The sequence below is a fragment of the Arvicola amphibius genome, chromosome 9, assembly GCF_903992535.2.
Source record: "Arvicola amphibius chromosome 9, mArvAmp1.2, whole genome shotgun sequence".
Classification (NCBI taxonomy): Eukaryota; Metazoa; Chordata; class Mammalia; order Rodentia; family Cricetidae; genus Arvicola; species Arvicola amphibius.
The window spans coordinates 49,163,087-49,300,696 of NC_052055.2; the positions used below are offsets into that span (position 1 = coordinate 49,163,087).

At 40.4% G+C, this 137,610-nt stretch overlaps 1 protein-coding gene across 9 annotated transcripts; it reads right to left on the reverse strand.

Annotated features, from left to right (window-relative positions):
• Window positions 1-7,415: 7,415 nt before the first annotated feature.
• On the reverse strand, window positions 7,416-121,303 carry Kif21a (kinesin family member 21A). Of its 9 annotated transcripts, XM_038344258.1 has the most exons (36): window positions 121,109-121,303; window positions 65,647-65,869; window positions 65,360-65,542; window positions 62,646-62,795; window positions 61,546-61,680; window positions 60,955-61,122; window positions 59,662-59,777; window positions 57,703-57,898; window positions 57,173-57,362; window positions 56,724-56,787; window positions 53,042-53,245; window positions 45,563-45,653; window positions 44,743-44,869; window positions 44,146-44,334; window positions 43,722-43,921; window positions 42,893-43,000; window positions 41,325-41,393; window positions 40,909-41,123; window positions 40,616-40,769; window positions 40,221-40,415; window positions 39,545-39,646; window positions 38,690-38,855; window positions 38,190-38,210; window positions 33,515-33,575; window positions 32,848-32,902; window positions 30,340-30,554; window positions 26,716-26,823; window positions 25,292-25,420; window positions 23,151-23,189; window positions 18,407-18,543; window positions 17,183-17,363; window positions 16,416-16,580; window positions 15,203-15,320; window positions 13,433-13,603; window positions 11,551-11,750; window positions 7,416-8,565 (listed from the first exon to the last, which is right to left on the reverse strand). In XM_038344258.1, the coding sequence occupies exons 1-36, from the start codon at window positions 121,150-121,152 to the stop codon at window positions 8,472-8,474; spliced, it is 4,983 nt and encodes a 1,660-aa protein (XP_038200186.1). In that variant the 5' UTR covers window positions 121,153-121,303; the 3' UTR covers window positions 7,416-8,471. The 9 variants fall into 9 exon arrangements, with proteins under 9 accessions (XP_038200186.1, XP_038200187.1, XP_038200191.1 ...); XM_038344259.1 differs by lacking the exon at window positions 38,190-38,210; XM_038344263.1 differs by lacking the exon at window positions 25,292-25,420.
• Window positions 121,304-137,610: the final 16,307 nt, after the last annotated feature.

Below are 137,610 nucleotides of genomic sequence, written 5' to 3' on the forward strand. Positions count from 1 at the left end.
CTAAGCACAGGATGGAAGTTTATGAAGGCCTGGTACCATATCCCTATAGGCAGACTCTTTTTTCCCACCCACCAGTTCCCAAATAACTGACATGAATACTCAATATTAGTTATAAATGCTCAACCAATAGCTCAGGCTTATTACTAACTAACTCTTGTACCTTAAATTAAACCATATTTCTTATCTATGCTTTGTCATGTGGCTTGGTACCTTTTTTCAATATGCCATGTCGATCTTGCTTCTTTCTGTATCTGCTCATGACTCCTGACTCTGTCCTTCTTCTTCCCAGCATTCTCAGTTTGGCTCTTCTGCCTATCCTCATCCTGAACAGCTGTTGGCCAATCAGCTTCTTTATGAAGCCAATCACAGCAGCATATACTCACATAGTATAAAGGAGTATTCCACAGAGCCCTTTGTCATTGCCTGGAGAAGGATGGAATCCTTTGAATCCTTCTAAGCATAGAGAACCTGGGTATAGATTTACATGGAAAATGCCCCCCCCCAGAGAAGTTTGAAGGTGTAACTGGAACGGATAACTGCTGAGGTTTGAATAGGTAATGCTGACCATAGATTCATGCATTTGAGTGCTTGGCGCCCCATTGGTGGTGCTAGTTAAGAAGGTATTGGAGCATTTTGGAGGTGTAGTCTTGCTGGAGGAAGTACATAGGCCTTGAGGTTTTATAACCTTGGCCTACATACTATTCTCTTCTTTTTCCAGTGCATAGATGAAATGTGAGCACTCTGCTTCCTGGCTCCCAGGTCAGCCTCATGTTCCTGCTGTTCTGACTCCATTGGGTGTTTGCTTAAACGGTTTTCAGCCCTCCACTTTTTTCTTCCTTTGGCAACACATTTGAGGTTTCCATACTCTTAACTATGTATTTATCCAAATAATTAGCACGTTACGTCTACAATAACTACTACATTCTGCTAGAAATGAATGTTTTGAGGTTACTCTGATCCTCATGTAACTTCAATGAATATTGTGGTTTTTGTGATGTTTTGCCTTTAAAAGCTCTGTATCCCTGCACTTGGACCCCAGGTGACTTTTCAGGGGTGCGAGACTGCTCTTGGTCTGGTCATCAATGAAAAGGACCTAAATCGTAATTGCCTCAGTCAGCATGACTGTCACCAACTGTCTCGTGTGGATCATTACACTGCTGCCATGCCTTTCTCGCCATGATACCATGCCTCTCAGACTGTAAGCCCAAATAACTCCTTTTCTTTTTTAAGCTGCTTTCTGTAATTAAATTTTGTCACAGCAATAGAAAAACAACTAATCCAACCACATAAAGCCAGGAACCAAGGGATGTTGGCATGGAGTAGCATGAAGCTAGAGAAAGGATAAGACAATAGAAGATCACACACAACCCTAGATCAGTGGTTCTCAACCTGTTGGTAACGACTCCCAATGACCCCTTTCCTAGGGGTCACCTAAAACTATCAGAAAACACAGATATTCACATTATCATTCACAACAGCAGCAACGTTAGTTGTGAAGTAGCAATGAAAATAATTTAGTGATTGAGGGTCATCACGATATGAGGAACTGTATAAAAGTGTGATAGTGTAAGGAAGATTGAGAACCACTGCATTAGATGCTGATGTCAAGGACGGCTTCCAGACTTCTTTCTCTTCCTCCTTCCTCTCAGGACACTTTAGGCATCAAATTAATCCATGGCAGAGCCATGGGAGCCTCTGTTACCCTTGTACTCCCAAATCCAAAAGACCGTTTAGAATCCTTTCTCTCTCCAATCATGAACAGCCTCTGCATTTGCAAGCTTGGCACTTACTTTGTGCCCAGAAAACTCTGATTGGATGATTCCAACTGCCTCTAATGAGTCCAACTACATAAGAGATCTGTTCCCTTCTGTCCATTAGCAATGGGATAGTTTGCTACACAGCAGAAGCTTTCTCGGCTTCCTCAGGGGAAGCCAAGTTTGAGCCGCCACCCACTCCACAACCATCACACTCTGGGATTCCCAATTTCCTCTTCCCTTTGTGTTTTTATTTTTCATTACTACTTCTCCATGCTAGAATTCAAGCATTACCCCATCAGAAAGGGAGACAACAATCTTTACTCTTCCACTTATTTGAAATAAAGGTAAGGGAAACCTAGGCCAAGAGTTTTAGGCATAGTACTTTCCAGAAAGCAGATCCTGGAACTATTCCGCAAAATCCCTGCAAACTGCCTCTCAATAAATTATTCCTTGAAGCCTATGCCAACAGATAACATTGAGGTAATTACAGTGCCTTAACGGACTAGAAAGGAAACTCCAGGCCCAGTATACTTACGTAAGTGCGCTGACTGTCTCATACAATGGGGAAGCACGTGTAGGTATGGTGTGATGCTCTTCTCAAGCTGCTGTCCCTGTCACTATTTGAAAGCCACATTCCTCTCACACATGGCCTCCAGGAACAGTGGGAGCTGCAGGCATGTGCAGCTGACATCTCCCAGTCATGGCGTGGTATAGCTTATGCTCAGAGGAGAGGAGAGGCCTGACCATCAACCACTGTCGGGAAAAGCCTGCATTTCAGTGGCTATTAACTGCTCTTGCCAAACTGGATCTCAGCACTGAGCAGAACAGAATTCTCTCACAACTGGGGTTCTCAAGGTGAAGGGTCTCCCACTGGTGTTATCTGGGAAGTACAGTAGCTAAATATGCAGATTCTTGTGAATCAAAGTCAGGGAGGTGTAGTGTTGGGGCGACAGGCTGTGTTCCTGCCACCCAGATCCCGGCCACATGTCTAGCTTATCCCCTGAAATAACAACACACAAACTGTATTCTTTTAAACACTGCCTGGCCCATTAATTTCAGCCTCTTACTCACATCTTGACTAACCCATAGCGAATAATATGTATAACACCATGAGTGGTGTCTTACCGGGAAAGATTTAGGATGTCTGACCTGGCGGCTGGCTTCATCGCATCTGTCTCCCTGAGGAGAGGCACGGCAGTCTGGCTCAGAGAGCAGAGGCATGGCCATTTATTAACTTCCCTTCCCAGCATTCTGTTCTGTCTACTCCGCCCACCTAAGGGCTGGCCAATCAAATGGGCCAGGCAGTTTCTTTATTAGCTAATGAGAGTCCTCCATCAGGGAGGAAGCCAGGCAATGTGCACTTTAACAAATTCCCCAAGTGAACCCTGAGCTTTCCCAGCGCCACCTGGGCTGTGGAGAGCAAAGTGGATTCCTGAAAGGGAGATTGTGATTCATGTAGTACATGCTTGTGTCTCAGGAACTGTCTCTTCTTTCTCTGAATTAGGCTGCACTTTTATGTTGTATTGTAATAAGAAACTCTCAAGAACAACAAAAGACAAGGCAGTTTACATATAACAAACACAAAGAAAAATCCCAGATGTTTATCTAGATGGGATTTTTTTCAGCTGATGGAGGGAATCTAGTTTTTGCTTACACAGAGGTAGGCACAGTGGGCCATTTCTCATCTCCACTCTATAGGAATGCTTAGACCACATTCAGTAGTTAGAGTTCCTGCCCCACAAAATATTTTCCTTATGTCAGAGATGTTTGTCTTTTGAGGGGTCCACCATCCAGCTCCCAAAAACTCACACATGGAGGCTTATTCTTAGTTATGCCTGATCTTAGCTTGACTTGTGTCTTGCCAACTTCTCTTAACTTAAATTAGCGTGTTTATCTTTGGCCTCAGGGCTTTTATCTTGCTCTATTCTGGTACACCTTTTCTTTCCTCCTTACTCTCTTTCTGGCTGTGTAGCTGGGTAGCTGGGTGACTGGCCCCTGAAGTCCTCCTCCTTCCTCTCTTGTGGTCAGATCCCTTTCTCCCAGATTTCTCCTTATGTTTATCTTCTCTACCCACCAGTCCTACCCACTCCTCTTTCCTGCCTCGCCATTGGCCGTTCAGCTCTTTATTAAGTCATCAGGTGTTTTAGACAGACACAGTAACACAGCTTCACAGAGTTAAACAAATGCAGCATAAACAAAAGTAACACATCTTAAAATAATATTCCCCAACAGGTACAGGTTTCATGGGCAAATCTATGTATCCCTTTGCTGTATTTAATATAAAAACAAATCAGTTCAAATGGTGCAGTGGCACAGCCATATAATCCCTGTACTTGGAAGGCAGAGGCAGGCAGATCATATTTTATGAGGCAACCTGCTCCCCCATGGTATGGTTCTGTCTCAAAACAAATAGCAAATCTCCACCAACTAAAATCAAAACAAAATCCTCAACCTTTCCCTTATTTATTTAGGGAAATATCAAAATCAAATACAACAAATAAGCAATGATTCTTCACAGAAAGATTTTTAGGTAAGAGATTATAGGTGCAATTGTCCTCAGACCACAGGTCATCGGGTTAGGGTGTAGTCATCTGGATTCAACGCATCTTCATCCTGGAAGACTTGGCAATGCAGGCACATGGAGACCTTTCTCTGCAGGGTGGTTCTTTTATAGGAAGATGAACTAGATGAGGCCACTTTACCACAAAGAAATGCCTAGAGTAAAAGCTAGACAAGAAAGTCATCTCAAGTTGTTGATTCTTTGTTGCTGGTATCTATGCCACTTCCAGGGACTGGGAACCCAGTTTCCGGAACTCTTTATTACTTGTCTAAGCTGCAAGAACATCAACCTACTTGGCCAGGTAAATCAGGGAAAGAACTTACTGATGGGTATTAGGCAAAGTGAAAGATTCCTAAGTCTCCAGATAATCTAGATAGATAGCCAGCCACATATGGCACATAGCAACACCTCCATTTTACTAACCACTTCCATAGGAAACAGTCTTAGCACTCGCTACCCCCATCAAATAGGTTCATTTAGTGCCAATGTTTTTAATCACTAAATTACAATTCAAAGTCTGTTTTCTATAGCTATACGGTGTCATTTCTAAGACACATGCCAACCTAGGCACAAGAGAAGGGGCAATGTAGAACGGGCATCAATAATTAGAAACGTAGTTCATAAGCAGAAATATCATCAGTAGAAAGTTGTTCAGTGGTCTCAAGTAGTCCGCACAGATGGCGAGCATCTCAGGATCCTGTACACGCAACTTTCTTGCCTTCTTTTGTTTCCTCAATGAGGTATAGCAGTGGGGAACAAGCACAACAGTTACTATCCCTCCATTGCTGTGGTCCCACTACCTGAGTGTCTATGGCAACAGGCCAATGCCCTAACAGAGATAACCACTGTAATGATCTGGACCCTGGAGACAGCATAAGTAGAGCATAACTCCCTCAATTAAGTAGCGTTCAAATCAGAATCCTTTCTTATAGTCACAGAATATTGGGTGATCAGCTCTAGAAAGACCATTGAAAGTGCTGTTAGAAAGCCTGTCGCCTAAAATATCAATTTTTAATTAAAAACACAGGAAGTTGGAGTTTTTTAAGAAAACTAATAATTTTAAAGAAAGAGATTCAGCATTTTGGACTGTCCATGCTAGCTAGAGCCTATTTTAACAACTCCCAGTTCCAAAGACCAACAACTAGCCAGGGACCATTGCGCAAGATGCAGAAGGTAGCCCCTTTGAGTGCCTTTTGCTTTCATGGCTGATGCTTGCACTTCTATCACCAGACCTAAGAACAAGCTGTGCACACATCGGCAATGTCTAGAGGAAGTGGTGTCTTTCTGAGGTGTATAGTGGTGGACAGTCCTGAGGTGACTCTTCTGCGTATCCGGTCCCTATTCCTACCCCTATCCTGTTGGGCTGTGTGTGCAAAATCCAGTTGTACTCTGCACAGAACACTTTCTGCAGTGCTTTCCTTACATCGCTAACCACCTAGGCTCAAGCCCTATACTTAGACTACTAAGGGAAAGAACCTTAAAATTCAGACTCAAAGGGGACAAACGTTCTTCTCCCAACTCTTAGCAGAAAATAGGAGATTACAGCGGTGGGCCAAAGGTATCTCCCTCAGCGCTTTTAAATTTAAAATCACGGTCACCGAACTCATAATAACTTTGCAGATTAGAGATTGTCTTTATTACTCTTCCATAGTCCCACACAGCTCTGCTCAAATCCTCGCTCCCTAATTGCCTCCTCTTCCCCTTCTCTCCCTTCTTTTTCTCCATTCTCTCTGTTTCTCTCTTCTGCTTTCAAATACTCCTTTAGAAACTTTGCTGCTGCATATGAGGGAAAACATCTGATTTTGTCTGCATCTGGCTTCTAGCCCTAATATGATGTAACCTCCATTCACATCCATTGCCCAGGAGATGACGTGATTTCATTCTTTTCGTGTGTATAGACATTGTTTTATTCTCCACCTGTTGAAAGGCAATAATCGTATCTTAGCCATTGTGATGATTGTTGCACTCCCCTTCAGGTATATATCCAGGAGTGGTATATCTGGATTATATGTCTGTTTTAGATTTCTGTTTTGCGTTTTGTTTTAGTGGGTTGGTGGGTTTTGTGGGGGAGAGGTTGTTTGATTTTTTTGGTGTTTTTGATGCTGATTCTTGCACATGCTAATTTGTCCTACCATTGAGCTATCTGTCCAGCCCTTCGCTTTCGAAATGTCTGGCTGGTAGCTGAAGGTACCTTTGCAACCTATTTCACTCCGGCTGGGCTGGAATTCTGAAGCCAAACCTCTGCGTCCCAGTGTTGGGATCACAGGCCTGTACTGCCACATCCAGCTAATTTTAGTTTCTTGAGGAGTTTTCATATTGTTTCCATAATGGGCAGATTAATGTTACTACACCGGCAGACCTTTGGTAAGTTTCGCAACTGCCATTCTCACATGGGTGAGATGGTCTCTCACTGCAGTTTTGATTTATTTTGTTGGTTATTAATGTGTTTTTAGGTAGTCCTCAGGTAACAAACATCTTCACATTTTAAAAAAAGCTGTAAAAGAACAAAAACAGCGGAAGCTGGAACTATGGCTCGGTGATTAAGAGCACTGGCTGCTCTTCCAGAGGACCAGAAAAATATGTCCCTTCATTTAAAAAAAAAAGTTTTTCCAAAAACACCATACACATGCATAAAGGAAATAGAGAAACAGCTCAACATAAAACAAACAGGTAATATTTGGGACCTAAGAAAAATTATAACAGAGAGGTTGGAGAGTTTGGAGCCCGGAAGCCTCTTCTGGAGCTTACACCTGCCCTGGCATTTGTCTCTGTCCACGCCCTTCTCTGCTGGGAGACAAGGTCACTGCCTTCACATTTATCACAATAATTTTTTGTATTATTATCTATGTTCAAATCCTTCCAGTTACATCAACTGATTTAATTTTTTTTAGCTAGCATTTCCATGGTTTATCAAATTGAAGTTACAGCTGGGGCTTTTTAAACTCTTTTATGTCTCACGAACAAAGAAAGAAACAGTTGGACAGTTGAGTTTTTTTTTACAATTAGAAAAAGATGAATAGAATAAAAACAATTCATAGCATCATGTTTATTTAAGCACTAGCTAAACTTTCATTTACAAACAAATATTTTCAGGGCAAAAAAAAAAACACATACAAGACAATCATTATACCATTACATAAAATTAAACTTGCAGAATTTACAAATTAATATTCTGAGCAGACAGATAAATTATACATCCTTTAACAAAACCCAATCAAACAGCAGGTAGAAATTCATACAGCCATAATGCCAAATAATCTCTCTTTACAATCTACCTATTTACATTGTTTCCCACCACAAATGATAAAGGTCTACCAAGGTGTGCAAACACAGTATATTTAAAATATATTTAGCAGCTTATAAAAAATCAGAGGAAAGAGAAAGGATCTATTACTATGAAATAAAAAGAAATTAAAAGATAATAATAGAAACAATTCCATAGGAAAATAGATGAAAATATCTTTCTGTTAGGAAATCAACAACTCACCATCACAGAATACAGGCCCAGCACTAAAAGCACAGCAGCTGTGCGGTGCGTCCATGCTGGGCACAGAATGCAGAATAACTGAAAGCTTTGGTCAATACAGGTAAACATGAACATTTTAGCACAAACTGTTACCTTTCTTAGCAGACTCAGATCAAGTATGAGGAACCATCAACAATAGTTTCTGATTTTAATATTCCATTACACTGAAAGAGCCTTGAAATTTGGACCCCCTTGTAGACTGACAAAATTCCTGATGAGCAAGATGAACAGTTCCAAGATGTGTTCAAAAGGTGTCAGTTATGTGAACACATCAGAATGAGTTAACAGGGAGGAGTGTTTTACTCTGGGTATGCTTCTGGCTGCCACAAAAGCAGACATCTTAGAACTCAAATTACTTGAAAGTATCTTTTTATAGCTAGGCACAAAACTCCAGCCACAGTGAAAGTGTGATTCAAGCAATACATCAATTGTAAGAAGCCTATGTGTTGGTAGATATTAATATTACACATACAAGACAGTGCAGTTTGATTAGAATACATTTTTATCTAGCAGATAGGTTCCGATATATTTCCAGTTGATTCCATTAATAATAAGTGCAGGGCATCATCTTCATTAAGGAACACAGAGCATCCTCACAGTGTCAGTGTATGCTAATCTCCCGTCATGTTTAATTACTGGCCGTATCTTCAGCCAGATCTCCTGTGTCAGAGATTTGGCCATCTTGCAAATTGTGGGCTTTCCAGATTCTCACAGTCCGATCACTACAAGACAATAAATTTAAAATGGACATATGAGCAGAGGCAGAAATGTCCAAATAGCTCTCAGAATGACTTACAAAATCAATTTGACTCAAAGGTCTTTCATTAATGCACGTAAAAGTTGTGCAATGTTGCATAAGAAGAGCAAACGCAAACTCGTAGAATGCTTCCTGCCTGGAATGATTCTGCATCACACAGCACAGAGAGGAGAAAAATGCATAGAGAGCACCAAGCTGAAGACACGGGAAGCGGGATCTGGAGTCTACAGAACTGGGAATTTACCCAGCCAAGACCCAAGGTTGCAGGATCTATTCAGGGAAGGACTTTGTAAACCTCTATAGGAGTCAAGTCTTGTGTTCCATTGGAATAATAGAGCGCTTCTTAGACTGGAGCTCAAGAATCAGTTTTGATTAATAAAAGACCAGTGCCACTGAGTAAAATTATTTTTTGTACTTCATTAAGACGGTCAATGCTGACTTGGCAGAGGTTGAACTATCACCCATGATTAGTAATCTCCTATTTTATATTATTTACTTATTAATTTATTTATGTCATATATATTTTTAAATGTAGCCTTTCAAATTTAAATATATTTTATTTAAATATAAAATTAATATATTTTGTTTACCTATATTACATATTATTATAAATTACAAGATTAGTTATAAGAGCTCTGTTGAGGTAAAATCTTCTGAGACTCATTGAAGCAATGGAAAAGTATTTCCACAGGGTCAACATCAAAAAGAAGGGGTTCAAAGGGGGCAAGGCTGCACTTCAAGCGAACAGCAAACAGTGAGAGGCCGCTGATGAAGAAGCATCCTCCGGTACAGTGGAGAACCAGGGTGTGAAGAAGACAGAGCCATGAAGATTCTGCCAAGGATAGTGGCAGATCTGCAATGGGACTTGCCTGTGCCCCTAAGACAAGCTGTGTGTGCCAGGGATGGCAGAGCTGGAGAACTGGGCCTGTCCAAAAATGTTAGAGGCAGAGTACTACTCAGTAAGTCCCAGATACCTGACATTGAGCTATGGAGCTAGTTTGTTGGTTTGTTTTAATCTCATTTATTTATATGCCCAGGTTTTTCCCTTTTGAAATATGAAAGTATGAAATTAGTTTATTTTACAGGAGTCAGCTGTTAAGAGACTAGATTTTTAAAGGCTTTGGAACTTATAAAAGTTGCATCAAATCTTGGAGGCAAAGAATTGAAAAGTTATGGGATTGTGGTTTAAAATGGTGTGTCTGTGTGTCAAGTGGTCAAGGGGAGAGTGTTCGAGTTAGCTTTAACTGTCATCCTGACACAGCCTAGAGTAACGTGGGAGGAAAGTCAACTGAAGAATTGCCCGGATCATATTGACTCGTGTGCATGTCTATGGGAAGTTGTCTAAATTATTAATTGATGTAGGAGGGTCCAGCCTGCTGTCCACAGCACCATTCCCAGGGCTGTATAAGAAAGCTAGCTAGGCATGAGCCTGTGAACGATCTGGGAAGCAGCATTCCTCCACAGTTTCTGCTTCGAGTTCCTGCTTGACTTCCCTTGATGATGGACTGTAAACTGTTACAATCCGCTCTAACTTGCTGCTGGTCAGTGTTTTGTCACAGCAACAGAAGGGAACCCAAAACTCCTTTAAAAAAATGCTTTATGGATAGTAGGTCCTATGAAATGTTTGATAGGTAAAATATAAATAGCACTCGCTTTAAAATAGACCTTTGAAGCTAAGGATGTAGCTCAGTAGTAGAGTAATCGCCAAGCAAGCATAAGACCCAAGGTTCCATCGGAGTACCATCCCCTATACACAAAAGTATTTAGCTTCTTAGATTCTATTGGCATCTAATTGTCCTTGAGTAACAGTGAAAAGTTTAATTCTCAAAAAAATGAGATCATCACATGAAAGGTAAGTATAGTTAGAGACCTACACATCAATCCCTGGGACTCAGTGATATACAATACTTAGTCTTATCTTAAATACATTATTTTCATGGCCTATGTCGCCCTAGGTCACCTGAGCTGTAGCCATCCCTCATCAGAGAAGAACCTATTTGGTATTCGTGACACCCTAGACTCAATCCTCAGCAGAGAAACAATAAAGAAGAAGAATAGGGCATTTAGCAATAAAATGCAAACACAGGCAAGCAATCCGGACTTGGAGCTGATGCTGATTGCAGTACACACTGCACGGCTGCAATGGCAGTCTTTCTACCTTGCTCAGGGATCTGAAATGCCACCCACAGGAGGCCTCCCTCCCTCCATTACTGCTGTTTCCTAACCCCACCCTTGCTCGCTGTCATCATTGCAGTTTTCCCTTCCTTGTTTCCTGCTCCTTCTCGTTGGAATAGAAGGTAGAGTTTGTGTCTGCTCTGCTTTCTGCTCCCTTCCTAAGAAGGTTCATTATGAATACTCAAATAAACAAGAAAGGAATTAGTCAATCGAACTCTTTACAGGAGGGAGGAAACATGTTATTACCACCTTCTTATATATTAAGTGGAGAATGAAACACAAAGATTGTTAAAAGATAATTTGTTCTAAATATAAATCATAGCAAATTAGCTGCTCTTCTAAAGACAGAAAAATTCAAAGTTTGTCATTAATGAATTTTTTTAAGTCACCAAGAAAAGACCTGGTGTCAGATTCACGATATGCAGGGTACTAACATGGAAGTAACGTACCATTCTCAAGCTAGCCTAAACTTGTAATGTATATCAGAAATTATAATTTAGGAGCCAGGTATGATGGCACACCGCTACACTCTCATCTCCTGGGTACTAAGACAGAAGGATGATGAGTTCTAAGCCAGTCTGGACTAAAGAGCAAGGTCATATTACAAAAATCAATAAAAGTAAATCACTCATCATGAACCAGTTGCTAGGATGGCTGTAAAGAGAGAGGGATCTCCCCACCCCCCGGCCACGTTTGCAAATACTACAGCCTACAGGATTTGTTCAGTCTAAACACAAGCAACCCACCCAGAGCACAACCACGGGAGGAAACTTACTCGGCTGCAGTGAAGACGTGGGTGGAATTAACACAGATGGCATTGATGGGACTGTCATGACCTCTCATCTCTCCAACAGGCACAAAAGTGTCCACGTTCCAGAGTTTCAAAATACCGCCTCTGCAGCCACTGAGTAAAACCGGGTGGCCTGGCACCAGGCCCAGGGCACAGACCCAGTCCTTGTGTGCGTTCGGGACTTGCTGGGAGAGAAGAGAGAAGGCAGCATGGGAGAGGTATCTTTCAAAACCAGTGGCCACACCAAAAGTGGTCATAGGACTTTTAGCGGTGAAACTCAGTCAGGGGTGCAGAACGTTCTCAAAGTTACCAAGGCCCATTTCCACACATTTCAGCAATTTTAACAATAAATCTACAACCTGCTTCCCAGTTTCCAACACTGTTTTCAGCATTAAAAACATAGCATTAGTAATCTATAGCATCTAAACGACTCAGAAAACACACAAAAGTTTTCTCCTTTTTCATTACCTAAAATATCCATAACAAAACAAGCTTGAAAACTACAAACTGGCATGCATATAGATTAGAAGAACTGCCTCGTGAAAGCAGTCTTACACTTTGCTAGAGAATATGCAGGCCTGAGGAAAATGGGAGTTTATCTATTTCATGATGAAGACACACAAAAAAGTACGACTAGATAATATCATATGACCAGATTTTATGTATAAACATTTATGTTCACAATATTAAAAATTACCACTATGCGTATATATCTATAAAAGAGTCTGAAGTGTTCTTCTAATGTTCATGCTACTTGTGCATTTTGTCTTTAGCGACAGCCTGGAAGCAGGGAAGGGGTAGCAGCTGTAATGCATACATGCAGAGAATTGCAAACAGATTTCTCTGTTTACTAATTTCTTCCCTGATACACTGCAGCCCCGCACTCATTCTATAGGAAATGGAAGCACTGCCTACTGGACTCGAGAAAATATTCCCAGGACTGAGGAGTCTCTCAACTCTAGGCGATCTTCATGTAGCTTGGGGCAAATGTAAATGTTCTACCTGAAGGTAGTATTTAATAAAGAGATCTACACAATATTCTCCATCTTTCAACTTTTAGTAGTGGCACATCTTTTCTTTTCTTTTCTTTTTTTCTTTTTTTTTTTTTTTTTGGTTTTTCGAGACAGGGTTTCTCTGTGGCTTTAGAGCCTGTCCTGGAACTAGCTCTTGTAGACCAGGCTGGTCTCGAACTCACAGAGATCCGCCTGCCTCTGCCTCCCGAGTGCTGGGATTAAAGGCATGCGCCACCACCGCCCGGCTTGGCACATCTTTTCTTACCAAGCATGTATTTGTTGAATGTTTACCAACTTACCACTATGATGGAAGTAACTTTATTGGGAATTAAAGTACAGAAAATATATTTGATATTGAAAGTGGAAATTTTAATGCAAATCTACACAACCTCCATTCTCACCCTGTGAGTCACAGCCTAAGGGGGGGTGCATTTCAAATGACCTTTCACAGAGGCTACCTATGTCCATCAGAAAACATAAATATTTACATTACAAACCATAACAGTAATATAATTAAGTTATGAAGTGCAATGAAAATTTTATGGTTGGGGGTCACCACAATGTGAGTACTATATTAAAGGGTTACAGCATTAGGAAGGCTGGGAACCACTGATAGAGAAGACCAATGAGATTTTTAAAGTTTGGATCTAGTTAAATTTGGTTTGTGATGTTTAAATTTATTTGCAAATTGTTTTATAATAAAGACTGTAACATTATATTGAAAAAATTTTAGAAATCTTTAAGAGAAACCCCTGTTAAAGCAATGAGAATCTATATAGAACCCCCAAGTTGTTGGATGACTCCTGTGTGGTCTTGAAATAGTCACTTCATACCATGAAGAGTTTCTGAATTACCTGAAGAAGACCTTTCTGAGCCAAGTCCCACTTCTTGATTCCATTGTCTCTGGACCCACTGAATAGATTATCCCCTTGAATGGTCAGTGCTTCTATGCCGTCATAATGAGGAGGCTCAAAGTTGTGGGTGGGGCTTACAGTTCCAAGAGCCCCTCCGGTCACATCAAACATCTACAAGAGAGAATCAGAAAGACAGTAGTCATCCGTGGGACTTTTAAACACACGTTTCCATGCGCCCATTCACAGGAAGACAAAGGTGCATCTAAGCGACTTGTTAGCTGGACAAACTTTGCAGGAATGACACTGAGGGACACTCCGAGCCCCATTCACACTGACTGTTTGCACGTCACAGCCGCAAACTTCACGAAAAGGAATTGGATTTTTTTCATGTATGAACAAGGAAATGTGACATTCAATACTAAAGATGATATATATCAATACATTTAAAATTGAAATAATATCATGTTGTTCAGTTAAAGTTAGGTAGATTTTCAGTTCCAGATTCTTTCCCAACCTATCCTTCAAACCTTTTCATTTTTCTCAGTCACTTGGCTTAAAAAGACAACCTTTGACTGAATAATATCAAAATCACTCAGTGGGAATATATATAGCTCAGTTGATAAAGTTCTTGCATAGTATGCATGAAACCCAGTGTCAGTCTCTAGGACTAAATAAAATTGGGTATAATGACTAATCTTGGTTGTCAGCTGGACACATCTGAGGAGAAGGAACATCAGCTGAGGAATTATCTCCATCAGATTAACATGTAGGCATGTCTGTGGAGCATTTCCTAGATTTACAAGTAAAGTGGAAGAGCCCACTATAAGTGGTAGCATCCCTAGGCAGGCAAGGCTGGGCTGCATAAGAAAGGCAGCTAAACTTGAGCACTGGAGAAAACTCATAAACAGCATCCTTCTGTGTTTTCTCCTGCAGCCTCTACATCCAGGATCCTGCCTTGAGTTCCTGCCTTATATTCCCTTCATGTTGGGAATCTAAATAAACTCTTCTTCCCCAGGTAGGCTTTTCTTAGTGTCTTACCACTGCAACAGAGAAGCAAACTAGGAAGCTGGCATGTGATGGTACAAGTCTATAGTCCCTGCGCTTGGGAGCTAGAGGCAGGAAGATTATATGTTCAAGGTTATTTTGACCACAGAGAGTTCAAAGGCCAGCCTGGACTACATAATACCCTCTCTCAAAAGAAACAAAAACAACCAAATCGGTAACTATAAATAAAGTCTACAAAAACCAAAAAGCAAAGGGCCGAAAGTGGGGGAAGAGATCTGGTTAAGAGAAAGTGACCTTGCAAAGGGCTGGGAGTAAGTGACTGCGGAATGCTCTCAGCCCTAAGCAGGATATCTAGGTCACACCTCCAATGCTCAAGTGACATCGTAGAAGAGGAGGGCAGAAAGAAAGAATCAGAGGATGGGGAGTGCTACGAAACACTGTCTTCCATACGTGACGTGACCGGTGTACTCAAGAGTTCACAGCAGCTACGGTTGACTGCTTGACTGCTGAAGAGTGGGGCCTGTCAACACTCCATCACAGACAGAGGAGGCACGCATGAGAATGCTCCCCTCCCCAAGGAGAAAGTGACAACCAATATTTGCAAAAGGAGGGGGAGTTCCTGTTCTCATGCAAAAGAAAACTAAGAAGCTTAATCAACCTCAATGGTCACAGGAGAAAGAAAAGAGATGTGGGTCAGGGCTTCCATTAGTGAATACTTTGAACCTATTACTCAAGAATATGCAATTCCACCTCTATAATACACACTTTGATGTAGTGGTCTTTGGAGCCAGTGATGATTAGGTCTTGTCCATTGGAGATCTGGTCTACTGTAAGGCACATAACAGGGCCCAGGTGGCCAGTTAGCTTTCCTGTGGACTGGAACCTTAAAAGAGAAATAAAAGGACTGTTGAAAGCATTTCATAGCGTAAAGGAAGACTCATATAACCTATATTAGTTCATAATATTTTTTATTAATTTTCTTTTCGACTTCAGCCCTGCCTCTTGAAACCCTGGACAGAGTAACTCGAAATGACCAAATTAACATCCTAAGGTGGAAGCTGAGAAATACTTAGATCTTATTCCAAAGCTTAACACAATTTATGAAATAAGCAAAATTCTGAGAAATTATAAAAAGATAATATTAATTCCTCCAAGTAAACTTCAAACTAGTAAGTTCATGAACTCATGAAAGACATGACTAACCCTTTTAGACTCAATTTGTCTTTGAATAAAACATTGATATCACTGCTTATAACACCAATGAAGCTATCGCGGAAGTGGGGTTATTTTATTCTATACATACATGTAATATAGAACACAAGCACATACAGCATGTGCATATGTACATAAATACATTTATGTGCAGCTACGTATATGGGAAAATAGGTGAGCCCTTCATTAGTCCTTATAAAAACTGAACATGGCTAGAACTGGTATCTGACAGTGTAAGAATGAACAACGCTACATAGGCATGGTGGAACACAGCTGTGACCCCAACCTTCAGTTGAACTATGAAGTTCGAGGCCAGCCTGAACGAAACAGCAAGACTTTTTTTTAATGCGTGCAGTCAGTTGTCAGAGGGTAACAATGACCTCATGTGGCAGTCCTATCTTAAAGCAAGCTGCTGGAATACAGCAGTGCCTTTCACTTCTAGGCTATTAATATTACAGTTCCTCAAACCATGTTTTTCAGTCACTTTGTTAAGATAAACCTATATTTAACCCTGCTATTTAAAAAAAGAATAGATTTGCATTAACAAAGTAATTAAAAGAGCAGTTGTTTAAATCTGATCAAATCACTTTTTTTCGCCCCATTGAATATGTAAATTGCATTGCTATTTGCAAAATAAAATACAATTGTAACAGTTTTCTAAATGGGAGCTAGAGGGAATGTGGAAGTTAGATCTCAAACATTATTGTTATTAGTATTTAGAGCTGTATTTGATATATGCAAGAGATGCATTTTCTAAAAGTTCTACCTTTTCAAGTCCCACATCCTGACAGCATTTCCAGAGGCCGCGTAGAGGAAAGTGCCAGTTGGGTTTAGTGCAATCTGATTGATCTGGCTCTCTCCAGAGGGAATAGCTACTGTCCGGCTGGCACTTGCAGAACAAGCTTCTCCAAGAGTAACTTGACCCGAAGATCTAGTGAGTAAGTAATAACAAAGTAAAATAAATAATAACAAAGCAACACAAGTCATGCTTTCTGCCATAAGCTTCCTAAATTCTCAAGAGCCTGGCTGTGGACAACAGCAGGAGCCTGCGTGCTCATGGCCACATTCACAGTACCTAGCACCAAGCAGGTGGTCACACCATGAACAAATAATGGCCAACGGGGAGAATACGTGAATGAAGGTACCAGGGAGATCCCGTCTAAACTCTTAATGTGTGTGTAAATCCTTCCTCAATACCAACAATGGTCAGTTTAGTCATTTTCCAGGGACTGATGCTTTCAGAAATCACTTTATTTCATAAGGTAGTAAATTGTGTGCTCAAGCATTGCCTTAGCATTTGGGAAAGGGAAACTATGAAATCCACACTTAGTGGCAGATTAATCCAATCTGTCTTTTCCTTTTCTCACTCCAGTCTTTGTTGTGCTCAACTTTTCACAGTGAACAATTAAACATACTCTGAGACGTAGGTGTCTTTTAAAAACTAAAGCTGTCATCAGTTATTTAAAACTATAATCAGTTTTATAAAAAAAAAAAAACAAAGCATCTCTTGGTGTGTGTTTTCAAGGTACTTACGTTAATGTTCGAATGCACTTTGCTGAGTCTCTGATATCCCACACCTTAATATAAGATGTTGACACTGTGAAGACCAAACTGGTATAATTGCAGTATTTTACAGATACAACGTTGTTAGGGTGAACCCCTAGTGACATAATTTCCTGTCCAGTCACAAGATTCCAAACTTTACAGGTACGATCTAAAACAAAAGAAATTAAAATCAAAGCAGAAGAAATGCTGTTGACATGAAATATTTTAGGTTCTTTTAACAACAGAAATTATTTTTAAACAATAGTCCACCCTGGGAACCAAAGAGCAAAGGATGGTGATCTTCTCCAACTCTCCGGCACTAGACATCATTGTACATCCTTCAATGTCTGTGGAAACTTCATAGGCAAGAGAGGTAAAGTGGATCTAACCTAAGTGAGGTGTGTCTGGTGTCTGCCTTACTGTTTTAGGTTCCTATAATAGGTTCTTATAATGTAGCAAAGGGGCTAATAGTGCAAGACTGGAGGTTTCTCAATCTGGTTTGAAATACTAGCTAAATTAACACAAGAAAAAACACTTTAGTATCTTGAGTTTCTTTATCTGTAACATGAAGCTGCAACATGTAGCTCACGGGAGCTGTTGTACTGAGACGAGACACATTTGTATCATGTCTCACCATCTCTGACATGTTTATAAGAAGTAGGGCTTGCTACTATCTTTTTGCAAAATTATATATTTTAGTGGTCTTTGATAAATTTGTATGTATACTATCCATTTCAAAAGCTAGAACACAGTATGCAGTAAGGGTCAATCACTGAAGCAAGGCGTGCTCTTACAACACTGAGTTCACAAATATAAACAGTGGATTTACTCCCTTACCCACTAAGCAACAACTTTATATTTTATGCAATTGAGAAACTAAACCAGCACATCAAATTCACTTGATTTAAGTAGTCTTTTCAATGATTCTGTTTTAAAGCTATTTTTAAATATATACACGAGCATTAGGTGATTACTAGCATCTTTCATTTTTAACTTTATTTTTCATTATGTGCATGGGTGTATATTTGTGTGGAGGTTTGTGCACATGAGTGCAGGTGCACGTGAAGGCCACAAGGGGTGCCAGATCCCCCGAAACTGGAGTTACAGGCAGTTGTGGGCTGCATAGCACGGGTTCTGGGAACAACTACAATCCTACAGACCAGCACTACACAGTCTGCACCACCAAGCGGTCTCTCCAGCCATGGCTAGCACCTTTTGATCCAGTGAAGAGGAGATCGTCGGTAGAATCCACACAGAGCACAGCTTTCGTGTGCCCTTCAGCTATGTGAACACACTGGAGTGACGATGGTCTGATTCCTTTGGAGGCAGGAAATGGGTTGATTATGCCCCTACAGTGGGGAAAAAGATTGACTTCAGCATCTCTATTATGAAAGGAGGCTTATCTTTTCCTACCATTTTTTAAAAAGCCTTTATAAATTATTATTAATATTCTCCAGATCATCCCCTTCATTCATTTGGTCAACAGGAAGCTGAGAAAGTGAGACACAACCATGGTAGAGCACATATGTTAATTAGGCATCCACTAGTGACTAGTTCTGCAAGCAGCGAAAGTGACAATGTACCTGGATTTTCTTATTAACCATTTCATCAATCTGATAATTCTTCCTTGTTATGACCAAAAGGGGGCAGAAATGATTGGCTGAAAGACCTGGCTTCATAGTGAGCAGCATGGAATTCTATGCCTAAAAGGAACATGCTGGAGAATGTGTCACACATAACTCCTAAGCTACACAGAAAGCAGTATAAAGATGGAAAGAAGTTACAGATATCGGATGGCCAGAAAATTAAGGGAAGATGATGTTCAAGGACCAGCAACTGAAAGGGGTGGAAAAACCTTTGATGATCTCAAAGATTTTAAAGTGGAAGATGCAGGAAGTCAAGCTCCCTGGGAGCTGCTTACAGATGCTGCTTCTGCAGTGTCTGGGCTATACAGCGGGCCATGCACAGGGGACTGAAGGGCTGTCAAATCACTGCCTGCCCCTAACTGGAAAGGGGTCTAAGGTAAGCTAGGAATGCAAGCAAGTGTCAGGAAAAGTGAGGATGAGAATAACCCAAGAACAGAGCGAACCAGTCACTCAAATGCACTGCTAGTTTTTCTTCTTGCTGCGAGCTACAACATTAAATGCTTCTGCTTTTAAATTATTAGTGTTACTATTAATAATTCTCTGAAGAAAATTCCATTAAAGAGGGAAAGGCATTATCAGTCCTTAGAAATCACAGAGGTTAATAAAGGGGAAAAAACACCTCAGACACTAACTTGTTGAGTCTCACATATTAAAAAAAATGGGTAAATCATAAACATTTCTGAAAGTAAATGTTCATCAGTACTACATAACACAGGCCGCCAATCTCAGGGGTATGCCCCCTGTACAGCTATTAGGTAGTTAACAAGGGTATATGGTGTACACATTTTACATTGACTCCAATAAGGTCCGAATGCCAGGCCTGCCAGAGAATGCTCTCGAGAAGTGTGAAGTGAACTGCTGTGTCACAGAGCTGCACAGCACAGAGTTGCTCTGGAAGATCGCTGGCATTCAATCAATCCTTCCCTGACCCTCAAAACAGACATGCCTTGCTAATTAAACTGATAGATTTAATAGCTGGATAATGCCCTGTGTTGCCTGGATAACAAAACTTACCCAAACAAGAAATCGTTTATATGTAGCACTAACATAATAATTGGGTAAAATTTAAACCTAGCACTAAAGCCAAAGACAGAAGAGAATTATATAAGAGAAAAACAGCTAACTTCCAGAGAGAGGGCTGTGCCTGTTCAGTACATGACCAAAGATTAGCAATGTGTGGTCCCTGTACCAATACTGCCAATGGCTTCTAGCAGAAGTAAACGTCTCAGCAGGATGTGCCTGTCCATCCACATTCTGCCCAGGCCATGTCAGGCCTTAGCTCAAGGAGCTGTATTTTAGGAACACTGAAGGTTAGAGTTTTTGCGAATTAAGGAAAAAGACAAGACAAGACAATAAAAGAACACATGCTGGAGAAAGGATGTAATTGTGTGATTGAAAGTCTAAACATTTAGAGGGATGTCATACACACAAAAAATTCTCAAAATCAATTCTCATGTAGCAGAAGACTTGGCTGGCAAAAAAAAAATGGATAGACGTGTAAAGGAAGTAAATAGGTTTATTTTTAAAACCATTATAATTAGGGTTTTTTTATACTGTAGTTATTTTGGGTTTCTTTTTTTTAACTTAGAAGTAAAAGAAATTCCAAGTCACTAAAAGTGACCCTTGAGATTATCTCTGGATATACAAAGACAAAGATTGCATACACATATATGCATATATAGACATATATACATATATATTCCAATTTATCTGCTGTGTGCAAAATTCCAGATTGAAATTAATAACTTGTTTGTAATATAAGAATCTATATATTTGGGCTGGGAGGTGATGACATAACCTTTAATCCCAGCACTTAAGAGGCAGAGGCAGGAGGATCTCTGAGTTTGAGTCCAGCCTGGTCTATAAGAGCTAGTTCCAGGACAGACTCCAAAGCTACAGAGAAACCTTGTCTCAAAAAACTAAAAAAAAAAAAAAAAATTAAAAAAGAATTTATGTTCTTGGTTGTGAGCCTAGCCTTTAATGTCTGAGCCATCTGTCCAGTCTTGTAATATAAGAATTTAAACAAATTAAACCTAGAATGGAAGAGACACCGTTCTCAAAAGTCTGAGTCTGCTGTTTAGAAATCCTGTTGATACAATATGCATAGCTATGAAATAATTCCATTAAATTTATAAGCATCGCTTCAAATATTTAAGAGGTGTTATTCTTCTGGTGAGGGCTACTACTATAACTGTATAAATAGATGAGAAATAATTAATTAAAAACTGTATCAGCAGCATAAGAGCTGCTTGGAACTCAAATGACACAAACCCTCCTCAGAACCCAATCACTTAAAAACCCTGTACCTCCAGATTCCCTACCCATGGGACTCAGCTCTCTCCTGATGTCACTCAACATAAACCCACCTTCCTGGAAAGCAGGAAGCTTCTGTTATTCTCACACTGTCTTTCTTGCTGCACATGGGTGTGTGGCATGCATATGTACATGCATGTTCCCACATAAGTTGGCCTACGTGAGTGGGGGCAGGTGCAAGTGCTTCCCATGCAGACAGGCCTAGGCTGCATCTTCCCAATGTCTGCATTTTCCTAGGCCGCTTTCTACCTTGTCTGTTGAGGAAGGTGGCTCTCCAAAACCTCAGCTACTCTAGCAGGTCGCCTTACTTTCTAGTGCTGCCCAGGAACAGCCCTACACTTGCCGAGCACAGTCCTCCCCACCTGCCTGGTACAGTCCTCCCCACCTGCCCGGTACAGTCCTCCACACCTTCCCGGTACAATCCTCCCCACCTGCCCGGTACAATCCTCCATACCTGCCTAGCACAGCCATCCACACCTGCCCAGGTACAGTCCTCCACACCTGCCCAGCACAGCCCTCCACACCTGCCCAGCACAGCCCTCCACACCTGCCCTGTACAGTCCTCCACACCTGCCCAGCACAGCCCTCCACACCTGCCCTGTACAGTCCTCCACACCTGCCCTGTACAGTCCTCCACAACTGCCCAGGCACAGTGCTCCACACCTACCCAGCACATCCCTCCACACCTGCCCAGCACAGTCCTCCACACCTGCCCTGTACAATCCTCCACACCTGCCCAGCACAGTCCTCCACACCTGCCCAGCACAGTCCTCTACACCTGCCCAGCTCAGCCCTCCACACCTGCCCAGCACAGCCCTCCACACCTGCCCAGGCATCATGTAGAATCCAAATTTTAGTCTTTATGCATCTACACCAACCATCTACCCTCTGAGACATCTCCCCAACCCATTCTATTTTATTTCAATACCACTGGTTATTCAGGGCTCTGAAGAAAAATAATCTCAATATTAAAAATTAAAAATATTTAATATTACTAGATAACTAAATTCTGAAGAAATATAATGTCAGTTTTAACAATTAAAAATATTAAATACTCACTAGGCAATTAAAGTGTTCTAAAATAGTCAGCATATTAGAGTTGGTAATATTTTATATAATTACTTTATACCACTAAAGATGACATAGAAACATGGGATGGAAAGCATACACATAAGGAGTCATTACCATATTCTAATTAATCTCTTTACATTCTGAAATATAAAAATGACCTTTAAAACAGTTCTTTAAGTTAAAGTATATACATTTGTACAACAATGCTGATCTGAGTGGAGAAAAAACACTTATTTTGTCCCATGCAAACCAGTAAAATAATAACACTGTGAGGTTGATCTTTCTCCCTTCCCCTGCCTACCTTCTGGAGGATCTGCTGATGTTCAAAAAAATGGCCACAAAAAAAGGAAAACGAAGGGAAAATGGGGAAGAGATAAATGGGTAAGTTTGGGAAGAGGAAGAGAGAAAGAAGAAAATATTTAGCCCTTCCCCATATCCATAACATGAAAAAAATGTAATGCTATTATTTTTTTAAATTTCACTTATCAGTTTAAAAATTTTAAATAAGTTCCTTTACTTTGTAATTTTGTCAGGGTAGTATCTTTTCTATAATTGATTATGCTGTTATGAAATGAACTTTTTACTTCAAATTGCTAAACCAACAAGGAAAGCTATGTATGTTATTCTTAGACTTTGAAAGAGCAAGCCCCCCGATGTCGACACTGGCGAAATATGATTATCTTTTACAGACAAAAAATAAGATTAAGGACAGCAACAAACAACCAGCTTCTAAGTGTTCATAAAAAGTGTTTGTTACTACTTTACAAGATATACTCACAGACACGTTAAAATTAACGTTTTATAGTATTAGTGCACTTACACGGCTTACAACAAGTTACGCATGCAATAAAAAAAAAACAGGTTTGCTTAGAGTTTCTAGGACATCAGTGGGAGGAAAGAACGTAGGGGAGACAGGAAGAAAGTACCTGTGCACCTCCGACAAAGAGGAGTCACTTTCATCAGACCTACGGTGAAAGAGTCGTGAGGAGAACAGATATCAAAACAGGTGAAGACATCAGACTAAAAATCAACAGCGCGGATAACAGAATCTTGTAAACACTGCCTTTGCGGCATCTGCTTTTCTGTTTGCAAATTTAGACAAAATATTAGACCCAGGTTTTCCACTGAGCTTGGGGGTAAGACTGTGTAACTATTACTGACCGAGACTCCACCTTCACCTTGAAAACTCAGGCCCTGGCAAGGAAAATTATCAAGAAACTGAACTGCATCACGACCAGGCTTCATTTTATGACTACCTGAAAGAAAACTCCCCAGTCCAGTAACTGCATGAATTTATTTTGATAGTTACTGTTTTAGATGGATGCTAATGCAGAAGTTTGACAAGTACATTCTATATCTGCACAGAAAGTAAATCACTCCAATATTTGAAGCCTATCATCGTTTTAACTGATTTCAACAGCAGAGAGAATTCTTCTGATGTCGTGGTCCCTTGGTAACAACTGGCTGGGAAGACACTGTCAGCCCTGTGCTCTGCACCCAAGTCTGCAGCGAGTGTGTCTGTTAGGAACTTTGATTGTGCAGCTTTCCTGGGGAGGTTGGGGAAGGTAATGGTGGCATGGAATGTGAGAAGAAATGAACTGTGAGAGCTGCGTGTCACAGATGAAATACGACAGTCTCGAAACAGGACCCCAAAGAAAGAAAGACAAGGAAAGTGTTCCAAAGTGCAAATACAGTTGACCCAATGGATTCCTTATGGGATTATAACAGCAAGATTAGCGCAGTCCGTAAAACATATGAGTCACAAAATAGTAAACTATGATGAGATTATCAAGATTGTTAAGACTGGCAGAAAAACAATTTGAGACAGGTTCTTGGTCTGTAGCTCAGACTGTTCTGAAACTCACTACGTAGCCCAGTCTGGCCTTAAACATGTAGGTCCTCCCCCTACTTCAGTGTCTGAGGTACTGGGCAACACTTGTGAGCCACCATACCCACCTTGTGACAGAAAATATTAAAACTACTGTGAGTGAAAAATAAACAAAAGCTAAGCAACTGTTCACATACTAGTGAAAATGGACTTTCCTCAGGCCATGGAACACATTAATAACATTAAGGACTGTTTTGTTTAATAGGACATTTACCTCTCTAGATCAATTTAAAGGGCATGCCATCTACTGAATACATAAAAAATTAATGAAGAATATATAAATAGCTGATGTATGGATTAAGCAGATTAAAAATGATTTCCAAATGATGAGTGTCATTACATTTATAGAGCCATTTAATACAATCTACGTGTATTAGACAGATCTTTTAAATGGCATCCTATAAATTTCAGAGCGGTTACATGCGGGAAGATGACAGCATAGGAAGCTGCCAGCGGCTGTGGCTGGGGGTGGGGGAGGGATGTCAAGTGCATGCGCTCACAGAAGTGTTATTCATATTCTAAGCAGACAAGCCAGGGCTCCTGTCTATATTATGGCAGTCATATTAGTAATGAATTTTTAGAAGAAAGATTCTGGCTCAGTACAGGATTCTTTTTCGCTTCTAAGTTAGTAAAAATTATATTTTCCACCTCCTAGCCTCTCCCCTCAAATCCCTTCCAGTCCCACATCCTCTCTCCATCGGGGTGGCAGTTTATTGCAGTGACAGGGTCAGTGAAAATTTGTGGTAGATCTATCTGGAGCCACCGAGGGGCAGGAGCATGTGGTCTTTGTAAGTTGTCTTCTATACCAACAGTGAAACATTTGCACTTTTCAGTGTAGTCTATCATGGTTCGATGCCTTTGTGAGCTTATAGAAGCCGGAAAATCCAAAGAAGTTTTAACACCTAATGCTCAAAGATCCTACTTGACTTCTACCGGGATAGGAGAGATCAGAATGGAGAGCACAGCTGTGCACAGCTACCGCAGGGAGCAATGTTCAGCAGGAAAATAATATCTTACGTTTGCCTACATGGTTCCTTTCAGGTTAAAAATACAAAAATATGGCAAGAGTTTACTATTCAGACTCCGCCTCCCAGACAGAAAGGGCAAAAGGTCCACACAGACTGTTGTGGGAGGTGCGGAGTCCTGGGTGAGAAGCCAGGGCTCACTTCCGTGACTTACTTATCCTGCTGAACTGACGTGTTTCCCTGAGAAACAGTAAGACGATTAAACACGTTCAGTTCGTTACGGGGCCGGCTTGGTGGGGAGGAAGGAGGTGAGAGACTAGCCTCGGAAGCACCAGAATCCGAGCTACAAGAAAAAAAGAACATTAAACAGGTGGCTTTAGTTGGTTATGCTTTGTTAGGAAAGTTCTAGAAACATGCTTTTTTAAAGATTTTCATTAGAGGACTCCTTCTTTTCTTCCTCTCTTATTTTTGAGATCATGCTTTCTGAATAATTTAAAAAATAATTTTACTGGATTTTGTCACATTGGTCACAAGATGGCACTGTAGAAAAAGAGTCTCCCTAGTGAATCCACATCTATAAGGCAAGCTCAACTTAATTATAAATCTTGATAAAATTGAGAGCAATTGCTTGTTTTGCAGGAGAAGCAGCAAGCCCAAAGGACTCAGAAGCAATTTGCCTTATCAGTCGACTTTTAAATAATTTATTTTCTCTAGGCTACCATTTCTGAATGATTCCTGAGACACTAGATTCAGTAATTAAGGCAGATTACTTCTTTGAAACTATAAAAAGCAAGGATGAATAGAAGGATAGTCAGTATGCCAATTAAGTCAGCTCTACTGATGGCCAGTGGAGAAAATGTGTGAGTTATTTCTTTGCACAAGGGAGTAGAGCAATAGTATAAGATTGTCCACCAAGGGACAGAAAATCTATGAACATGTGTTTATGTTAAAGGAAAAAGTACACTAGTATTTACTGGTATTAAAAGGCAAATGGGAACGGTTGTTCTCCGCCATTGACACACCTGCCCCAGACAGTATTCTGTGTAAATGAGGAAGCAGGGTGGTGTCAGAAGTTGGGGTGCTTTTACATAATGACGTACTTATTTAATCCGTTTAGCATCTACATGTTGTGGGGGAGCAGTTGCTAAGCACCCACGTAAGGGGTCAGCAGACTGCACTCTGCACTGCTGCCTAAACCCTCACAGAACGTTAAAGAAACGCTTGAGGATGATATCAGCGGTCCAAATGTGAGACGCAAGAACACAACCTTAGGATGTGAGCACTCAAGGGGGAAAGTCAAATTAGCTTCAGAGGACAGGCTAAATTAATTTTGAGCTTTTATAGATGATCATTTGAAATAGAAGCTTGATAACTTTTAGTTCAAATGCAAAAGAACCCTTTCAGGGCTTTATGAAAATAACTGAAAACCGTTAGCGACATGAACGGGGAGTCACGTGCTCAAGTGTATTAAAAGTGTGGGGGTGATCATGAAGCCGGAAACCACTCAGCCAAGCCAATAGTTCATTTAATTGTCTGAGAAACCAGTCACCAGCAAATAGCAACTTGCAGCTTCCCCTCAGCGTCTGCTGCAGGGGACCTGCAGCCTTCTGAGTACAGAAACAAGCGTTAGGAACTTACTGTTTATGCTCCTTGGACTTGGGTTTCTCGGCTTTCTCGTATGCCTTTCTCCTTGCTACAGGGGAAGGCTCTGGCATTTTTTTTTCTGATTGAGATGGCTGTCTGGAACTAAAATAGGAAAACAGTTTAATTATTTTTATTATTTATTTTTATTATTTTTAACATTTTTTAAATTTAAAAACTTTGGCAGCTAATCTAATCTAAACATTCCAAATTTATTTTGGGGGGGAAAAATAAAAGTAGGATGAGAAAATAATACATGACTTATTTTTAGTGGATAGAAGCCTAATAATCACGAATTTTTTAAGTTACAATTTCATTGATTACATGTGTTTATTATCTTTTCATGTAAACAATGATACTGCCAGACAAACAAAATAAATATTTTAAGTATCCGAATTTTATTGGAAACTGTTTGATCTAAGGGGAAATTATCTTAAAAGTTTTGCAAGAAAAAAACTACCAGGCTCTGAGAAGTAATACAATTTAATAGATAAATATTAGAACTGGTCATAAACCACGTGATTATAGCATAGCAATGTAAGTAGTGACACAGGCCAATATCGACAACTATTTTTACGGAACTAGATTTAGACACCGATTAGTCATTTTCTACGTTTTAGTAATAAAACATTCTTGCCATTAACTTTAAGTAGTAAAAGTTAGGTGTGGTGGCTCAAGTCATTAATCCCAGCACTTAAGAGACTGAGGGACCAGGTTGTTTAAGTAAAATCTGAAGTCCACACCCACAAGGCAAGCCAAATTCAAAATTATATAACTTAGAGTTTAAACCAAACCGCTCACTTTACAGGTAAGGCAGCAGACTTAATAATCTTGAGAACAATTTGAAATTATTTATTTTCGCTAGTCCCCTATTTCTCAATTATTCTTGAGATATTGAGTTCAGTAGAGACAGGGGATTATATTTCTGGGTCCTGGGCTTCACAGTGATTTTTCAAGCCAGCTTTGGGATCCAGTGAATGAGACCATATGTCAGAAACTTTGTAAAATTAAAAACATGGAGTAGCTGATGAATAATTAAAACTTAAAGATATGAGTTTTGTGGATGCAATGGTGAATATTACCATTCTCAGCCAGGAGCACTGTGTAAAAACCACAGAAGGAGTTTGCATGTGATATTCAAAGGTGGAAGCTACGCGTGACTGAAGAAACCATATTTTAGCAATTCTGCTCTGTGCACAAGATAAGGGAATGAAAGCGGTGCAGTAGGAGCTATGCGTACTCCTGAACCAAGTGCAGACCTTCAGTCTGTGAAGACCTGGACCTGACAGGGTGATACAGGCATGAAATCTTAGCTCTTGGGAGGTGGAGGCATTAGCCCTGACTACGTAGTGACTTTGGTGCCAGCCTAGGCTCCACGAGACTGCCTCAAACAAGGAAGGGAAGTGTCAGGAATTACAAATTTGGCCCTCTAGGTTCATGAAGACGTAGAGGCAAATTGAATGAAGAAGCAAAGTCTAAGAGACATTTTCCATAATATGTCATAAAGGATACACTTATAAATCAATATATTACCTGAATGTGGATTCCAGGCCACAGCCTCAGTCTTGAGCTTCCCAAAGTGCCTGTCATAAGGCGGACTAAAGCTGAGCACACACAAGTCCCCGAGAGTCCCTTATCTGTGTCACTATCCTGTCACAGCACTGAAGCCATAGCTACACTAGTTAGCAGCTTCCAGTGTTAATCACATAAGCTCTTTAAGCACATGCAAGAAAATTCTATCATTACAATTAATTTTGCAACTAAAGGTAGATGGGATTGATAAATGGAAGATAATGGAAATGCCTTCATGAAATGAAGAATATTATGGAAAACAGACATAGATAGTTCATTACTTGGGTATTATCTGTAGAGTTGCTTATTGCATGCTGCTTTAGGGGCAATAGTCTCATATACATGTATTCACATCAGAAACCATTTGCTAGATTATAACTTGAGAGTTAGTTTGCAAAAACGTCACTAAAAATCCTTACAAGTGAGGGGCTGAAGAAATGGCTCAGTGGGTAACAGCACTTGCTGCTTTTTAAAAGGACCCAAGTTCAACACCCAGCACCCACTGGTGGGTCACAGCAGTCTGTAATTCCAGTTCCGGGGGTCAGACACAATTTTCTGACCTCCACAGGCATGAAGCACACACGTGCAAAACACTCAGATCCATAAATAAATAATAAATAAAAATCTAAAAAGTAATGTTTAAAAGGGAAACACAATACACACACACACACGCACACACACGCACACACACACAAACACACATGCCTATGCACGCACACACGCATGCATGCTCACTAACAAAAACAGGGAAAGCTGGGTGGTGGTGGCGCACGCCTTTAATCCCAGCACTGGGGAGGCAGAGGCAGGCGGATCTCTGAGTTCGAGGCCAGCCTGGTCTACAAGAGCTAGTTCCAGGACAGGCTCTAGAAACTCGAAACCATCCCCCCCCCCAAAAAAAAAAAAACAGGGAAAGTATGCACATATACCATCCAGTGCAGGGAAGTCTCTCTTTGTTCTCAAAACAGAAGATGAGAGTGTCATGGGGCACTTGTTTTAATAGAAGAAGAGCTTTGTTGTTACAACTGCATCTCCTCACAGGCTGTGAAGTTCTTTGTTTGGGCATTCGCCCCAACATACAGTGAGTTTCAAGGTGAAGGTTTGGGGGGGGGGGGGGGGGGTAGCTTACGTCTTTCATATCAGCACTCAGAAGCCAGAGGGCAGTCTGCTTTACATAGCAAATTTCCATGCCATCCAGGCCTGCTACACAGTGAGACCCTATCTCAAAAACAAAACAAAACAAACAACAACAGCAAAAAAAAAAAAAACTAAACTAAAATAGGAAAACCTGAAATGCACAAAGTTTATAATTAGTTTTAGCTTTTTTTCCTTAAAGGGGTCAGCACGATTTATTATCCTACCAGGTTATTAGAACCAGATCCTAGATAGCCTGAAGTAAACTTGAGTCTTAAAAGCTTATATTGACACATAATTATTTTATTTGTATAACTTTATCCTAATGTGTTTCTAAATAAACCAATCCTCTAATCATTACTCAGAAAATGGGGAACCCTTAGAGCGATCCTAAAACTTAGAGATTAAAGTCAAAAGATAACATTGAATCTTAAGTTATTTTGATTTTCCAGATCACTAGGGTTAGGGTGAAGAGCTTCTTCGTACGGGAAAGTATTTCCCACACAAACATGAAAGAATTTGGATGCCTATCACGTACATCAAAAACAGGTGACTGTGGTAGCCCTCCTCTAATCTCAGCCAAGTACATGCAGAGAAAGGGAGTTCCAGGAGCAAGCTTGCTGGCCTGGAGAGTGAATTCTGAGTTTGGCAAAGGACCATGCCTCAATATGGACATTCAGAGTGATTGAGCATGACACCTAACATCAGCTTTAGAGTCCCGCTCATACAGAACACACACACACAGCACATATACATACACAAACAAAAATTGGGGCCAGCAACACCTAACAGAAATTGCTTTGAAAACCAGAGACTGATTATTTTTCAACAGAGAAATAAGAAATTAGAAACATGCATATTAATAAACAAAACAAAAAGCCAAAAGGAAGGGAGTTAGTATAGCCAAGTCAGACTTACATGCTGCCTATCTTAGAAGGTAAGCCAGATGGGGGAAGAAGCTCTTTGTCCCTAGCAGAAGTACCACTGGTCTCTGTATGCATTCCAGTCTCTTGCCCTTCTGCAACAGGCGTAAGAGAACCCGGCAAGGAGGCCTCTCCTGTACTAGTGTCTGAGGCTAGTTCACTGCTGTCTGCATAGAGCAACTCCATCTGAGTGGTGGTTCTCCTTCGCGCCTAGAGAATGGAAAAGAGAAGCAATCAGGGCCAGACTTTTGCACAGAACTTGATTAGGGAACAGAGATTTTTTTTTAAAAATTAGTCTGCAATAGATAAAAGTATGTATTATGTACATCTTTTCCTTGCAGGTATGGTGCTTAAGAGATGGCTCAGCAGTTAAGAGCACTGCCTGCTCTTCCAAAGGTCCTGAGTTCAATTCCCAGCAACCACATGGTGGCTCACAACCATCTGTAAATAAGATCTGGTGCCGTCTTTAGGAAGAGGCCTGGTCAGTCGTCCTCATCAACTTAGACCACGAAACCCAATAAGGACAAGTTCAATAGAACCGCCCTATATGGGCTGCCCATGTATGCTTCAGCACTGCCAGGCATAGATTTCAAAAAGTTCAAAATGTCAAAGACAGCATGTGTGGTAGTGGCAAGGCAGAGCCATAGCCAGACAAGACCTCCAAGGCCACAGTAACGGCCAGCATTTGGAGTGCACATATGTACCAGGGCATTTTTAAATGCTGTGATGTCCACAGTGAAGAGGTAACTTATTCACAAGAGAAGATGAGAAAGCACAGCGATGCTGGACATCTCTCTGTGGTAATACAAACAGAAGTGACAAAGTCAGCCGAAGGTGAGTCAAAGGCCACTAACACCACTGTGCTGTCCAGCCACAAGTGACCAGCTCCCTCGGCATGTAACTGCTTTTAAAGAGAGAAAGACAAGGGAATGAAGAAAGGAAGTGGGAAGGAATTACGGCAAAGGAAAATCCATTGCAGTGAAGTTCAACTAAACTCTAACATTGTTCATCTTTAAATGCTTTGTTAATATAAATTTTTTTACTTTTATTTTCAGTGGGTTTTTTTCTGATATCCTAAATAATAAGTTTACTCTGCTCACTGGAAAATTCACTATGTTGTATTTTGTTATTTATCCTATGTCATTAACAGAGCACTGCTGTGGCCCTTGTTAAAATCATGAAATGACTTCACTATTCAAAGGAAAAAAAAAGGAGATGAGCCCTTTGTCTCATCTTTCCAGTTCAGAAGCAGCACGTAGAAGAAAAGTTTCAGTATTTTGAAATGAGAAAGCCCTGGGGACACCTTTTACCCTCTCGGTTCTTCCCACCGCACAGATGGTAGGGCAGAGAGCCCTTCTGGCAAAATCATAACCACAGTGGATTATTTTGTGGCCCTCACTTCCCAAGTCTCTTGGGCATCTCACATAGGCTCGCTGAATAGGCTAGGCTTTCACAGAGCCTAACACAGGAAACCCTGCGAGATTCTATCTGCTTTCAAACCACCAAAAACAAAAATTCTGAGTTTTGGTAGCTTGTTTGATCATTCAGAACAAAATACAAACTATATATTGGAAAGCAAGTACTTCAAGACCATACAAAAATCTACAGATGTGGGCTGGAGAGATGGCTCAGAGGTTAAGAGCATTGCCTGCTCTTCCAAAGGTCCTAAGTCCAATTCCCAGCAACCACATGGTGGCTCACAACCATCTGTAATGGGGTCTAGTGCCCTCTTCTGGCCTTCAGGCATACACACAGACAGAATATTGTATACATAATAAATAAATAAATATTTTAAAAAATCTACAGATGTATTTTCACCAGCCTCATGAATATTTTTCTAAAAAAGAAAGAAAGGAAGGAAGGAAAGGAGGGAGGGAGGGAGGGAGGGAGGAAGGAAGGAAGGAAGGAAGGAAGGAAGGAAGGAAGGAGGAAATTTTACACTAAAAATCCATATTTAAGACTTATCATGGGGAAAATAGAGGATCTGATAGCCTTGGGCTGATATTCCTACAAAAAAAAAAAAGAAAGAAAGAAAGAAAACTGATCAACACTTACTGGTGTTTATTGCTGAGCTAAGGCATGGTTCCTAACTCTCTCTCCCTAAATTTGTATTTTAAATAATCTCAGAATACTTAAAAAGGAAGAAACACCTAAAAAAATAAACAGTGCTAGAGTTTCACAAATCGGCACTTTAAGTGACTGATACTGCACACCATTGCAGAGTTTACTATTTCACTAACCAACTGTTAACTAACGCTGCTTCCATTCTACATTGTATCAAGCAGAAATAGTGTAAGAATTTAGCAAACCCTAAGGCTCATGTGAGAAGTTTTTTTAAAAAAATTTTTGAATTATTCCTTATAGAGAAGATAAAATAAATTCCTTACGAACGAGAGAAGTTGAGCTTCCACTCTACTGAGAGCCAAGTTGGAAGCTGAGCGGTTCACTCATGAGATAGAGAACAATGGGCAAACAGTTGCCTGACATTTGCGACTTTCCCTACCTTGTTCTTTGGTTTCACTTCACCGCAGAGCTTCATGAGGTCTGAAGACAGCGTGCTGCATGTAAATAAGGACCAATTAAGAGATTCAATTCAAAACAACTACACAGAACTGCATGTCCTTTCTGTGTACAACTATGAAAAAAAATTACGTCTATGGAAAACACAGAAAGGTAACACTTGATATTCAGACAGATTTATTAAAAATTAATCCATTTTTCTTCCTTAAATATTTTATTTTGAAATTTATGACAGGCATGCCTTTGGTTTTTATATTACTGTTCCTAAGGCTACTATTGACCATAAAATTAAAAATTATTTTTATTTTAAGGTAATTGCTTAATGCACTAAGGGCTGAGTTTTAGCAGTCTTACATGATGGCCTGTAGAGACGGCTCAATGGTTAAGAACATTTACTGCTCTAATAGAGGATCTGAGTTCGTTCCCAGCACCACAATGAGTGGCTCACAGCCGCCTGTAGCTCCAGTTCCAGGGCATCCAATACCCTCTTGTGACCTCTGCAGGCTCCTACACTCATGTACGCAAATCTCCACAGACATACACAAGCATACATAATTAAATACACAAATACACATAGTTAGAATGAAAGAAAATCTTCAAAGAAAGCGCTACGGAAGTAAGCCAAGTGTGGCGGCCTCTGCCGCTCTTACCTCCCCTCCGACCCCGGGCTGTGTAAAGGTGCCTCTTCGTCACTGCTGTCTTCTTCGTTCTCTACAGAGAAGGGAAAAACGCAAGTGTTGCACAAGTTGGATGGGGACTTAATCCCCAGGCTAGACATACACACGTCAGCTCAGCGTCTCAACACCGGCACTTTGGTTTGGACTGCTGAGTCAAAACAGACTGTAGAAAAATACTTCTAAGAAGCACTTTGGTTGCATGTGTTAGGATGAGGAGAAATGTACGGAACGGACAGGAAAATCGTGAGTTTGAAAGGTGAAATAGGGAAAAACGGTATTCAGAGAGTGGGGATTCGGGTATATATTTACCTGATGAGTACACACTTTTACTTTACATGAATACTTTTTATATATCAGTCCTAGTCAAACACACAGACTCACTGATGAAAAACAGAAGCTCGCACAAAGGCTGCATGAGCTCCCGTCAGTACACGTGGCCAATCACTAGCCCTCTGAACACATAAACATTCTAACCCTGTACCAATTACGCAAGCTTAGTAAGGTACCTTCCCCCGTCTCAAAATTTCGAGTACAAGGAGCATATATGAAGATATTCAGATGTCACACAACAGCATGCATGTCACAGGGACACGGAAGACAAAGACAACAGGTGTGCATGCAACAGCTGTGCCAACCACTGTAAGAACTGCCCCATCAGCAAAAGCTGTAGCAGGCAAGGAAAAACAGAAATAACTAGGAAATCAGCAGCTGAGACTGCTACAAAACATAAACTAGTTAACTGGCAGCCGTCCCCTAACACACATGCAGGTTTTAAAACTCGCATTTTATAACAAAGTCATCCACAAAACAAAACAATATCATGATGTAATTTAAGTATATAATGTACGGTGTTCACACATTTACATTGTGTAAGTATACTATGGACACGGATCAACTAATTCCTTCCTCTCTTCTAATGTTCCCTTCCTTCAACCACCAAGTGCACACCTTGGCGAAAGTTTAGGAAAGATTGGAAATAATATCTAAAATGGAACCATGCCTAGGATTCACAGAGAGGGGAAGGAAACGGTGGTCTTGAAGACAATATGCATCTCAAACCCTTTTCTTCAGAGGAGTCCTCTATTGACTTAATCCTCAAACAGAATATTGAGTGGCTAGACAGTTGAATTAGTTAATAATATAAAATTGGGGTTATAAAGAAATGGCGAGGTATGGTACTTTTGAATGAAAAATATCCCTTACAGGCTCAGGTATTTGACACTTTGTCCCCAGGTGGTGGAGCTGGAGGATGAGGCAGTACTGCCTTGTGGGCGGAAGAATGTCCCTGGGGGTGGGCTTTGGGCATTTACAGCCTTGTCCCGTCCCATTTCCAGTTTGCTCTCTCTGCTTGGTGTTTGCAGTTGGATGTGATTTACTACCATTTTCCTTACAGACAGTGGGGGAAATAAATAGAACTTGAGACATTAAGCAGTCAATTCAGTTTTAAGTCATTAAGTCAGTTCAAACTCAGTTTTAAAGAATACTTAACTCCTACTTATGAATATATGCCTTCTAGAGAGATAATTTATGCTTTGTATATACACAACCTGGTCAGAGCCAAAAAAAGAACCCCACCCCAGCCGGTCACCAATTTAGATACTGAAACCCATGTGAAGTACTTGCTCTGGGGAGCTAGCACTCAGTCCTTAGCGTGAGCACAAGCCCATCAGCAAGTCCATCAGTTGTGTTTCTCACGAAGCAGAGTTCAGATTTAGGCAGACACAGAACTCCCAGGTGTTCTGCTCGCCCGTACCAGGATAGAGACTTTACAATCTAACCTCACTGGAAGTGAACCAAATGTTTGTGTTTTTCCACCATTTCTTATTAAGTTTTTTATATAAAAAGAGATGTGTTGGCATTCAGAAGTCGCATATGAAACAGAACTAAAAAGAAGCCCTATGACTTCTTCCTGTAGAAACGCCTACTTGCAAACCTATACACACCTTGGCTAACTTCCAAAACACCAACTCTCCAAGTATCCCTGCTCAATGACAAAATAATAAAGGATGCTCTTGAGGTCTAAACTATGCAAACAAATGGTTGATGCCAACTACATGTTTTTTTTATATGGGGGCCTAGAATCTAGTACAAGTTAGGCACATATACTTAAGACCCTTGGCCCCAACAATGACCTCGGGTGATGAAGACTGTCCAGTACATTTCCCTGGCTCAGCCTGCTGGGTTTTGTTTCCAGGGCCTGCACTCTCTATCGTCTCTCACGACGGAAGCAAACAAAGGAACTTGAATGGGGACTCCTGGGGGACTCATCTGTGTGTTTTCTCTTATGCTACAGCTGTATATTCTTACAACTTTTTTCTCAATAAATCTTAACCATAAATACAACTATATGCTAAGTTCCATGAAGCTCTAGGGAATCTGTAGTAGAATGGGAGGTATAGAAGAATATGTACCCCTATAACATGGGAAAAGCAAAAATCTTCCTCAAAAGTTGTAAGATCGCACAAGCGTAGTAATGGGTGGTGACCCCGCCTTAGCCTCTAACATTAAGTTTCACCATTATAAACCGTGTACTTTTCCTTCAGAGCACTGATCTGCTGGTACACTCCTTAGCTTGTGTGACCCCTTGACCTCCCTTTGTTTAATATACCAGCTCAAATCCCACACCCTCCCATACCTGGCATTCTTTTGGGTAGTTCTACTCTCTACTCTAGAGCCATTTGTATTCTGTCTGTGCCCTCACTGAACTGTTATAAACGTGTGTCATAGTATGCCACCCTCAGCAGAGCATAGGGCTCATGAGAAAATTATTAGTGTAATCTCCTAGCAATCCAGTTCTTAGCCTCGGCATTTAAGGTAAAAATAGAAAGCTGAGCAAATTTTACACAGGTATATTACCTATGGCTGCCTGGCTTTCCAGCTGAGCATCCATTACTTCTGTCCTTCCCTGCTTGCCCTTCAGCTCCTCTGACATGAATTATAGCCCAAATTTCTAGGGAATTTTTCTATCAACCGACATTTGCACTCTCTGCTTCTACGAGAGGAAACCATAAAAACTAACCTGTACATCAAATAAGCAGTCTGCTATTTTTTGGACACAAAATGCCACTAAATAATTTTCCTTTTAATATATGGGAAATATGTGAGGCCGAGACACTAAGAACAGAAAGAAGAAAGAAGAGATGAACAAGGACAACGAGGAAGAAGAAAGTGAGAAAATTACAAAAAGGAAGTGGAAGGGGCAGGGGGGAGGACTAGAAGAAAAGGCAGGGACAGAAAAAAAGGCAAAACAAGAAGGAAAAAGAAGAGGAGGAAGTGGAGAAAGGGGACAGGAAAGGAAGAAACAAGGGTGGGGAGGGAAGGAAGGAAAAAGACAAGCGGGCTTGACCATGTGTGGAAGGTAGAAATGGTGCTGAGTGGTAGAACACGGGGCCTTTAGTCAACCCTAATTGCTCCTAGTCTCCCTCCTATATATCCCTGTCGTAGCTTGAGAAGTAGCTTCAGATACTAGTTTTTCTATTTGCATGTTATATACAACACAGTCAATCTCAAGGAAATACTATTTCACAGTAATACGTGGTATAAAAATCAAACAGGTCCTGTATTTTATTTGTATGAGAGTTTATCGTATTAAACCGTGGAGGGTCACAGATTGTGTTGAGTCTAATGACACAGAGAAGTAACTACATTTAGTCGTTGAGCTATTTTTTTCTCTCCTTTACCAATAAGCACTCAGAAAACTTTGAAAAGTTATATAATTAGAAAAAAGAAAGTTGCGATCACATTTGTGAATAACTTTAGTTAAATAAAAATTATTCCAAATTTAGCATCCCAATGTATTACTAGTACTAAAATCCTCCCAGTCTCCTGATTCTACACATATCATCACTAAGAGTACGGGAACTTAAAGATATGACGAGTAAGTAGTTCACATGGAAGTCAGGAACAAGAAGAAAGTTAATACTTCTATGTGCAGCTTAGAGAGATAGCTCAGAGGTTAAGAGCACTGGTTGTTTTTCCAGAGGTCCTGAGTTCAATTCCCAGCAACAACATGGTGGCTCACAACCATCCATAATGAGATCTGGTGTCCTCTTCTGGCATGCGGGTAGAATACTATACATAATAAATAAATAAATCTTAAAAAAACTTCTATGTGCAATGATCTCTATAGTCTCTTCTACATTGAAAATATGATGCTTATGATAATAACCATGATATTAGTGTACTCAAAGTCCTTGTATTTTATTCCATTTATAAAAATATATATTCCTAATTTTCTTTTTTTGAAGGAATAGATGAGACTATATACTAAGGAAAGTTATTTATGAGGTTAAAACAATGGATGCAAGTTAATATATATATATTTTAAAAATTAAAAAGGAAAATATACTGCATGTTTTCCTGTAAGAGAGAAAGCATTCAGAGAACATATATAATCCCACAATTGGAGCTCCAATGACGGTTAGCTCAAGCCCACCTCTTTGCACAACTAGGGATTTCAAAACCAAGAATGTTTAACACAAACGATTTAGTGGTTTTTTTTTTTTTTAATCATGAATATGTTTCAAAAAAGGTCATGCAAAAACAGTGGCTACCAATGAAACATTGTGAACTATGTGGCACAATTAGTGCACAGGACAATTAGTGACTCATGCAGCTGTTCGACACACAGAAAGCTGAACATACTCACCTAGTGGGGCGCTATCTAGATCTGGATAAACAACAGCAGAAGGAAACAAAAAGCAATACTCCAATCAAAACAAATCCAAAGTTAAAAGTCTCACATAGCACAGGATTACGCTCCGATGTTAAGATACACAGAATAGATGCCATAACAAACACAGATGCATCTTAGCACAGTTAGGTACGCAGCGTAAAGGGAATGAGACATGGTTAATCTTTTAAGTAATTTAAATAACCAATTCAGAAACTTTCCTGGTCTCCTTTATCCATAAAAGCCAGTGGTTTAATAAGGTTAAGTAACCTTAAGTGGGCAATTTTCTTGGAATGACAGTAACTACTTTCCCCGGAATTTACATACACATGCAAATTAAAGTAAGAATATTTATTAACAGTCTAAGTATGTATAGCATCTATTCAAACAAGCCATAGAGGAAGGAGATATAGATACAATGTCCAAAGAGCAAAGCCACCATGCAAGTCATCGACGTAAAATTTAATCCAAATTACCTTGCAAAGCATGGCCTAGTAAGGCATCCAGCTCAGGGTTTAACTCGGCCTTTTCTTTTAACATATGGAATAAGAGCTGGTTTTGTGTAGCACTGGTGATTTCGGTTTGCTTGAGTCGACCTTCAAGGACTTTAATCTGAGCCTCTTTCTGGGCAGCCTGAAGACCCTGAAACAACCAGAGAAGCAAATTCTTACATCCTAGAAATCAAAGCCTGCTACATTAAAATGCTTAGGATGTGGACTTTGACATCAGACAGACCTTAATGCAAAGCAGCTCCTCTGCTTGCTTTGTTAAGAGGTCTCAGAGCAGTTTTCCTGTCCAAAACTCAGTTCCTGTGTGAAGTGCTATGAATCAAGACCTCCTTGGCTGGCACATGGTAAGGATGAAGTGTGAGAAGGCAGTGTAAGAAGGGTCTAATGCAGTCCAGTGTGGGGAGCAGGTGACTCAGCTGTCACCGCCTTCAGCAACTGGGAGTAGGTGTCCGACCGGTGACAAATTAGGCTTACATTCAAAGAAGTAGGGCTGTATTTCTCCAATCTGATTTTCTTTTGAGGTGTACAGAGCTAGCAGCAAGCCAGTTGTGATACAAAATCTGTTTGCCCTGAAAACCTTTTGTTAAAATAAAACAGACTTTATTTCCTCTTTGTTTATTTGTTCTAATATACAAGTGTGACAGAGCCAGTAAAACTAATACAAATGCTCACAACATTTTACGTAGCTCTAAAGAAAAACATTTTGGTTTTCAGTTAAGAATTTTATTGCGCTCTACTTTCGCCAAGAGGAGGGTGACTGGAAAAAAATATTCAAAACCAAAATGGTCAAAATTTAGGCCTTCGAGAAGAGTTAAATCTCACCTTATTGATGCCCATTGACAAGAAGTGATCTAGCAGGTATCTGGCTTCAGTAAGTGTACAGGCATTAATGACAGCAGTGACATCCAATGTCTCGCCTTCTTCCTACATCAAACCAGTGTGGAATGATCATTACTTTAATCTGGATTTATTTAAACAGAAGACAACAGGCTACTGAACTGACTTGACAGTATGGGTAAATCAATGAAGCTATTCAGGAAAATATTACATGATTCTCACACTAATAAACATGTGTTCCAGTCAAAAGTAGATATATCTGAACAGCTAAAAATTCAAGGCAAGACATAATAAATGATGCATGTATAATATAAGAACATCACAGGGTCAGAAGAGAAATCAGGAGAGTAGACCGTCTGTTCTATGTGTAAAACCTAAGATCAGTTAAACCAATAAATAGAAAATGTCATAATATAAAACTCAACGTGCTCTTAAAGACAAATAAGGCAAAAGTTCTTGTCCTTAAGCTATTCAATAGCTTTACAATCCTGAGCATCATATCTACTCATTCTTCTAGCATCTGGTAAAGGCAGGAGGATCAGAAAATGAAGGACATCTTTATTTACACACACACACACAGAGTCTGAGGACAACCAAAGCGAGAGACCTTCTCCCATGAACAAGGGAAAACAAGAAAAAAGCTGCCTTTTACAGTACACACCTTTGCCTCCTCCATCTGCATGATGTTAGCTTGACAGTCGGCAATACTATCATTGATGTAATCTATATTCGCAGTTAGGGACTCCACCTCTTCGCTGATGCTAACCACGTGTTTATCCCCCTCTCCACCCTCTTTCACCATCTTCTCTCGCCTTTTCGAAAGTTTCTCTCGCCTTTTTGTGAGTTCTTCCCGTTGCTACGAGAAAAGGAAAAAAAAAAAAAAAAAAAACGAAAGAAACCCATATTGGAATTAAGAAAGTTTTAAGAAAACTCACACACAGTTGAGTCAAGACAAAAATGACATTACAGAAGGAGACAGTGCTTCCATGAACAAGTTTGGAATAGCAAGACGAACAGCCAGCTCAGGAGGGAAGGTCTAGTTTCTATTTCCCATACCCTGAGGAGTCTGTTCATGTCGGCCTCCATGTTGGAAATGGTCATTTTCTGCATGATGATGTCAGTCACCCGGCGTTCAAGCAGCTGCCATTTCATGCGCGCTGTCTTGGAAGTGAACACCCGGCCAGTCAATCCCTTCCTCTGATATTTATTCCTGTAATCAGTTACAAAGACAAATATAACTACTTATACCTTTATTTGATTGTGCACAACCAATAAGGAGACCTATTTTCATAGCATTCAATATGAACACAGACAAGGACAATATCAGGGCAATTCAAAATCAGCAGGACCTGGTTCCATTTGTTGTAGGTGTTGGTAATGCCTGGACCCTTGCCACAGGAATCCTCATTTTCTGCTGGGTGCCTGCCCTGGATGCATCTGCTTCCCCTGCAGCTGCACTGGAACCTGGGTCCTGGACAGGGCTGTCAGACGAGCTCAGCTTCCGAGTGACCTTCCCAGCTACTTTATCAGACATGGGCCTTACTTGCCGACGGAGAGCTGTAACCTGGAATAGCACCAGAGGTTGGTCTAAGCATTGTCTGTAGAAACGTGTGTTACAGGGACTGGGTAGAGTGGTAGAGGATTTGCCTATCACATGCAAAGCTCTAGATTTAATCCCCAGCACCACAAAGCAAAAAGAAAAGGAATACATTATTTATCCCAAAGTCAAAATGCTCCTTCCAAATGGTAAGCTTGCTTACTGTACCTCTTCAGTTTTGCGTCGCAGAACTACTTCTTGATTTCTTTTCTGGGCTTCCAGAAGTCTAAGTTGATGCTATAAAACAAGATTCAACATGCTGAAATGGCAACTGAAGCACAGTGTAGTGTCTTACTCTTAGGCTAACACACTCCCTCTTACTGGCAGGAAACACGAGTTCTTCGCACAATCTGGGTGGATGACCTCATACCCATCATATGGCTATTGCTACTTCAGTACAGTCAACGATGCTGAAACAGCCGTCTCTGGGCTGGTGAGACGGCTCAGCAAGTAAAAGCAAAAACCTGAGTTCAAGCCCCTGAACGAGGTCGAAAGTTGACCTCTGACCTCTACACTTGCACCATGGCATGTGCATGCCCACACCATCAACCAACCAAACGAGGCGCGGAGGGGGCAACAAAACAAAAACAAATCAAACAGAAAGTCATCTGCATGCTTACTGTTACTAATTACCACGGTGGTGCTTACTAAGTGCAAGTGCTTTTCTAAGTGCTTTACAGATGCTTCTCATCCAGCTGTTCTTAGACATTTTAAGGACTCACTGAGGCACAAACAGTAGAAGACCTGACTATTTTCAAGAGTCATTTTTAATACATACAATTAAGTAAAATTGTTTTAAACACAGGATAACATACACTCATGCAATTAGCCCTGGATGGTAACTTGGGTGTACTGGCTAGTTTCTGTCAACTTGACAGGAACTTGAGCCATCAGAAAGAAAGGAAACCTTAACTGGGAAGTTATCTCTAGCAGGCTGTCCTGGGGGCGTGTCTGTGGAGGTGTTTTCTTAATGAATGATTGATGCAGAAGGCCCCAGTCTACTGTAGCCAATGTCATCCCTGGGCAGGTGGTCCTGAGTTGTAGAAGCAAGCAAGGTGAGCAAGGCATGGGAGCCAAGTCAGTAAACTGCTTTCTCCATGGTCTCTGCTCAGTTCCCGCGTTCTAATGTCAAGCAATAGTTTTTGTTTTCATTCATCAATAAGATCAAAGTGAAGATGTGGGGCCAGCGAGATAGCTCAGAGGGTAAAAGGCGCTAGCTGCCAGGATTGACAACTGAGTTCTATCCCCAGACCTGCATGGTGGCGGAGAACTAACCCCTGAAGGTTGTCCTCTGACCTCCGCTTGAGCACCATGTCACCTGCCCTCGCTCTCGAGTTCTCTCCCTTCCTCCCTCCTCCTTCTCTCTAACTAACCACAATAAAAGTAAAGATTTTTAGCAAAAGCAAGGGTGTTTTCTGAATTGGACTACCTTCGAAATTTTAATTCATGAAAGTAGAACTCTGAAGGTGAAGACAAAAAATGCCTCAAGCTCTTAAAAAACTATCTTTTATTAAGGACCAGTTATCATCCCGGATGATACATCCTGGTCGCCCCCCTTGCAATGAACTGGCCCTAAATAGTTATACTGAATTACTATAATCTAGATGTGATAATTAATGTCATTTTATATAACTAATACTTGTTCCCCTCAACCTATATTAAAATTTTTTCCTCCATTCATAAAACAATCTTGCACAATGCAGCGTATTCTCATATAACAGGAAGAGTCTACTCACATCTCTTTTGCGTTGATCCTTTTTCAGTTGAGCAATTTCCCTGTTTCTCCTAGATTCAGTCAGTCTGGCTTTCTCTTGTTCTTCTTTCATTTGTTTCATTAGACGAACCTAAAGTTCGATATATACATTATTGAACTTACTCCATCACCAGATACATTTGGTAAATTACATGGAAGCATGTGGCATCCACAGTGTATTTTAGTCTACGGGTGTTTTTCAGATGATTATATTTCCAATGAGTTTTTGTCAAGTTAGCTAGTGCTCTATGTATGTAATTTTGATACTCAGTATCAGTAGCTGAGGGAGCCTGACACAAGTTCTATAACCTCTGCAGGCTTTGACTTGCTCATCTACAATGTTCTTGTGTGCTGTGGAAAGTCAATGGATTGATACTGAAAGGTGCTTATAGCAGAGTCTGGTACAGGGAAAGAACATAATAAACGTGACTACGGTTATTACAACAACCGTACAACATAAATTATTTACTTCTTTAGTCATGTCCATGTGGTTGTTTTAAAGAAGCTGCCTTGATTTGGGTGCAATATTTAAGATCATCCCTCCTCAAAAATGGATGTAAGCATGGAAGTTTTTTTTTCGGCTTTGCGCTACTCTACGCACGGAAATAATACATATCAAACTCTAGACGTTGCCTGTCCGTGAAAGAGAACACGATCAGACAGACAGACACAGGAAGCTGAGTACCTGTTTAAGCTGGTAGGAAATATTATGGGCTACTCTTTTACTGACTTACGAGCGAACCACAGTAATAGTTCTGTCTCAAGCTCTCAAGCCTGCCACCCCCCGAGCGGAACAGGGATGGTACCAGTACCTTTGTCTTCTTCATTTCCGCGACATCCTGCTGCAGCTTCTTTAGCTGCTTCTCATACTGAGACTGGTTTTTCAGCAGCCTGGCATGCTCCTTCTGGGCTGTTTGCAGTCGCTGCAATTCTTTGTTCATGGCGTGGAGCTTCTTTTCGTATTCACACTTCACTTTCTTTGCCTTTTCTTCTGAGTATGACTCCACCGAGCCTGGGTGCAAAGGGGAAAAAACGCAGGGTTCTTTGTAAGGCGCGGCTTTTCATTTCACAGACTTGGAACAAACACCCAGTTCCCAGGACACGATCATGCCCCAGCTCTTCTCTCCTGGAGGTTTGGGCTCATTTGCTTTATTATCTACTCAAGTCATTCTGTGATTGCTAAGCTGTTCAACTGACGTGCCTCGGATGCGGACAGCGACGCCACAGAAGACCCACCTAAGTTCTGGAGCACCTGGTCTCTCTCCAGCTGTGTGTCCCGGATCTTATGCTGCAGCATCATCAGCTTCTCCTCATACTGCTTCTTCAGCGTCTGCAGCCGTTTCTGGCTGTTTTCGAGCTCATCAATCAGCTTCTGCTTAATTGCAATTTCACACGTGATATTCGCTAAGTCGGCTTGGTAGTTAGCTATTCACAGAAGACAAAAATACTGAAAGTAGGCCAAAAGATCATCATCATCATACCAAGCAAGAAATGTGAAGCCATTATCTACATTCATGTAGTCACTCGGCAGCTGTGTGGGGAAGTTCCCAGCTACCCCACACACTAAAATGAGACTGTTCACAGTGGCCAATGGCTGGTGCTGCGTGCACTGAAGAAATGTGGAAATCACACAGTGACTAGATCTAATGTAGACAGGAACAGCTCCTTGGCCTAGAGCATGCACGAGGCTAGAGTAGTCTTACAGGTCATGAAAACTGCTTTCACTTGATATAAAATAGAAAATGTTGAGTTTCCCACCAACAGCTTCCCAATGTGACCAGTTGAACAGCTTCCCGATGGGAGCTCCCTGCCTTCCTGCTAAGGAGTAGGTACCTTTCTCATCTGACTCAGAGTCAGATTCGTCAGAGCTCTCTCCCCCTTCCATGTCATCCTCTTCTTCATCTTCTTCTTCCTCCTCTTCCTCCTCCTCCTCATGATCACTCACCTCCTGATGGTCTTCCTGCAATGTGATTCGGGACTATTAACAGCACAGTATTGGCAAGCAAACGCATCACCTCAGTAGGAGAGGTGTAGAAAGACACACCTGTCATCGTGCATGTGTGTGCATGCTCGTGTATGTTGTGTGCATCAACAGTTATCCATGCAGATGCCAGAGCAGGATGTCCAGTGTCTTCCTCTGTCATTTTCCACCACACTCCCTTCAGCCGGGCCTGTCATTGGATCTGAACCCAGTGCTTGGGTTAGGCTGGCTGGTGAACTCCCAGAATCTGTCTGTCCTGCCATGCCAACTCGGATCACAGGCCATGCTCAGTTTTTACACAGATGCCAGGGATCTGAGAAAGTCCTCACACTGGCCCATGGGGCGTCTACCCACTAAGCCACCTCCTCCCCGGACACCGAATCTTCCTTTTCTTTAGTTCAAAACCACTGCAAGAGTTTAAGGTCATTACGCACTAACTTTGTCCTGCAGAGGTCTTCGTTTCTCACGGTATCTCATCTGCACGCACACACAATTTTCACAACGCACTAGCCCGAGATTTGTCATACCTAAGAGCTGACCTCTCTGGGAAAAAAAAAGTCCTCAAGGAAGCAGGAAATGGCAGATGTGATTTAGTTCACAGATATGAGTCACTTCCATCTCGTTCGTGTATGTTAGTGACCACAATTTATAAGCTTATCCTCCCGTACTTACCGCTTCCAATCCATTGTTTTCTCTCTCTGAAATGCCCTTTTCTTCTTTCTTCTCCTGGTCAGTGTCTGCACTATCCTCCTTCCCAGACACACTTCAAAATCAAAAAGAGAGAAAAGGAATATGAGGTAAGTACAAGGGAGAGTCTTCACTTTTTTCTCTCAGATAAAAAAAAAAAAAAAAAAAAAAAAAAACAATGTGTAAAAACGAAATGAAAGGGTTAATCACTTAACTAAGCTGCTCTGTCTGATGATTAGGGAAAACGAGGTCTCACCACGTGACCAACAATGGAAACTTTCACAGCACTGAAGCAAGTGTCTCTTCTAGAAATACTGACAACAGGCCATACGCTGACGTGTAAGAGCTGATGAGACAGTAACGGCCAATGAAGTGCAACACACCGCAATGTAAATTCAAAAGAACCCCAAACAGAAAGTTTTGACTCCCATCTAAATTCATGAAAACTTCTCTCATATTAAATAGAAAGCTATAAAAGGATGCTTTTTTAGTATCCTAATAAATTGAAGAGTAATTTTACAGGTTCAAAATCACTCTGCCACAGTGAGTCTTTCTCTATGGCTGTATCCATTGGTATTGGGGCTATTTTTAGGCTGTCTGCATAGCACATGGCATTTTCTCATTATATTAGGACTTCAAATTCCAAAATATTATATTAGGACAGTGTGGGTCATCAAATTCCAAAATTGACTGAAGGTCAGGTTATCCTCTGACTGACTCAGAAATTGCAGAGTCTGCTACAAGTTTCACCAGAAAAACTGGAGCCGTTTGCTTCAGTTACCTGATGCCTACAGGCTCAACCACACAATGGTTACGGCTCAGCTCATTCAGCTCTGGTAGTCAGTCAGTCCTAAGCGAAGGACGAAGACTACGGTGAGTGAATATTTGCGGACCCAAATCACTCTGATCTTTCTTGGGTTTAGCAGGCATAACAAACTATGCACAGAAGTTACACTAGACTCGGATGTTTTAGTAAAACAATGTTAACAAAGCAAATCTTATATAATCTATATGGTTTGTGTTATTAGTGGAGTGGATTTTAAATTCATTAAGATTAAAAAGAATAGTCAAATACAGCAGTATTTCTGAAGAAGTTTTTTCTAGAAAGCACTTTATGATGGTCACTATTACCATCAGATATTCTGCTACACTAAAGAGCTTCCTGATTGATACCTGGACTTATATCTAGGTTATAAGCAAATAATTTGACTTCATTTGGGTTCTGCTATTATTATTTAACTTTTAACTCCAGGTCCTATTCTCGCATATATTTTTATAGTCAGAACAATAATATGAATATTTTTCCTCCTAAGCAGTTTCCAATTTTTAATTTTTTATGTGATTATTTATTTGATCGGTCATTCCCACTGAGCTAGAAGTCTCTTGATAGTAAGAATCATATGTATATGGTTATCACTCATTCATCTACAGCCTGCACAGAATAAATTACACTAGTTTTTATTCAATGAGTCAATCTTTATGAACACCTGTGTTTGAGTATTCCTATGTGTCTCACATGGCAGCTACATTAGAGTGGAAAATAAGGTTTGAAATATTCTAAAGATGCATGGAACGCAGTAATGCCTTTGGAGTGAGAAGTAAAGGCCAATAAGAATAGCAATGCAGGGCTGGAGAGATGGCTCAGTGGTTAGGAGCACTGGTTGTTCTTCCAGAGGTCCTGAGTTCAATTCCCAGCAACCATATGGTGGCTCATAACCAACTATAATAAGATCTGGTGCTCTCTTCTGGCCTGCAGGGATACATGCAGGCAGAACATACTATATACATAATAAATAAATCTTTTTTTTAAAAAAAAAAAAAGAGAATAGCAATACAATAGTCATAACTGGAGTCAAACTGCAGCAGACTTTAATGAATGTCATTAAATCATTGTATTAGAGGAAAATAAGCTGGGAGAAAACTAGGAACCATATGGAGTGAACAACTATGACAAATGGAATCATATTCAAAGGCCAGTAACACATACTCAAATACTACTGCACTAGAGGCTGATCCCAAGGCTTAAGACACACAGAGGCTGCGTGGGGAAAGAGGATCACATTGGTCATTAGGTTTCTTCCTCCCCACTGCTCTCTTACTTCCTATTAGTGTATATACAATCTCCACTACTGTGGCTTCTTATATTATAGTGTGTGTGAAATTCCTTTCTTCTGGTTTATGGCCACACACCTTTAATATGAGTACTTGACTACCACACCCTCCTGCTCCCTCAAGTAGTTAGTATGCAGCCTAGCAAATGTTATCATTGACTTATACCTCTGATCATAAATTCTCCTTGCACTCTGATACAGAAAACCAGCATCATAGATATATATTAATATGCTTCTAAGAAATACTTGTAAAGCTTAAGCTTTAAAGGTGATATTGATAAATACTGTATCTCAAGCACTTGAGTTTTCTTTGGTAAATGTTAACAAATTGATACTCCCAAATATCTATCTAAGGTACAATGGGTCATAATTAAATTTATACTTTATACAAAATCAGAATCTAGAAATTAAACTCTTCATCTGGCAAATAAAATAAATAAATAAATGTGCCCTTGAGAAGTCTTCCGCACAAAGGACTAAGAACAGATGTCCCGACTGCCAGAGTGAAGTACCCACATACCAGGAGCTTGTTAATACAGAATGTCAGGCTCCACCTATGGCTCCTGCAGCAGACTTTCATTCTTTGAAACAGTTATGCAAGTGTATTTATGATGGAGATATAATCCTAGAACACTAACCTGCCCTGCATCTGCTGTCCTATATGATCACACGGCAGTCAGAAGTTGCTTCCATTTCCTAAGTCTATATGTATATTATATATGTATATATTATACATACACACACACGCACACACTGATTTTTTCAGGAACTGATTTTTTGATGTAGCAACATGTTTCCACATGTATCTTTAAAGGGTCATTGTATTTTCAGCTTTACAAATAGGAGAATTTTTTTTTTATTTTTTTAGTTCTGTGGATCAATAGACTGTCCCAAATTAATGACGTTTAGTTGAGGTCTAGTGTGAACTATAGACAATTAGAATTACATTCTAGTTGCAGAATACTGTTCAAGTTATAAACTTATAGAATATAAGCTCAGAAACTTTAGACTCAACATAGCATATGAAATACAATTAAGGTGAATTTATTATAGACTAATTTGTGGTTTAAGAGATTTAAAGTAAATTAGTCATTTGCATATTGTGTACAAATTTTCAAGTTCAGCTTTAAGAGAGGAACTATGATCTCCAATGCAGAGCTTCGAGGATAACTGTATTTCTTCTGAAACTACTTAACCATTTTGATGATATGATTTGTTGACTTGTTTTAGAAAACTCAAGAAAGAAAGGCTCTACTACCAAGGAAACATTTGCTATCTTATTCAGGCTCCATGAATGGGGATCAGCAGCTCACTGCTGGGTTGTAGATGGAAGAAAGGGAGCTGTTCACATTCTAATATTTGCTTGGAATATGTTTGGAAAGTTAAAAACATTTCTCTAGTTTAAATTCCAGGACTCCTTGTCACTCTGACCTTTAGAGCAGCCACAGCTCCTTTTACCATTTTACCATTTTAATGTTTCCTACAAGAATTACAGCAAGTAAGGAAGAGAGGTGTCTACCCAAAAGCTAGCATTTGCTATAACAAAATGTCAATCACTGCCCAGTTACTAATTCCCACTCAGCTCACAAGCAGCCCCTAGATACAGAAATGCTGATGCTTGCTTATAAATCAGATGGTGCAGGTTTGTTTATTTACTAAACAGCGTTAAGTAATTATCATACTTCTGGCAATTTATTTGAAAGCTAATGAAATTACTTGCATTTTAATTCAAGTAATTACAGAGTTCGTTATTCTTAAATACTTTAACTTTTTCTACCTTTTTTTTAAAAAATAAAAATAAAAATCATTCCTTTCAGGAGTACACAGCTAATCTAGTCTGAAGCAGCCTACAATTCTATAGTCTACAATTTCTACAATGTGCTTGCAAATGGAAAAGAAGTATTTAAATGACATTTTAATTTTAAAAACAAAACAAAACAAAAAAACCTTGGAAATATTCCAACCTTCTTTCTTCTCGATTGCTTTCCTCAAGTTTCTGTAGCCTTCAAATCACGAGGCACAGTATGGGAAGGCCAAGCCAATGAGGGCAAACCAGACAGTAAAAGGAAAAGTGGTAAGAAGGTAAAATGATACATGAGCTGGAAGACGTTGAAATAAACCATAAAGATATCATTAAAGGACAATACACAGTAAAAAGGCAATACATTTCCTAAGAATACAAAGTAGAAAGTCAGTCGTATTCTATCCAAGAAGAAAATACAGACAATCACTGGAAACTTTCAGCAGTAAAATGCAGTCTCAGTTTACATGAATTGATAAGTCCTGTTTGGATGCCATCGCTATTTTAGCAAGAAACAGATCAATCTTTACATTTTTTTCCTCCAAAGTAAGCCTACTTTCAACAACATCTTCTTCCTTTTAAATCTTTCAAAAGTTTTTTTATATAGTATCATTAAAAGACCTTCATTAAGTAATGCCTTTATACCATAATGATACTAATATGACATATAAGTTACAAATTTAAGAACTTGACTTAGTTTACTATACATATAATCATCACTAAAGCTAAATTAAAAAAACTCATATCAAAATTATATGAGATGGTCTTACAGACAAATGAGTATGGCTGTTATACGAACAGTGAAAAGTATGTTCTTGTTAATTGAAGATAAAATTTTAACAAGGTTGGGATTAAAAATTCACTACTAAAAGGGCTTATAACGAAGGCAAAGGTGGAAATAAAATGAGAATTTTAGTACTTTCCATTAGTAACACTGTTCTTTAAGTGGAATATCAAAACACCTTTAAATTTACAGATATAGGTTTCAAAATATAACTTAAAGAATATCCAGTATACAAAGCTTAGGAATCTTGACTCAATGGAATGTACTATATATGGTATTTGTCATGTAGACAATATAGCTGTGCTAGGCTCCAATTAGGTATATTGCAATATGCATACAGCACACTCTGTCTAGAACCCCAAAATTCCTCTTATAATCATCAATATTTAAAATAATAAAGAGAGAGCTGAGTTACAAATTATTAAGTCAGTTCTCTTTTAATCTTATGTGAGGTTTCATGTCATTTTTATTTTCTTGGGCTGCTTTTATAAAATGAGACTAGCAATCTGAGAAAAGTTCTGCAGAGGGATATTCACAGGGACCCGACAGTTGAGCACAATGACTAGGAAAAGGGAAAGTCTACACAAAAGGATCCACGTTTCCAGAGTGTCCAACCAGCACCACTGCATCCAAGTACAGAGCAGCCTGAGAGATGACGAAGAGTTTTGCACTGTAGTTCATCCAGAGCCGCATATCCAAAGGCACCTGACTAAATGTGTGAGTGGTAAATTTTCTTTATCTGTGTGCACAAAACAGTGTCCCCCCATCAGCATAACCTGTTTGCAGAACAAGACAAATATATTCAATTCTATGACTTTCACGTGCAGTTACGTGAGGTCACAGTTGGCTCTCTAGACTTTTCTATGGAAATAGTACACAAAATAAACTCTTTAGGCACAAAAATCGTGTGTGTGTTTGACAAGGCACACTGGAGCATGCAAGTGAAAGACCCTCAAAAAGGCACTTGCCAAGCGCTCTGGGAGTGTCGCTTTCAGGAATGCTGATTGGCTCTTATTTCAACTTTCCACTTATCTAGCTGGTTGATTTTGATCACCAATATTTTACCTCCCGTGACAGCTCCATGTAGTAGGAAGTAACTTCCTTTCTCCACTGGGTATTATTCTGTCTAGCCTAACGGTTTGGTAAGTCACTGTTTTTAGCATGTGCCATTCCCTTTATCACATTGCCTGAGCCACGTACAGAAAAGCAACCACAGTAACATCTGCTTTGTTTCTATTCTGTTTCCCTTACACTGAACAAGGGTTCTGAAATAAAGAAACCAGGACAGATATGAACAAAGTATTTTCCAGTCTTACTATTTCATCTATTTTATCAGCCAAATGCTTATTAGCATGCATTTTCACAAAAATAATCAACCAGAGGTATTAAGTACCTATAGTCACTATAAAAATATCAAAAATATTTTATTGGGATCTCTATCTTTCATCACTCATATTCAACAAGTGATTAAAGCACTATCTAAATTAAATTTAAAGGGGAAGTGTAAACTCAGCCTATGACCTTGAAAAACACACTCCTGCTTACATTTACTCATGAACACAAGCTACCGTGGCCCTTAAGAACGAGTCACACTATCTACACAAGTGCATTTCACCAGTAAATGATAAACCATGGGAAAACATCTCAAGTTCATTCAAGCACAGCATGAACACTGGTTTCCACAATCCTGTAGTGCAGCTGTCTTCCACCAAGAGAGTCATGATCTATGTCCTACTCTTGCTGCCATCATCCATGACCAGCTCCTACAAAACAACTCCTCACTCAAAGAACCTTTGCCTCCGAGCCATCTTGTGCAACTTCCTGTTTTAATTATTTTCTCTTTTCTACCATAAAGATACAAGGCAAGGCTAACATAACAGATTGAAGTTTCTAATAGCTTTCGTCAACTGACTGCTCAAGAAAAATAATGCCGTATTTTCAAAATGCATTTCTAAGTAAACTGAACGAAATAGCCCATTAAAGGGACTGTGTTCCCGAGCCTCCCTATAACAAGACTGGGGAAAAGAAGATGAGTTTGCCTCCTGCTGAGCATGTAGCTAAAGTGTTGAAGTTGAGTGCCAGTGGTATGTTCAATATATTTTTGGAAATAATTGGACTATACTGTACAATCAATAGGTAACTATGTAAGTAATTTGAGTATTTAACCAGTCACACATGACAAACGATCAAATTTTCAGTTTTTCTCTTTTCCTTTTCCCAGGTGACTTTGAGGTGGAGAGATTTACTGTCACGACACAGGAGGCCTAGAGCAGTGGTAAGAAGCTAAGTAAATCCCTGAGAGATGCAGAAATCCTGAAATACCATGAAGAACTCTGATATAATCACATTAGAAACCCTGAAGGAAATGGCAGTCTGATGGATTAGTCGGCCTTTAGTTACACTAACTAGTTAGCAGGATTAGAACAGCTGGCAGTTAGACTGTGCAATTCTGCTAGAAAATGGAAAGAGAGGACAGCACACGCCAACAATGCGACACAGAAGCGTCACAGGAAAGCAAGAAGGGATGGGACGCACAAGCAGCAATTGTAGACAATGTACTAATTCCTTCTAGTCCGCTTGCCTCGCAGTTTAAACTACACGCTTACAGCTAAACTTAGTTTCCTGGTACCGAAGCAGAGATAAGCCACTAGAAAGTATATAACCACAACTGTAAGTCGATTTAAATAACTCTTCATGACTATGCATGCATACAGCAGCTCCAAATGAAATGTCCTGAAAAAGGAACATATTCAGTTTTATCATACTACCTTTTCTTCTTCTTCTTCTCTTTCCTTTTTAGCTTCTCCAAATCTTTCTTTGCTAGATCTATAATTTCGATGGTTTCCTTGTCTGAAGACAGTATGGAAGGAGAGAAAGCCGAGGACCCACTGAAGTACGGCGATCGTGCTGTGGCTCTGGTCAGGTTTTTGCGAAGGTTCTCATTCACGGCTTCACTTTCTAATAATTTTGCCCTAAAGAATAAAAAGACCATTTAAGAAGGAACAACTTTTATTACAATAAAACATTTTTTTTAAAATAATTATGCTGGAATCTCTAAATATACCCTACAACATTGAGCTTCAGGACACTAGTGTGTGACCACCACCACCACCATGCACACCCGAAACACATTCACACTACCGTGTGACAACCACCACCATGTACACGGGAAACACATTCACACTACCATGTGACAACCACCATGCACACTGGGAACACATTCACACTGCCGTGTGACCACCACCATGTACACCAGAAACACATTCACACTGCTGTGTGACCACCACCACCACCACCACCACCATGCATACTGAGAACACACTCACACTGCTGTGTAACCATCAACATATGCACACCGGAAACACATTCACCTTAGCTAATATGTCAATGCTTTTCTCTATTTTCAGTGTAGCACAAAGCCTGAACAACACCAAAATGAAAGCTGAAATGATATGAAAATATAGTAAACCACCCACCAATAATGTCTGTTTCAGACCATTATGTAACAAACAGCAGCCAGTATGTTGCTGTTGTTTTTATTTTCAAGACATATCTGGTAAGGACTGAAACCAAGAGGCTCACTTCCGTAAACTCCAGCCACGTAAACAAAGGCTGCTCTTTTAGAGGCAAGGGTGAGAATGTGTCTTTATTCTACTTTCCTCTCCCTGTCCTCCAACACACGAGCACACTTGCTTCTGCTGGAGTCTTACTGATGAGACGGCAGTGTGACATAAGAGAAAGTATTAGCCATCTCAGGAAGGAGCAGCGTCCAGGCTTGGATTTCATGTGCACTCATTAGATCTGGGTCATCAGTCTCTAAGAGCCCCTAATGACCCTGATTAAAACAGGAATTAAAAGAGATACTTTTTCTAGGGTTGCTATGAAAATCAATTATGTAATGAATTCCAAAGTTGTCAAATTGCATCTATAATTAAAAACAATAAAAATTCTTTAAAGAATTAGAAAAAATATTGATATCCAACAGTAGTAAAATAAATTAATTATAAAGATAATGCTTTAGAATCCTGAAAGAAAATGTTCATGACGCATTGTGGTATTGCAAAGAACAGACACGATGACAGACACATTGTTGTGACAATAACTGAATACATGAATATGAATACCACTGAAAATGACTGCCGATCTTCAGCTCTCAGACAGGAAAGAGTGGAAAGAAGTTCAATGATTTCAGTGTTCTTGTCTTATGTTTTCATACTTCTACACCACCAAATTCAGGGGGTTAAATGGTGGTTGTTTCAGTTTATTAAAAGGTCACACTTATGATTTAATAACTTGAATAAGATTTAAAACAAATATCCAAGTTGTGATGCACTCAGATAAATTTCACTTAGTTTAATTAATCTTCCCAAGAATAAATTTTGACAGAAATATGGATTACTGAGATTAGTAGGTGGAAACAGAACTTGAAAAGATGGGTCAAGTGACACACTAGACCTGTGCAGCATCTTTTGGCTTAAGAACCTTCATATCCTATTGTTTTTCTCAAGTCCATAATAACTTTGTGAGTCTTTCAATTATCTCTTATTATAGATAAAGAAACCAGGGAATGTAGAGGTGTCAGGTAATGTAGTGATGTCAGGTAGCACCTTATTAAATAGCACGTTATTAATTAAGAGGAGATTAAACAGCAATTCAGGTAATCCAATTTGAACTCAGAATTCATTTATGACTATTTAATATGTCAATTATTTTCACATGGTACATTGTAAACCTGGGACTCTTGAAGACCACTCCTCAAAGCTGGGACACATCTAATTAAAGAGCCACCAACATGATTTCAAAGTTGGGAATATGAAACCCATATAAGGAAGGGGTTGACAACGGACTGGCCTTGGGCTATGTGTCATCATGAAGCATTGGTAAAGGCTTGAGGTAAACTCTCAACACTGTGAGCATGAAGGTACTGTGTGCTGCCTTTAGAGACTAAGAGTGGAAATTATATTGGCAGTCTCCTAGGAAATAATGATGCTGTCATACCATTTGGCCAAAGTGAGAGCCAAGCTTTACATGCAGCTATAGAGTAACAGAGAGAAGGAGAGCAAACAGACCACGAGAACCAGAACATAATCATCAGCAATCGTGTCCTGAACCCAGGGAATAAAGGAGGTGAAGAGCAGCTGCCTACAAAAGGAAGAGGACCTGCAGAAGCTAAGGGAGCAGCAATTTTCCGGACATGGTAAAAACACAGAGGAGAGGGGGTGGTCTACAAAGTGCGGAAGAAAAGATTAGTCTGAGGATACAGTGTAGACAGCTCAGGAGGTGCTCTCCTAACCAAGGTAGAAACTGACAGTTTAGTCGGAATCCTGCACAGAGCCAGGACACAATACCAAAAGGCCTCTGTCAAACAGCGACAAACAAGGAGGCATGAAAATTCACACACACACACACACACACACGTGCATTACAATCATGTAAATAACTTTATTGCCATGTACACATTGGAGTATCTTATTCGTCTTCGGTTCTTTCAAACATGGAAGAGACGAGAGAACTTTGTGGAGACAGGAAGTGGAGAAAGCACTTGTCACTGAGGATGGCTAGAATAAGGCCAGGGATGAAAGGGGACGAATAGCACAACTTCAAGACAGGGCAATGTGAGAGCGGTGATGAAGTAGGTCATCCTCCCACTTGGTTACTCTCTGCAGACATTTCCCCACAGAGCTGACTGAGGTTTTACTCTATGAGATAAGTAACTAAACATCAGAGCAAATATAGAAACTAAAATCATCCAGAAATGCTTCGTGTCCCTGTCCTGTTTCATACCCCTAGTCCCCCAAATCTTCCACAGACTTCACATCCATACACCACAGACAGACTTTTTTATTTTACTAAGTTCTGACACTTCCATTTACTGCATGTGTCTAGTTACTATGTTCTACTAAAGACCGTGGCCTCTTTATGGCATGTTTACTCCAATCCATGGCATCCGTGCTCAAAGGTGAGCATCTACAGTGTCTAGAAGTATGTAAATGGAGTGCACAGACAGAGAAAGCAGGGACTCATCGAATTACATAATAGCTTAAGTGGTAGAAGGGAACAGGAAGGAATAGAAAATCCAAAAAGTTAAAGATTATTCATAGACGCTGATATATTTCCAAGGGATGGAGAAAGATCTACAGGTATGAACAACAATAAGGATAGCTTCACCAACATCAGGTATGCCTGCCCTATACTTGGGCTGGGTGCTGTCTAATGAAGGTCTAGCAGCAACAGTAAGAACATAATATTGAAGAGTAGCATAGGAAGGGAGAAGAGAAAATTTGGCTTGGAATATGACATGGGAAAGCCAAGTAGCTAGTTCTCTAAAGTTACCACAACCACAGGACTGAAATAGCAACATGAATAGTTCCAGAACAATCATCTCAGCACACAGAAATGCTATAAATGCTGCAAAAATAGATGTGCATTACATGTTCTAGAAAACCTTACCTGAGATCTTCAATTTCTTTGATATAACTATGAATCATATTGCTAATCTCTTCATTCCCTTCACCTGCAAGATAAAACATGAAATGAGACTTTTATTTTAAAATGAAGACTTCAGCATTGGGAGTATAGCTCAATAGAATAGTACTTGCCTGGCATGCATGAGGCCCTAGGTTTGAAACTTAGTACCAAAATAAAACACAATTCCTCCAACAAATTTCCTATCCTGAATAACATAAACAGACCACAAAATAAAATGCTGCAAAGGGCACATTTTATTTATGTAAGAATGTCTTATTTTTTTTCAATTAGGTATTTAACGTAAAATTATAGGTTGTAGATTAGAAGTTTAACATCTCAAAGTCACACTATTTTAAGTAAATAATCAACACGAAGAATGCCTGCTGCCCTACAGAAGTTAATCTCTCGCCTACCCCACCCTAAACTCATACCTGCTCTGGCAAGAACTTGGTTGGCCTGATCGCTGACTAGCTGTGTGATTCTGGCTCTCAGAGCGTCAACAGTCTCTTGCATGGCTTTTATTCTTACACGTAGGTTATTGTTTTCAGTCTGGAGCATAGCGTTCTCGTGAAACATGTCATTGATGCTTTCCACGCCCTCCTCATTAATTATTCTTTTGCCCTGGAGAAGAAATATTCCCTTGTTGGCTGAGGCTTTAAGTGCACGAGAGTCTTCTTTAAATACACCCCAAGATCACACAGTGCTATAACCAACAGCGTCTTCATCATCCCAGCCCCAAGGCAAAAAAATCAATTTCCTCCTACTACAATCTTCATGGTGCATTAGTCAGGAGAATTATAGATTGGGTAAGAAACCTTTTGAAGAATTCTGGATAATCCAACTTCCCAAAGACTACCTCCAAAGATAAATATATTCAACCGCTCTAAAAAGGCATGATGACATTCACAACACGCCAGCATTTGGTGTGTCAGAGAACATACAGTCCGTCCTGTTAGCTTACTGTTTTGTACTCCATGAGCTCCATCTGAAGGCGTGTGATCTCGCTGCGGAGTGCATTGATTTGCTGACTTGCTCTGTCTTGATTGACCATCACTTTGTTCTTGATATTTCTAGCCCGGTTGGCATATTTCAGAGTGTTTAATGTCTCCATAAAATCTCTGTCTGAAGGGCTGACACATGCTATCATGATTGTTTGGCTGAAAGTTACAAATAATAATTAGTCATGAAAATAAAAGCAAATACTGAAATGCTTATTTTAAAATCCCTGTTATTTAGAGACCCACAGCCAACCATTAGGTAGAGAAAGGCCCAAATGGGAGATCTTCACCGGGTCCCTCCCCTCAGAGATGGGTAACCTGGTAGAAGAGGGGGAGGAAGAACTGTAGGAGCACAGGAATCAAGGATACCAGGAGAACAAGGTTCACAGACATTAACTAAGCAGAGTTTTAGGGCATCACAGAAAATGAAGCAACAATCATGGAGCCCACATGAGTTGATGCTAGGTACCCTGCATATATGTTATGGTTGTGTAGGTTGGTGTTCTTGTGGGACTCCTAACAGTGGGAATGAGGGTGGCTCTGACTCTTTTGCCTATGCTTTAGACCCTTTTCTTCCTACTAAGCTGACTCCCCCAGCCTTGATAAGAGGGTTTGTGCCTAGTCTTATCGTATCTTGTTATGCCGTGTTTGGTAGACATCCCTGGGAAGCCTGCTCCTTTCTGAAGGGAAACAGAGGAGCATCAGATCTGAGGAGAGAAGGGAGGTAGGTTTGGGTAGAGTGGAGGGGGGGAGAAATTATGATGGGGTATAAAGGAAAGAAAAGGAAACAAAACAAAAAGAATGAACAAAACACCCAGCCATTTAAATAGCATCTTCCCTTGAAGCAGAAATTGATGGTACTAACTTAAAAATAAAGTCAAGTTGAAAAACCCACATGCTTTAAGACCATCTTAGCAAAAGGATTTTGTTCCCTCAGGTAACACAGGGAGAAGAGATATATAATATGTTCTTTGATACCTTGAGAAGGTGTGAGTACATATATTGGTCTCTCACTTTGATGTCAACTTTTTGAGGCAGTGCATACAATAATTCTGAAATTATTCTAACTACAAATATGGCAGGTTGAAAACAAAAATAATTTCATTACGTTACTTTAGCATTTAAAAAAAAACTCTTCCAGGGTTCGAAAGAAGCCTCAACGGCTATGAATACTGGCTGCTCTTGCAGAGGACCTGGATTTGATTCCCAGAACCCACATGTCAGTTCACAATCATCTGTAATTCCAGCCCCACAGGACCCAGCACTGCCTTCCGGCCTCCAGGGTCTGCACGTGTGTGCTCTACAGGCATTCATGCAGGCACTCGCTCTTACATGTAGAAATTGAATTCAAAAGTTTTTTAATTGTTTAAAAATGTCTTCCCTTTCACTGATCTTTTCATTTGGCTCAGCTTTGAATTATCTACAAAACGTAATCATAGTCAAACAAAAGAAGTATATGGTATAAATTTTTCCACATACAAAACAAGTTCTGATTTTAGACGTTGTACAAACTGTCGATAATATTCAAGCTACTTCCTACTCACTTAGAAGGTTTCATTTCTTTTTCAACAAAATTCTTTTAAGCATCTCCTATATGCTAAGCAGATACTACACTATTATAGAATGAGCATGTATTATAGATTTCTTAAAAAGTTATGTGAGTTTTAAAAAAATTACTTAATGTCCCTGTAATTTAACTCTTTATTGATTAGACAGAAATATTAGCACTAGCCCAAAGAATATTCTAAGCACTGCTTAAAATATTATATATATATATATGTACACATTTTAGATAACTAATACAATTACCAGTTTTTCGTCCTATTAATTGGTTTTTAAAATAAAAGCAGTTCTTATACGTTCTTAAAGGTACACTTAAAAATAATGAAGACTCAAAACTCAGAATAATCATGACTGCATACCTGTTACCCCCAAGGGAGTCCTGCAGAAGTCTGGTCAGCTTGGAATCTCTATAGGGGACATGGGTGGCTCTCTTGCTCTTGTCACCCAAAGCACTGATCACATTTCCAAGAGCCAACTAACAAAGCAAGAGAGAGAGAGAGGAAAATCCTATGTTTATTAATTATAGCACTTTTAAAAAATAAGGACCGCCTAAAAGAAACAAAATGGAAACAAAACAAAATTAAGAACCTGTGTTTGTTCCAGGGCAACTAGGGCTAGACAGAGAAAGAAAGAAACAAACAAAAAGAACCTGTGTTTGGATTTAATTCACATGTGTTTTTAATACATGTAAGCTTAGTTATGTGTGTTACTCATAAAAGGTATGTGTATGCTACATAACCCCTTCACGGGGCTTAGCAGTGCTATTATTTACACGAGAACAAACTTACAATTTTACAATGAGGACACAAGAAGACAAGTTTTGGCATGCAGAAGCTCATCCAGAAATGTTTTCTATTTTTTTTAGATTTATTTATTTATTATGTATACAACATTCTGCCTCCACATGCCAGAGGAGGGTGCCAGATCTCATTACAGATGGTTGTGAGCCACCATGTGGTTGTTGGGAATTGAACTCAGGACCTCTGGAAGAGCAGCCAGTGCTCTTAACCACTGAGCCATCTCTCCAGCCCCTGAAATGATTTCTTGCACATAGCAAAGCCTTATGTTAATACAAACACGGGTGCGTTCCCAGCAAAATACCACTAGGTGGCATAGTATTAAAATTAATTCCTAATATAAGAGTTTTTTTTTAAAAAAAGAAATCATTGCTAAGAGACTTTTGAACAATCCATTCAACAAAATGATTGTCACAACATGTCGGTAAAGGCTAACTTCATGTCTTTTGTATAAAAGTATTTTTGTATTAAGTATTAATTTTAAGCGTTTGTTTTAAAAGAACGTTTTCAAATGTGGAGAGAAACTTAAAAATATATTCCCCATTAATAACCTTTCACACATACTATAAAAATTGAGCAAGCCAAACTAACATAGTAAGAGAGTCTACCGTGTGGGGGTGGGAAGTATACAATGTGGTTAGAGGCTCAGTGAATTACCGTGTACTTCATTCCTAAATCAGCAATGAAGGGAAAAGCTGGGCCTGATAACTTACGCTGGAATCCCAGTATGGCAGGAGAATCATTGGGAGGTGAGTGTAGACTACATGCTGAGCACCCAAAAAACAAAAACAAACTAAACTAAACCGAGAAAGGGCAGCAGAAGGCCCAGCGTCTCCGTACAGAGTTTAGCCTTACAAGCCCACAGTTGATGGATATGCCCTCTTTCGCCCTTTCGCCGGTAGCTCCCGTTCTTTTCAATCTTTCCGATCCTGCCAGATCAACAAAATGAAACTTGGCAGTCAGGGTTTCAAATTCATTCATCTGCGACGATTCGGAAATCATCTTATTATCGGTTGCATTTTCCTATGAACATAAAAGATAATTGAAAACGCCCTATTAACGTGACATCAAGCACCCTGTAACCTTGCCCGCATCTCACTCCCTTATACAGCTAAAGACACAGTCACTTAGCCATACAAACATAAATGACAACATCAGAAAGGGGTTGGAAGGCTAAATCCAGCTATCCTGAACTCAGGCTCTCCCGATAAAGGGAACGATAGAAACAGGTCTCCCAGGAAAGGGTCTAGAGGACAACATCTCCACTAGGTCGCAACAAATGGATATTTAGTAATTCTGCTTTCGTCTCAAAGTCTTACACACTTGACCACCTTTGGTTAAATCAATGAGGAAAAGAAATTAAGAGAAAGAAACACTAACCCGAGACCCTGTGTGATTGAAGGATCTAAAAGCTAAAAGTTGAAGAAACAAGAAGATTGAACTCACGGCGTCTATCTGGGGACACAGTCTGGTCTGACACACGTGAATGGTGAAGATGGCATGTGACCGAGAGCTCTGTACGTTCATCTGGGTACTAGCAGTGGTGCGGGACAAAGCGCCCAACTTCAGACACTGCATCATCTGCAGAGCGGGAGAGAGGCTTGAGTGGAGACAGTTGACCAGGTACCGCCCAGTCTACAGTCTAGCTGAAACCCACCGCAGCAAAGGCTAGGAAGGAAGAGTTCTCATCCTATCGTTTCTGTCACGGGCACAAGGGCACACGGGAGCCAAACTTCTCAGTATAATGGTGCATTCTTTTTTAACTAGGAGAAAACACTAAGTTCCATTGTCTGTCGTGTGCTGACATTTCCAGCCTCCATTCCAAACTGTTACAGTAGAACGCTTTGGTACAAACTCCACAATAATCTGAATTAGGCTATTCTATATTTTGTTTAATTTTTTTTTCTTCTCAGGTTTTTTTTTAGTTTTTTCTTTCTTAAGCATGCCCCTGTATAAGCCAAAATACAATCCTAAATGTCACAAGCAAACAGGACAAATGCCTTCTTTACTTGTGGAAGAATACTATAAACGCACACTGCGCTGGGCTCTTTTTGGCGGTATGATATATGTCATGCTATGGAATTATCATAAGCATCACGTTAAATCTGTTTTTGTATTAATTTATTTCAGCATGTGCACGTGTGCCATGCTGCATGTGCAGGGTGAGAAAACATCCGGGAGTTTGTGAGTTCTGAGGATGGAAGGCTCAGCACCAGGCACCTTTACTTATAGAACCATCTTGCTAGGCCTCCAACATTTTAATAATGCTGTTCTTTTTGGAAAAAAATACAAAGAAAGTAAACTTTTTTTGGTGGGAAAAGGGGGGCTCAAGACAGGATTTCTCTGTGTAGACCTGGCTGTCCTACAACTCACTTTGTACTCTGCAGACCAGGCTGAGCTCTAACTCACAGAGATCCACCTGCCTCTGCCCACCGAGTACTGGGACTAGAGGTGTGCACCACCACTGCTCAGCCAAAGAAGATTTTTTATCTTAAGTGTGTTATTAGTAAGGATGGTTGTCACAGCACTATTTTAACGACAGTCACCTCTGGCTCCGTATTCACAGTGCGCGTTGTGACTCCCACAGTATAAATCCCTCCAGTTGAATCTTCATGGATTCTTATATTTGATTTTTTATTTTTTGCATCGATATCCCGAGTGGTATCAAACAAGTCAAGGACCTCTTCATTATAGAGCTGTGAAGAAGACACATTGCCAAGGTGAGTTTTGTAGGCGTGGGGCTGTGAGCCTCTAGTGTGCTCCACACAGTATCTGCCACATACATGCTTGACCGCCCTCAAAATGACATCTGTTTCCTCAAAATAAAACACTGCTATAAATTACTATATTATCACAAATCATGAATATTAAGTGAATGCCAGATTTAACGGGAGACCACCAAGTCCAGTTGGAATGGGACTGATGGAAGAGGGGACCAAACCGGACTCTCTGAATGTGGCTGACGGTGGAGGAGGACTGAGAAACCAAGGACAACGGCGATGGGCTTGAACTCTACAGCATGGATGGGCTCACTGTGAGCCTTGTCAGTTTGGTTGCTCACCTTCCTGGACTTAGGGGGAGCTGGGAGGACCTTGGACTTAACATAGTGAAGGGAAACCCTGATGGCTCTTTGGCTTGGAGAGGGAGGGAGTGGGAGTATGGGTGGAGGGGAGGGGAGGGAAGGGGGAGGAGGAGGGGAGGAGATGGAAATTTTTAATAAAAAAATGAGAAAAAAATAAAAAATAAGAAGAAGAATAAATGACTTAATCGTGACAAACAGGATAGGCAAAGCTAAGATGACCTAAGACCACTTTGCAAGATAGAAGCAAAGAGAAATAAGAAGACTAGAACAGTTTGTACCATATGCTGGCAAAGCTAACAGGTCAGGGCAGAAGGCAGGATTTGGGGGAGAAGGTCAGGGGGTAGGGTCTCACCGGGTAGCCCTGAACTCACTAAATAGACCAGGCTGCCCTTGAACCCACAAAGGCCCTGCTTCAGATGCTGGGATTAAAGAAATGAACCAGCACGCTCAGACAAAAATCAGAGATTTTAAGAATTTAAAAATTTTTACAATTCCAGCTTAAAACCGTATTTCTTTTGCCTTATAATTAGAGGGAGAACATGAGCAAGGCAGTCAGGACCGCGAGGGCTGCGTCCACCCACGGAGATGGTGGGACTGATCTAATGGGAGCTCACCAAGGCCAGCTGGACTGGGACTGAGACAGCATGGGATCAAACCGGATTCTCTGAAGGTGGCTGTCAATGAGGGCTGACTGAGAAGCCAAGGACAATGGCATGGGGTTTTGATTCTACTGCATGGACTGGCTTTGTGGGAGCCTGGTTTGTTTGGATCCTCACCTTCCTAGACCTGGATGGAGGGGGGAGGACCTTGGACTTCCCACAGGGCAGGGAACCCTGACTGCTCTTAGGACTGAAGAGGGAGGGAAGGGGTGTGGGGGAAGTGGGAGGGAAATGGGAGGTGGGTAGGAGATGGAAATTTTTAATAAATAAATAAAATATCTTGAATTTAAAAAATTCTTCCCTTTTAGTGTCTTTTTATTTTGTTTTCCTTTTCATTAGTGTACAACCAATAGGCTTTATTGTGACAGTTTCCATATGTATACAATGTACTTCAGGCACAGATGTGTCTGATAAATCACTGGCTTTTGCCATTTTTAGCACCTTCCCGCCTTCCTCACTTCTATTTCAATGTCTTCCTGTTCTGTCCTCCTGTCTAACAAATGTCTGTGAGTCTGGCTCACTTCGTTTGACATGATGATTTCCACTTCCGCCAATTTTCTCACAAACTACAAAATTTCATTCTTATAGCTGAATCATACTCCACTGCGCATATATGAGTACGTATGTGTGCATGTATCACATTTTCTTCATGCATGTATTTGTCAATGGGCATCCAGGCTGATTTCATAACTTGGTAATTGTGACTATGCTGAGGGATTCCAGCTGGCGAACAGGCTGATAATTCTATCTTGATTTACTTACTTCTATTTTATGTTTTACCGCATGTATTTATTTACGTGTATGTGTGGGGACACTCATGTCGTGGTACACATGTGGAAAATTGCTTCCTTCAATCCGCGGGGGGGGGGGGGGATTCCCAGGGATGGAATACAGCTCATTGGGCTTAGCAGGAAGCACCCTTACACCGAGACAGCCATCTTCCCGCTCTTTAGTTTTTAAAGGATCTGTCTTAGCGTGTGTACAAATATGATTTAGAACTGTAATGCTGCAGTCCACCAAATGTTGAATTATTCCAAAGCTCGCATTTTCTTCTACAGACATAACTCCCTCCAAGACTAGGCTACTGTACATGCATCTTAACTGATAACCTTAGGACATTCAGAGACACCATCAGCCTCTAAAGCTGTTTCTCAACTTGTCCTCTCTCTTTTGATCATAATTTCTAAATTCCCAGCACTTTATAAGCCCATACAAATTATCCACAATAGTTTTTTTGGGGGAGGGGGTCAGTTTATCACTTGATAAGGAAAAGTTCTGAAATAAATAATATTAATTGCACTTTTAATGTATAGATCCTGTAAATCACATAATATATATGCCAACATTATTGCATCCAAGAGTAAGGTATAGCTGTTATCTGTTAACGAATGCTAATTTACACAAAGAGCATTGACTGAGTACTATATGACAAACACTCTACTAAAGGCCAACGGTATAAAAACCATAAGTATCTGGTGTTATGGATGAATTTAAAGAAAACTGACAATGAATCTTCTACCTCTAAGAACTGGGCATTCACTTTAAATTCAGGAGGAGGAACCCCGTTTTTAATTGCTGTGGATTTTTTCTCTTCAATGCTCCTGAAAAGGTGCTTAACAGCACGAGAGATGATCCCCTGCTCTTCTTCCATGATGTTGACATCAAATCCTGTTCCCATTGTATATGTTTTCCCAGCTCCAGTCTGAACAAAAGAACAAGAGGGGAAAAAAAATTAACAAGGCCATAAGACATGAAAATGGAAATACAACTGAATTACAACTCCTATGCAAATAATAAGGTATTTACTTGTCCATATGCAAAAACTGTAGCATTGTATCCTTCAAAACAGCCTTCAATTAGCTTCTCAATGCACTGTCTGTAGATCTGCTCCTGCTGGGAGTCGATGTCAAACACATAATCAAAGGTAAATGCCTTATCTTTCCCTAGGAAGACCTGCGGCTCTCCTGGTGTCACTGATGTACAGATATGGCACCCTTCGATCTTTTCTTTGGCAAGCTGTGGTCTTATTCTGCAAAAAACAATCAGAAAAAAAAAATTATGGGTAAATCAATTCTCAAAAAATAGGGCCTTAACTTCTTGGTCAACACATTTAAATAAATTGACCTATACTGAATTAAGTTCGGTATGTAAAATGGCTTGCCTAACAACCCTAATGGGTTACTTAAGAATCCCTAAAACAGTGAAGAAGAGTATGGAGGAGTTCCTCTTAAAATTAGATCCTTATTGGGTAGATGCTTTTCATCAACTAAAAGAAATAGAGAGTCAAATAAACACGACTACTCAGTTGTCACTTTCCTCTTTATTTCCAATGATCATCATAAAAATGAAATATTACAGAAATAACATACATATATTATTTATTATATAATTACATATATTATATATATTCATTTGTTAATGATATGTAAGTATATACAACTTTACTGTTTGGTCATATACTAAGACATATCAGAAGCAAGAGTTTCCAAAATAAATGAAAAATTAAAAATAGATACAAATATAAGTTCCAATATTTTCTCTCCGAAGCAAAAACCAGTGACATTACATGAGTTGTCCCCATTCACAGCATGTACCCACCCCACCCTTGTAATTTCAAGGCTTGTTCTCAAGGAAGGAAAGTAGTATGGTAATATGTTCATAACAGAACAAACTAGACTGCAGGTCCATTCTGCTTACTCTGTAGATACAACATCCTGGGCATAGGCACCAGTGCTCACTAGGTCCAGATCCCTGCTTGCCATGGAGAAACAGAAACAGTTTAACAAAGACAAACAAGCCGGGCAGTGGTGGCACAGGCCTTTAATCACAGCACTTGGGAGGCAGAGGCAGGCGGGTCTCTGTGAATTCAAGGCCAGCCTGGTCTACAAGAGCTAGTTCTAGGACAGGCTCCAAAGATACAGAGAAACCCTGTCTCGAAAAAAAAAAAAAAAAAGACAAACAAGACAACCACACATAGGAAATAGAAAATAATAAAGACAGAGGAAGAAGCAGGTTTTAAAGGAATTAGTGCCACACCCCTGTTTTATGAGGCCAAACTCAGGTCTAGTGATAGAGGAATCCATCTGTTTACTAAGCATAAACTCAACCACAAGTCCATATGTGACTTTTAGCTCTTTCTCTTTAAAAATGGAAAACAAGGATAGGAGAAACAATACCCAGCTAAGTACACATTAGGATTACTTACGCAGTGATATTTCTTTCCTTGTGGTATTGTTCTCCTTTGCTAGAGTGATGGACTACAACAGTCAGCAGGTAGCTGGTTGGGCACTAGGGAATGAAGAGCTCATAAGGGAGATTGGGCTCCTGTTCTCTCACTGGAAAGCACCAATATCCTCACTTGTCGGGGGGAGCGGGGACATTGTCATTCCCATACTTGCTTCTAGATCTAACACTGCTCAACTGTAGGATACTGCGTTACGGGAAGACCAAGAGGTCTGGGAGATGGCTCTGCAGTACGAACACTTGCTGCTCTCGCAGGGGACTGGAGTTCGGTTCCCAGAACCCGGAGTAGGCAACTCCTAACTGGATATAACTATGACTGCAAGGCTCTGACAGTCTTCTCTGCCTCTGCAAACATGAGTGCATCTATACACAGACACACAGAGAAAGACACAGACACAGATATACACACACATGCACATACATAAACAAAAATAGAATAAACCTTTTATTTTAAAGGAAAGGCAAAGAAATAGCATAACAAAAAGTTCCTTACTAGAAGCTATGATTATAAGCCATAAAAATAGCTCATGGACGTAACTTGATTTATGCATGTATTTATATAGGTATATATGGACCATAAATTGAGGCTTATGACATGGAAGAAGAGCCCTTAAGATATATAATAAGAAAGCAGAAAGTGAGACTAAGTGAAGAAAAGAAACAGTTTAAGAAGGAAATGGGAGAAGCCAGTGTGGGAGAGAGGAACAAATAAGAATTAAAAAGTCTGGTAAAACATAGTCTAAAGATGACAATGCCATGACAAAGCCTGCTTTGCTAACCTAAAATAATAATACACTTGTAGATGGAGGTTGCTTGTTCATCTCCAGCCACCCAGACCCAAAATAATCACACAGAAACTATTAATTACAACACTGGCCTATTAGCTTAGGCTTCTTATTAACTAACTCTTACATCTTAAGTTAACCCGTTTCTATTATTTTGTATTTTACCACAAGGCTCGTGATGTACTGGTAAGGTTCCCAGATGTCTGTCTCCTTCAGCAGCTACATGGCGGCTTGTTGACTCTGCCTATACTCTCTGTTGGGATTTTCTACCTGACTTTGCTCTGTTAAGCCTTTGGCTGAAAGCAGCTTCTTTATTAACCAATGGCAATAAAACATATTCCCAGCATACAGAGGGGAATCCCACATCATACATTTGTACAAACAGCCCATGGAAGGGCACCTTCGGCTTTCCTGTTCCACGTGGTTAATAAAGTGTATCTCAAAATTAATATCCTCTTGTTTCTAAACACCTCGCATCCTGCTCTACTTCACGTAATTATACAAAGGAAACCATATCAAACACCAGCTGTCTTTGGGAGAATAGCTCTTGATTGCTGTCAAGACCCAAACAGAACAGTCTGAAGAACCTCAGGGGGATATCGGTTCCACCCTCTTCTCTATTCCATCTAATCTACCTCAGGAGCCACCAGTTTTTCCTGAAATAGCTCTTCAGCCCACGGTGTTCTTTCTCACCATTCACACCACCCTAATTAAGGCCCTCACCATCTCCTACTGAGAATATTGCACACATCTCCTCCTCCCCAAGCCTCTACCCAGTCTTACTCCCAGAAGTCTGTTCTGCACAATGTATAGTGGATACTAGTAAGACAAGCAGCTGATGAGGTCACCAACCTTCACCACTGTAATTCCCTGCTGCGGCATGCTAGTCCTTGCACTTTAAAAGGACTCCTACTGGTAAGGAGAGTGGTGAGGGTTCTCATCCTTTCAGGAACAAGCTGAACTCTCTTTGCTTCTGTGCCTTTGCTCTCGACCAGCTTTAGGACTGCCAGACCCTCTGAGAACATAACAAATTCCCTGTGATAGAACAAAAGCCAACCCTGTAACACAGCACTGTGCTCGCCTTTGAAATCAGGTACTGGATTTTAAGTAAATTATTATAACCCTAAGCTGATTTACTAGATTATTTACTATCGATTTTGTTTCAACATAACAAAGCAAAATTTGGTGTCATTTGAATTGCAGATCTGCCAGTCAATTTTAGAAAGCCATTGTCATTCTGTCTTTACATTGACCTCCTAACCTACACTCATCTGATTAATACCCTTGCTAATAGAGGGGAGGATCTGTTTAAATACAGAGGATGCCCAGTCCTCTTCATTTGCATGGGTGGAGGAGAAAGCATGGCTTTTGTTGTCAACCAGACGTGCTAAACCCTCTTTCTATTAGATGCAAGCAAAGGCACTTTCTGAGATGGTCTCCCACAACACAGAGGAAGAACTAGCTTCAAAGGCTTCTTGTGCAATTGTCTTTCAACCCTTCTTCAAAATTAGTCTTTTAAGCCAGACAAATCCTTAAGCACACCCAACTGAAAATTTTTTACCTTAAGCTCAAAAGTCAATTTGTTGCCTTTAATGAGAAGAGCTTAACATTTAGATAGCTACAAACTGTAACACCTGAGATTATACAAGGAAAAAAAGAATCCAATGTCAAACCTTACAAAAGAAAACAAAAAAGAATTTGAGATTTTCCTCTGCATATTTTCAAACTTTATTTCTTAGTAGATTTTTGTAAAATATTACACCATTAAATAATCTCATCTAACTCCACAACTATGAACTCTACATTTTGTAACATAAATATTTTGGTTAACTTTTAAAAATTTCTTGCAAGTTCTTAAAATGTATAATCATATAACTCATATTTGAAGTGGCTTCTCAAAGAAAAAATTTGTGTAAAACAAAAGGCATAACTATTTAGGGTAAATTATTCTAATATTGTACATCAAAATTATATTGTATAACTATATATAACATATAAATAATTATAGATAAGTAATCTATAATTACTATATCTATACATCTGAACTATTATAAATATATAATTACACATATAATTATGCTACATATATAATTATAAAGTACTGAAAACTATAATTTGTTGCAACTACGTTGAAAGTGTGACAGAGAATACAATACAAGGTTTTGGATTTTACGGTGAGGAAACAGGAACAAATGTAGCCTTCATCGCACATCCAAACCTTCCCTTTAGCATGCAGCAGCATCTGCTACTCTTACATGAAACTGAAAATGTCAACAGAATGCAGGTCATCTTATCTCATAACTCCTGAAAAACTGTTTCGAGGCCAAATGTGGTGACATACACCTTTAATTCCAGCACTTAGGAGGCAGAGGGTTGAGGATCTCTGTGAGTTCCAGGCCAGCCTGATCTCCATAGCATGTTCCTGGCCACCCAGGATGCATTGCAAAAGCATAAATCAAAAAAAAGAAAAGAAAGGAAAAAAAGGAAGGAAGGAGGGAGGGAGGGAGGGTGGGAGGGAGGGAGGGGGAGGGAGTGGGAGGGAGGGATAGGGAAATGGAACACGGACGAATTCAATGACAGTATGCTAGGGAAGAGATCGCTAGAGAGATAGACTGAGATGAGATGAGAGAGAGAGAGAGCGAAGTTGTGGATCTATAACCACCTCACATTTTTTCAAACCTCTACTGCAACTAGCAGTTGTTGCACATCCGTGTTTTCTTAAATTCCAATCACAAATCAATTGTGCAAACCCACCTAAAAGGTTGGCCTTTGGCAGAAAACGTTAATATTCTTGCCTGGGATCTAAGAATTTCCTAATTTGGATTCTTCTTCTGCTTCTCTATGTTCCAATATTCCAATCCCCTGAGCTACTATATAACCTTCATGCCATTACTAGGTCCTGACGTATGTCCCTTCCCCATATAACATATATAGTTTGCCATCTGCATGGGTTGTCGATCTCCTATTCATCGGCAAACTGTAATCTTTTAGTCTCCAAGTCTTTGAAGTCTCTCTCTTTCATCAAGCTGAATTATTTACCCCTCCCAGAAACCCATTCATGATTTTAGTATAGTAGGAATCCAATTAGATTACTGTTTCTCCACTAGCGAGTCCTGGCAGATAAACAATCTATCTTACATATATATATAAAACAGAGTAATTCTATAAGTATTTCCTAGTGGACTCTGATAGGCTACATCAGCTAAAAGGAGTCTGCTTCAGGGCTGTGCACTGCTCTTGCTCAGTTGTCAGAAGCTCATTCTCGGACAGTCGTCAATGACACACTATCTCTAATTTTCTAAGCTATAAGATAAAGAGTCTAGTTTAGTGTGTCTCTAAGGTTTACTACAGGTTCAAGTCGTAGTTTAATTAATCAAGATAACAAAGCAAAGGTTTTCTATGTAGGAAACTACAAGCTACTTTTTCTCTGCTATACACTATACTCTCATTAGTTGTAGGTCTTCTGCCTTCGGCCTTCATTTCTGTTACAAGCTCCAGCAGAAGACAGTCCATGTTCTGATGGCCACTGGGGAAATGACTAGGCATCCCGCACGGCCATCAGAAAGTCACAGGACATTCTGAGACTGAATCTACTAAGCTTGTCAAAACTGTGCCTTGCTTCCTGTTTTTTGCCTTCACAATAACCAAGCTATTTTTATAGCTGAATATATTAAATCAGCCAAGAGGCCTAGTTTTGAATTATACCAGAATAAAAAGATAAACATAATTTAGGATAAAAGCTTCTACTTGCTATTTTTTCAGCTAAAATTTCAGCAGATTTAAGTTTGCAGTTCTACCCTGTCACGAGATTTCAACAAGGTATGGAGGGACCTCAGTATTACTGCATGGAAAGCAAGGCCCTCACTGCTCTTTCATGGGGTCATCTCCCAAGTCTTGTTTCCAGCATGCAACCTTAAAAGGGAGCATCCTCCATCAGTCAAAGGTTGTATTGCTCCAGCTTCGTGTCTAAGAGTCCCCAAGCTTTCTGCTTGCACAGCATCCATAGAATGGGTGCATCTGCCTGCACCTAGTGGATCAGGAGAGAATGAGAAACCAGCTTAAAATATGCAAAGCCCAGTTCTGATAGTACTGTGAGTAATAAAAGTACCTAGCCTCCAGCCTGAGTATCGCATCTTCTGCCAGTACTCATGAATGGCAAAAGGTTAGCTGGCCTCCTTGTGAACAGAAGAAAATGTCAAGCTCTTCATGGGTCTTGACCTACACTAGCACTGACTTTTAGCAAGTTACTCTCTCAGCCTCAATCAGCTTACCCATAAGACATCACTGCTATGTTCACATTGCAGCATCTTGAACAAATGAGACCCTGTGTGGCAATGAAAGCCTATGGAGATATATATAGAGTACTGGGAATACTACTACTACAAGGTCACTTGAAAATTCCCTAAGCTAGTGACCTCATCAATCAGCATAACATCTCAAAAGAGTCTGGGTCTTCTACAAAGAATGTATGATTTAGTTTTTGGGTCCTATTCCTTTTTTTTTTTTAAAGCATAGTTTAAAAGCCTTGAGTCTTTGAGGAATTTAAATGTGAAACTACTCCTCTAAAGATATATATATATATATATATATATATATATATATATATATTAGCACTAAACATTATCTGCATCTCTATGCATATAGACATACAACTGTATCTATATGTATTAGATACATAATGCTAAACAAAGATGATGAAGTTGAACACTTTATACCTTCATTTGAAAAGAAAGGCCACAATTACAAAATGATTTTTTCATAGTAATGATTAACCACGTCTTATTCACCCTGCCACTCATGTCAGTATTGGATACAACAAGTGTATTTGTGTGTGTTTACGTGCGTTATGCTACATGTATGTGGCTGCCTGCAAAGACCAGTTGAGGGTGTCAGATCCCCTGGGGTTGGAGTTATAGGAGGTCATAAGACACCTCATATGGGTTCTGGGAGCAAAATTTGGGTGTTCCACAAGAGCAACAAGTTTTCCTAAGTCTATCTCCAGCCCCATTAGGAATTTTTGACTTTTTTTTATTCATTGGCAACTTCAGACGTATCTATAATGAACTTGATAATTTTCACACACATCCCCCATTCCCTTCTCTCATTTCTTCCCTCTCCCACCAAAACCCTTATTCCCAACAAGTTCCCCCTATTTTCAAGCAGGTTTTATGTGTGTTTGTGTGTGTGTGTGTGTCCATGTTCATATACACACATGTGTGCATGTATGCATAGGAGAGAGAGAATATGTGTGTGCGTACTGCTGGAAACTGAACTCAGAGCCTCTTGCATGCCAGGTAAGAACTAAGTAATTGAGCTGCATCTTTAGCTTCCAAAATGGGAGTTTTCTATTTTTTTTTATCTCCCCCTATAGCCAATAAGAGAACTTCATTCAGAAAGAAACAGAACTCCCCATGTAACTAGTTCAGTTTAAAGGAGAATTGTAATTATTATGGTACAGTAGATCCTTATAGCAAATCGGTGCTATAAAGATATAAGAAATCAAATGCTAGAGACTGGAATGTCAGTGACTTGCAGGTATGTGGGGGAAGTGCCTGCTAAGAAAGAACAAATAATACCATGCCACTGGAATTTATAGCACCCCGTTGTGTGCTGGAACCCACATTTCCCTTAACAACTTGACAAGCAGCACATATAACACAATGCGAAGATGCGGATGATCAAATCTGTATTTTCAGAGTAAGCCATGAAATTTTCACAGTGGTTTTCTCTTGCACTATTTCCTCTCTAACTCCTCTGTTTTCTATTTTAATAAAAGCATCACAAGGGATAAGCCTTTCTCGTGCTAGTTAACTGGTCAAGATACACACAAGATATACACAATCTTTTTGCAGTTGGCCACTGTTGTTTTCTTACCATGCTAGAGAGAACACTGATGTCCAGTTTCACGGATTCTGTGAACTTCCTGGGGCTCGCATGCCTTTGCTAACTCTGTTTCATTTGTTTTGTTGCTCCAGTTATTCTGATCTCATCCTGATGCCACGATGGGAGTTTTCCGGTTCACTCAACAACCTGACCTGATTCCCACTCTGTGAGGTTCTTCTACTCAACACCTATCTCTAATCAGCTCTTCTGGCACCCTCTAACCACCAGTTTTCCTCCTCAGAGACTGCCACCATCGGATCTGCAATTCCGATTGCATGCCTTTCATATGTCTGTCGCTATACTAGGCAATCATTATCACTGGCTACTACTACTTACTGGGTCTCCATCTGATACTTAATGTGAATTAGTTTTTATTCTATTTGATGCTCAATATGAATTACTTTTTACTCATTTTTCATCTTCTAAAAGTCAGGAAAACTATTTTATTGTCACAGTATTAAGCCTCAGAGATTTCTGATCCCGTTTTAGTCTTTCCTAGTCCATTCCAATAAATAGACACTACACTAAGGTAACCTCTATCCCATTTTAACTTTCTACTTTCTGTTCTAGATGTTTCTAACGCACTATAGGACCTCTAAGAACCTCTCCCCCTTGTTTCCTTACAGGCAAGCCACCAGTGGCTCACACCTGTAACAGCAGCACTCAGGAGGGTAGCAATAAGCTAAAGACCAGCCTGGAGCAGAGGAAACTATATCAAATAAAACAATAAAACACCTCAGTTCATTACAATTATGCATGGAATTTCAAAAATTCTCTTGTGAAGTTATAAATGAAGCTATGTATGCTTTGGGGAGATAAATGAGTATCTTATCATACTACCTCTTGATACTGCACTCTTATTAGACTATTTCTTTATAAGAGAAAATGATATGATTCTATAAGAATAATAGATCAAAAGCACTAGATCCATGTAGCTTCTGTAACCTTTCCAACCTGTTTTATAATTTTGATCTCTAGGAAAAGAATCTGTGTTCTTCAAAGTCACTATGTTCACAACAGTTTGCTGTAATATTAAAGGAAACAAATACTTGATCCTCAGCTTCCTAAGAACAGGTCGTGAATGTCTGAAAATGTCAGTGGCAGAGTTAAACCTCTCCTGTTCAAATTAGGTCACTATTGAAGGAAAGGGGGACACCAATAGCAATCCTTCCAAGGTAACAGTCATAAATTAGGACTGTCCCAGGTACACTGTGAGGGATACTCGGTCTCCTCGTGGGGCAGTAAGAGCAGGTGATCAAGTGAGACTGTGAAGAGGTATATCTCATTTAAAACTAGGGGGACGCTTATTACTAACCAGCAAATCAGAAACGGGTTGAAGCCATGGAGAGTGCTGACTGTAGCTACTGACAACAGATGAGAATAGTACCAGTTCTCAAGCCTGGCCCCGTGAAGGAACTGCCAGGGAAGTTCAATGTGTTTGTTTTCCTTATACATTAATGCAGATTCGCAGGTCCCACCCAGACATGTTAAATCATAATTTCCCGAGGTGGAACCAGATTTTATATTGTTAACTAGCTCTCCACATGATTCTAGCACACTGCTAGGTCGGCACTAGATTTCTGAAGCAGTGAGGAACAGCGATGTTTTGAAGTAGATCCTGACCGCACCGGTTGGTTCTGCCCTAAAACCAGTGCCACTTCCTCCACCGTATTTTTCCTGTTAAACACAAGCTCAGTCTGGAAGAGGACCTGAGTTCGGTTCTAAGAACCCACGTGTCGACTGGCAAGCGGCAATTATCTCCAGCTCTAAAGAGTCTAACATTGTCTTCTGACCTCTGGGAGCACTGCACTCAAACGGTGCACTAAGTTACAGGCAAGCAAGACAGCGTGACACACAAAATAAAAATAAATAAGTCCTAAAAATGTATGGCCTTAGTACTGTGGTCCAATATGTCTCAAGCAACAAGGTGGATGGCTTCTGAGGAATGACATTCAAGGCTGTCCTCTGGCCTAGACACACACACACACACACACACACACACACACATGCACACAGGTACACACATTCACAATGAAAAACAATCAGCGGTAACTTGATTAGTGTTAAAAACCATAAACCGTATTTAAGTATTCTTAATTTTGACATCATTGTGTATTTAATTACTTTAAAGATATGAACTAGGGAAATTTTTAAGAGATGTAGTACACACTAGACACAATTTTTAAATTGCTTTCATGCTGCAATGGATTCACTACAAAAAAAAAACTGGTATCTTGAGCTACCATCCTTGTTAAGTGCAATGAGGTGGGCCTGACCTGAGGAATATCAAAAAGGTACAAGAAACAAGTGAAATTTTGTTAAATAATAATAATTTTCAAACATCTCCCACATGGTTAGAATACCATACTTTCAAAGACATGTGCACACAGACCACACAGCAGCATGGGAAATGGAATGACTTTTAAAAAAAACCCATCTCTTCAGCAGCACGGCTGCCATACACTTGCTTTGTCTTTCAGATAGCTTGCATTTAGGAAGTCAGATGAAGATCTTTCATGGAACTTGCCATTAATTCCTGAGGTCCGTGAAAGGAAAACTGCAAGCAGCAAGTCCTTTGAGTCTAGTCTATCCAGCCGGGCCCATTACCTTTACAATGCCCTTTGTGATCAGACTCCAAATGAAAGGGAAATGAGGAGGCGCCTTTCCCTCCTGGATGCCCTAAGGAGACATTAGAGAACAAGGTGTCTTTGATAGATGCGCTGGATCTTCCCCTGAACTGAAGGTCTGAGGAGGCAGGTGATGTCATCCTTTACTTCTGCACTAAAGGTCAGAGCTGAGTCTCAGACACTGAGAAAAGACTCCATTAGAGATTTCCTTTTGTTCTTTGATACTAAGAGCTATCTAAAGCCATTAGCATCCCCTTAGGGAAAGTGACTATAAGGGGTTCTTGCCTTATCAACACAATGGCAGGCTAAACTAGATGAGGCCAATTAGAAGAATCAATCATTTCCAAAAATAAAAAAAAAAAAGGAAAACCATCCTCCCAGAATCAAGTCCATTAAACAAATAATGCATTAATCCTTTATTAATACTATGCTAGGAGTTATAGGCGAAATAAAAGATGAAGTAAAGTTCTTACCACCTGTAACTCTGTTATATCACATAAAAAATAAAGCAAAAACAAAATCAACTGTAATTCAACATAACACTTGTCTATACAGATCGTAAGGAAGCTTTTGAAAATACACACTGTGAAGCTGAGGACTTGGGTGGGACAGAGATCTTTGTCTTTAATAGTCTGCAGGTAATACTGGTGCCACAGTTTCAAAACCGTAGATGGAAGATAATCACCCTAATCAGGAGAGGGAAGAAAAATGCCACATGAGGCCCAGAGAGGAAAGCAGAGCAAAGAGCTGTGTGGTGGAGGCATGCTGAAGAAACAAAATGAGTCGACCAAGAAAGGTGTACTTTCTTTCCTCACCTAAGAAAATTTCTGATTGTAATTACTAAATCTACTGTTGGGCGGGGAAGAGGACCTGGTGAGTAAAAGCCAATACAGTTATACACACACGTCAGACCTTAGTTTCTAGAAGTGAAAAGTCACAGCACTGCTAGAATTCCTGCTGAGTCTCACCAGGCTGCAATGTCAGCATTAGGCTTGGGCTTGTTCTTAGCTGGAGTTGTTGAAGAATTCAGTGGCTTATTGTGTGGAAGTGGGAGCTTTGTTTTCTGGACAGCACAAAGCCAATTCTCACCTCTCAAATGCCACCCTAACATACAGCCTGGTAGACCCACTGTGGGGCACTTACTGCAGGAGAAGCTTTTGTTCCAATCTGCCAAGGCTTCATCTATATATAACAAGGAACAACATCTCATCATTTTTGCCTATTCTACTAATTACCAGCAAGCCACAGTTACTGTCCAACTCAAGCCAAGGGGATTACACGGAGAAAGGAACAAGGGGCAAAGGTCACCAGATAATCACATTGCCTCAGGCGCCGTGCACCACAGAGAAACTGTTCTTTGAGGTTGGGGGCGAAGAGAAACATTTGATTTGGCTTGAAGAATGGGAAATCGACTTACAGATGGGAAAGCAACAGCTGAACAAATTGGAGAGAGGACAGGTAGCCTTATAGAATGGATGCCACTAACAGCTACAGTAGATACCGTCTGGTTCCTCATTAGGTACTGATGAACACGAGTTAAATACGTAGGTGTGAGTTTTGTATAAGAACTACCCAGTCTTTACAACCGTTCCCTCCAGACCGAGTGCTGTGTCAATGTGAAAGAGAAAAAATTCTGCAACTCTTCTAGGGCTGTCAACTTTACATTGAGCAAAATTAATAAACCCTTTAAACATTACTAAGATACGGAGCTAGAACACACATACCAAATGGCGAATATAAAATGCACACTATTTTTTTAGATACGACTCAAAGATTCGGAAATTTCCAGATGAGCTATATGTTACCCATTTTAAGTCATTGTAGTTAGAGGGATCTTGACGAAAAAGCTGAGACGCAACGCTATTTTGGGTCTGCTCAGTACTTATCCCTCATTAGATATTAATGAGAGGAAAGACTCACAGGTAAAGTGATACATTTTTAAACACATGGTTTCAAATACAAGGCATGTGTGCTTGTTCACCGTGGTCTCTAGAAGGTAAATTGCTAAGGAAACTGATATACAGGCAACTAAGTTTCTGTATCCCGCAGGCAGGTGCTAGAACCTAGATGACCGTAGTTTACAACCACCATACCCAACCATTAATCTTCAATATGGGAAAGACTTTCTCTACATTTTGTGCCATAAATTGCTAATCTATAATCCAGTCTCCCATTTATCATTGGTTTATTTTGCTTTATCACTTGCTATTAATAGCATGTTTACCCAATTGCCGTGCACACTAAGCCTCCTTGCAGCTAGAATGTCAAGTCCAGTTAAAGCCAACGGTCTATCCTTATGTACAAAGGATGAGGCAGCCCTTTCCAGAAAACGAAGTGTAGTGATAGACCACCTTGAGTCATGTGACTCTAGCAACAACACCTAAGGAAGAGCGAAACAACAGAACCGGATCCTGGGTCCCCAACACAATGAACTTTTGACAAATTACCTGCAGTGCAGAAGAGCAGCAAACTTCTATTCCAACTGAGCCCTTGCCCAGCCTACGCCCTAACTAACATGGCGTTCTGGCAGCTGGAAGTCGTTGCCGCCCTAACATTACTAACTTAGAGTTTGGCCAGCAGACAGTGAGGAAACTTCCAGATGAAAAGCCACTGAGCTTTACAATATCAGGACAAAACACCCATTAGCTATCACGATGGCCACTGTGTAAGCCACGTTAATGCCAAGCACAGCTCTCTCCTCAACGGGACCAGGAGGTAAGCCAAACAGGAGTCAACACAGCCTGAGAACTGGGATGCAGGTTCTCTAGAACAACATGTTCCTAAATGAAAACCAGTTACAAGAGACTTTGATGGTTATAGAACAAAGAACATGACATCAAGGCATTTACCAAAAACACTGTTGGGGGACCACAGTGTCAATTAGAGCAAAGTAGAAAGTCTACTATAGGCCTCAGTTGCTACTGATGACAACCCTCAAATTCTGGATGCTTGGAAGCTAGTAATCACCTAAGACTAATTCTAAAGCCTCCACCTGGTAGTCAGAAAGATGTTAGATCAGACACAGGGGTGGACCAGGGTGGTTATTATGGGAAATAGAAAGAGCCAACGATAATTTGGATGTGGATCTGCACACTGTTGGTGTAGGAGGTCCTTCTGACTATGTGTTGCTTTCACTGGTTGAATAATGTAACTGCCTTGGCCTTTTGATAGAGCAGAACTTAGATGGGCGGAGAAGACAGAACTGGATGCTGGGAAGAAGGACAGAGTGGCAGACGCCATGGTTCTCCTGCCCAAGATGGATGCTGGTTAGACTCATGCCAGTAAGCCACAGTCAAATGGTGATACACATTAATGGAGATGGGTTAAATTAATATGTGAGAGTTAGCCAATCAGGGGCTAGAGATAATAAGCCTGGCAGTATTTAAATGAATACAGTTTCTGTGTGATTATTTCGGATGTAAGCTAGTAGGGCGGCCTGGGCCAAAAGCAGGCCCACTCTTCCTATTACACACTGTAACTCCAGAACCATGCATTTCTGACTGGGTACTTAGCTTTGTAGAGTCCTTACACAGTTATGACTTGATCGTCTTTCTGAGAATGTCACTTTACACTTTGTCTTGGCTATGGTTCTATTGCTGTGATGAAACACCGTGACCAAAGCCACTTGGGAAGGAAAGGGTCTATTTGGCTCCCACTTCTATATCACTGTTCATCATCAAAGGAAGTCAGGACAGGAACTCAAAGACAACAGGAACCTGGAGGTAGGCGCTGAGGCAGAGGCCATAGACAGGTGCTGCTTACTGGCTTACTTTCCTTTGTTTGCTCAACCTGCTTTCTTATAGAAGCCAGGACCACGAACACAGGGATAGCACCACCCACAGTGGGCTGAGCCTTTCCACGGCAATCACTAATTAAGAAAATGCCCTAGAGGCTTGTGTATAACTGATCTTAGGGAGGCATATGCTTTTAATGAGATTGCCTCCTCTCAGATGACTTTAGGTGTGTCAAGCTGGCATAAAACCCTTGAAGAATGAACTAAGGCCTCTAGCTTAAAGGGAAATTGTTAAGAATAATTAATTAGAAAGTAAAATACTAGTATGTTTCTTTTTGGTTTCTTTTTGATGTTTCAGAAGTCCAACAAGACAGGTCAACTCTAAGTCTCCATGGGCTCCACAGAGAATTCAGCTCTGCAGAGCCACACACCTGAAGCTTGAAGTCTGCTGAATATCCACTAAGAAAAAACCTTCCTGTGGCTCTGCTGGCTCCAAGGAGAGCTTAGTTCTGTGCAGGGACATGAGCAACCCTACAACCGGAAGCTGGATGACTGTGTAGTAAGGAAAAGCTTCATTGGTTTAAATGTCAGCTCTTCTATTTACCACATTAGCATGTTAAGACAAAAGGGTCAGAAGATACAGCTTAAGGGGACACAATCCTGGAATGCCAGCATTTCCCAGTCAGACGAAGGAAGCCAGCCCAACAAGCTATTACCTCTTCCCCTGTTTCTCAATAAAGTTAGAGATTTGCAGAACACACAAGTCAACAATTAAAATTCAGAATTTTTACTGTGGGTTCGACTGTGGTTACTTGGAGATAAGCCCCTTCAAGAGGCAGAGAGCCCCAAGGACTTTGAAGAGGATTAGTACTTTAATACAAAGAGACACAACAGCTGGACTCCAAAGCCTCAAGTTATTCCATACAAAGTCCAAACCTTAGCCGCCCTTAGGCAGAAAGTTTGAAAGATATCTAGCCTTCACGAAAACAGCAGTTTCTGGTACCCACTTTAGATCAGACCAAGAAAAATAATATACATTAAGGAATTTCCCTCAAGATGAAGCCAGAAACCATGAAGAACTGAAGGGAAAAAAACTGATACAGGCAAGTGGTGATGGACACACATTTGGTCCCGGGCAGAGGCTAGCGGATCTCTGAGTTCAAGGCCAGCTAAAGCTACACAGAGAAACTCCATCTCAAAAAACAAAACAAACAAACAAACAAACTTATATAGATTAAAATTCATTCAATATTGACTTAAAATTGACTCAGTAAAAAAAAAAATGAATGTACATATTAGTATCTCCTGAAAGTCGGAGAACAAAAAGAAAGTAACTAACAAAAATCAAAAGCACATGTCCTTAGCACTTCGCAGTTCCCATGATGCTTTCCGTGTCTCTAAAACCCAGAAATATGCTTTACACATTCAAGAACTATCTCAACATAGGACATATTCTATTATATACAGTACACACTTCAAAAGAGGAACATGTGATATCAATTCATAAAGAATGTACCCGATGGCACATTATCTGGATGTCCCAACTGGCAACTAAAAACAGGTGTCTACACATCTGTTTGCATTGGGATCTGCTTGCCATTGTCACATGCACAAAATTCCCAAAAGCCAAGTCATATTTGTAAGCAATTTAAAGGGCAAAAAGGAGTTTGGAGGGTTAAGATACATTTATTCTAATAGGCGCAATCATTCTGATGATTCTAATTCTAAGCTGGGCAGGCCAGATTGCTAGCCTAGGGACCATCCTCTGCGGACAGTGTATTCCCAGCCACTACTTATCTGGTATCATAACTCTTTAAATGCTAAATTCACAGCACCTTAAATAAATGCAGTTCATATATACTTTGTCTATATTTTTTGAAATGTTGCAAGCGGTTTCCACCTTCTGCTCCGAAGTCTGCTGGGATATTACACAATCCTGGATTTACTGTTTTACCATCCTCCTCCTCTCCCCCCACTATCTTATCTTTCTCTTTTGATATGTTTGCCATTCTCCCACCCACGCAAACAAGCTAACTAATTTCTGTTTTATGAGACTGTAAATGGATCTCTAATTCATCTTTGTATCCCCTCTCCCATACACTGAATCCTCTCTATCTAACACCATTCTTCCCACCCAGAATGTTCTTAGGAGAGAGAAAAGCTAATGGGAGCTGCAGAAAGGGAAAACACACACACACACACACACACACACACACACACACACCACGAGCACTCTCCCATTTGTGCAATCCATTCCCTGTGCAATCTTTTGTAGAACAAATAATAAAAACCCAGAGACAGATAGTGGGGTTCAAGTTGAAGATCAGAAAAGCAAAGCAGCCAACCACTAGAGAGACCTTTGTCCTCTACCAAATCTTCAGACCAAGAGGGCAAGACCCTGTCTCCACGAATCCTCAGACTCCACACTCCACTAAGTTCCTGGCTCTTCCCCTTTATAGTCCTCTCCCTGCCCAGACAGATCGCTCCTGTCTCCACCTCCCTAGTGCTGGGATTAAAAGCTTGTGATCCCACATGGTGTGAGCTGATTCTCCTATAGACAGATTCAATCTTGTGCAGCCCAGGGTGGCCTTGAACTCACAAAGATCTGTCGGCCTCTGCCTCCCGCGTCCTGGGATTAAAGGTGTGCACCACCACTGCCTGATCTGTATGGCTAACTAGTGTGGCTGCTTTGCCCTCTGATCTTCAGGCAAGTATTGTTTATTTATTAAAACACAATATACCACTATAATGTTTACAAAGCATGAATACTCAGAGCATCCTACACTATACTCGTGTACCTAAGTGATATAAATAAGATCCTTTAAAATAGCATTCATTTTGTTTGACCTATACAACAATGTTCTAAGACGGAGATATGGAGTGTGATTATTGCTGTGTGAAATAATTGAGGTCCATTCTAACAGGATGAAAACCTCAACTCTACAATGAAAGCCAAGCAAATTTTCTTTTCTTGGGGCCTGGGGAGTTAGCTCCATGGCTAAAGGCCCTTGTTGCTTTTGCAGAGGACCCAGGTTTCACTCTAGCCCCCACGGGGCAGATCACAACTGTCTGTAAGTCTAATCCAGGGGACCAAATGATGTCTTCTGAACTCTGTATGCGGTAGACGTAAATATGGAATACACAGACACATGCAGGCAAACGCTCATACACATAAATAAAAACACACGAATCGTTTGAAAATAATATAAAAAGTAGTTCTTATTGAAGGAACTACAATTTATTCAAAAAGAAAAAGTAAGACAAAGAAAACTCACGACACACAACTATGGTATGAATTTCATGTGTTAAACCAACCCATCATTTGTGATTCGTATTATATCATTTAAAAATTAACAAAAGTAACGTGTGTAAAGTAAGACAGTTTTCATCATTAAATCATAAAACTTACTCCTTAAAAACTTAGGACTGGGAATGGTGAAATATGCTTTTAGTCCCAGCACACAGAAGAAGACAGAAGGAGGCAGATCTCTGATTTCAAAGGTCTACGGAGCAAGTTCCAGGCAAACCAGAGCTTTAAAGAGTGTGTGTGTGTGTGTGTGTGTAGAATCTAGCATGTGTGCAAATGCTAGAAAAGGCCAGAAAAGTGTGTCTGATCCCCTGAAGCTGGAGTTACAGGCCATTGTGAGCCATCCAGTGTCGGTACTGGGAACCAAAGTTGGATCCTCTACAAGAGCAGCAAGCACTCCTAACAACTGAGCGCTAGCCTGGCTGCTTTAAAGAAATGAAGCACTGTACTTGACAGAACAAATGAGATGATTAATGGTTCTGATAATACCAACGCGACGCTCATCTTTCATTAAGTAATATCTACTATACCTGCAAACATTTTACATATACTGTTTTCATGCTGTACAGCTATCTGAAGTAGATATTTCTTTTCAGTATTTAAAAGGTGAGGAAAGAAATAAACTACTGGAAGCCAGAACCCAGGCTGACACATGGCTCTTCTCCAAGACCTGTTACATTCCCCAGGTTACGCTGCTTTCCTGGCTTCAGCCCTCACAGTGGCAGTAATAGTATGATTAGGTAATCATCATTGTAACGATGGAGTATAATTATCTACTAGATTCAAGACCGAAGGAGCCATGGCTAGGATCTCAGCACACCACATGCTGACCTCATCTCTGAAGCATGGATCTGGAGGATGAGAGTCTGATATTATCTGAACACGTTTGTCTCCTGAGTTGGAAGAGAGCTCCGACAGCAAACTTCAGGAACAAATCTCAAATCTTATTGGCACTCAGGTTTAGATGGTAATAAAGAGCGGAAGTGTGTATACTAAAGGACTCGTTCAAAATTCATGAAAATTATCTTTCAATTATTAGATTTGGAGAGCTGGAGCTCATCTGAGCAGTACAGAAAGATTTTGGTCATGTTTTTGAGTTCACAAAGGGTGACAGCTTAGTTGGGAAAAACATTACATACATTACGTACATACATATTAAATAACAGCAATGACTGGATAACACAAATACAACAAACAGGAATCATTTTAAAAAGGCAGAGACTACTAAATATGAAAATAATCCAAAAATCAGGGAATAAGATACATAGTAATAAATAAACAGGACCTGGAGGTTTGTTTGTTTGTTTGTTTTGTTTTTGTTTTTTAAGGTAAATGAAGATATTGGCTATTTTTGGTGAAGTACCATCATAGGTAATTCAAGCTAGATGGGAGTAGACAGGCATGGAAAAATAGAGAATGATCAGGCATCCATACACCAGATTCCACAGTCCCAGCACATCATCCATCCATCACCAGTTCTTGCAATTGCCACCACCTACGCAACTGTTGGCCAGTGTCCTCTGATTGCAGTCACGTGGACGATGCCCGTTGCTACACATAAAGGAGATTACGTCTGGGTTGCTTAGCATTTCCTCACAGGCTCACTCACGGGACCCGCTGCATTTCCAAGCAGTGGCCTACTCCTTTGTTTCTTTGTTGAATCATGCAATTCAGCACACAACTTCTGTCAATCATGTATGCTTGCCAGGAAGTAAACAGCAAGTGGAAAGGCCACACTGACCACAGGAGGAGCTCCCTTCAGCTGGGGACAAAGAAGCAGTTGGTGCTTTTGTCAGCTGAGAGCGTTTGTGTTCTCATAGGCCCGGGGTCAAGAGGATTTGGATCAGTCCTTTCATTGCACTCAGTGGTCAAAGAGTAAATAAGGCAGAGCTCGTGGGAAAATATATGCTATAAGAATGATATTAGATAAATTTCCATTTAAAAAAAATGAACACTGTCATATGAAAACCTTTCAGAAATAAGTTAACATCAGAAAGAATCTTCTGTGGGCTAAACTCAGTCTTGTCCCTCCACAGAGCTCTCTGCCCCTCCGGCTGCCTACTTCACCATGTAATCTGTCTCGGCCTCATCCACAGGCTGCCTGTCCACCTAGAGCCTCAGAGATCCTTGCACCTCCTACCACTTCTCGACCCAAATGCAAGCCTGCTTACTCCATGGGTTGCAAGAACTGACTCTCCGGCAGCAATGCACTGATGCCCAAGTACCGGGACCCATGAGGGCCGTGTGCAAATGCTGACCATTGAAAATAAGAGGGTAGGAAGAAAAGAGAAGCAATTCCCCTTGCCTTCCTCTAGCAGACTGCTTTAAGATGAATATTTCCATGTGGTCATTCCGAGGCAAGTGTGAGCTGTGTTTACAGATGAATAAATCATGTGCCGCCTTGTGCTCGTCATCTCCTCTCTGCTTGGCTTCCTTTTCCCTCCATCTTGCTGCACCGAGTCTGCATTCCTGCAAGAGCATTAGGTCCTGGCTCTGTTGTCTAGGAAACCAAAATTAAGCTAAGCAGTATTAAGCTAACCGGGTAAAGTCTTTGATACTTTCTCCAAAGGACTCATGGAAAGGACTAAACCTTCAGTATCACCGTGCCCAGCGTGGAGTGAGGACAACGGGGGGCGACAAAGCGAGGCTGGGCAGGGATGAGCGTCTAAGCACGCACAGTGTACCTGGCACGGTACAGAGCTTTCGAGTTACATCATGCGATGCCATTTCAGTCTCACAGTGAACCGTCCACTTTGTTACGAAGAACATGGAAGAAGAAGAAAAGCGGATGGGGCTTCAAGCCATACAATACCGAGCCTAGAAGAGCAACCGAAGCATAAAGAGCTTGGATTCAGCAGAATGGCAGACCAGAGAAGCGCCGGCTGGCTCCAGACCTTGAGTATCCAACAACAATAAATCAATCTGGTGGAAATCATGGGTGCTCCTCATTTCGGAACGCTTGGTTTCAGCTCTTTTCATCACCCCCCATTCAGATGCTAATCAGTGCTTAGGGGCAGCCAAGCAGGGCTTTTTCTAAGCCAATTTTTTTTTCATAAATCTGTTACAGTCTGCAATGCAAATACCATATTATTGTCAAATGTTGAAGTCTTTGTCTACTTACCTTTCTGACTAATTTAAACTGCATTTCATTAACCACATCTTAAAGGAAATTATATGTGTTTCTTTCCACAGTCTCCCTTGCTACTCTGGGCAAATCCCTTTGCAAACAGACATAAATAAAACACTAACGGGCACTTTTTAATTTTTTAAATTTAAACATAAAACTCTGTTTTGTAATTTTGCTATTTTTGATATTAAATTGTTTCACGATCAGTATTTTTTACCCCAAAGAGTGTCCGAGGTCAACAAAACCTACAAAGATCCTACAGAACTTCTTTACAGTAATCTGTATTATAGCTATGATATGCTATGTGTTGTTTTACATTTATTAAGCCATTCATAATCAGGAACTTTAGCTACAGAGAAGGATCAGCAAGTAAAGGTACCTGCCACCAAGCCTGAGGACCTAAATTCAGTGACGGAACCCACATGGTGGAAACCATGAATGGACTCCTGCAAGCCGTCCTCTGACCTTGACCATGACGGTGTGTGAAGGAATGCACATGCATGCGTGGCATGCACATACACACAGAATAAATTATGTGCATATATATAAATTTATATAAGTTTTGTTTAGGTATAGTAATGCTTAACTTTAATATCAGCACTCAGGAGGCAGATTTAACAATATGGATAGTTCTGATAATTCTTAAGAAATCAGGAGCCAAAATATCTAAGGTGTTAAACAGCCATATATTTCGCTGAGTTCAATGCCAGCTGTAGTTACAGAGCTACACGGATGACTCTATCTTTTAAAACATAACAAAAATTAATTTCAACTACATGCAACCAATGGCTGCTGAGAGAGGGAGAATCCGTCTTCTGCAGAAATGAGCCCCAAAAGATCATCTAATCACAAGAGGTCAGCCTGAAACATATAGACATGTGCACAACATTAAATGAACTCAGCAGGCTGTGTTCTGTGTATGTGTACTATACATGTGTACATATGGTTCCTTTTATTTTGCATGTACTTACTTTACTTTGTCTCATATAAAATGATAAAAAAAATATTTTTTTCCTCAAAACACAGAACAAAAATTGCTGGAAACAATAAACCTTCCCAGTCTATAAAACAGTAATGATCAGTATCAAGACTGACTTTGTAAGCTGTAGTTCAATGACATTCAGCAATAGGGTCTTATCAGATTGTCTCTTAATATGTGATCAATTTTTTAAAAAGTTCCATACCGGGAGCAACGTATATTCTTTAGAGTTTGGGTGAAATGTTCTGTATGTGTCTGTTGTTCTATCTGACGTGATATTAGTCAACTCCAGGGTTTGTTTACTTAGACTCTTCTGGATGATCTGTCTACTGGCGAGAGCTGGGTATTGAAGTCATCCACTGTCGCTGTGTTGGGGTCAGTATGTAACTTTTAGAAGCAGCAGAAAGTAGAGGTTTGTAAGACGTGGGCGGAGTTCACAAGCTGTGACAAACAAAGGGAAGCCATTCTTAAGCATTGAGTAAATCCTTAGCCAGAGGCATGACAAAGGGGGTCAAAGGAAGCCCAGACTCATGAGGCCCTAACTATGCAACTTCAATTAATACTCATGAAACCATAAACACAATAAAGCACCCAAGGCACTAAACATCCACAGTACATTCAGTAGACATGAGGCAGAACTGCCAATCTGCATATATGAGGTCTTTATCTGGTATCAAGCGTGTTCATTCTCTGCTTATGAAACAGAACTGAAGCAGCTTATCGGGACTAGTTTCAGCCGAGGCCACCTGTATTTGTCCCTATGTTGCCCAAATACACCGTGTGTGTCAGCTCTGGACATCTCTCATACGCTAAGGCCCCTCACTCATCTCAGATTTACTCCTCTCTGTTGGCACGGCACAGAGAAACTAATGACCGCTGTGTACAATGGTTCGGGAGTACAGTCATTCAGTCACTTGTGCGTTACACCAAGTAGGCTAAATGTATCCCATCTTTCCCTTCTCAGCGTACATTTTAAATTAGTATCTCTATGCCTGTCTATCTACATTTGGTCTATGAGATTATTATTTCACGAATTCAAGGAGAGATTGCCTGGTCCTCTACTTGGTGACCTGATTCCCAAAACAGCAGGCTTCTCTGAGAAGGGAGAGATGGGATGGATATGATCAATGTGGGCACGAATGAAATTTTCAGCGAATAAGAAAAAGACTTTAAAAATTTGCTTGACTACCCAATCCAGAAAGGAAGAAAAGTCACAGGCAATCCAGGCACAGTCAGGCCCGCACAGACACAGGCTTTGCACGGGTAGTCAGTATTGCACTGGGCTGAGGAGCACAGACTCCAGTGTGAGCATAAATGATCAGGGTGTGAACCCAGGCTCTGATCCTTCACGGTCGAATGAACAAAGGCAAAAAACTGGTTCCCTGTGCCATTGTTTCTCTGTCTCGGAAACAAGAGCATCTGCTCTCTGTGATCCTCAAGAGGGCTAGCTCCATGTTCAGGCTCCCTATTAAACAGGCGTGGTTTGGAGTACAATGTGGGAGGAGCAACCTAAAGAAACTGAAAGAGCAGAAGAAAGACAAGTGAATGCTGGAGCCTTCAGCTTCAAAGGCAGCTCAGCTTAGCCTCAGTTTGGTATTTGATTAAAAAAAAAAAAAATAAGCAGTATCTAAGAGGGCACCAGAGCTGCTAGTGGTCAGCTACTGATGTAATACTAACCCATTTCTGGGAAAAATAGAAGACAAGATTTAAAAAGAGACTACGAGATAGATATGCCTAACCTGGGCATCACTATTACAAACAAGGAAAACCAGAAAATTAATCTAGGCTAGGGAAAGAAGGCAGGCCCTATGAGGAACCCAATGAGCATACCCTTAATAACAAAGAAGGAAACTAAAAATGTTGAACAATTTATCCCAAGCTACTGCCGGCCAGGATTTCAGCTGTGGTGCAGAATTAGATTCAGAAACAACAAAGCCTTTAGCAATAAAAAGTCAAATTTCCCATTAAGACAACATTAGTATGAGATGTTGATGTAAAACAAAGCAAAAGAATTCATACCATTTTTTCTATCAATCACTTGTTAAGTCATAATTGACTCACTTAAAAAGACAGACTTCACGTTTGAGAGCCACAGATAGAAAGCACAAATTTAGTAGATATTGGAAGTAAAGGAATTTAAATATACTTTGTGTGAATCTACCGCAAATAATTTATTCCAAATATCAGGAGGATCAAAGAGAAAAGGGAGGAGGGAATTAACATCATTGTCATCCCTTATGGACTTATTACATTTAGCACTGTGTGTCCTGTGTACAGCACGGCACAGACAAGGCCTACTCAGCGGGGATTGAGAACAACAAAGTTAACATTTTTTAAAATGTCCTCCTGGGAAAACCCTCTGTCAGTGCTCCGAAGCTCTTGGCGAAGGCTCACATATCTCCTTGCTCAAACTGGATGCCCCAGGCTTAGGCACCCGGATCTTTTCAGGGCAGAAAGGAAGATCTTGCTAATTCTAGTAATATTCCAGAGTATCAGTCACTATTACTAGACACAAAATTAGAGAAAAGATAGTTTAGGACGAAGCTCTGCTACTCTGCTCTTACATGAACCGGGGAGAAATACATCATGATGTAGACAGGGCTCTGGTAATCCATCAGAAATCAGGATCAAAAGGACCTAAAGTGTTAAAAGGCCTTATATTCAATTAGAGAATCCTCTTTTACCTAAATCTCATAAGAAAATTTTCTGAAACAAGTGATTTTACAGAAATATATTAATGGTAATTTCGAAGCAGAGATAAGTAACAAGAATTTATTCAAACAAGTTGCATTTCATACAATGTCAACATGTTACTTTAAAATGCAAGATAAAAAGAAGTATAAAAAAGGAATTCATAAATGCTCTGAAAACTTTAAAAAATAATATTTTAAAAATCAAGAAAGAACCAAAAAGTACATTATGGCGGACCCTTGCAAATAATAATTGCTGCAGTAGGAAGTTCGCAGAATTCTCCTTAGAGCTAAAAGGTTAGAAAAGAATGCCAAAAACAGAATTTGCTTCCAGGTCAAAGGTCACAAGATGAATAAGGGCAATGGAGTAATAACCAAAAAATAAAAATTCAAAGTAAAGTCTTCATCCAATTTTCTTTAAGAATGAAGTTTATAGAAAACATGTTTTAGTATGGAAAATGCTTTAGACAAAATCTTAGGATGTTAGCAATTAAAGATTGGCCACAATAAAATGTTATCAAAAGAGTAAAGGTTAACTTCCCAGAATTATCAGACACTGGAGCAAACCCAAACCAAGGCCAGAAACAAGTTTAGAGAGCATGGGAGGAATTCTCGGCTAAGCACCAAAAGCTGAATTAAACCAGTGCCCAGAATATTAAACAGGAATAACTTCATATCTGCATGAATAATTTCCTCCTCTTAAACCCTTCCCAAATATCTTTCGAGAAAAAAATATATTTTAATAGACACATACCTTCAAGAAATAACATTGTGGGATTGTCATTACACGTAAAAGGAAAACTAAGCGAATATGTAAGCGAATACATAGAAACCAGTTTTTATACAAAACATCATTGGAACCACTGATTCATTAAACTTTCTCAAACTGCCTACGATATGCAACTGTGCATAGAAATCGATAAAAAAAATAGAGAGCTTATCAAAACACTGATGCACTGTGAAGCACTGATAAAGGAAGAATATTGTGCCTTCAAAGGGGATGTTATACACTTTAGGGAGAGAGACTAAGAAATCTGCATTACACATTAATAAATGGATCACTACCAAACACAAAACAAAATATAAGAAACAATATAGTATTATCAAACCACTCAGATGTGTAGCAATTTCTAGATGCAACAGAAATGAAAAACTCATATAAAAGTCAGTTATACTCAGGTGGTTAGGTTTAAAACTATGACCTTTACATGTTTTCTGGAGATTTCTAAGATGTTTCTAAAATCGCGCTGCCTTAAATGTAATTCTCTCCTGATGCGTTGCCTTTCTTTCTACTTCTGTGATAAACACCATCACTAAAACAACCTGGGACTAATGGGATTATCTCACCTTTCACCACAAAAGGGAGGCCCTGTGGGCACTAGGCAGGAACCTAGAGGCAAAAAAGTAGAGACCATGCTGATTGGGTCACTCTCCATGGCTCTCACTCCCCTTCTTCTTTTATACAACCCAGGACCACCTGCCCAGAGGTGACACCACCCTCGGTGGGCTGGGTCTTTCCGCAACAACCCTTAATTAAGAAAATGATTCCAAGCTGGGTGGTGGAGGCACATGCCTTTAATCCCAGCACTAGGGAGACAGAGGCAGGCGGATCTCTTAATTCCAGGCCTGGTGGTTTTACAGAGTGAGTTCCAGGACAGCGAGGACTACACAGAGAAATCCTGTCTCAAAAAGAAAGGAAGAAAGAGAGAGAGAGAGAGAGGGGGTGGGGGGAGGGAGGGAGGGAGGAAGGAAGAAAGGAAGGGGAGGGAAGGAGGAAGGGGAGGGAGGGAGGAAAGGAGGGAGGGAGAGAAGAAGGAAGGAAGGAAGGAAGGAAGGAAGGAAGGAAGGAAGGAAGGAAGGAAGGAAGGAACAAGGAAGGAAGGAAGGAAGGAAACGACTCAAGCAGAATGGCCCTTGACCTATAGGCCAGTCTGTGAAGCCCTTTCTCATTGTTTCCTCTTTCCAGATGACCCTAGCTTGAGTCAAGTCGATGAAACTAACCAACACACCTGGTAATATCTTATTTCCTGGGGAAAAGTCTCCATAAGACTTAAAACCTGTAAAACAATTCTATAATGCACTGATACAGATCTATATGTCACCATGATCATGTGATCATTGTGCTTCTTCATAAATAACTACTTTGCCCGTACTTGTAGAAATACGGTGCCGCGTGCACTCATGATCCAAGCATGTGTGTCAGCCCCGCTTAGAAACTGAGAGTCCAGCAATGAGCCCACTTGGGTACAAGACTATGGGCATTTCAAGTGCTCCTCCTTGACACAGAAGCCTGTGAGTCCTTCCCCCACCCATGCATTTATTCATTCATTAAAGATTTGCTGACTGCCTGGCCATTCTCTATGAAAATACCAGACATAGCAACGAGAAACAAAGATGGAAAATACAAGGCCCTTGACCTCATGGCAGAATTTGTTTTCTTGATAGTTATATAACATTCAATTTAGGAGAATTATATAATCTTGAGTGCATTTTCTTGGCAAATTGACATGCTATCAATGATGCTTTCACACCATTTTAGCAATGTCTACGTTATTCCAAGTATGACACATTCCTTACTATTTCAAATGTACAATCTTAAACGAATTCTGCCTATTGAAGGAAAATGTTTCCAACACCTTTTCTCCAAATTAAAAAAAAAAATTAAAGGTCTCTGTCAAAATACACAATAGAGAATCGGAAACTATTTATATAGCAAAGCTAAACTTGACAATTAAGTTTTTAATTTTCCTTAAATGGCTGTCTTTCAAGGAGATTGAGTAGAAAAACACAAGATTATTTTTAAATCTTTACACATTAAACATTTTTAAGAGTATGCACTTTTTATTTAAAAAAAAAGTTCACGTAAAACAAATCAGTGATGTTGTCTGCGATGTAACCACCTGGTAAAATCACAGCAGAGGGAAATGGTGACAGTCAGCAAGGCAGCATTGGAAAGTGTCCTACAGTTCTCGCACTATTCCTAATTCCGGATCAAAAAGCCATGCACACTTCTCCTTGCAGCTGCTTCATAAAGTGTACACACACTTTCCACAACTGACGGCTAAGAGAGTCCCACACCATCATCACATGCTTCCTGCTAACAGGCAGCTCTGTGTTTGACACAGAAGACTGCCTGTTCACGTTGGTGACTAAAACCATGGAGCTGGCCACCCTTAACTCAGTCATGAGGGAAAAAAAAATATGCAGTAAGAAAACTAAAAATTCACTCAGTGACAGACGAAATAGTAACTGGACAGTTACAGACTGTCATTATATGGATGACTAACATTTTATTTTGTATACAGAATCCCAGTCTTCCTGAACACCCATCCTGTTCAAGTCAAACCGAGAACATCCAAAACCCTTGTAGACTCCAACAGCAACTTGAAGTTGGAGAACACGCTGTGTTTAAAATGGAAAAATCTATTACTGCACTTCCAAAAAATACTAGGATATTTCCGAATGCCAACACTTTTTTAAGTAACATATTTTTAGATAACATGTGGTCATATGGTATTCCAAGTACATTATAATGTGACTGCATCTCATTTAGAGTGGCTAGCTAGAACAGTCTTCTCTTGTAGACATTTGGTTCCAAGGTCACAGAAAGTAGAATCAGCTGGTAAGGAACCCAAACACCACACTGAGAAGGGAGATACTGGGTGAGTTTCTGTACGTGCTCTACTTACCGCTCAATGCTCCGTCGCTCCTTTCTCTAAGTGGACACAGCCTGTAACACAGGGGTCTGTGGCCATGCGCCATCATCTTCCCCATGTATTCTTTCAGGCCTCTATCCCCTAATTTGGCAAATGATTACTTACTGATTGCTTGGCTTCGTTTTCCTAATTGATTGTCTGCTGTTATTCTCAAGATATCTTACATTTTCTGATCCTTCCTTTCTTGCCTCACAACTTTCACGTCTTTAATGGGTGATCTCTCACAAATTCCCATCCTCCTCAGAGAAAGTCCTATTATTTAACTGGATTCATTAAGTTTAACAAATCGTGGTGATTTGAATAAGGTCATCCCCCATAGGCTCATACATTTGAATGCTTGGTCGCCAGTTGATGGAACTATAAACTGAGAACAATTAGGAGGTGTGATCTTGATGGAGGAGGTGTCAGAGGAGGTGGGTTTTGAGGTTTTAAAAGCCCACACCAAGCTCTGAATCACATCCCCCTTCTGTTTGCCTGCAGCCTTTGGATCAGGATGTATGCTCCTAACTACTGCTCCAGAGCCATGCCTACCTACTACCACAGTCCCCACCACGATGGCCGTGGACTCACCCTCTGAAACTGAAGGCAAGGCCCCAATTAAGTACTTTTATTTATAAGTTGCCTCGATCATGATGGTCTGTCACAACTATCCCTCTACTCAATTCCCTCACAGGAAAAAGCCTGTGATCTACCAAATGACCTAGAATGATTTTTCATCCTCATAGATCAGGCCTTATCCTGAAATTCTATAGAACCTCCCATTATTATCATATTTGGAGAAAATTAACTACTTTTCAGGAATAAAAAAGAGACAAAAATTTTATTAGCAGGGGTTGGAGAGATGGCTCAGTGGTTAAGAGCATTGCCTGCTCTTCCAAAGGTCTTGAGTTCAATTCCCGGCAACCACTTGGTGGCTCACAACCATCTTTAATGAGGTCTGGTGCCCTCTTCTGGCCTGCAGACATACACACAGACAGAATATTGTATGCATAATAAATAAATAAATAAATAAATAAATAAATTTTAAAAAATATTAGCACTACAAAGGATTTCATCAATACTATGAGCTACATTGTTCTGATCGGCACCTACAGAACACTAAGCCCAGCCACTGTGGAACACACGCTCTTTCCAAGTATATACGGAACAGGCTATCTAATGATACAGTTTTTAAAGAATGTGGAACCTTTTGGGCATGGCATCTAGCTGTCAAAATGGTGTCAAGGGAGCAGGCTTGAGCCTTCCAGGTTAGCCCTTCATTCAGCCTGAACTCCGGTTCTGGCTAACTCTCCATACCACGAGGCACATAAATTCTTTCCCTCTTCGGTTGTTTTGTGTGACAGTGGCACAGCGGAAAGTATTGTCTTCATCTGGGTGACTGCTGCAGTGACGAACCATGACCAAATGGCTTATTTCAGCTCACACTTCCGGTTCACTGCTTATCGCCTACGAAAGTCAGGGCAGGAGCTCAAACAAGGGAGGACTCTGGAGGCAGGAGCTGAGGCAGAGGTCACGGAGGGGTGCTACTGACTGGCTTGCTCTCCATGGCTTACTCAGCCTGCTTTCTTATAGAACCCGGGACCAGCAGCTGAGGGATGTCCCCACCCACAATAGGCTGGGTCCTCACACATTAATTAGTAATTAAGAAAATACCCTAAAGGCCTGCCTATAGCCCGAATCTTATGGAAGCATTTTCTCAATTTGGACTCCTTCCTCTCCAGTGACTCTAACTTGTGTCAAATTGACATATATATTTGACTCTTTTGCTGACTTTTGGGACCCTTATCATTATACTGGTTTGCCTCATCCATCCTTCTGGTTGATATGACTTGTTTGGTTGGTATCCGTGGAAGGCCTGTCCTCCTCTGAATAAAAATGGAGGAGTGGATGGAGGAGACAGAGGAAAGATGGGGGGGGCGGTGAGATGAAGAGAAAGGAGAGGAAACAGCAGTTGGGTTGCAAAAATAAATTTTATTTATAAAACTAGCCAGCACACGTGTAGTATTTAATCCTCAGCTCACATGATGGCCATTCAGAGAGCTGGAATCATCCTACTTCTGCCATGGTACAACTGAAATAGAAATCAACCACAGAGATAACAGTATCTTCTACATAATAGAAAACTAAGAAACTGTAGAGCTCTCTCCCTCCCCGAGAGAGGGTGCCCTGGGAAGTCACCACCCTTACCAGACCAGTCTCTGTCTTTGATACCACCCTCTTCTCTGAAAAGCCTTTCACCTTTCCCAATTCTTCCCATCTTCAAGGCCAATCTTAAACCTACCTTTGTCATGAAGTGGCCCCTGATTGCTTTCTGTCTATCTGCATGTCACCATTGTCCAAACTCCAGCTCAAATGCTATCCACACCTCTCTCAGCTCCCAATCACCTCTTGTCAACGATAATTCTTTAAAGTCTGATGTGTCTGAATACTAGTTCTTAAACAGAAATGTCAACTCTTTGGTGGTATAATCTCTATCTTATAGCCTCACTATCCATTGATTGACCGACAATGAGGAGTTTATTAGGCAAGAAAGTCTCGGGTCCAGTACCAGACCCACTAAATTATATGTGTGCCTTTTTTAAATTTTATTTTTCACTTCGCAGTAGTGTCATACTGTAGAGCCCAAGTTGGCCTCATCTTCACGTCATCCTCACCCGTCTATTGCCAAAGCCAGGATTATAGGTATCTAGCACTCTTCCCCGGGTTAAAGACTGCACTGTAACAAGAGCCATGGGTGAAATAGATCAAATGTTCTGCCTCTTGTGCTTCTTTCAACATCATCATAAGATACTTTAAATAGATGCAACTTAATAAGTACCATTCAAGATTTTCTAAACATGAGCTGACTTTCGCTGTTTTATTTTGATTTGATTATTATTTTTTTTTTTTGAGATAGGATCTCACTATGTAGCTTTGGCTGTCCTGGAATTTACTATGTAGACCAGGTTGACTTCAAACTCAGAGATATCTGTTTGTCTCTGCCTCTTGAATGCTACGATTAATGGGATACACCTCCACATTCAAAATGGTATCATTTTTAATAATCAAAGAATGAAGAACTTAAGGCCAAAAAAGAATTCTTTTCAAAAGTACAGTGTTTAATGGCGCTTTGATTGGTAAGCAAGCCTAAAATCTAAGCACATGACAACATAGTGGGCCCATACAAATCAGGGTGTTTGTCTTTACTACCTACTCTAGACATCTGCCAATAGACAGTGATGCCTAACCAGTCACTAAGAATAATGACACACCACAGGAAAGAGAAATTGAATAGTTGTTTAAGCTTCTTCCACCATTAAGTAGATGAACGTTGACATTACAGACATAACTATTATAACTAGTGCATGTGGTATAATTAGGTAATTTTTATACGTATTTGCTTTTAAATTGCTTCAGTTCTACTTTACGCCTCAGGATGATGCTTTTGCTTAAAAATGCTATCCTGTAACATGAATTCTAATTGATCTTAATAATAAAAACTCTGGGTCAGATATAGAGGTTAATACTGGAAGATCAGAGAAACAGAACAGTCAACCATTAGAGAGTTCTTACCTCTACCAAGGCTCAGACCAAAGGGGCGATCCTGTATCTACAAATCATCAGACTGAATCTCTCTCTAAAAACCTCAGACTGTACCCTCAGACTGAATCCACAGACTACATCTGAGCTCCAGTCTCCTCTTGCCTTATATTCTTCTCTCTGACCAGCCATATCATTCCTGTCTCCACCTCCCTAGAGTTGGAATTAAAGGCATTGATCCCAAGTGCTGGGATCACCTTTGTGTGAGCTCTGTTTCTTTTAGACAGATTCAGTCTTGTGTAACCCAGGGTGGCCTTGAGCTCACAGAGATCCATCTGCCTCTGTCTCCTGAGTGCTGGAATTAAAGGTGTGAGCCACCACTGCCTGTTCTCTATGGTTAGCTCTGCACTCTGATCTTCAGACAAGCTTTGTTAGATAGCAAATAAAATATCACTATACTATCCTGAAACTACTTCTACAAGTTTATATGGTTTATAAGAATATTAAAAACTTGCATATTTATAAAATAAGGAAAATACAACCTCTTGTTTAAAACAAGCAAGGAAGAATCACCTTTCCATTATCCTGGAGGACGAGGGATAGAGTTGAAATGGAACCCAAAGGCACCATCATTCCCTGTGCTTTTTTCAAGATGATGCTACAATTTCTCTACTACTCTTCAATGCAAATACAAAACCTAAATTGCCTATCTAAATTTCATCTTGTAAAAGAAGAAAACAGTACTTTATAAGCCATCATACAGAATAACTAGAAATGGGGATGGTGCTATTTGGTAGAGTTCTTGCATATGCTTACAAGGCTCTAGATTCAACAGGGTAGGGGAGACAAACCGCACGAAATTTTATTTTTAAACGGCAGTATTTAAAAGGTGTTTCTAGGTTAAACAGGTAAATTAATAGCTTGTATTGCATGCCCAGTTTCTTTCTCCTTCTTTGGAAACAACCGGTCAATTCTTCACTCTTGCGGCTATGTATTCTCCGCTGCTCTATTGAAACAAAGCATCAACACCTAATCCCTGGTCTCTTTGACATGGAAGAATACTTTCCAAAGAGGTCTCTTAAGGACAAACCAAAGGTGTCTCCAGATGTCCCTATCACACTGCATTTCTTCGTTCTGTGAAAACTAAAATCAGTTCTGACAGATACTAAACACTACAAGGAATCACTAACACAAATTATTTCAAAACTGAACGAAACGTAAGAAGTAAACACTCATACATGTATCAGGGTTACACGTATTCAAGCAGTCTTCTGTTTATCCATTAAATGTGAACTATGGGACTAAAGTTACATGTGAAATTCTATACACTATTCTACACAATTTTACTTTGAAGATGCAATATTGGATGTTAAGTCATGATAAATAAAAATCAACAAAGTACTATAAAACAAAAATGATAAATCTCCTTAAGGCTAATTAAGGTTTCCCACCAATACACCAAAATGGTCAGAATTATCCTATGCCTTGACTTCACAAAGGATTCAAATTAATAGTGGGGTTGTTTTCTTCGCTTGTTTGCTGGATCAAACGTAGGGCCTCACAAATGTAAGTACATGCTCCGCTACTGAGCTATATTCCCAGTATCTGTTTAAAACAAAAAACAAACAAACAAACAAAAAACACTCAAGAGGACATGGGTACAGTCAAATTGACCAGAGTTATAATAAGATATCCCTCGGTTTATACCCTTTAAAACTTGCCATCGTCTGTGGTGACTTTCGGTGGCTCAGCCTCTCTAAAGAGCACAGAAACTGGGGCTTGTATTTTCTCCCCTTTGTGTAACAACAGAAGCCTTCAAATCCCCTCCCTGAGTGACTTGGATATGCTACTCTTCCTGTGGCAAGGGATCGTGACAGAAAGTTTGTGTTTCCACTAAAAGGATTTCCTTGTCTCTTGTGGTACAGTTTACTCGGTGACAGCAATGCCACACTGTCATGGCTCTGGGATCATTCACCACTTTTATATAACCGTTGCTGTTACCTTCTCAAAAGAACTGCTTGATATTTAGTTAACATCTGTGTAATACAAACACAGAAAAATCAGTCTTGAAAAATGACTTCAAAGGCTTTTAAATAGTTATTAAAGAATTTTATAAAGGCGCAATAAACATCTGATCCAACTAACGGTGGCACCTAAAGGACCCGATGGTCCCACAGTCAGACAGTTAGCACGTCACCAAAAGCACCTGCAGAAAGAAATCCCCTCAGGCAAGCAGGTCAGAACCAGTAGACTTAGTAGAAAACAAAGGACTTCGAGAATAGGAAGGAAAAGTGTCAATAGATGTACAGTTAGCCTCAGGCAGATGCTGCCAGCAGCTGTCACACACTCCACAATGGTCTGCTCTGGTCGACAGCAAAATTTTAGTCAATTCAACCAATATTAAAGGTCTCTCCTGAATTGATCACTGTCCCGGACACTGTGAAGCTCGTTATTAATTGATAAAAGCTGCTTACTTTAATATATGGAAGTCTGTGCTAAGCACGCCACGAATACAGTGATCTTTTGTTGTTGATTTAGTCTAAGACAAAGTTCAATGATAAACCGAGCAGTAAACACAGGCAGTAACTAAGACACAGTGGATGGCAAAACAGTAGAAGTTACTGGAACAGTGACACAAGGCAGGGCCAAAAGTTCAGTTCCTGGAATCAAGCTACTGAAGGGCCAAGAATAAAGGTTTAGTTCATTCAGCAAAATAAGTTTATGTCTGCATTAAGTACAAAAAATTAAGTAGAAAGACGGTACTGTTCTTCTGAGTCTCTGAAGAGTGGGGTGGCCCTGTGTTTAAGAAGAGGATCAGGCTAAGGCGTGGGAGTCATTATAAATATGTTAGTGTGAACTAACTTCAAAACATGGGCGATCTCAGGAAGAAAAAAAAAAGAGGCAAAGAGATCAGTAGAGATATGTTCAAAGCAATAGTGGAGATAAAAAAAGAAAACAATTTGAGGACAATGAAATAAGAGATAGGAAAAGAGATGGACACGTGACTTAGCCAAGGCAGAAGACCAGACACAATCCCTGACTTCTAATTCTTGATATATTAGCGAGATGAGTTAACTCATTCAACTCATCCTTTTTGTTTGTTTGTTTTTTATTTTTCCAGACAGGGTCTCTCTGTGTAGCCCTAGCTCTCCTAGAACTGCAGACCAGGCTGGCCTCGAACTCAGAGAGAAGCACCTGCCTCTGCATCCTGAGTGCTGGGATTAAAGATGTGTGCCACCACCACCCAGCTCTCATCATCTTAAAATAATATCATAAGCTTATTAGAGATTCAGATATGAAGTTACAAGTATTTGCTCTCTAAGCCACAAGGAACCACAAGCTATACAAAATTTTGCTATATCTGTCCCTGGTTAGCAGACTGTCATAGTAAGTTGTCAGGGACCAACGGATCGGTAAGTCAGTCACAACATAGTAAAGACCAAAGCTAGAGAAAAAGTAACATGAATTGCTAGCATAGGGAGAGCAAAAAAATACAGTGCACAAGACTTTGCTACGACAAAATCTACAGTATTTGGCACTGATGGGGTATAACAGAGAGAAGTCTTTGAAAAAACGTAAGAATTAGAGGCTATGATGTATAGGGAAAGAGAGAGAAAAATATTATCAATACGATGGCATTAGATTGTGACAAAGGACCTGAAACTATCAACTATAACATCGCACGGTATCTAAACCACGTGATAGGAAAGAAAACTTGAGTGAATACAGTTTTCTCGCACTATATTTTTAAATATCAAAAATATTAGCAATTGTTTAAATTTTACTAAACATTCCTCTGTTTCTATTATATCATAAAGCTGGGGTGACAATGTCTGAGCTCAGGGTTACTTTTTATTCAAATGGACAACACTTATGAAAGGCCTCTTTGTATTATTACTTTTTAATGTAGTGGGCACGGAAAAGGGATTGTTTTCTTTATCCTGTGGCTTGATCATGTCTTTAAAAAAAAAAAGCTACAACCATCCAACAGAATTATTAAATTCTGGATCTACCTTGGACACACCCCAGAGGGAAGTCTGCACTTTAGAATGTTCATTTGTTCCCAGTCCACATCATGATGACATTTTATTATTCAGGCATTGATAGGGCTGAATCACGGTGGTAGCAGAGAGAATGACGTAGATATTGAAGACAGCAACACTGCAGGCAGGAACACTACTCCTTACACCATGCATATGGAATGACAGACAGCTTGACCACCTCTACTAGACTAGAGGGTTAACATGTCCCTCTTCTGAACAATATATATCTGTCGTTCAAATGAGCAAAAGCTAGTTACAGGCAGAAAACTAATGTGAACCTGGATATAGATAATTAGTGTTAAGAGCTGCCAGGTCAGCAGTTCTGTAAAACTGGCCCATAAGTCTGAAATGGCACGCTGAGTGATTGAAACAGCTAGAGACGGTGTTGTCCAGCATCCTCCCACACAGCAAATGTCGCTTCCTTGCATAACTGAGATACAAAAGAAAGAGCCTCCTACAATTTTCTACAAGTTGTTGATCTATAACTTTTATGTGTCTATCATCCTAATGTATGATACCTGATTGTGATACCAGCCTGGACATATATGGGTGTTTGAAAAATACTGCAGAACTACGGCACAAATTATAACCTCAAGACATTTAACTCAGAATATTCTTTAACGCGTGAGGAAAATGAAAACATCTTTTCAGCATCAGTGAGAATTATCCATTATCAAGTTCAAGGGAAGTTGGCCATTGCAACCAATACAGGCCACTAATTGCAAATATCAAATGATGATCTATGTGCTTATATTACGGTGACATACTAAGAGTGCCCACAAATCTCCAGAAACTCTGCATTAACATTAAAAAAAAATCAGTTCAGCCCAGGAACATGTTCAAATCATTTAACTGACTTGTGTTTTCATGCAAAACAAAAGTTTACTGAGCAATTCCTAGATGCCAAGAGCTGTGGTAGAATCTTCAGTTAGGAGCCAGGGATTTGTCTCTATGGTTAGGAGCGCTGGCTGCTGCTCTTCCAGAGGACCTGGGTTCAATCTGCAGCACCTACATGGCAACCCCAGTTGGAGGGGATTCAAAGTTCTCTTCTGTCCTCTATGGGCACCAAGCATGTACACGGTGCACAAACACAAATGAAGGCCAAACATTCATCAATAATAACAATAATCATAATAAAATTTTAAATATTTCTCAAAAAGACTGCACATGTGATAACTAATCTTGGTTGTTAATTTGGTTCCATCTGAAATTAACTAAGACCCAAGCAGCTGGGCACACCTGTGAGTGACTTTTCGTGAATGGATTATCTGAAGTGATTAAGACTCACCCTCAATCTGGATCATGAGGTCAGAAGACACATGCGAAATCTAGGCCAGACTCTCTGGCGGCCTAGAAATGGCTACATCAAAGATAGCCTTTGCTTTCTGTCTGTCTGCCACAACTCTCACTGTCCAGTTTATCTACCTTGCTACTGAGACATCTATTTCCTCACTGGCATTAGAACCGACTTCTTTGAAATTCCAGGGTATACTGAAAACCAGCTGATACATCCAGCCTGTAGGCCTGAACAGCAATTGGATTATTGGCTTTTCCATTAGGAGACACTCACTGTTGGGCTAGCCAGACAACAGCCTACAAGCCACTGTAATGAATCCCCTTTAATATGTACAGATCCGTTCTATCATGTTTGTTTCTCAAGAGAACCTTGAGTCATACCATCATATTACTGAATTTCTCCACTACCGTCTCTCAGTGTCTTGGATTTTATTTTGGCATGTGGGGGGAGGGTGTTTGTTTTGATTGGGTTTCTCAGCTTTTGAAAACAAGAGTAGTAAATGTTATTAATTATCAGGAAAAGGATATTAGATTATGTCTGAGTGTGTACATGCATACTCAGATGTAGGTGTGTACTCATATCTATGTGGATATGAATGAACAGTTGATAATAAATCTTTGCAATCAATGTATAAAAATGATGAAATTTATAGAAGGAAATGTGGGGAAGACAGAACTCGCTCAGAAACTGGAAACACGTTGAAAAAGGTTAATCATGATGCTGAAGATTAGGAGATTGCAAAGACTAGATTTCACGAGACTTACTCATTAAGTGCTTACGTTGCCACTATGGAAAATATGTAGTTCTTCTTTCTGCCTACAAAGGCGGCTATTGTGATTCCACTGGCTGCTGGGGCAGAGTCCTCTGACAGGCTGCACATAACATGTGCACATTCATTTCTGGCATGCTTCGTGGAATAACCATTAGGCCTTGTATTCACATGCAGATCCTCCCAACAAAACTGAGTTCATCTTTTCCTTCCTCTCTGTTTTCATCTTCCAAATATTAAATCCAGTGCTTCACACATGCTATGCATCTAGTTATCCATGGAACTACATCCCCAGCTCTTAGACTAAGTTATTTAAGGGCAAAATCCATATCCAATTTATCCTGTACCTTCCTAGCAACGTATGTTGAATGACTCATTCTTAGCAGTCCTCAATAACTAATAAGCTGAACTGAACTAAAGTGATACACATTGGTCTGAACCAAGTTTAAGAGAGCTATTACTATCCTTACAAATTCAATTATTTTGCTAGCAGACTATGTCTATGTAATTCCTGCTATACCATGAGCCTTTTCTGAACATTTTTACTAACTGTAATGTATACAATAAAAGTACTATTCACTTCACACTCAAGATCCGAGTCATAAAGAGGGAACACGTTATTTTTTCCACAGGGTTAATTTTACAATATCACCATCACCTCAGAAGGAAAACGGGGAACTGACATGAGTAAATGTGGACTCAAAGAAAAATGCCGACAAAGTCATATTTAAAAGATTAAATTATAAAAGAAATTCTATAATGTACAAATAACCATATTTAATATTCAAAAGTACAAAGGCGACAGCTTTTGGAAGCAGACATTCTTGTTAGTACTTGTCTTTTTCTGGTAAATACAGAATGACTCTGATGAGAATATGCAGAAAGCAACTGAAAATACTTGAGCATGGTCTGCAGTATGTATGTGGAGGACTTAACTATGATGGTGGACGGCAGTAATCTTTCCTTGCATTATACGATTTCTATCAGGGGCGCTCATTATTTCAGGAGCTTATATTTGGATGATTCCTCTGCCAGTCAAGGGTAGTAAAACGCCTTAGTTATCTAACGCAGTGCATTTAGCTTTCTGCTGCATAGACTCATGTTTCACAGAGATGCGTCAGCCTGGATTACTGACACAGCTCGAAGGCAGAGTTAGGCTTGATTGAGTTTAGGTGGTATGAAGGAGAACGGTCCCCAGAGGCTCATATTTGAATGCTGATCCCCCATTAGTGAAACTTTCTGGGAAGGATTAGGAGACGTGTCCTTGTTAGAGGAGGCATGGCATCGCTGGAAGAGGTGTATCACTGGGGAAGGATTTTGAGGTTCCAAAAGCCCATGGTGGGCCCACTGTCTCTCTCCCTCTGCCCACTGCCTGTGGATCAGAATGGAAAGCTCTCGGCTGCTGCTCCAGCAGCAAGCCTGTCTGCCTCCCAGACTCATCCTCTCAACTGTTAGTGAGCCCCCAATGAAAAGCTTTCCTTTGTACAGCTTCGCCTTGGTCACGGTGTCTCGTCACAGCAATAGAACGGTGATGAAACAATCCCCAGTACCAAGAGGGGAAAAGTAAGTTGGTTTTCTACACAGGTTTATTTTAAAACAAGGAAAAGAAATTCAGGATCACTTAAGTTTCAGACTTCATTTGTTGACATATCTCATCACAAGCTTGTTTCCAATGTAAACGAAACAGGCCAAGTAGTCAAAATTTGAACAGTTTATACTATATAAGCATTGAAGAGCCATTTATTGAGTAAGAACAAAAAAGCAAGCAAGCAAGCAAGCAAGAACAGGGAAAGGAAGGGACAGAAGAAGGAAGGGAAGGAGGGAGGAAGTCAGTCAAGAATACTTGTTCATTTTATATTTAAACATGGTCTTCAGAATTATCCAGCATTATATGTCTCACCACAACAAAGAGGACGAGCAAAATTAACCACATATTTTTTTTAAGTTAGCAAAGGAACTATGAAACCTCATCACAGCTTCAAAACATCAAGGTAGGTATGTCACCCAGGGAATAATTAAATGTTTGCTTAGGGATTGGTAGAAAATGCATGTGTGCATGTGATCTCTTTGGGGTTCTTAGCAATAAGACGGTTGATGTAAGTAGAAATGTGCTTGGGTTAACAGCATACCAAGGAATAAATTTTAAGAGGTTTAGGGATTAGCATGGCAGTCAGCTCACTTTGCAAGACAAGCAGCTGGAAATTGCTGACTATCCCCTGCATGCAGAGGAAAGGAGAACAACACAGGTCTAACCAATTGTGCTCACGACTGAGAGGAGACCAGGACAACACAGGTCTACCAACTGTGCTCACCGACTGAGAGCAAACTCAGGAAAGCACTTTCCCCAAAATGGCCCCCAAAGTTAATCATCATGATCTTGACTGTAGAACTGGCCTGGTCAGAAAAGGAAAGCCTAGGCACCACTGTGCTGGATAAGCACAAGCTGTTGGTGTTATCTCAGTCATTACCTGCCAAAAAGGTACATTTTCCTCATCATCAGAGGCAGACAGAATAACAAGAAAAGAGCAGCCCAAGTAAAGACCTCGAAGTCTCTATTAAGAAGTACATTGTTATAAATTAACCTAAGCTTATATTTATTGAGGATTACCATGTGCCAGGCACTATTCGGGTGCTTTATAACTCTGTCAGTTAATTCTCATAACTATAATCATCTCCATAGATAAACTCAAGTTGAAAGTGGAATTAAAAAACAAGAGCTCACCAAAATATTATCTCTTGCTTGAGGTAAGCAATAAAGAAGCTATCTGGAATTACTGGATATTACCTAGAGGAGGAGAAAAAATTTCCTAGAATTGTCTTTCTAGGAAAGAAGAAGAAGAAAAGAGATAGAAATCATGGAGAAAGAGAACAGGGATGGAGCTAAAAAGAAATCTAGCATCTCCCAAATATTCCTAAATGCAAAGCACCTACAACATTATAATCCTGACTCTCTAATACAGGTCTTAAAGTCTATTTCGTCCATGAGAAAATTAAGGCTGCCATCTGTTAAATTCTGAACTCATATCTTTCTGAATCCAAAGTCTGCTCTTTTCGCTAAGCTGTGCCACAGAAAAAGAAAAGAAAATTGAGGAGATAAGAGATAGGAAGAAACAAAACTAAGAGGGAAAACTGATCACTCAGAACAAAAGGTGGAACAGCAATCTCTGAGGGTGAACAGGGAAGGCAGAGAAGGCAGGGAAGGGCCAGTGGCGACTCAGACATAATTAGGGAACAAAGTAGTTCCAGTGCTGGAGGGCACCAGACATCTACAGTCTACAATTTACTCTACAGAATAACCAGGAAGAGTTGGAAGGTTCCAAACACCGTGGTTTAATGACTGCATGTCTTCCAATTTGTTAGATTATAGTACTATACCTCATAAATAAGCATGATGATGCCAACCTTAAAGAGAATAAAACTGAAGAAACAGGGAATGTAAAGCAAATGCAGAGAAGTCAATTAGCCCTGAGAAGTTCCTCAGCGAACACTATGTTAAGATGACAGCAATGCCCAGGTGGTTTGAATAAGAGCACCCCTCATAGGTTCACACAGTTAAATGCTCGGCCTGCAGTTGACGGAACTGTTTGGGAAGTATTAGGAGCTGTGGCTCTCCTGGAGGAGGTGTGGCTATGCCATTCCATTCTGTCTTTCCCTGTGTCTGCCTGTCTGTCTGTCTTGTGCGTGTGGATCTGTATGTAGGCTCTCAGCTACTGCTCCAGCACCATGCCTGCCTGTCTGCTGACGTGCTCCCTGCCATGACGAGCATGGACTTTAATTAATCCTTTGGAACTGTGAGCCACAATAACTTTTTCAAAAGTGACCTTAGTCATTGTGTCTCTTTAACAGTAACAGAAAAGTAACTAAGAGATATTCCAATTCAGAGATGCTTCTGTGAGAAAAGGAAAGACTGGCCTAGACATGCTAGGCTCTTGGTGAACAACTGCAGTCCATGAGTAGCTTAGCTCAGTACTATACAGTCTGTGTGTGGCTTTATCAAAAGACGCCCAGCATCAATGGCAAACACATTATAAGGCCACAACAAAAGCCAGGTAGACCGTTATTTGATGGAGGAGTGTCTATGTATTACTTTCATTGGTTAATAAAGAAACTGCCTTGGCCCTTTAATAGAACAGAAAATTAGGTAGGCGGAGTAAACAGAACAGAATTCTGGGAAAGAGAAGGCAGACACTTCAGGCAGTTGCCATAGGCGGTCGCCATGCCTCTCCTCTCCAAGATGGATGCAGGTTAAGATCTCTCCTGATAAGCGACCACCTCGTGGTGCTACACAGATTACTAAATATGGGTTAAAGCAAGATGTGAGAAGTTAGCCAATAAGAGGCTGAAACTAATGGGCCAGACAATGTTTAAATGAATACAGTTTCCGTGTAATTATTTTGGATGTAAAGCTAGCCTGATGGCGGGACGCAGCCCCGCAGCTCCTTCTACAGTTATTTTTATATTTATGCAAAGGTATGCAAGGTTAAGAAATTATCAAAACTTTCAAAGTCACTCAATAAACTCTAATCAGTGAATATTAGGAAACAAATATCAGTTTATGTTGTGTACCAATGTTGATACATTTTATACTATATTATCCAGGTTCATTCAACTGCATAGTGAGTTTTGTTTAGGAATGTGTGTGTATGCCTATACCTGTCTGTATCACATTAGTTTCATATTAAAAATCATAGCTTCTTGATTTCAAGAAACTTTAATCTTAAAATATACTGCAGCTTCCAGTCTGTCATGGGGTCAAAGAGAAAGCTGGACAGTTCATCTGTCACAGCCCTGGCTGACGTGGATGTGAAATGATGTCAGAGGTGACCAGGGTTGGATTAGTACCAGCACACACATACAAAAGCAGCCTGAAGGCAGCATCCACTTTTGAGGACCCCAGGTAGGTTGAAAAAGATCCCCATTGGAAGAAAAGAGGTTAAGTTTCTCTCACTTACAGGAAATTTTCTAACTTGCCCTTAATAAATTATGTTTGTTTTCTAAATCCAGAAAAAGTCATATAAACCAGCTAAGACAAACACCAAGTCAAAACAAATAAGGTTTAAAATCTAAGCCCCTAAAAGTACAAGGATAATCAGCAGTAAGTTGTACTGCTTGAAACAAATTTTAAAATAACAGCTTGGTACGGCAAAAGATCACTGCTCCGGTTTCCCTGTGGGTTGGAGAATAACCCACATTCAAACCCAACGAGATGATGGGCCCACTCAGGACCTTTAAAGACTACCTATGAAAGATGGTAAGGGAGTTGGAGCATCAAATACAAACTATGTCTAAGGCTCCTGCTTCTCAACACTTCTGAGATTATAATCAGTTAAGGAACTTAAAAAACAAAAAACAATGGCCAACTCTTGCTAAAGACTAGTTAACTCAGAGTACAGGATAAGGAAGAACTACACAAGGCAACTGCCTTGACCAAAGTACGTCATCACTGAATAAATAGTTCCTCTGACAAGTTATTTGTCTGCTACTGAAAAAAAAATGGTAATAGCAGTAGTAATTGCCATTTAAGGCATCATTGCCAAAAATCAGGCATATATAGCTGCCAAATATATACACATGTACCCATAAATACACACATATATATGCAAATACATACAGCAACATAACACATAGACACACATACCTACACACATGTACCTGCTCATATATATATATATATATATATATATATATATATATATATATATATATATACAAACATCCAGACACATACACACATTTTACTGTCAATAATATAAGGGTTTTAATACATTATCACTTTAATTCTCGTGACAAACTATTAAATAATTCTATCTGTTTATTTAGTCCACATAGACTGTTAACATCTACTGAACTGCTATAGCTTAATTTTCAACTGAAAGCGAAGAGCACTCAGGAACGTGGGTGAAACAGTTTTCACAGATGATGCATTGAGTCATTCTCCTTTATCTCCAAGCCCTGCCTGTGAACAGAAGCAGCTGTCATACATTAAGAATGAGTAAGGCTGACAAGTTCATTGAAGCGTGATGGACCTCACAGCCTTGCCTACGAGAACGACTCTGAAGTCAACTGGACTGACAGATCACAACCACCTACAAGATCTGACAAGATCTTGATGCCATTTTTTAAACAAGAATAAATATGATCCAAGTATGAAAAGGCCCTAAATGCCACAAATCTAGTATCAAAATATGGTCAAACTTAAAAGTCCAAATCATCAAAAGTCTTTGAATTATTCTATGGTGAGACTAACAGTCACAGAATATATGCAAAAAATAAATGAAAAGATATGAGATGCCATAACAATATAAAATTATGAACTAAAGCTAACTAAGCAAATTTTACATTCAAAGACAAGACCTAAATGCGTGGGGGGGGGGAGGTAATAAGGTCTAATTGTATAAGAAATTAGGATAAAAACAAAACCAAAGACAACTAGAATGTTCTGCCAATTAAAGGGCAAGTTTGGCAAATGAAAATTCAAAATACAGCCGGGCGGTGGTGGCGCACGCCTTTAATCCCAGCACTCGGGAGGCAGAGGCAGGCGGATCTCTGTGAGTTCAAGACCAGCCTGTCTACAAGAGCTAGCTCCAGGACAGGCTCTAAAGCTGCAGAGAAACCCTGTCTCGAAAAAAAGAAAAAGAAAATTCAAAATACAATACGTTATTGTATTGTATTGCAGAAATTTACAGTCAAAGATGTTGTAGAGGTCACATTTACACAGCAGGCCAAAGAGCCAGGAATGCGATCTGCAATCTCAAGTTCAAGGGGCAATTCACAGCTTCCACTCTAAGGCAGCATAGATGCAAACTAGGTGACCAGTAGGCTGCTGGAACCAAAGTTATCTGGGCTGAACTGAGATGCAATGTGAAAGGAAATGCCTTTTAAAAGGTTTTCAAGGAACATGACCCAGTTACAGCTTTGTATTTGGCTCACCATCAAATGGTTAGAATAATATTTGGGGGACAATGTCTACAGTACTCTAATGCAGTATGTCTAGATCTGGGTACAGGTGAAAAGTTCAAATTCACCAGTAATCATCACTATATCTTTCTCTGACAAGCATGCCCACTCTGAGCAGCAACCACAATTTCTGACCCCAGAAACACTCACCTGTAAAGTCACTGCTGGTGAACAGGCATCACCAACAATAACAGGAGACAGCACAGTTCTTAGATCTATATCCATATGAAACAATTCTTGTTGATTAAATTACTGCTTACTTTACTGAATTTAACACCTATCATATTAAATTATTGAAAGAAAGATGGGAACGTATATTTAAAATATGCTTCTTTAATGTTTCTGGAAAATAAGAAAATGTTTCTTATATACCACAAAGTGAAAATGTCAGGCTATGAAGGACAAGTGCTGATTTTAACTGTGATGGAAAAACACAGAAACACGATGAAAATAGACCAGAACAAATACACCAAAGATCTAATTGCAGTTATATTAGACAGTGCACTGCAGCTGGCTGTTGTCCTCATCTGCTCGACAGTACTTCTGCTAATGCCATATTATTTCACTAATGGGGGAAATTGGATAAAATAATTTTCTTATAAAATTAAAAACTGACTTAGAGATAATCAGACTTGAAAGAGCAAGTGATGCACTTCCTGTTTCTAAGCGCCAATCTTCTTTGAAAATGTCCACAGATAAGGCCTCACACAGGGCTCTATCAGTATATCTCACTACTGTGAATCTCATTACACCATCAACGAACACAGGATATGCGCATTGTTCAGAGGCCAAGGGCACTTGCTGGTTAAATGGAATTATTGCCCAATCCTGGACCTGAATTTGGTTCCCTGATCCCACATAAAGTCAGAAGACAACAATTTAGCCTACAAAGCTAGCCTCTAGATCCTGTCCAAGTGCCCAAACACATCGTACACATACACACAACAGTAACAACAAATACATAAATTAACTGTACCAGTGCTATCTCTGGCCCTGTTCATTTACCCCTAAAGTATTCTTCAATCCATGCTACACTTTAGTGACTTGTTGCCAACCTCAATGAGAAAAAATATGGAAAAACATTAGCTATAGTTTCAAACTATGTAAGCAATTCAAAAAGAACACTCACAATTTTAGTGTCGAATTTGGTCCTTATCCTCTTACATTGTGTTAAACAAGTAAACAATAGTTCAACTCAAAAACGAATTGTTAGTATAGTAGTAACCCCCCTCACACACACACACACACGCACACGCACACACACACACACACGCACACACACACACACAAACACACTCGCTGAAAACCATGCCCATTGAAAGCCTGTTTGGGAAAGAAAGAATTAAAATGGTAGATTCTACTAAACTGTAAAACGAGAAATTAGGTACAGCAGAGTAGTACGGTCGTATGTCGTTTACATATGTAAGCCTGAGCAGCTCGACTGGGAGGGGTTTAGTATGTATTTATACATTGTTGTACCATTCATAGTGATAAAACACAGTAGGACAATTAAAACCAGACACAATGGGTCACACACTGAAGAAGGATGAAGCCAGTCACTAGCGTTTATAATATAACCGGCTCACACACTCTGTCAAATTCATCTCTAATATTACTGTTGCAGTCTATAGCAAAACCAGTTTCCAAGGGCTTTTATATGACTATTTCTTTTCCTGAATCCACTGACATAAGTGAAGAAGCTACCTGGCCAAGACCAAGTTTATCCCAGGCAAGAATCCATCCTTAACAGGTATCTGACCATCTGTCCAGGGCTCACACCATTGTTTGATTAGCCTTGATAGCACTTATTTATTGTCAATATTTACTATCACAATAGCTTATGTAATTCGGGTACCTAATTGGCATTTAATAATTATGTGATGGTTAAGTGAGTTTTAATCCAAAAAGTAAAGATTCGAATGAATACTGTGGAGAACAGAGACGGTGTGTGTCACATCAGCACACTGTAAGAATGGACGATAGCTTTTTTTCCCTACCACCTCTGAATCCTACTTATTGGAAAAACAGTCTCTCTGGCTTAGAACACTAACTGACTTTGTAGCTGTGTCAAAAAACATGATCGTCTACTCCAAAATATTTATATAATATTTCAGATATTATATATGTAAATCCATAATTTCTTCACCATATTCAAAGATCTGTGATACTTTCATGCCTAGCCACAGGTAAAGCTTTCCAAAGTTGAGAAGGATGTCTAACCCAAGAGCAAGGAACAAACCTTAACCTGCCCTTGGATTTTTCACTCGAGTGGGCCCATGAGTCTTACATTCCCCTATCCACAGCAGAACGTTTTTCTTGTTCTTTCCTCTTTCTGAAGCAGAGGATGGAGTGGGACAGTCATCCAGACAGATTAGCCCTGAGGTCAAATTGTGAATGACCTCTGGACATTTCGATATCTATTTGCTTCATGTCAGTAATAGCAATGACCTTTAGATATTCAGTTCTAATAATGCTGTCAATATAATACATTACCACCATCTTTATAAAAGAAAAAAGCACTAAGTATTCTATTGGAGAGAAAGGAAGGAAGCATAACATAAAAAAAAAGGATTGTGACCCTAAAAGGCAGAGTGGTTTAAAAGCTTCTATAAAAGGGTACATTTTAGATGGCTGGCTTCCCTTACATCCAAAAGCATGTTCCATTCTGTATTTCTCTCAGAAATAAGGTTGGGAAAAGCTGACATGACCCAAAGCTTCAGGACCAATTGTGTAGTAAAGCAACCTGCAAACAGGGCCCGGAAAGTCTGACTTCCATCTCTCTATTTCCTCTCTGATCTCTACAAATGGGCCTTCCCCATTCCCATTCCACCCTTCAGTCATCTCCTCTGAAGTAAGATTATTACCAGAATATGTGATAATTCTTCAGTATACTGAAGGAAAAACAGTCAAGAACAAAGACTGGGCTTAGGAGGTGGTCACATGCCCCAGGTCTAGAATACACAGGAAAAAAAGAAGGAATAGGTATGCTTTAAATTAATTCTTAAATAGACTCTTATCCACTGCACTTATATGACCATTGTGAAAGCATTAATATTTTATATATAAATACTGAACTGGTTTTTATGTTTTTTTTTTACAACACCATCTTGTGTTTTTCAATTTTAATATGTCAGAATCCTCAAAATATTAGAGCCTGGTTTCTGTCAGTAGGGTCTTCCTTCATCTTTGCAAGGTTTTAACTAGAATTACTGGTCAAATCCTAGAGTTGAAGCATTCATAAAGCAAAACCAGTGAGCATCAACAGTGAAGACATTCATCTCACCACCAATTAAAGTTTCAATATGTGTCCTTAAAGAGTAAAAACTACAGGAACTTAACTTTATCAAATAGATGATATTCTATTCCTAGATGCTTCAAACATCTACTTCTAGATGCTTCAAGAAAAATATAAAGTTCTAAATTCACAGTGCAAATCAACAGAAGAATGGCCTCAACTGGCTGTGACCTCAAATAATGCCTTCTGCATCTCTGGCCCTCTACTGTCAACTCTCTGAATCAATCCTTGAGCAGCTAGCCTCCTGAAGGGGCCTTTCTGCTTTAAAGTCTGTTTTGCCAATAATTCTAGGAATACCAAAATTATGTTGAACATAAAATTTCAATAATCTTTAAGAAACAAACGACAAGTGGATTTTAAATGTAATTCTTAAACATCAAGCAACATTTCATAATAATCACAGAGTATCATGACTATTCTCTGACTTGACAGTGATTTGCTTGAAACAAAGTTGCAACCAAGGCCAACTATTTGAATACTCTGAGAAGATTAAAGAGTTAATCCATTGGGAAAACCAGATGCAATACAGTTCACAAATGCGCTATTCAGAAGGGAACACTAAAACGCCAGCAAACGTGCTGCTTATGATTAAAATTTTTCTAGTGATTCACAGCATATATTGCTTTTTAACTAGTATGCATCGTGCTTTCTAATCTGCAGTTGGATGATGTCAGATCATGAATGATTTTGACTTAAAATAATTTCTAAGTCGGAGTAAGTATGACTGGCACATTGTAGTATGTCTTAGGGAAGAATATTCATAATAATGAATAATTACATAATTTGGAGGAAAAAACAGACAAGAACTGAATGAGGAGATTATGATATTAACCACCAGGGTAATTTCTGTTTTCATGACTTCACTAAAACTGAAAGCCCAGGTACATATTCACTACCCCATAATTATGCATTAGAATAGTAACCAATTAGCAACTCAGGAGTACAAGAAGCAATGATGATTAAGTAGGGAACTTGAAATCCCAAGCCATTCTAAATAATAAACTTGTTCAGCACACCTTTTACGCTTAGTTACTAGTTAGTTTTTGCCAACTTTACACAAACTCTAGAGTCACCTGGGAATAAAGAACCTCAGCTGAGGTAATGCCACCAGCAAGCTGGTTTGTGGGCATTTCCATAGGGCATTTATTAATGATGGACATGGGAGGGCCCAGCACACTGTGGACAGTGCTAACCCTGAAGAATTGGCCCTTGGTTGTGAAGGAAGCATTTTTCCTCCATAGTCCCTGCTTCTCTGAATGCTTGAGTTCCTGCCCTCATGTTCCTCAATAACAGACGGTGATCAGGATGGGTAAGGCCCATGAGTTATTTTTGATCTTCATGATTATCACAGAAATTGAAAGAAAGGTAGGACAGGTATGAACCCATATTTGAAGGAAACGAATTAGTTCGTGTTTTATAAAACAAGTTTTATTTTTATAAAATAAGGGTTTCATTGACTCTGAACTCATATCACCTTTTGGCTTTGAAAGGTCTCTTCTCTGTCACTTCTTTTAATTCCTAAACCAAAGGCATATAAGGATGATGCTCATTTTACCAAGTAGGATGCCTAACAGATAATGTCCTCCTAGCAGACAGGCTTTGGGGCTCAATTTTTCCATGAGGTACTTTTAGAATCAAAATATGCATCTCAACTGTTTTTGAACAACAGAAGAATTTTAAAATGTTATTTTAAAAAATGAGCAAAATAAAAACCTTAATTGTGGCAACTGCCTTTTATTTTTTCAGTTTCTGCTGTTTATTCTACTTTGTGATGGTGTTAATGCATTATGTGTCACATTGATACTTCTACGTTCTGTGAAAAACAAGAACTATGTGAATCAGGTATATTAGTGGGCAGTGCTGAACACACAGGAGGCACGGAGTACACAGTTACTGAATCAAAGACTAAGCAAAGGAGCAAACACTGAATGATCATGTTTCCAAGAACCTCCACATCTTCTGAGCATGAAATTGTTTCAAAACACTTACTTCAAATGTTATTTCATGTTTCCACTAGGAAAACCTTTACTGGAATTAGTCAGTAAAATGTAACACGTGGAAATACACTGGATCATAAAAAAAATATCTGGGTTTGAGTTTCAACTTTAAAACTTTATAGTCACATAGTATTTTCCAGACTCATTTTAGTCTCACAGAGTAAAGTATCTATCCAGGGTTTCTCCCAAAATTTTATTAGCAAGTAAACAACATGTTTATTTTTTATAATAACTAAAGTAAAGAGATAACAATCTAAAATTGTTTCTGTAGCAGCAAAAGTAATTAAGTAAATAGATTATTGGGAAAAAGCAAGTTTGAAGTTTTTAAACAATTCTTTCCTGTCAATCCAGAGGCATAAGCAGTGTCGTTGTATCATTACCAATAAAAATCACCTTTAATAAATGGCTCATAAAAGGATCTTATTATCTCCATAGCTTCAGGTTGCTACCTCAGTGTGAGGGAAGGAAGTAGAGGAAGAGTGTAGGATGATATCCACCCCAACCCTTAGGTCAGTTGAGCAATAACACCACTTCATAAAAGGGGTTCAGGCCATTTGCGATGATGCATGCCTTTAACGCGGTACTCAAGAGAAGAGGCTAATGTAGGTGGATCTCTGAGTTCAAGGCTGGCCTGGTCTACAAAGCCAGTTCCAAACCAGCCAGTGCTACATAGTTAGACCTGTCTCAAAAGAATGAAAGAAAGCAAACAAGCAAACAAAGCAAGCTTCATTAAACTGAAAAAAAAAAATTGAGGGCTGGAGAGATGGCTCAGAGGTTAAGAGCATTGCCCTGCTCTTCCAAAGGTCCTGAGTTCAATTCTCAGAAAGGTCCTGAGTTCAATTCCCAGAAAGGTCCTGAGTTCAATTCCCAGCAACCACATGGTGGCTCACAACCATCTGTAATGGGGTTGGGTGCCCTCTTCTGGCCTGCAGGCATACACACAGACAGAATATTGTATACATAATAAATAAATAAACAAACAAACAAACAAATAAATAAATAAATTGAACCAGGCATGGTGGCACACATCTTCAAGCCCAACACTAGGGCAGCAGAGGTAGGCAGATCTCTGAGTTTAAGGTCAGCTTGGTCTACAGAGTGAATTCCAGGACAGCTAGGACTATATAGAAAGACCTAGGACTCGGGGGAGAAGTGGGGGAAAGAAAAGAAACACAAACTTGATATTATACACTAATCCAATCTCACTGTCAAGGATATTAGAGCCCTGCCAGAGCTTAACAATTTTAGTTGCCAGATATGAATATATGAAAATCTGATGGTCCTTTCTGAATCTCCATTGTTAAGCAGTCCTTGGAGGAATTCGGCAAGCTAAGGTTTTTGAAAAGGAAAATGTAACAATACTTTTTGGTCAAGTCTTAGGAAAGGAAAACAGAAAACGCCACACCATCTCATAATGTCTCAAGGTCTTAGATGAAGAATTTTAAATGTTTAACTGATTTTACCGTCTTTAGTTAAGCGAAGAGTCAAATCAGCATAAGACCATTAAGATAAGAAGAAAATGTGTGCTACATTCCAGTGTTCGCATTTGTAAAAGTCATCTACTGAGCTAGACATTCAGCTTAATTGCTCTGAAGTAACACTTTCCATGTCTATATGGAATGCATGTGGGCATGCATGAGAACCACACACTAAACCTGGATGCTCAGTATTTGGTAATGCTCTGTTTAAGGGTGCAGTCAGTCTGTGGTCCTTTCTGTGTCTGTGCGCAGTTGTACTTGTTAATTCTTCCTTATGTTTACGCTAGAGAACAGCATCACCAGTAAACATATGCTTTTCAAGTCTCTACTACCCACATTTTATAAAGAGAAAAACCTAGATGAAGTTAAATTTAATATTTTATCCAATGGGTGGCTGTCATTTATGGAATTTCAATTTCATTCACTGAAATTAAACTTAATATTTTATTCAATGAATGACTGTCATTCAATGACAGTCAAAATATTTCAACATGTAAACAAGATAAAATTATTGAGCTAAGTGCTTTCATTTTCCAGACTGAATCCCAATGTATGTACATTAATGCACATATTAACTTTAACACAAAATTTTCATCAGAAATACTTTTCCAGCATTTAGATTTCATGAACTTTCCAGTTAAAAATAAATAAGTATAACAAAAATATTTAAGCACACAAAAAGTTTCTATTAACTGGATCAAAGACCAACTTTTAAATTTAAACTTAAATTAAATTTGGGCTGATAGTATTGCTCGGCAGGTAAACAAGCATTTTGCTGTTAAGGGTTAAGAGATTGATCTTTAGAACCACATGATAGGAAGGAAAAAATAAGTCCCACAGATTGTTTTCTGATTGTCACAAAGGTGTGCATGTGCATATGCATGTACACACATATACACACATGTATACACACACACACACACACCACAAATAAATGGAAAAAAGATTTAAAATAAACTTAAATTTCAGTTACATAGCATTAACCTTATTTCAGGTCTTCACCAGCCACGAGATTGAACATGAGGATTGTCTTCTGAATCCATAGCCTTGCTCAATGAAAGAGAACCTTCAGACAACTCAAATGCCAAGAATATTCTCAGAAATAGAGTCAAAAGCATTCTCCCTAAACGAGATACTTTCTGTTTAGCATCTCCCTCTCAAAGGCTTACACATCTCAAGCACTTATTTTGCAAAACCTCTAATCGTACAGTAATGACCTTTAATAAGACCACACCTCTGAGGCCCATAACACACAAGCACCTTGAGAATGCGTTGGGTTTTATGAAATACAGCCAAGTCTCCATGGCCTGTCATTTCAGTATGCATTAAAGAAGAAAGATAGGTCAAAGGCCTCTGTTAATTTTGTGTCTAGACACAATATTTCTGTAGACTTAACTCCTCCTGCTGATGCAGTTTGCCACAAGCTGGAGAACAGACTGGATTGGAGGACCCTGGCAAAGTCAAGTTCCGGGCTCCTCTTTGTGAACTCTTGTCTCCTCTAGGATGTCAGGAGATGAACGATCTGCCAAGGCTAGTCATTTGTAATTGAACTAGTACAGGATCGGAAGGAAGCAAATGACCTTTTAAGCTGAGTAAAACTTGGCTAGACATAGTCTTATCTCTCACCTGCACAGGCTTCAGGGTTAAGAACCTGAGCCATAAATTGAAGCGGTCTGGATCAGAACCCTGTTTCTATCATTTGCTACCTGCTTAATTGTGGAAGGTTGACTTAGTAATCTTCCTGATCCCCGACAGTAAGATGGCCATAAAAATAATATCATTTAATTCACAGACTCTGAGGGATGAGATTTTTACTGGATACGAAACAGGTGAGCACTGTCTTGACTCTAATATATGATATATATGTGCACCATTTATTATTAATTTTAGCTCAGAAATCAGAATAGCAGAAATAGGACAGAATGTTCAATGTAAGTTTGTTATAAGTGAATATATGTCTATACACTTCAATGTTATGTGAATATAAGCTACTTTTATAGAAGCTTTTTTATATTTTTTTTATATTTTTATATAGAATAAGTTTAGACAGTTTGAACAAGAGAACAATGTATTTAATGGGGTAAAAATAAAATACCAGTTTCACCAAACTGCATCTTGATAAGGTAGGCCAACAAGTTCTGTCAAAGTTTTGATAGCTACCCCTGGTGGCTCATACCTGTTGTCCTGACTTATGGAAGGCTGAAAGACAGACAAATCTTTTCCTCAAAAATCAAACCCGTACCATTCACCTGTGCCACCACCCAGCGAACAGGTCATCACCATTGTAGGCCTGCCTACTCATGACTCTTCACTTCTGTTGGAAGACTAGATTTAATAGAGTGGTCAACCAACCAGACAATGACATAGAAGATGCCCACATGAAAATCTCAAATCTTTATTTAAAAAAATGGTTTCTCACAAGGAAATTTCTGTTTTGGTTAACAGTTTGTGGTTTGTTGTAATCAGAGCTTCTAGTAAACAGGCTCTGAAAGGCCTTCCTGTCTTTTCCTTCCATTTATTTCCCTGGCCCTGATGCAGTCACTAATTCATATTTTAAGGTTCAAAAATAGGTAGTAGAGCCAGGCGGAGGTGGCGGAGGCCTTTAATCCGAGCACTCGGGAAGCAGAGACAGGCGGATCTCTGTGAGTTAGAGGGTAGCCTGGTCTGCAGAGCTAGTTCCAGGCCAGGCTCCAAAGCTACAGAGAAACCGTGTCTCGAAAAAATAAATAAATAAATTTAAGGTAGCAGAATGAATAGGAAAAACAAGCTCATCTAGTAATGGGAAATAGCTCAGGAATAGCCAAAAAGGAGAACCATATTTTCAAAGTTTCACAGCTATTGAGTGTAAAGAATCGTAAAGGTAATTTCACTACCTGCAAAATAAAGGAATCAAAATACCTTCCAATTTCACTTGATTCTTTAAGACAAAGATCCAGGACATCCAAAACTGCCACGTCTGTGCCTAATCAAGATTTGTCACTAAAATAACCATAGGAATGATTACATTATGTAACTTTCAGTCATTTTCAACAAAGATCTTGACAGCGGAGGATGTTTACTAATTCCGAATTTCTTTGAAGACAGGTTATCTTCATAATCTTTAAATTGCAAATGAATTAACAGTATTTGATCAGAGCGATGGAAGCAATGCGCTTGGTCTAGGATGAATGCTTCATTAATTTTTCAGTGTGATGATGCTGCAGTTTTCCAAGAGCAACCGTCAAGAGTTCTTGCGATGCATCCAATCAGCCGAATTACATCAAATGTCCATGTCACCGTCCCTAACCACAACACAATCACGTAACCAGGATTTCAAAACTCAACCTCGGGCGTGTGTGATGTCACTGTCAACATCCACCGCGCTTAACTAACCTCAGGTGGTTTCTCCCCGTCGCCCACCTAACCCTCAGTCTGGCCGACGTTGCTGGCCTCTCCAGACCTCCCGCGGGTGACTGTGTCCCCCCCAATACACTCTCCACGACCACACCTGTGAGATCAGGTGCACACTGCGGGGACCCGAATGGGCACGGGCCCCGCGCTGTCACCCCTACGCTTTGTCTGCGGCTTCAGGCCGGCCCGGAGGGCGCTGGGCACCTCGGGCCGACCTGCAGGGCGGCAGCGGCGGAGGCGACTCCCAGGAACCCTAAGGCCGCCCGGGAGGCGACCGTGCAGAAAGCGGCGCTCGGCCCGCGTGGGTGGGGCGGGGGGAGTGAGGGGCGGCCACCGCGGTTCCCAGAGTTGTCGCGAAGCACGAGCCCGGGTCAGGCTGCAGGGGAACCCGCCGGATCTCCTTCGCTTGCCCTCCCTTCCTCCCGCAGCTCACCTGACAGCCACGCGCACAGAGCTCTCGTCCGCGACGCCCAACATGCCTGCTGCCACCCGGGTCTCAGCACAGTGCCGAGCTCTCCGGACAGGCTGCTGCTGCTGCTACTGCTGCTGCTGCTGCGGTGGCGGCGGCGGTGGCAGTGGGGAGGACTCAGCGCTGCGCTCCAGCCATGTTGGGCGACTGAATGGAAAGGTGGCGGCGCCGAGGCGCGGGAGGGGGCGGTGACTCGAGACGGCGCCGCCCCTTGCCCCCACTCGCCCAGCTCCGCTCTGCCCTGCGTCAGCTGCGGCCGGTCCGGTGCGCCCCGCCCCGGCGACACGGCCAGGCGCGGCCCCGCGCGGAGACGAACCCCCCCTCCTCCCCGGGAGGCTCGGCTGCGCGCCCCCGCAGCCACCTGCTCGGGGTGCAGCACGGACCTTGACCAACCCCCCCCACACCTCAACTTCCCTGGCTGGGCTCTGCCCTCAGCCCGCTAGCGTGGGACGTGGGTCGAGACACGCGAGCACACACACACACACACACACACACACACACAGAGCCTTCTCAGTGCGTTACTGTTCAGTCATGTGCACACTGGTAAGCACACCGGACCCTGGTACTGCCAAGTGTTCCCACAAATGTTTTCCATCTAGGCGTGCTGCTTGGTAAACCCTTGCAAATGAAATTTCTTTCCCTGCCGGCCCTTCCACAGCACCTCCCAGGATCCCAGGATTCTGTCAACAGTGTTCTATTGTGTGTTCTTCACGTCATCATTGTCCTTCCACATGCCTGTAGATAGCACTGTGGAAACAGCCTTTGTTAGCTTTGCCACAGAGTATCTTTTGTGGACTGCTGCGTACATTTCTATAAATAAACATGTGGGTTCATACAAAACAGTGTAATAGATTAAATGTCACTATCCAAATAAAAGCACTGGACCAAGCAGATAAAAGCTAAAATCATACACCTGATAGTGTACTTTGGGATCGGAATGAGTGTGATAACCTTCTACACCCATGGAAAGACGGCCCATAGGGTATATTCTTTATACACTGTTCTATGCACTCTGCTTCTTTTCTGATCTCCCTTAAAATGTTACAGACAACATCAATGGAAGGTAAAGAAGGTTGTAGGGAAGGCGGGCTGTGGTGGTGCACGCTTTTAATCCCAGCACTCGGGAGGCAGAGGCAGGCAGATCTCTGTGATTTCGAAGCCAGCCTGGTCTACAAGAGCTAGTTCCAGGACAGCCTCTAAAGCTACAGAGAAACCTTATCTGGAAAAACCAAAAAAAAAAAAAAGGTTGTAGGGTCTTTCTGTGCTGTGTGCCAAACTGGTGGCAAAGCTGTCCTCTGACTTCCTCCTGGAGAGCTAGCATTAGCTTTGATATTTATCCACCAACATAAGGGAGCCACATTTCACCCCAGCTTGACAGGTCCAGACCTGGATAGATCTGGTTTGTCCACCCTGCTTCTGTGATAAATGCTGCATAAAGGACAAGAATAACAAAGCGTATTTGGCAACAAAGCAACATATGTAACCTTTTGTAAGTCTTCATTTTAAGTTTCACCAGTACCTAAGTGTCTCAAAAAGAGCTGTAGTAAAACATGTGCTCCAAGAACTGGCAAGGCTGTTTAAATGAGTAGAGGAAGCAAAGTCAAGAATATATAAAGTAAAACAGAGAAGAGAGGCAGGCCCCTTCCTGAGGTGGTAGCTGTCTTCACTCTGCCTGGGCTTGCTCAACTGGAATGCAAACCCTGTGCTGCTAGATTTTTGATTCAGTTGTATGTTTGTTGTTCCTCTAGTAAAGAATAAAAATCACATCTTTACATGAAAATCCTTAGTTTTAAAGGTGAACAACAAATTCAGCCCAATATTTACATGCTACACAAAACCAATCACAAAATACGTCGGGCTGACTTCAGTCCCAAGCCACCAGACGGAAACGTCTGGCGAAATATGAACACCAATAATAGCTGTGACTTTGAGATTTCAGAAAAGGCCACGTAAAACTCAAAGATCCTAAATGCTGAAAGTTGAAGGCCAAGTTTGTATACTATTTGCTTGGGATTTCTTTTTAAGTTATATTTCCTGGTGGTTCCTGTAATTAATAACCTTATATTAAAGAAAATCCCAAAGTCAGAGCTTCTACCATGCAAGCGTCTAAATACTGTTCTGAACATTTGTTTCCTAAATACCTAATAGTGGGCTGCTGTGTGCGAACAATGCCAGACACCAGCCACGTGCAGAAGAGCACAATGCCATGACCTTAAAGAATTTGCTGTTTAGTTCTGGGAATTTCGTAAGTACAATTAGAAATTATGATAGGCCTGTAGCAAATTCTACAAGGAAAGGGCAAATTGTACAGTTAAAAAAGAGCTCGGATGGGCTCCCGGTGTCCACTGCATACGAGCAGGATGACATGAGTCATTCCTGCCATTTTCCAATGGTTACCTAACACAAACAGCCTAAATTCTTCTGGACTCAGGCCCTTCCACTCTGACCTCATCGTTAGCCGCTCCACTCCTTAACCACTGCTTTTTGGTGACACGGGTCTTTTAGTTGGGTGACACACACTTTTTTTTGCTTTCTGGGGTCTTTGGAGGAGCTAATCTCTCTTCGTGCAATCTTCTTTCCCTAAATCTTTTCACGGGCTCGCTTTGAACACTGCAGTAGAGGCCTAAGTGTGGTTTGCCAAAGAGGCTCTCCTGCCCACTCACCACTCAGCAGGGGCCAACTGAATACTTAGACTACTAAGGCACAGCTGTAACGGGTAAAGGATAACTGTGTTAGAAATGTGTGTAAAGTGCTATTAAATGGACAAAAATATGAGACCTTTCCCTTCTAAGGTCTCCTTTGCACTGTTTTCTTTGCAAATGAGCACAATTCTCTGTACAGTGAAATTTTTAGACTATTTCCATGAATTTACTGTTCATCTTCATAGTGTACATTGCCAGTTCAAATGTGTATACAAAAGCATTTAATACATGTGAAATAAAATCATGTGATTCCTGTTTGTAAATTCATACATGAATATACATTCCTTTCATTCTTAAGTCAACAGTAGGAACATTACACAAAACGAACTCAGAAACTTTGATATCACCTTGGGATGGGGGGAGTCCAAACCAGAGAACAAACCCAGGGCGTGATACTTGCTCTTCAACTGAGCTCTCACGCTTGCACTTCTTGGTACATAGTCAGTCAATTAACTCTGGCTCATGATGAACGAGCCTGCCTCCATCTTAGGCTTGAAAGCCATTTTGTAGTAAAGACAAACTAGATTCATTCCTGTTTATGATTAAATCTGTTTCTCAAGGATTGGGCTATGCACCACCTATTACCTTAACTACAAATGCTTCTGAACTGCCTGTTCCCGGAAACAGCAACCATGTCTTTGTTTAAAATGTCTTTATAACCATCTTGCTGCCCTCCCTGTGTTTCAAAGGCTGTTACCTTATGGCCACCTTGCAGTCGGGTCTTTGTTTCCAGAGAGGTTACAACTAACTTGTTATGATTATGTCCTGCACCTGTAATCCCACTTATTTTGCCAGTCAAATCTCCCATCTGGAAACACTGTACCCCTGAGCTATTAAAGCAATGACTTCTACAATGTCCAAGGCTGATGATCTCTTGAAGGCCACCGTGGGGGGAGGCAGCCTGTGGACATGAATAGAAAAGCTTGCTTTCATAGTTTGGCCATGATGATTTGGGTCAGTGGTCTTTCTCCTCAGATGTTTGGGATTAACATTTGTAGATAAGAGAGATGAGGGAGCAGGGGAGCAGGCTCAATGACAAGGAGCTTGGAGTGTTCGCAGAGAAAACTAAAGTTCTTTTCCCAGCACCCATACCAGGTTTCTTAGGACTCCCTGTAAATCCTGTTCCAGGAGACCTGGCACGCTAACTCTGTGGGACTGCACTCAGAAGCGCTCATACCCACCCCCATTCTCATAGACATATGTTAAAAATCAAAACTTAAAAAAAAACATTTGACGGACTGTGAAGAAAAACGATCTTTCTCTGCCCATTTGTTCAGCGTTTTCAGAGTCAGGGCTTGGCTCCCTGAGAGTAAGAAAGGACAGGCTGGATTTTTTGATGGCAGTTTCTGCTGCTGATGCTGATTTGGAATGTCACGGGTGCCACCTTTTTCAACTGCAGACGCCTAAACCTCTTACTCTCCTTGACTATGACTGTCAGGGAACTCTCCACAGGAGTTCTGGTACGGCCAGAATTCTATGATAGGGGGATTATGAATGCTAAGAATAAGGCCACAAGAATTGGAGGGCATGCATATTGTGCTTGTAAGTTTTCACGCTATTTAGCAAAACACGGGACTATAAAGATAAAATCAAAACTCACAAAACAGCTGGGTGGTGGTGGCGCATGCCTTTAATTCCAGCACTCCAGAGGCAGAGGCAGGTGTATCTCTGTGTGTTAGAGGTCAGCTTGATCTACAGAGTGAATTCCAGAACAGTCAGTACTGTTTCATGGAGAAACTCTGTCTTGAAAAACAAAAACAAACAAAAAAAAAAAGCCAAGAAGCCCTTCTAAGGACAGGACTCTCTGCAACTGGAGAGATCCCTTGCCTAGGGGGGTTGATGCTAAACCCCAGCATATGCAATGGTTTTATTTCTTGTTGACCCTTATCAACAGGTGACATTCTTTTGGTGTTTGTCATTGTCTTGTCCCCCTCACTTCTAGAGTTAGTTTCAAGATAGTAGTGTCTTTATAACCATCTTGCTGCCCTCCCTGTGTTTCAAAGGCTGTTACCTTATGGCCACCTTGCAGTCGGGTCTTTGTTTCCAGAGAGGTTACAACTAACTTGTTATGATTATGTCCTGCACCTGTAATCCCACTTATTTTGCCAGTCGAATCTCCCATCTGGAAACACTGTACCCCTGAGCTATTAAAGCAATGACTTCTACAATGTCCAAGGCTGATGATCTCTTGAAGGCCACCGTGGGGGGAGGCAGCCTGTGGACATGAATAGAAAAGCTTTTTATTTTTTATTTTTATTGTACTCATCCATCTTTCTGTGTACATTTCTACAGATCTTCACCTACAGATGAATGTGAAATGGTAAGTATCACTTAAGATCAGCTGGATAATTATGTGACTTTGGGCAAGATATACAAGCCTTCTTAATCTCAGCTTCTTATGCTAGCTCTCTATAAAGGCACAACAGACTGCTAGCTAATTTTTATTATGAGCGTCGTTTCAGATACAGAACTTTAATTTATAAAGAACAAATTTATGCCGGGCGGTGGTGGCGCACACCTTTAATCCCAGCACTCGGGAGGAAGAGGCAGGCAGATCTCTGTGAGTTTGTGGCCAGCCTGATTTACAGAGCTAGTTCCAGGACAGGCCTGGAACTACTGAGAAACCCTGTCTCGGGGAAGAAAAAAAATTCCTCCAGTACTAGAGGCTGAGATGTCCAAACGCAAGATGCCGTCCTTCGGGCGATTCTAGGAGCTGGTCAAGTCAGAGAAGATGCACCTGCCCAACGCGGAGAGCTCCTTCCAGTACACCCTGTACAGACAGCCGCAGAGAAGCCCCAGCGTGCACCGCAGCAGCCGCCTCACGAGATTTCTCGCTCGAGGCCATCTACTCTGTTTTTCTGGTTTCCACGCTCTAATCACTCATTAAAAGTTATTCAACTCTTCCTTTTTGCTGCAAGCAAAAGGATTTTTTCAAAAAAATTTCTGATTATAACTCCATACGCAAACAACTGGTTTTGAAAGAGCATGTCTAGACAACCCTCGGCCCAGAAATACTTTGGGGGAAAAAATGTTTAACAAGCTAATGTTTAATGCTATAACAACAGCCCCGACGAACCTGCTGTCCCTGAATGATTCTGTTTATGTAATTTTTCCATAACAATGTGTACTGCGCTAAGTACTGACATGCATGACTTTATTTAATTTTCTCAATGACTTTTAAAAGCACATGCAACTGTGTTATATGCACCTTACATATATACAGGAAGAGAAACTTTTCCAACAACTTTTACTTATAAAAATCTTATCTATATTTCAGGTTCAACTGAGAACAAAACAAAAGCAATTCAATCTTCAATTCCATCTTCGCTTATTCCACGCCTCCCCTGGACCACACCCAGGGCTTTTCTCTCGGCCAAATCTGTACTGAGCTTTACTTTTGTCTTTGTTGTGGTAACGATCGTTTTCTAACTCTTCAAGAGGTTAACAATTTATAAAGGGTAGAACTTGTAGGATACTCAGGAGGGCAGCTGGTACTTACTGTTGAATAAGTAAATCAGTGGTTTCCAGCAGAAGGACATGGTAGGCTTTGATCTCAACACAGAACAAGTTTTCAGAGTAAATAAGCAGTTGCCTCCTGGTTATAGTTTTGAGAAGACTGCGTCCAGACCACAGTGTCTGCAAAGGGAGTGTGCACACACTCAGGAATGAGCGCCTGAGAGTCTGTCAACCAGCATATTTTAGAGACCAAAGCCATCTTAGATTCCAACCCACTTCCATTTATTTAACAGTTACAGAGAGAACAAAAGGCCATTGCCAGTCCCTGACTCCTCACCCAACACATGCTCCGCACAATAAATTAGTGGTAGATGACGCTAAATTAAAATTCAGGTAACACACTTCTTTGCACAGGGCTATTTGTTCCCCAATGTTAGCTTCACTATGCATCCCCCACTTTCTTTTGGGTTTAGAAAATCATAGCCTACATATGTTGCTTGCGTTGTGAAGATTGTACGCTGAAATTTAAGAAAAAAGCTAGCATAAAATTCTTGAAGTAGTAATTTATTTTATAGGAAGGCAATTTGTTAACATGTTTTTGTTGCCTGTGTTTTGTGTTTTTGAGTCAAGGTCTGAGATAGACAGGCCAGTATAGCTTCAAAGGACCGATATAGGCAAAGACCACTTCCAACTCCAAGGCCTCCGGCCTCCACCTCCCAATTGTGCTAACTTACTTTCAAATGAGTCTTACCATCACTGAAAAATATTTAACCATATGCAATCTGCACATTTTCTTATTTCTGTCTGTTCTTTAAATATTAGTGGGGTGATTTCTTCTTAGGAAAAAAATTTGAGGTTTCCTTTTTTCTCTTCTTTTTATCTATTTATATTGCTAAAAATTTGTAAATCACTTCTGCTAAAATCATTCTTCTAAGGGAAAAAATGTCAAGTAACTAAACATCTTTTAACTGAAAACAAAGAAATAGATAAACTTTGGATAATTTCTAAATTGAAAATTATACCTAAGATACCACATCTCAGGGAAATTCAAAGAACAAAAACCCCTCTACGGGCTTTGGACTTTTGTTGAGTTTCCAGCTTGTGTGTGTTGCAGACAGCTTGATAACAGCAAAGCACTGGCCCAGTTAATTGCATTCAAATGCAAATTATAGCTATTGAGTCATGCTGGCTTTGAGCCAAGTTCTTGAGAGAGGCACGCTGCTTTTTTTTCCCTCTTAGTAACTGTGCAGGACCAAACTTGACTGACAGTTGGCTATAGTCTTTCATTACAACTTCGTTCTTTGTGAGTTTGGAAGGACAGGGGTTGTTTGTTGGGGGCAGGGGCTTGGAGGGGATGAGCAATAATATAGAGTTGAATTAGTAAAAGATAATTTTATCTGTGTTTCAATGGAAAATTTTCCTTTACTTCTTATTCATGCATCAACACCATCATTCTTTCCTCATTGTTTTGGTTTTCCTTCTCAACTTTCTCTTTTCTTATTGTCTCTTGAGAGAGCTGGCCGGCTTGGATTTACACTGCGGTATATAGAATCATGGCTTTCAGATGGTGCCTATCCCTGAGTCATTCATCTTTAAAAAAAGCAATGGTTTTTAACTGAATTATTCTGTTTTGAGTACAAGCGCCAAGGTAGAAAGACTCTGCATCTGCACTAATAAATAATTTTATCAATGAGTATATCAAATTGCAGCACGTACTGTGGGAGCCCATGTGTGACTCAGTTTCCATCTGAAGTCAATTCTGAGTTAAAGAAATCATTTTGAGTTCAAGCTTGCCTGCTCTGCTTGCATCCTTGAGGGTCGTGAGAAAATTCTGATTAAGCCCATGGGAAATATTCTGCCTTCTATATAAAAGCAAGTTCTGAAATAAACTGGGCGCTAGTTGTTATTCACCTTAGGTCCCCTCCATCTATCCTGTGTTTTCTGTCTCAATTTCTCTCAATCTACCATTTCCTTAACCTCACAACCCCCCTTCGGTACCCTGCTGATTTCTGCCCAGCGGCTCCTACAAGTTACCTTGACCCATGATTTATCAATCTTGGTACAGATTTACCCCATTCATCTGGGACTATAAAAGGAGGAACTCTGGGGGCTGGAGAGATGGCTCAGCGGTTAAGAACATTGCTTGCTATTCCAGAGGTCCTGAGTTCAATTCCCAGCAACCACATGGTGGCTCACAATTATCTGTAATGAGGTCTGGTACCCTCTTCTGGCCTGTAGGCATATATTGTATACATAATAAATAAATAATTTTTTTTTAAAAAAAGGAGGAGCTCTGCAAGATAGAAGTGGAAGGCATACTGACCTGCCACTCATCCAGGACAACTGCCAAAGGGAAGGACCTTTGCTTCTGTCCTGGGGGCTCTAGCACAAGAACATCACTCACCTCAAAGTGATCCTGTAACTGTTTGTCACCTGGCCCTTCAGGTGACAACTTCTTATCTGGCCTCTACTTTCCTGTCACCTGTGTGTCAGCTCTCTGCCCACCCGCAATTCTAGTAGGACTCTTGAACTCTTTCGTGGCCTTTTGTATAGATACACCCATATGTAAGTTTAATGTGTGGTAAAATTATTGGAAATGGTAATTAAGGTTACAATGGAATCAAAGCTGTTGAGATTGGATTATGCCTGCTCTAAATTAATCCATAGTGAAAGAAACAAAGAAAGAAAGAAAGAAAGAAAGAAAGAAAGAAAGAAAGAAAGAAAGAAGAAAGAAAGAAAAGAGGAAGGAAGGAAGAGGGGAGAGAGTCAGGGAGAGAGAGAGAAAGAAAGGAAAAGAGAAAGAAAAGAGTGGCTTTCAGGCTGGGCCTTGCCCTGAGACACTCTGTTTTTATAAACATTGTTTTCCTGAATTTGAAGGAGAATTGGGCATACCAGGATGGGGTAGCACACCACATTATCTGTCTGGCATCACCCAAGCAAGACTAAGTGAACGACTTGTCCCTTACAGTAGAAAGGAAGCCACCATATAAAGTTATCAAGATGAGGTGAGACTGCAGGGTGAAACTTTAAATCACATCAGGGTGCCAGCCCAGAAACTTGAAGGAATAAGGAAGGGCCCCCATAAAGAGGTGACTTGGTCATCTGATACTCAGTGTGAGTCAAGGACCAACAGACAGAGAACCCCCTACCCTCCTTGAGACTTTTGCGCAGCTTGGACACCTCTCTGTTGACCCAGCATTTCTTATGGTTGTCTGCCTGTCCCACGCTTTTGGACCTGAGCCCCCAGCTTCTTCCCTGATCTGGTACTGCCTTTCACATCCCAGCTGGTCTCAACTCGGCAGTCTTACTTCAAAGATGCTGTAAACTCATGTGTGTGTGTGTGTGTGTGTGTGTGTGTGTGTGTGTGTGTGTGTGTGTAGGGTGTAGAGAAAGAAGGGGAGGAGAGAGTGAGATTTGTGCTGTGTGATACTTTTACTTAGCAACATCATGTATCAATGATAATTTTTCTGACGGTCTCAAATGTATTCTAAACACTAAACTTTATTTTTTTCCTCTTTCCTTTTGAGTTTACTACTGTTGCCACGTCTTCACATAGTAAGGCTCTTACCTTTCTTACCTTCCACCTTGGATTCCAATCTCAAGAAGTAGGCAGAGGCTAGAAAGACAGATCCGAGGCCCTGTGCATGAGTCTGCTGCTTCTGCCTTGGAGTGTGATGCTATCCCAGAAACTTCATATGCTGCATCACCAATGCCGAATATATTTGGAGATGAGGCCTTTGGGAAATAGTAGCAGTTAAATGCATGATGGCAGGACCCTTGCGATGGGGCTAGTGTCTTTGTATAAAGATACACCAGAAAGCATTCTCACTTTCCTCTTCCCTCCCAATAGAGACAAGGGATATGGGGACACAGCAAGAAGCCACACATCAGCAAGACAGGAAGAAACCCTCACAGCAGTAGCCTAATAGGCAACTATGTTGATCTCAGCATTCCCAGCCTCTCTTATGTGAGAAATAGAATGTTACTTTAGCCATAGAATTTTGTGGTATTTGTTACAATAATAAGAACGGACCAGAATACACCAGAGTATATAAGGAGAAACACTGCAGTTCATACTGAAGCTGGAAAGAGGATGAAATAAAGGAAGGGTTGCCCATTTTCTCAGATTTGATAGGATGGAGTGAGAGGACTATTAGGCTGCAAAAGTATACACACTCTCCTTATGAAGAAGAGAAAATATCTCCAAAACAATGCAGAGATCAGCAGGGACACTGCCTCAGTGTAAGCATGTCAAATGAGATGCAAACTGTGGAGATGGGAGCTTGCCTAGAACCCCCAGGTTTACCTGATCTTCCTAGGGGACCCAAAAGGAAAAGCATCAACCAGAAAGGGGGAATTCTCAAGCTGGTATGGTCTCACAGAGCACACCTGACAATGCTGAGATATGCTTTGGAGCCACCAGTCTCCCCTCTTGATTTCTTGTTTGAAAGTAGGGTTGTGCATCCTGTTTGTTCCCACCATGGCGTTTTGGAAGCATAAAACATTTCTTCTTCCGGAGGTTGTTGGTAACAGTGGCATGCAGACCAAATCCCATGTCTTAGCAGAGACCTGATACTCTTATAGACATTCTGCCATGTGCCAAGCATTCCCACCATGTTTTGTGTATAACCTATTTATCCTTCACAATGATATTTATATATTTATTTATTTATTTATTTATTTATTTATTTATTTATTTTGGTGACACACCACGACCAATTTGTGTGGTTAAAATATTCTTGAATGTGCGGTCTTCTACTGGGGTGATGCCAGCTTTACAGGGGTTATCTCTCACAATTCTGGCAGCTAAAAGTTGCCAATTGCTCCACAGGCAGGATTAGGATTTCATGCCTGACTTCCCTCCCCATGTTAGGATTTGGCCTGGCTTGGGCTTGCACAGGCTTAGTGTATGCTGCTGAAACTCCCACATACAATTTGCCCTACTGTGTCTAGAGAGCACCATTTACCTGTCGTCTTTCATTGCATAATTTTACATCCTATCTCACAAAGATCCCTGACCCTGGGAGGGGGAAAGGGGTGACATGTACATGTTTCATTTGTGGCTGAGAATTCTGCAGTCTCATTCTCTGATGTTCATTCAGCAAAGTAATAGTAACAGAGTCTACCTTGGGGCCTATGATCTGTCAAGCCACAAGTTCTTGGCCTGATAGTGGTACCAGAGTAAGCCTAATCCAATCAGAAAGTGGCTGACTCCTCCGGTGGTGTTTGGACCACCACTGCACCCATGGGTGAGGCTTGCAAGGCCCATTACTATAGCTTTCAGGGTTCTCAACAGAACACAATTGATGATTACTGCCCATTCCCCGTAGTGTACATTGCACCACCCTCAACACCATGAAAGCTAGCCAGTGGGGACGAAGCCTCCAGATCAGTACCAGCCTGGTTTCTCTATGACTCACGTATGTGGTATGTTCAACAAGACAAGAGGGTCTTCTCCTGGATGGTAAGTAAAAGCAATGCAGTAAACTATCACGAGAGCTCTGTGACCATCAACTCCAAAAGAAGTAACCCGTTCCTAACCCTCACTGGACTTTCTATTTGCTAGCTTTTGGTGTCTACTGGGGGTCTTGTTGTCCTATTAGGATGGGATAACACCATTTTAACAGTGTGTGTGTGTGTGTGTGTGTGTGTGTGTGTGTGTGTGTGTGTTTCTACACTAGTAGGTTTCCATAAGGATTTCTCGAAAGGTCTTTAGCGTTATTTCTCCCTCTCCATATTCTCTCTTCTACCGTATCCTCTATTCTCCCATCCCAATTTAACAACCTTTTCCATTATTCTACTTGAACCTTTTGTTCCAGTGCATTCTATCTCTCTTTTTTTGTAAGCCTTTCCCCATGGCCCCTCATTAATTTCCTAAATTCTACAGGCATTTCCAAAGAAACAAACATATTTGAAAATTCAAAGTCAACATCCCCAAATGAGAGAAAACATGTAACATTTGCCTTTCTGGGCCTGGATTACCTTATTCAGAATGATTATTTCTGACTCTAACCATTTACCTGCAAATTTCACAATTTTGTTTTTCTTAAGATAGCTGAATAATATTTTATTGAGGACATATGCCAGATTTTCATCACCTATTCATTAGTTTGTGGACATCTAAGTTGTTTGTTTCCTGGCTGTTGTGAATAGAGACGTAATGAACAGGGATAAGCAGGTGTCTTTGGAGCAGTATATGAAGTCTTTGGGGCATATACCCATGAGTGGGATAGGTAGACCATATGGTAGATTGATTTTTTTTCTAGCTTCGTAAAGAACTTCCACAGCTGTTTCCATAGTGGCTGCACTGTTTGCACCCCGGCCAGCAGAAAATAAGTGTCTCCCTTCCCCCACGTGCACACCAGCACTTCTCGCAGAGTTTTGTTTCCTTTGTTTTTCTGACCCTTCCCGCGCTAACTGGGAAGAGATAGACTCTCAAAATACTTTTAATTTGCGTTTCGCTGCTGGCTGAGGGTGTTGAAGAGTTTTGAGCGTTTTTCAGTCATTTGTATTTCATCTTTTTCCCCTAAATTTTTCATTTGAATTCTTGAATTTTTCATTTCCAGTTTTATGTCATATTGGTTTTTCCTCAGAGATTCCATTTCTATTCATTCTGTTCTCATATCTCGAATTGTTTTAATTATTTCACTCAAATGTATCTTTGTGTTTTTGCATTCTTCATTTCATTGTTTATTCCTATCCACTTTGAGTTCTTTGATCATGATTTATATCATTATTTTTGAGTCATTGTCTTGTAAGTAACTTTTCTTGGGGTACATTACTATGGGACTACTCAGTTTTGGTAGAGACTTGTTTTGCTTCTTGATGTTTGCATATTTGCAAAGGAACCAAGAATTATGGAATCAGGTCATTGATAAGTGTTTTTTGGGCAGGGAGATATTTCTTTCTTTTTTGAGTGGGTGTTCAGAGTTCTGTTTGTCTACTATCTCCATTTGTAACTAATTGATTGACCAATTGTATGGCACTTAGGTCTCAGTCTTTGGGCAATTTAGTGGTAATGGGGTATCAGTAGTCTAGACTTGGATCACGTTATGTGGGGTTTCCATGTGAGAAAACACAGCTTCTGTAGAAAAATTTGAATAGCCAGTCTTTAGAAGTCTCTGAGAGGTGCTCAGAGAGTTTCCTCAGGCAATGGGTGCTCATGGAATTGATGCTATGAGTCTAAAGTCCCCTCAGGGTAGTACGGTTTCCTGTACCCATGTCCGATGGCTCACAAACACCTGTAACTCTAGCTCCAGGGGATCCAATATCCTCTTCTTCCCTTTTTGGGTACCCCACTCATAGCACCCCACTCACATGACATATACTGATCATCTTTTGATTTGAATTGAGGTACTTGTGCTGCTTTTTTTTTTCTTTTGAATTCTGGCAACCTCTATTTTTCTTTCCTTGTTAGTCTCCCAACATCCTTTCTGCCCTTTGAATTACAAAGAGTCTGGCATTATTGGTGGCTTTTTGAACTAATTTAATTATAAGGCCACTACCCACAATGCTCTGGAGACTTAATTATGTGCCTACTCCCTAGAGTAGTGTCACGGACAGACACCATTGATGTTTACTGAATATAACTTTCCAGTTCATAGTCTGACTTTGTGCTTTTCCTCTAAGGCTGTCTAAAAGTTTTCAACTTAAGACTCAGTGTTAAATTGTTTTGCTTCCTATCTCTAATAAAACCAAAACTAAACGGAGTTTAAAAATAAAAAAAAAAATGTCTATACATTTCCTACTGGCTTTCAAGCATTTTAAATTTTAACTCCTTGTTCAGTAGCATCTTGAAAACTTGACAGACAGCAGACATTTAAGCCTTTGTTCTTGTTAAGAACACTTTTATTCAGCCCAGGGGCCACAAAGTTTCCCAGGCTTCCATAAAAAGGAGTGTTTCCCAACCTTGAGTGACACCTGAATACATGTCATTAACTACAAAAGAAGAGTTTTTCAGTGTGCTTGGGCAGGCGATTAAGCCAAACCATTGCAGCCAGGAGTTTAGTCAGGGGAAGCCATCAGCGGAGCTATGGATTCCTTGCTTCCCATGAGCCAGGAGAAGCCATCAGCAGATTCTTTGCTTCTTACTACAAACCACACTGCGACCTGTAACAGGATCATCAGTCAAGTGTTTGAGCTCCTTTGCTTATTCTTGAAAAAAATCATTTGCCTTTGTATAGTTAATAATGATATTTTGAATTGCCTTGAAGTCTGTGTTCTCTCTCCTGTTTTTTATAAAGATTTCTATTGAAAATTAATTAACAAAAGTATAGAGTAACGAGACTTTCAAATGAAAATTTAAGGAACTGTGTATAGTCACACATAACTAAGAACTAAATAATATAAAACACCTGAAGATTCTTTTTGGGAAATCTCTGTAGTGTAGAAAGAGGAAGCTGAACTGAATACATTCTAATGCTTTGTAATTTTTTTTTCAATTTAAGTTGGCATAGATAGAATTTCACTGAAAAGATATACACAAGCAGATAGGTGGGAACTTCATCTTGGACTACATCTGGAAAGTACAGAGTGTGCTTCTCTGTGTGTGATGGAAGGGAGTGTTGGCTGAGAGCTAGAAGATGCTGATGTTGGGTCACAGGTGCTGGTTGGACAGAACTGGGGAGGCTGGCAGCAAACCACAGTTTCTGAAAGCCTTGAGGTAGAAACCAAGATCAGAATCTGAGGCATCTAACCCAAACTGGGTGATGGTATCTGAGAAGACAAATCTGATTATGTCATACCCAAGCCTAAATTTCCTTCAGAGTCTCTCGCTGAAGTCCCACAGCTTAACAAAAACCCTATGTACCTCTCTACAGCTTACATATACAGACCTTACCTTATTAATCTTCTAACCCCTAGAAAGACTGTATTCCAGCTACTCCAGACTTGCCCCTGCCCTGTTCTGTTTGTGTGCTTTTGTGTCTCCACATCTTTCCTGCATGGCTTGGGCTGCTATTGTCTCCTTCTCAGCCCAGCATCTTGTAAGCCTTTACTCATCAGTTCCAACCTCTTTGGTTCCTTTGTGATTATGATAGTCTCTGAAAGATGTCACCCCCTCCTCTATTATAGTGCTATGTGTTGTGACATGATTCTCTATGACAATAATGGCTTGTTCCCCTTCTACTTGAAGTTATGCAAGCTCAAAAACCATACTTGAAATCTATACTTGTATCTATAGTAGGCTTTAGTCCAAGTTGTGACAGGTAAAATTCCACAATGAAGTTGTAGTTTATGATGGATTGTTAAGATTTCCTATTGAGTTTCAGGCTGATAAGGTGATCATTTCTTTCAAGAGTATAATATAGTGATAATTTTAAAATTATGTTAGAAAAGATAAAATAAATAGTGAAGCTAAAATTCTGGGAACTGTAGGGCATAAACAATAAGCAAACTGGTAGTCTATGATCGGAAGGTGATGGATGCTTAGAGGATGTTAAGATATAAACAAAAGAGTAAATAGGAAGCATGCGTGTATGGCAGGCAAACTCACAACAAGGAAATGACAAGAGTAAATTCATAATCTTTAGGTCATACCAAGATAGATGGGGTTAATAAAAACTCTGGTGAGAAAGTGCTATTTACAAGCAGACAGAAAGACATATCCTTTTTTAAAAAAAGGATAAATAGTGAGTTCGAGACCAGCCTGGTCTACAAGAGCTAGTTCCAGGACAGGCTCCAAAGCTACAGAGAAACCCTGTCTCGAAAAACAAACAAAAAAAATGATAGATAGATAGATAGATAGATAGATAGATAGATAGATAGATAGATAGACAGATAGATTAATTTGTGTAGGGGTGGAGGTTCACACGTGAACAGCATGGCACACATGTGGAAGTTAGGGGACAACTTGCAGGAGTCAATTCTCATTTCAATAACCTCAAGCTGTTACACTTGACAACAAGTGCTTTTACCCACTGAGTCATCTCACCAGGCCAACTCTGATATTCAAAGCGGTATAAAGAGCCAGGATTCCTAACGCAGCCAAGCAGGGGAGGGGCATGTGCATTTGTACAAGGGATTCGGGTAACGTGGTACTCCTGTAACATGATTTACCAGTGGCAAACTCTTCCCTTTCTTTTTCCTGGCTCCACACTGTATGTATGACTCAATACACCATAATTTGAGTATCTTAATTTTGTCCATGCCAATCACGTTCTTGATCTCTCTTGATAGGACGAGGAAACCGTTGCATCAGAGTATGTCTTCATGCGACAAGTGAAACTCTAAACTCTGTAGGATTCTTTGGGATCACGTAGGTGAGATGGAGCAAACAAAGGACAGGCCAATAAAAAGATCTTTGAAACC

What these genes read in the sequence shown, in the direction of transcription:
- Kif21a (XM_038344258.1), bottom strand. Translation starts at nt 121,152, where the DNA reads ATGTTGGGCGTCGCGGACGAGAGCTCTGTGCGCGTGGCTGTCAG. An exon ending in GACTCCCTTGGGGGTAACAG is followed by an intron (nt 57,899 to 59,661) that starts GTATGCAGTCAT and finishes TGTAACTTTCAG; the next exon opens with CCAAACAATCATGATAGCAT. An exon ending in TCTTTGTCGGAGGTGCACAG is followed by an intron (nt 18,544 to 23,150) that starts GTACTTTCTTCC and finishes TCCCCACTGTAG; the next exon opens with GGGCATAATCAACCCATTTC.